Source organism: Harpia harpyja, chromosome 14, assembly GCF_026419915.1.
Source record: "Harpia harpyja isolate bHarHar1 chromosome 14, bHarHar1 primary haplotype, whole genome shotgun sequence".
Lineage (NCBI taxonomy): Eukaryota > Metazoa > Chordata > Aves > Accipitriformes > Accipitridae > Harpia > Harpia harpyja.
Window position 1 is genome coordinate 2,941,855 of NC_068953.1, and position 121,896 is coordinate 3,063,750.

General features: G+C 46.4%; 1 protein-coding gene across 1 annotated transcript; it reads right to left on the reverse strand.

The window, feature by feature from the left end:
• Window positions 1-67,521: 67,521 nt before the first annotated feature.
• MAP2K6 (mitogen-activated protein kinase kinase 6) lies at window positions 67,522-121,696 on the reverse strand. Its single transcript, XM_052807857.1, has 12 exons — window positions 121,515-121,696; window positions 96,266-96,332; window positions 95,267-95,315; window positions 92,660-92,773; window positions 91,015-91,134; window positions 90,104-90,220; window positions 89,586-89,637; window positions 87,363-87,490; window positions 86,576-86,653; window positions 85,621-85,760; window positions 82,646-82,691; window positions 67,522-79,183 (listed from the first exon to the last, which is right to left on the reverse strand). Exons 1-12 carry the CDS (start codon window positions 121,528-121,530, stop codon window positions 79,106-79,108), a joined length of 1,005 nt encoding a protein of 334 aa, XP_052663817.1. The 5' UTR covers window positions 121,531-121,696; the 3' UTR covers window positions 67,522-79,105.
• Window positions 121,697-121,896: the final 200 nt, after the last annotated feature.

A 121,896-nucleotide genomic window follows, 5' to 3' on the forward strand; every position in this document is an offset into this window, starting at 1 on the left:
AGGAAAGAAATAGCGTAAGCAAATTTCAAGGGACAAGATTAATTACTACACATCTGTAGGTTTTTTCCCATTCTGCTAATAATCTACCCTGAAATATTTCTGTGTTGTTTTCACTGTACTGAAATGTGCCAGCAGACTCTCACTGAAGTTATCCGAAGACATCTGAGCAGTTCTTAACTCACCGCTGGCTTTAGGTTAGTGACTGCCTTAAAAGCCAAATGCAACCAGTCCTCTTCCAGCGGGGTCACATTTGTTAGCAAACTTTAAAATTGAGATACTGGTTTTTCTTTTCCTGAGTCATTGGTTTGCCCATGCCATAACACTTCCAGGAGGGGGGAGTTTTCTTCAGGCATCTGCCTGGGGGGATATTCAGGGGAAGGGCTTGAAATTCGTAGCAGGAGGTTTCAAAGTCAGTGCCCCGACTTCAGGCACTTACAAGTAAACATGATGTCTAGGATGAAGCCATTGCCATGTGTATGGGGAGCAATCTCTCTCTCCCTATAAACAAAAAGAAATGTTTTCGGTTTACATATTTTCAGTTTACATCGCGTGGAAGGCTTATGTAAGTAACAGGGGAAAAGGGAAAAATTTAATGAATTCATAACAGCCCAGCTAGGCACAGCATCCAAAGCTAAACCTGTCACTCTGGACTGGGAGGATGCTCGTTGGGAGAGCTGACAAGTGAGACTGCGGAACTACAAAGATTTATTGTATACCAAAATAATTTCTACGCTTGCCGAGCAAAGTTGCTGCTCCAGAGTAACTGCTCTCAAAAATATTTTCCATCATGAACTCCAAGTCCTTTTCCTTGCCCAGATTCCATCACAACAAACAGCCCAAGGATTTACATGCCTCTCACTTACCTTGTGATGACTGCCTGATGTACAGGTTTTCTCAAGACAAGAGTGAAGGAGTGCAGCCCCCTTGGCAGTCGCAGCAGAGGGAAACTGAGGACCGGTCCATCCTCATCAGAGCGGAGATGCCCGGCTGGGGTCCTGGGAAACAGGTATTGCTTCAGCCCTTGGGCTGGTAGATTTGTTGTAAGAGCAGAGCAAGGACGTGTCTAGCCCAGGGCTAATGGTAACCAACCTCAAACTCACTAGATTTTTTCAGGGACAATAAGAGGCTTTTTCAGAAGTGTTACATCGCTTCCTCGTAGTTGATACCAGACTTTTAAAAGAGCAGATTTTGAATAATGCTGGGGAGGTTTGAAATTCCCATTCTATTTTCCTATGCAGATGCCCAAAACAAATGAGACAGAATGTCATCTTCAGAAAAGACATTTATCTGCTGTCAGGCGGTTCCTGATCTGCTGCTGAGCAGCTAGAACTGGCACACCTAAAAGTCATCACTACGTTGTTGATGTGGATACTTAAAAGTGAAAATCATCTTATCTGACTTCAGGGTGTCTAAAAGTTAGATGAGTAATCCTGGGCTCATGCCCTGGCCTCCTTTTATATTCCCTGAAGAAAAACAGACACCTCCAAAGTTTCGCTCTGACCGACTGTAGGCACAGCTCTGAGGATGAGACAAACCTGCGCTTTCTCACGGGCTGTAAAGGGATCACAGATAACGAGCCCAGGCTGAGGTGTCAGCGGCCTGTTTATAGGATTTCAATAATAAATCAGGAAAATTATATTGTCATAGCAATAGAAATCCCAAAATAGTGTCTCTGTGCCACTGCCAATCCACATACCTCCTTCTGCTGATAAAGATGGCATGGAAATGAGATGAGGGACAAATGACAGAGGCTTCTGTGATAAACAGGGCTCAAAAAATTGCAAATGGAAAAGAAAGATGTGGCTGTATTAAAGATCAGAGGATAAATGAACCATGAGTGTAACACGAGCTGAAAATCAAGGCGGATATGAAGTCGGTGCATTCTGGGGGAGAAGGAAGGTCCCTGCCTTGCGTGGGGCACTGGGACCAGGCAGGATCTGGCCGATGGAGCAGGTGCAGAGGAAGATGTGGGGCAATCAGGGTGGTGGAGAAGAAACTAAAATAGCTTTGTTTAGGCTAGGAAAAGGAGGAAAGGGCTAGGAAAAGGATTGCTTTCTATAAATAGTCCAGGTAAAACCCCAGGGAAGGGAGATAGTTATTTAAGCTAAAGGACAATGTTGGCCCCGAATCAAACTGGTTGTGAGTAAATAGAGGGTGGAAACATGAAGAAGGTTTCTGAGCATCACAGGAAAGATGTTCTGAAGCAACTTTCCAGTCGCAGCAGGAACCTGAGCACTTCTAAATCCGTCAGAGCAGGAAATTGATCTCGGTGCCAAGATATCTTCCAGATCTACATACACATTACTCACGCTTTACTTAATCTTTATTTTGCCCTGCCTTAGAAAACAGGACTGGACAAAAACTTGAAAGACTGTGTAGTTGGTAGCTTGACCAAAGGCAGGTTCATTCATACTGATAGGAGTTGGGCTGGCATCAGTTGGCACAGCCATAAGTGATATCCTACAGCTTTCTAGTCCTCTGCTACCCTTATTATTGCAACATTTTGTTAATGGCTTGGGGGTTTTCCTCATTATCTAGCCTTATCTCCCTCTCTGCAGTTCAAGTACATCATTAGGCTAATAACAGCTAATGGAGCAGTGCAAGAATGGTGGGATTTTTTGGTCTGGGAAAAAATGACATGAAATCTCCCTAGGAGAAACCTCAGTCAACAAAAACTACAGAAATAAAACAAACACAGGATTAGTGTGCTGCTTTGACTGTGGCCATTCAGCAAACAGGGAAACTGAGGAACCTAGGTTCAATTTTCCTTACCTCAATTAGCCTTTTTACATAGCCATATACAGAGAAATTTGATAGTGATACAGGAAAAACCCACATTCCCACAAAAACTTCAGTGCACACTTTCCAGCAGCAGTGCCTGAGGATAAACCAGGGTGGTCTCTTGTTTGGGGATTAGCCTCATGCAGTCTTTTGGCTTGGATCTGAACCTAGTAAAAAAATATTCTAGCCCAGGTTGCACAGAGTTGCATTCTCAGCGTTACAGAGTCTTACCAAACTGCTTTCTTTTTTCTTCTTTGTATCTGAATTAAATTGTGCAAGACAGGCATTAGCTTTTTAAGTAGCTAATACATTGGTCAAAGGGTTTTTCTTGCTATATAGATGAGATTTCTACCACTTGGCCCTAAAGCAAATAAGTGATTTTATAAAAAGTAGTTCAATTTGAATAGGAATTCTTATCATGGAAGGAGAGATAAATAAATAATTGCCTTTTTTTCTCTTTCCGCTTCTAAAAAAATCAGATTCACACTCCCTTAAACTTCTAATTTAATCAGGCTACTGTAATCTTGAGTCATTCACCAGTGAATTGATCGAAGTACAGCAAAGCAAGAAAATAGCTTTTTCACAGCTGAAAATGAGGCAACTGTCCATCTCAGGCCTCCAGATCAAGAAAAGACAAGGCTTGCAGCGTGCTGAGATGGGGAAGGGAGTAAGACTTTGTCAGTAAAAGCAGGCTGTGATCCCCGCTCACCTTGATGAATAGTAATAACTCTGTGCTTCTAACTAGGAGGGTAAATATAACCTCTGCCAAGTACATTATCATCCACCTCCCTCATATATCATGTCTGAACCTTCAAACCCCAATCACACATCAGTGGGTGGTTATCAAGGCTTGACGAACAACCTTTCTTCTTTGGAAAGTCTCTGTTTAATAGAATCTCCTGCTGTGTCTCAACAGTTGCACTAGGAGCCCTGTCCATCTCCCATGTCCTAAAAAAAGCCATTTGTGAAAGCAGGCAAGCACAAAAGCTGAGTAAACTTGGACAGAGCTCCCAGCCAAATTATGAGGTGTTGCCAAACATGGAGAAAAGTGCATCTGATTCTTCTGTTAAGGCGTCCAAAGAGGGCCACAAAATTATAGTTCAAACTATAAACAGAATGAGTACATTTTGTTCATTTTCCTGTTCTCTTTATAATCGATGCAATATGAAAAGCTGCTATCAGTGGAGAGTTATACAATCAGATGGCAGCAATAAAAAGAACGTTAGCAAGTCTAGGATATCATAGGAGGTTGACTGGAGGAAGCAGTTATAAAACAAGACCATTTATATCTATTTAGATGAGAACATCAGATTCGTGACAAAGTCATTTTGATGTCTGTCTGCCTACTTAATACTCAACTAATGGACATCTGCATCCTGATTTACAGTGGTTGCCTGGAGAAGGATCAGTACCGAGGATTATATATGCACAGACATGGTTCTTTGTGCACCTTGAATAGGATGTGTGTTTATATACAGTAACAACATAGCCATATATAGATGAGTTAATCTTACGTACACAATATATGCATATGCAGAATTTCATAATGATTGTCTGTTTTACTGTTTCCTCATTCTGTTAGATTCACGGAAGGTTTCAGTTTTTGTTACTGTCATTTTAGCACAAATTAGACTACAGGTTCACGGTCTTTCAAATCTGTGGCATGGGGAATACAATAAGTACAAGATGGGCATCTCCACCAGCTGTCAGCAGGGAGCCTTTACTGTAGCATCTTTTGTTCTTTGGCATCCAAAAAGGTCCTGGTTCTCAGATGGCCTTCAGACTTGTTTTCTTCTCTTACAGCCATCTCTCCTCTGGTATCTGCAGAATGCACTTGGAAAATCTAGGGACTATCAAAATGAGAGCTGTAAAGCTTTAAAAACAAACAGACATTTCACCTGCCTCCAATCAGCCCCATCTCATGGTTTGGCTTTGATTTCCCCAGTGCAGAAAAGAAACGTATAGGATTTTAATTTCCTTGGCTCCCAAGAGCAGTATGAATGAGACTGCAGCATTGCATTCAGCTTGTGTTATTAATGGGCTCCATGCTTGCAAATGTCTCATTCAATATATTTGCTCAAAGTGCTTCCAAAAAGGGGGAAAAAAGAAGAAAGAAAACATCAGGTTTCTAGGTCTAATGTATGTGACCTGACAGCATGAATACATTAGATCTTCTACAGAAACATACAATTCCAGCACTGTGCATTGGATCTCTAGCCTTTTTATCTTCATCTGGACTCTAATCAATGTGCTAGCGTACTGCCTGGAAATAAGCCGTATTTTCCTGCCATTCTGGCTCATACTTTCTATCCATTTGAAAGGGTATGACATGCCTTCTTATAAAGTCACTGTAAGTTGGGAATGTTTCTGAGCTCTCTGTTCAAGCATCCTGAGCATCTTCAATGCGAGTGTTTTCTCTTTTGCTGAGTTGCTTGGCCCCCCCATGCCACAGCCAAGACTCCCCCAGATCCTCTGTAGGCACAAGGCAGCATGGCTCTGCTGAAGGCCATATGCTCATGTCTCGCTGCTGAGGATCTCATACAAAACTTTCTAGTCATAAAGGAGGTACGGTCCAATAATCCTAAACCGAGACCTCCGAGATCTCAGTTGTCTTCGAAAACTTCAGGCAGGTCATGGCATTTCCCCACTTCGTGTCTGGTTTTTCCTTCCCATGCTCCGGCTTATCTGCAAGCCTTTAACTTCTTAAAAGGAAGAGCTGTTTTATATTATGCATCTGGACAGTGTCTAACGTGAGAGGGCCCCAGTTTGATTAGGGTCTCTTGTGACTACCGTAATACAAATACTGCTAATAAAATGCATTTGAATCAGAAAAAGGCAGTGATGCTTCTTTTCCAGTTAGCTCTTACCTTGGGAAAGTGTGTGGGGGGAGGATTGTCAACCAGAGGCGAGGTGGCCCGACTTGACCCATTCCAGCACGGACAACGCTTTGAGCTGTCCTTGCAGTGCTGCAAACCAAACTTAGCAAGAGCTGTGCTCGCCTGTGCAATGCCTTCCTGTGCCTGGCGTGCTTTGCGCATCCAAGTGTGCCACATATTTGCCTTCCCAAAGCAGGGCCTGCTTCGGTTAATGGCAATTAATCACTTTATAGCCAGTCTTTTATTACTATGAACACAGCAGATGTGTTTCCATTAATAGGTCCCCAAGTGAGCCTTATCCCGCATCACTGATACTTAATGAAGGAGATTATGTGGCCTAAACAGAGTTTTCATTTTCAGCAGCCTCCCTTTTCTAGCTGTACTACCAAATAAGCAAACAAAATGAAGTGGGAATCTTGTTACAGGCTCAGTTTTACAGTACATAGGATAAACTTGCTGCCAAATAATAAAATGCGTCCACTAGCTTAATGTGATTAGTAATAGCTAAAACTTGCATCGGTATTTTTACAAGGATCTGAAATAAAACATTAAAAACAAGCACATAGATGTCTTTATACTGTAGTGGTAATTCAAAGCTCTCTGCTTCCCCAATTAACCTCAATATCTGAGCAATGAGAGGGCAGGCAGCTGGCTCCCTGGGGACGTGTCTGTCTCCAGAATATTGTTCAATCTCGGGGAATTTTTCAAGCGTGCTGGTTGCCATTAAAAAGTCATCACTTCCAACAGTGGCTGAGACCTAGCAAGTCTTTGGGTGCTTATAAAATAGCGTCTAACTAATGACGGTAATCATGAGGGTTACCGAGCAGTGGCACGTGAGGTTTTTCCGCGTGAGCCGGCACGGCCACGTGCTGGCGGAGCTGCCTTTGGCCGCATCCCCGGCGGGTGCAACCTCACGAGTTCAGAGTCAGGCCCGGGAGGGTGGGCTGCTGGCACAGGGCACAGCATCACGCTCAGCTGGGATCTGCATCCCTCCGCCGAGCGCTGGCCGCATCTTTGCAGGCATCCCGGGCAAGGTGAGCATCGCTGCAGGTGGACGTGTCCCTGATGGACCGCCCTGGTGCTGCTCTCCGCCTGCCTCCATCTCCCCTGAAATGGTCGGCAAGAAAATCTCTGCCCCGGACTTTTCTCTTCCCTGATAGCAAGCAGCCACCACGGGTAGCGGGCACAGGGCTTGGCTGCTTTTCCACAGCACGAGAAGTTGTGTGAAGAGGCTGTTTTCCAAAGCATTTCCTTTGGAAGGTCAGGCTCTGCAGTCATTTTTGCTCCCCTAAATTATTTCTAGAACCAGGTGCCTTCTACCCAAATGGCTTCCTCACCCGTTTTCTGCTCTGCATTGTCTGAGGCTTACTGCAATTTCATCTTTAACTTACTTGGATCTTAAAAGCAGGTAGCCAAGAGGCTACTCCTTATTCCCAGCACAGTAAATAGAAGAGGCAGTTCCTTGTGTAATACAGACAGAAAAATTCCTGTGCATTTCCAATAAGTCCTCCGGGATTCATAAGGAGCACCTCCACTGTATAAACGTATCATATAATTTTAAAATCCAGAAGGATCATCTCATAAATTCTATAGATCTGTCTTCCACTGGTCTGTGCAATAAAGGATATTAAAATATGTAGTGTCTGCAGTATGGAGCCACTGGAGAGGGAGTTCAGTCACTGAGGATGGAGTATTTAACCATTAGACAGTGACAAACTGGCTTCACTCCTATAGGCAAGGTGGGAGTGCAGTCACGTTTAAAATCACAGGGTATTGTTCTATAGACCACTTTAACTCATGAGCATGTTTTCGGTCCCTGCACGAAATGCTTGAGGTATGACAGAATGGAAAAATAATGAACTTTCTTTCTCACACACATTAAAACAAATTTACCATAAAAAAAAATATAGATAACTAACAAATGATCGCCCTTAGCCATGTCTCTTTAAAACAAAACAAAACAAAAAGTGTTGCGTTTTTAATTAAAGCCCAATTAATTTGAATAAAGTGAGGAAATCACATCTGGGCCGTTGCTGCTATACAGCTTCTAACCACAGCATGCGTGAGGTTACGTCAAGGACTTGCTTGTCAACTTTGCTTTAACTCACATATGGGACCGGGTATGAAAGAAAACCCAAGAGTTTTTACTTTCTGCAGTAAAAGCCAAACTAACATAAAATGAGATTAATGGCAACAGCAGTGACTGCTTTCATTTCCCAGTGAACTTTCTCAATAGTACCAGTAATCAAGATCAGGTTGGTTTTTCTTCTTTTTTTTTTTTTACTTTTTTCAGAAAAAAACAACTTTTCATCAGAGAAAAGAAAAAGAGATACTTAAAATACATAGACACATCTGTTCTCCCATATTAACAACATTACGTCTTTCTCCATGTGATGCATAATGAATCATCTCAGTGTGTTTTGCTTTATAGTTTTGTACAAATCCAATTCCTTATGACTATTACGGTAATAATAATATTTTCCAATTCAACAGTACTTTTCATTTTGAGTTTCTCAGTGCAAGAAACTGTAACAAGAAGTGAAGTGTGTTGAACCCATTGAAACAGCTAGGAAAAGGGAGGCACAGCTCTAATTACCAGAATTAGGATTTGTCTTGTGATGGGGAGAAGATAACAGTGCATATAATAATTTTTTTTTACGCAGACATATAATTTTCACTACAGTTTGGTTAAACGAGCAAGTATTGTCATCTTCATTTTTAATGCTTGGAAAAGCAAGGCTTATAGCACCTTACAAATGCTTTTGTCTTTTTTTTCTTTCTTAAGAAGGATTCAATCACATCCATCACGCACGCTGAACAGGTAAGACTTCACATCCAAACCATTGCTGGCCCTGTACGATGAACACGGGGCGGAGGTCCTGCAGCCCATCCATCTTTTGGAGAGATGGTGCTGAGGCTTTAACAGAGCAGAGGAATGAACATCCAGCATCCTGCGTTCTGGTCCCTGCTCTGCTGCTAATTGGATGCCCTTGGGCAACATGTTTGCCTTTATGGGCTTCACCCAGTACAGCTATGAATTTTACTGATGCTCCTCATGGACCAAAATTATATCCAGTTTTTTCTTTTCCTTCCCCATGGCTACTTGGGAAAGGTAATCTGAGTTAACTTTTTTCCAATGAATTAGTTAAACTGCAGTAAGCCCCAGTTCAGACGCTCTGGATTAGTGGGGATTATTGCTCCTAAGTAGGTACCAAAGCCATATCTACATGCTTCCAGTCAGTGGAAAACCACAGAACTTGGACACGTACATCGGTTTTATAGGAACTGTTAATCTGATTTGGCAGCAGTAATTAACAGTTCCTCGAAAGATATAGATTCTGATTCATTTGACCATGTGTCTTGAATGCTGCATGAAGAAAAAAGGCTTGCTTGTGTTTGCTACCAACATCCAACGGGAGCGAAGGAATGTTTTCTGCAGCAAGGAATGATAATGACAGTTCTTTATTAAAAAAAAAAAAAAAAGAAAAAAAGAAAAAATAACAGAAGAGAGAAGAAAGAGCAAGAATCCTTGATTCAATTAAGTCTTAGTCATGTAAATAGTTGGGAGTTTCCAGAAAGTAATGTCTTTATAGCAGGATGCCAATGCAGTGCATAATTAAAATGTAAAAAATGTAGGAAGGTCGCCAAGCCTTTGATTATAAACAAGATTTTCCGAACCCACCCATGACTTGGCATTTTGATCCTGAAATTTATCAACAGGAAAAGGTGATGATTTCTTTTTTTGGACTGGAATGGAAAATAAGTTAGTTTGTAGAGAAACAAATCTTGTTCACAAACTTTATTTGCTCGTTACAAAGGCTTTTAGTATTTGATCACACTTTAAACGAGGAGGATTTTCTGGAAAGGATTTTTGTTTTGTTTGATTGGTTGCTTCACATAAAAACTGCTTTCTATTGTATAATATGAAAAGCAATACAAAGCAATCAGCTTTTACATAACAGCAATTTAATTACAATAATTTAATTCATTTTTACTGGGCTGTACCAAAATGATAACAAGACTAAGCCTGACATTGGCAGGAAATATCAGTGTTTAGCATAGAGGAATCCCAAAATATCATTGAACACTTTCTCCAGTTTCTCAACCAGCACTCCCTAGCAACGTCATTATCAAGCCCTACACAGCTTTGTTATATTTATACCCTCCTCTCATTTGGAAATCAGATAGAACCATTGACATAAGGTGATCGAATAGATCATCAGTTGTGTTACTGTACAGATGCAATATCATCAAGCAGGGTCAAACAGTGGGAAGAGTTTTTCCGTGGACTTCAAGCACTGAATGAGGATTAATTTTAAAATGCAGTATTGTCTTTTACTTTATTACGCTTTCCCTTGCATGAAAGTAGTCATTAAATGGAATGTCGTAAGCAATAAATCTTCTTACACAAAGTAGAAAGGGCGAACAGAAAGGAAAGGCTTTTTGAACTCTCACTTTTGCTTCTTATAAAGTTCCTTCTGGTACGGTCAAGTCTTACGGAATTGGCAGAACACTGAGTCCATCTCTGATAGGACTTTTCCATCTGAGCTCTTCAGTGGCCTTTTCATCATGAACCCCAAGCAGCATAAATGCCCTTTGCCAAAGTTCAGTACTCAGACCCGTCTGAGCTGCAGGCTGGCAAAAGAGAGCCAATCTCTACTAAAACCTGCCTGGAGCTAAGCAGCTTGGTCAGTTGGGAACTTAACCCTCCAAATGGTTTACTACTGGTGCCCCAGTTGGGTGCTACCATGGGAAGGAATGAACAATCATTGGACACAAGTCCTGCCCTCCTCAGTGGGCAGTGGAAAGGTTCAGCACCCCCAAATGCCACAAATTTAAGCTTCACTTATGCTTCATAGCAGGAGTCTCCAAATACCTGCAGTCGCCAGGGTAAGGTCTCAATTCATTGTCCTGTTGAACATTTATTTTTCCTTGTAGCACTGTGCGAAGTCCAGGCTTTACATTTAAAACCATAAATAGGTAGGGTCAGTAAAAGATCACATGGCACATATCCTCCCTGATTAGTCATTCATGAACAGTTGGGTCTACAGATTTTCTTATTCAGGTGTCTTTGTTACAAGGCACGTTCCTCCCTATCTTTTTATGGAGGGGTCGTTGTGATTGCAAAGCTTGAACTTTTGCGAAACACAAGCTGTGTGATTTCGTCGGAGCCTATTTGTTATCGGGCAGCTAAAAAGCAACAGTATGCCTAGCAAATGCAAGTAAAAAAACCCACCAAGTCATAATATATTATTCAGCTAAACTTCTCAAAGTGTATTTGTGTGTTTTAATATAGCACCAAGCATGTTCGCATTTTTTATTACAGAATATAGCATTCAGCAGCCTGCAATACAACAGTTCAGACTGTTGGCAGCAACAATCCAGTTTCCATTTCTTTGAGTGCAAGATTCAGGGTGTGGAAACTTTCTACTTCCTTGGAAACTCTTCTGAAAACGGGTTTTCACTCAATTCAGCCTCTAAGTGTTTAAGAGGTGACTGAAATTCTGAAAGTGGACTGACTGTTTTAGTGCCATTGGCAACCTTGGGAAGTTTCTCACTATGTGAAGGAAAAGGGGGGGGCTAAAAGTGGGGGAGAAATCTACATTATTAAAAATCTAACTCAGGATTTTCAGTGAGCCCCTTCTCTCTCTCTCCCTCTACTCCTTTGAAAAGCAGGAGGTGAAAATAGCATGATACTTTTCACTTCGAAATATTATTCACCCTCTGCATCAAAATTTCTACCCATGTACTTGTAGCTTCACTTTCTGCTATTGCTCAGCACCGCCGATTCAATGCGATTGGCTAAAGGCTTTATTTAACCAAAAAAAAAGAAAATACACTTCAGAAAATTCCCACCATCATCCAAGTAGCAGGCAAGATTTTGCCTGAATATATGTCATGACTAGAAGGATATTCCAAAAGAAAGTAGTAATGGGACATGCTTAACTGACCTGAGATAGAAAATCCCATGGGATGGGATTAATTTCACGCAAGTTTACCGATCTGAAGTTAGGCATCTATTTAAAGCCGACTCTCTGGTGGTGGGAGATGACTGCTTTCAGAGGGTGATTCACCCCATCCGGAGCTGGGTGGATGAATCACCCTCCGGATGCTCTTGCCATTCCCTGCTGACAACGGCAGAAAGTGGGTGATGATCTCAGGCCATGTGCCCCTCTGAAATGGCTGCTGCCAAGTGGGGTGAGTGCTGCGCACAGATTTCTCGCCCCCCCCGAGGTTGTTGACGGTGTGGATGCTGGAGGACTTGGGGATGCTTGTCTTTGTCTTTGCTGATGCTCCATCTGCCATGGTACAGCAGGGTCAAGAGCCAGCATTTTGTTGCCTTAGGCATATACAAAATCAGCAGCAGCCTACAGAGGGCTAAATAAGAAAAAGTAGTCACTGCCCAGCATTATTAATAGGTTGATATTGGCCAGAGAAAAAAAACTAGACACTTCTGCAGCTGTTGGGTAGTGAGGGAGTCCTCCAAAGCCGGACTAAGTGGAAAAATGCATTATTTAAAATCCATTGTATTATTGGTCCATCTACCAGATATTAGCACCTTAAGAGAAAGAAAGGAATAAAATAACTCATAAATTCAAGGACAGAAATAAACCCAGCATTTCTCAGAGTTTATTCAGGAAAAATGTCCTGCCTTCTTCAAGTTGCATCAACTCGCTGTGCCTGACTTTACGATGGTGCCAACTGGGGAGTCAACAGTCCCAAGAAGACTGAAATACGGACAGGGCGCTGCTCAGCTGGGCAGCATGTGAGTATGAAGTGAGACGGTTCCTGCCCACAGGTGTTAAAAATCTGAAAAGATAAACTTTGAGACTGAGCAAGCATCATCATCCATGGCTGAGCAGCATGGCAACAGCTGAGGCTCTGGCAGTACAGAAACAGGAGCCAGGACAGGGGAATCCCATCTCAGACCTGTCATCACAGGTAAATCCTCCTAGACCCAGCTTTCTTGGTTGACCTTTCAGTAAAAGCAGGTATAAAAACAAAGCATTATACAACCTGGTTTTGAGCCCACTTTCCCCAAACTATATGACCTTTGATTTGTAAAGTGATTTGGAATGATTTGGGTTCTGGCATCTGTAAGTAAAATCTAAGAGCAAGGAGCACTATTTTATTCACAGTAACCTCACAGGTTTATTGATGCCTTAACACATATCTTAGATATTGGGCAGTTGCAAGACTGCCACATAATAGAGAAAACTTGTGAAACCTGTGTTCAAATAACTTTCTCTATTGCTTTATTTACAACTGGCTGGAGAAGGCTTCTATAGCCAGTGGTTTGATATATTTTTGTGTAGTATTTAACAAGACAGTCATAAGCTTTTATGAACTTTCTGCCTAGCTGAAATAGTCTGATTTGTGTCTCCACTTTGTCTCTTAATCACTTTTTTCTTTTCTGTTTTATTTTTCACTCCATTTTTAGATCTTGACATTCCTTACCTTTGGGCAACCTTCATTACACAAGAAAAAATTAGTAATGAACAAACTAACCTTGGGATGGTTAAAGAAATAACTCTTTTCCCAATGGAAATATCTGAAATTCCTGAGCAATACCATGAGAAACTAATCTTGAATTTGATCTGATTTTACAAGATGATTCATGGTTTCTGACTCAAGAAAAGTAAACTTGTTGATTACAGTTTAGGTATCTCATCTTTAACAAAGAGACGCTATTTATTTTGTTACTTTCTCTCTAACCAAAGAAAATCTTTTTTTCTTTCAATGTTGCCAATATAGTATGAATATTAATAGCTGGCATCCACTGTGGACAGAGTAACATGTGGAAACTTAACATTTCTCACCAACCATCCGAAGGAGACAAGGCAGGACCCAAAGCAACGGGGGAAGTTTGCAAAGAAGCTCTTCTTGAGCTATGCAGTGAGCGGCTTCAGGGACAGCAAAGCATCCTCTCAGCTGTACTCTCCTGACCTCTGTTTCGAGTTGGCCGTGTTGGTTTTTGTTGTTGTTGCTGTTTTAATGGAACTTCTTGGAACAGACTGTGCATTTCTCAGGATAAGGCTAATGCACATGCCATAACACAGCATTTTCAGTTGCTATGGAAGGAACGGGGCTGCTTTTATATCCTGGGTGAGGTCTTCTTGGTACTCCCTGGGATTTATTCATCCCACTGGCAGGTCTGTATGGGGAGCTAAATGCTCTTTAATGTGACTAGTCAGTCATTCCTCAACCCCGGTGCTGTGTTTGCATTACGATACCCAGGTGTCCATCATCTGACAGATTTACAAGAGATTTTTTTCTTCTATGGTAATTATAGTAACTTCCTATATCGCACTTCCCTTCGGGTGTGGGTGGGACTTTTGCCTTTTTGTGTGAACGTGGCAAACCCATACGATCCCATAAGCCTCTGCAGTAATAAAAAGAACACAAAGTGAGCAGAAAGGAAATGCACACCCCAGTCTTGCATTTATCCTAATTCATACTTGACTTACAGACTTTCATGAGTCCCACTGACATCAAGTGGAATTACCAGCTTAGGGAAATGAGAGGGAACTGGCTTGTCCTTGCACAGCGACCCTGCAGCGATGGGGACACACACCTCGTGAGCTGACATCCCAACTCAGGCACAGACACCCAAAGCAGCGTGGATGTTGTCTAGGCTGTTGCAGGAGCTGAGCTTTAAAGCAGATGCCAGCTAGGAGGGGAGCTGCCTGGGATGCCTCTGCCTCACTTGCTGGGAGAGAATAAGAATATTAAATTATGAATATTTTATTATTGTTATCTACAATAAAACAGCTGCTCTCGCTGTTGTCAGAATGCTGTAGCGGAAAGAAAGATTACTGAATTATTAATTTCTGAAGGCTAATTAATAGGAAGGATGCTAGAAAATTCTGCAACTAGAAGTTCAAAGCCTACATGTATGTAGCTGTGAACAACTGTCACCTGGCCCCATCTTTCATTTACACCATTACACCATTTGGCTTCGTACACACGTCCAAACAATACCTAAAATAATTACACAAACACACTAACCTGGCAATAGAGACCCTTTTGTTAGCAACAGAAGATAACTGAAAGAATCTGATTTACAATTGATTATCAAAAAAAAAAAAAAAAAACCAAAAGCCTCTTGCCAGCTGTTCCTTTTAACTGAGCCAATTCAGCACAATACAAAGCAGATTTCCCAGACTGACAGACTGAATTTCTGATTTCTAGACTTGTCCTCTTTTTGACATGTGCAACCGAAATCTAATGTAATACGATGTTTCTACAAGGTAAAGATGTCGCTGTAATTATCTGCTGCAGTTGTTGTTAACTTTTTCAACTTGCTGATTCATTGCCATGCCTTATTCTGTAAGCAAGGTCCAAGGAAATTATGAGATTGCAAAACAGCATGTGCTGGGAAAATGGAAATTTCCTTTGCTGCTGGACCAGCACTGTTTTAGCCAGAGTTTTGGGTTGTGCCGGCTGCAGCTCCACTCGTCCTGCAGGTACAGGATCAGAAGGGATTGGGAGTTGGGAGTGGTGGGAGGAGGCAGTGGGATGTACTCAAAACCGAGGCGGCTGCTTGCAGCCATTTACTCTTTCTTCTTCCCTGTTGATAATTGCAACCTGGAGCTGCTCTGCAGTACCAGCCTGGTTGGGACAGTGGATCGGATTCTGGATGGACAACACGGGCATCCCTGCTTGCTTGCAGCTTGGTCCGTGTAGGACGTTGAAGAGCAGTGGGGTCCATATCCCACCGGCCAATTCTTAGCTGTGCTGGAAGGAACCAGATTTATCAACAAGGCCAGGCAGAGGGTTTACAGCTTCTCCGCACACAACGGTTCCTTCTAGCTTTTTTCCCTCAAGCAGGTTTCATTTCAGTGCAATATAACCGTTTAACAGCCACGTGCATTCCCTGGAAGCATTGTACGGGTTCAAGGGATACACAGAGAGTTCTCTATAGGGATGAATATTGCCCTTTTTCATTCAGATCTATTATATGACAGTTACAGAGGCAAAGTTGAGAGGATCTATGGCTGATGATAAAAAGGAGAGTGCATCAAATTCCATCAAGGACAGAAAAGCATCACCGCAGGCCAGAAAGTTGTTTAGAGCCAAGGAATAAATATTTCATATCAGAATAAATAAACTGCTAGAGAAGGTGAGGGAAGAGATGCCTGCAACTCTAAGACACAAGCTGGAACTTCATTAGCACATACACAAATCACCGTTTCTCACCTTGTTTCTGCCTTTTGGGATGATCTTGCAAAATACTGACCATCTCCAGCTCTGAGGGAAGGACGCGCAGAGCTGATGAGCCCATGGGAAAACTAGGACTGGGTTTTTTTCCTTTTTGGTAAACATACACTTAGTATTAGCAGAATGAAACAAGTTTCTCGGGTGGCAGAAGAAGGTATTATCATCCCTTACTATTGGTGATCATAGCAAAAGGGCAGTGCCTATGACTCAGAAACTCTGTGTACCTGGGACTGCGTCATATAGAATCAAAACCTTATCCCTGACCCAAAGGTGCTAAGATTCAGCAGGCTCTTTTCTTGATAACTTCAAAAATACGTAGAGCAATAGTCATGAGGAATTATACTTGGGTTAACTGCAACTATCCGGTGGTCCCACAGCTACAGCATGAAAGCTTGTCGGGAACCAGCCTGTCCCAGCTGTCAGTTGAAGCACATGGACTCCGAGCTCTTTCTTATGACTGATTCCCCTTAAAGATGTGCCATATCATGTGTTCACACTCTCAGGTCACATGCAAGTATCAAATCAATTTAAGAAGGGATGTAATCCATCCATATCAAGACTGCGTTCTGTGTAAGCAGTGGCAGCATCCGCAGTTAGAGCAGCTTAGCTTACATTTATTTTACATTGAGGAAATTTAAGACAGTAAAAGAACATATTTTGGCTAGCCTTAATCCTTAGCAACCTCCTAACGATTTAGACAGCTGCTCATTTCTGAAGGACGAACACATCTCAAAGAGTAAAGGTTAATATCTGTGAGGGAAACTTTTCCCCCCTTACTGTATTTTCTTTGCCAGATTTTTTTTCCAGATGGAGAAAGTTTTCTTGTTTGTTTGTTTGTTATAAATTGTACCCAACAAAGAGGTTAAGAAAGTTCTCTTTTTTTTTTCTTTTAGGGGGAGGGGAACTAGCAAGCTTAAACTGAGGAAATCCAGGCAGCCAGAGACGTCTGGACTATCCTAAAATATGTCGTCCTGATTTCTGCAAAAACAATAAATTTCACAAAGCTACATTCAGTTGACAGAACATATCCAAGGGATAGAAATTTCTTTATCTTGAGTTCAAGGATGCTTCAGCCAAAGGACTTGTTGGAGATTGATTCCAAATTCTGCTTGAATATAATCTACTTCACCACTTATCGTCTTATAACATAGCAGCTCAATAAAAGGGTTAGTAAGCAGCAGTTTTCTATTTTACCCCTCTCTTCGGTGGTGTGGCAAGGGCATTGCTCAATTCCCTTTGCAATGTAGGCACAACCATGTTCATTCACCAACCCACTCTTTCCTCCCCTCCTACTTCTGCCCTCCAGGCTCCTTTCCCAACCACATGCCAGAGGTCTCGGTGAAAATGGAAAATGTCCGAATGTGGATGAATATTTCCTTATGTCAGTAATATTAGCAACTTGAATAAGGTGTCTTTGGACATGCTGAGCTGATCTTTTTTCTCGGTGTTACTCCAGTTAAATCACTGGATGGATTTGAGGGGTTTTCACCACCTAAATGGAGAGCGTGGTCTGGTCCTCCAGCTCTGAGCCACCACTGCTACTCAAATCCAAGAAGAAGGAGGATGAAATGCTCATGGAGCCATCCCTCCTTTGCTGTTGTTACCTCCCAGTTGGAAAATAGTGCAGTATACCTTGGCCTGGAGACATCAGCCTTTAGGAAATTTCAACAAGTAAAAATGCAAAATTGAGAGGAGCCTGAAGATAATGAAATAATAAAGGAGACCTTGAAAGAAAACATTGTAACCTCGAAAAAAAGGTAGCAAATTGATCTAAGGATCCATCTGATCAATGGAAATAAGAAAAAAAGTGAGATAATAAGGCATGTGATGGAAGAGGGGATGGGTTGCTTGATAACTCATCTAAGGATGATATTCTAGTATATTATGCTCCATTCTGGCAGCATGATGAGGGGAAATTGCTGCCAAAGAGGAGGATAACTAGAGGAGAAAAGCAAACAGAAAAAAGGATAGGAAACGTGTCAGGCTTGATAGTGAAGAAAGGTCAGCAGAGGTACACATGTCCTCCTTGTTTGTGTAGCGACAACATTGAATGGAGCAAATCGCAGCTAGCTAAATAATTTTAAGAGAGTTACTCTGGAAACACGGGGGGATGCTGAGGCCAGCAAGCAGCCTCATCCCAGACAAAAGCCTGTGCTAACGTATAGGTCCCACTGCAGAAGTGTAAGGCGAGGTGAAGGGGGTCTGGGTACAAAACAGGGAATAAAACATCATTGTGCAGTGTTGTCTTACCAACTAATGTACGTGAGGGCCCAGCAGGACTGTGAGGAGGAAAAAATGTCCATTATTCAGGATGGGAAAAAGGTGAAAGCAGTGGGATTGGGTCATCAGGCACCTCCCAGCCTAGCCCTCGCCCTCGACGGCATAGCTGCTCCGTGCCCTGCCTCCCGCAGCCCCTCGCTGCGGCCGCTGGCGCTGCAGCTCGCCTCGGTGATGGATGGACTGATGGGATCCCCATTCCCACACTTTCCAACATACATCTGCAAATCCTAAGAGGGACAAATGCAGACCAGCTGCCAATTGGCCTTACGGATTTGAGGGCTAACATCCAGTTGGCGTCCAGCAGGTTATTCACACTGGAACAGGAAGCAAACTTCTTGCTGCAATTACCCTCCAATTTCTACTGTTTACCCCAGGAATAAACTAATTGCTGCTGTAAAACACCCCTCCCACCAGGTCCAGGAGTAAAGTATGGAAGAAACGAATGTCAGCCAGTTGGTCAGTAGCCAAATGACTGGCCAGCGGCCAACTGGCATCCCATGTCTGATTCGCAATGGAGGAGGGCTCGAGTGCCTTGCTGCAGATAACCTGCCTGGCATTTTCTCCTGTTTACCCTACAAATGCACAAAATGTCACACGCTAAATCAGCGTTTCCCTGGTGGCCTGGCAGAAACGTGGTAACCAGGACAGGTCTTCATTCTCCCACTGAATAAAGTCAATTTATTTGAGAGTTAGGAGCGGGGTCTGAAAGGGAACTGCAAGGAAGCTGGAGAAGGGCTAGATAATTCCCATGGAGATGTACAGTGGACATCACTCAAGGTTTCAGCCCTAAATGCCACCTCCCACTGTATATCTTGAGTCTCTTTCCTTCTTCTTTTATATTTGCTTGCAAGAAACACGGCAGGGGATATTGTCCCACACCTGTATGTGGGCTGGCAGGTTTACCAGCCAAAGAGAAGAGCAAAGTGCTGCCTTGCAGTTCTTGGTCCCTGCCTTTGATTTGCTGTCACTGGTTATCTCGGGCCCTTAATCCCTTTGGGAGGCAGCAGACCGGTTTGTAAGCACAGCTGTAAGCAGCATGCTGCATCCCTCCCAGCTACGCAGCTTTCTAGCAGCTTTGCATCCCATTCAGGAGCAGTCAACCTGGATGGAGCCAGTCCACCTCTGGTTTCAGCTGTAACCCCGGAGGAGGATCTTACAGGGCTGTCTCTTAATTGCAATGCACTCCATAATCACTCCTCTATTCCTGTCTTTCTAAATTCTGCTCGCAGTGGCAAAGCCAATTTTGGACACCGGGAGTAAATATCATTTGTTTTTCCCCTTAGTGTTGTTATCCCAGCAAAGAGGAGTGACAAGAATGAGTCACTATGGCATTTTGCAAAACATCCCAGGAAAAGTGTTTGTCTGAAAAAGCAAGAAACCTAGACCCAGGAGAGGTGACAGGATCCTTTAGAGCCTCTCAAAAATTATAGGCATGGAATATTCCAGCACAAGTGGACAGCGATAAGCAATAAAAAGCAGCTAACTCCAGAGCTGTTTGAGTGCTCGACTTTCGCCTGGTAGATATTAGCAATTGTATCGGATTGCATGCCTGGCTTTTCCTCTTTTTCCATGAGGAATGACGCTTAGCTCAGCAGCTCAGGTCCCCACGCTAACCCCCTGCTCCAGGCTGAGCTTTGCAGAGCTGCTGTCGTCCCCCTGTAACGGCAGTCGGGGCTGCCCCACGGAGAAGCCCCCTGCACCCCCCTGCCCCAATTCCACTGCCTCAATTGTCACCCGTGTCCGGGAAGAGCAAAGGACACCCAGCTACGTGCCTGTGGGCAGCAGCCTTGCTCCTTACACAGGTGGGAAGGGTGCACCGGTGGGGTGGGCTCTCCGTAAAACAGTATGCAAAAATGCAAGGATTCAGTGCTTTTGCATTTCTACAGAGCGGTTCATCATCAGCCTCTCACCGCTGAAATCAGTGGTAAGGTAAGCAAATACCTACCAAGATGCGTTTGCTGGGCACCGAGAGGTGCAGCAGGGTAGAAAAGGCCAACCAGGAGGTGAGGACAAATCCCACCACCGCTCCTAAACCCTCGTCCTGTGCACGCACCGGGACTCGGCACCTCCCGTGGAAACAGCCAGCAGCTCCAGGTAACCTCAGTGCATCATGGACAGGGACATGGAAACCTTAAAATTGTGAACAGGTAATTAGGGAAAAAAAATTGTTGAAAAATCCAAAATGACCCAACCTAGTTAACCCTAAAAATGCCCTGCCTCCTTTAAAATGTTGCCTTGTGTCACTTGTTCTTAAAGCTTGCAAGCACCTTAGCCTAATATTTTTTCTTCATCAAATGTATATGTTCCACTTAAAAGAAAAAAACCCACAATAGAACCTATGTACATTGCTGCAAGACTGTAAAATTTAATAGCAAACAGATTACATACTTAGCAATAGACTAAGCACAATTAGGCCTCACATTCCTCTCACTCCTATAAATAACTCGCAGTTTCCTCTCCGTGTCTGCAAATTTCATTAGTATGATGGAAAGAAAAGAAAAATACACACACACATACACACACACAAAAGCCCCAAGCTCTCTTTTCTTGCAAAGTCCAGAGCCGATCTCTCAATCAAGGGCTTTGTTCAGCCTGGGGGAGGGAGCAGGGAGTTAAAATACCCACCCCCACCAACCCTTGGGCCATGTGTTCCTGGCCATGAAGGGAAAATTTTCTGCAGATGGCTTAGGAATTCACCTGCAAGAAACAGGGAAAAAAAAAAAAAAAATCCCCCCTTCTTTGCTAGTCCATGCGTGCAACCTGCAGCTGAGGCTGTGGGATGTGCCGCTGCCTCTTAGAGCATCATCGCCTCTGCTTGTCCTCGACACCAGGAGGAAGGGTGGCTGTCATCCCCAGGTCAAAGCCATCCCTTAAACAACTCCACCACAAATGTGCCCTCTTCACGGTCTCTGCCTAGGCTTGGCGGTTCCCGATGCTCGGATTCAGCTGTGAATTTCATTCTCTATAAAGGAGACAATCAGCTCTTCACTGATTATTCGAGGCTTGGAGGTTTGTGCAGTACTGTGCAGATCTTCAGCGTCTGCTTGGAGAGCCACCAAATAGTCTCTGCACCAAGTGCATGTAAATACAGGGTGTAGTTGCACGGGGTGCAAGAGTACATAGTGCTGGCCTCTTCTACCCATGTGCTGTGCTGAAGCGACCTCAGCTAAGTTATTAAGAAAAAAAAATGTTTAAAAGGTTCTTATTAACTGCAAGGAGAAAAAAAAAAAAGGAAAAAAAAAAGATCAAGCTCAGACAGGAGTGTACAAAGCCTTGGAAACTTGATGTAGTCAACACTATGACTTAACTGATAAAAATTGGAGGTGTTTCCTTGGGTCTCAGTGCTGTTCTGTTGCACCGACCGGCTATTTTGTCCAGGGTAATTTCAGACATGTCAAAATAAGACGGCTGAGGTGCAAGGCAGCCTGGGCAGCTGGACTTCTGCCACGTGGAAATGGTGGCAGTGGCATTCAGGTGAGAGTGTGGGGAACTCAGGTTGTATGTCCCATTAAAGGGTATCTGAAAGTACACCAGCATAAATGTTAATTGTTAATAGCTCTTATAATGTTTGGCAGGAGAGAGATTTGAGAGTTACACCAGGAGAAAGCTCCTGAAAGACAAAACTGGTATTTCTGCTGTGCAGAAGCTCACACTGTGCAAGGATGACTTGTGTGTCTCACCCTTGGAGCTTGGACTGTGTCTGCCACTGCCACCCGTACAGTATCATCTGCGGCTCCATGGCATAAGTAACAGCAAGAGGCACAGCTAATGCTACCATCCCCTCAATCTGTCTCCTAATTTGGCTCTATTCTTTTGAGCATCCTCCTTCATAAGCCACATCAGAGGTGGGGGGAGAGAAATGAGGTGGTGAGTGCTTTTTTCCCCTTGACAGCAGAGACATCTTTATTTTTCTTCCTGTATGTTCTCAGCTGACTCACATATTAGTAACCCAAAGTATGTTGCATAAATATTAAAGCCCATGCAGGTCAATGAATTATTTGCTCTTTTTCCCAAGAAAAAGCAAGATTTCTTTCCTTTCTCTTCCCGCACCCTTCTCCTTTCATCTTTTGAAGAAAGACCTATATAAGAAATGATGGGCAGCCATCCAGGAATAATGAGACAAAGATGATAATGTAAACCTCAGAAGGCGGCAGCTATTGCAGGCAGGCTTTTTGCATTTGCAGTGTTGTATACGGCTAATAGAAAGAAACACGGCCTGTCAAGCATGTAAAGCAATCCAAGATACATTAAAAGAACATGCATCAGCTGAATATAAGGCATAGGCATGCGTCTAAGTCTACGTCTAGGTGCTAAAACGTAAGCACCCCAACTCTCAGAGGAGCTGAGCATCTATAGGTAGGTCCAAAGTTGATAGATAGTCTCTCCCAACTTTTTTGGTGTTTGTCTTAGGGCTCTTCATAAAATCATTGCCAACCTCAAAAAGGTAGCACTTATCAGCTCATACTCTGCCATTTTGTTCTCTTTTCCTTAAGTCAGGATCTCAGCGACCCAATTTACTCCTTACACAGTTATCTTCCTCTGACTTTATGAATTCCATTAAATTTTTACCGAAGTGAAATAATTGCCTGGCTTTTTTTCTGCATTCAGTTCATTGTTGGTTTAGTCTCCAGTGGCTGGAGGATGCTGAGATTGAAAGATCCAGATGAATCTAAGGAGTTAAAGGCTGGAAGAGCCTATTGTTCTGCCTCAACATTTAATGAGTTCTTACCCAATCTATTACTTTGCCTCATCTCTCCATTCCTATTAGCAGAAGAGTAGCACCGTGTGTCTGCAAATAATCAGGTCCCATTCCTAAAGCCCATAATGAGTTCATCCCATGCAAAAGAAATGTTATCTCTAATGTGTTAAAAAAGCCAAATTGCTGCCTACCTTTCAAGTAGTGTAAAGTCCCAATGAACAGTATTGAGGAAATGAATCACTCGCGAAGCCACACTTCGAACGCCACGTCATTATTATTAGAATGGGGAAACAGAGTCGAAGATAAAGTTTGATTCAACACAATGGAAAAATACTGTACAGTGGGAGAGAGGGCTGCCTGCTAAGTAGATAATGCCAAGTTTGATGAGAAAATACTTTATATTTCCTCTCCCTTGAAATCCGAGTGTACATTTTCCAGGTCGACTGGAAAGAAACAGGTTGTGAGATGTCACTCAACACTTGGGGAGAGGAGACCTCCCTTTTCCAGATGCAGTTATACAGAGGCAACATGCAGTGCTCACCAATATTGTTTTACATAGTAAGAAGCGTTTCTGTCTCTAGACTACCTGCAAACTGAGCATAACCAGGCAGGCTGGCATGGTTCTGACCCATGTTTTAATCACTTAGCTTTCAATCATTTCTACCTCCAAGGGGCCATTTAGAAAAATTCATTTTAACTTCATTGCACGCTTCCACCTCTTGATCAGTAAAGGAAACAAAGTCGCCCTGACTTTGTTTGCCATCCTCAAGAGTGAGTGAACCCCTCAATTTTGGAGGGCCTTTGAATTAATTTTAACCAGACATGGATGCAGGCTGTGGTTTGCTAAGATGTGATTTCTGCAGAGCAAATCATCTTTGCTATTCAAAGCAAGGATATAGTGGGGAAAGCATAACGTGCTTCCCTCGTAGCACTCAGTAAGCATGGGCCACTGGCAGGCAGGGGATACAGCTTTGTAATGCCCCTTTTACACTCATTTCCCTGCCCTGGGGATAATAACTTCTCAAATGTGGGGAAGGGGAAGGGTGGCCTTTTATTTTTTTTTAATACGCAGTACTCAAAGGGAACCTCGTACCAGAGCTTTGAAAGGGTAATTTTGCACCTGATGTATAAACTGTAACATCCAAAATAATGTAGACGAATCTTTCCATTAAATAAATGACTTCTTCTGAATAGGCTGTAAAACTTGGTTTCCTTCACTCTGGATTCAGTTAGCCTCACCTCCTCGGCTGTCCATGGCAGCGGCTGCTGAGGGAAGAGTGCTAAGCAGAACTTTGCAAACTGCTTTCCCACTTTCCAGTCTTCTTATGCAAAGCTGACACCAGGTTCATGGATGTGCTGGCTGAGATCAAGGACACTCTCAAAACCCTGACCTAGACCATGAATTTGCCACCAAGCCCAGGATTTTGACTGAATTCCTGTGACCAGGGTCAAACATAGGGAGTGAGAACTGACCAATGAGCAATGCAAAATAACATACTGTCCTGGGCTGAGGCTCACCCAGAATAGAAGAAGCCAGCTCAGGGTGTCCTTGCTATTTAAATCCCATTTTGTCCCTGTTTTTAGCAGGGCCTGGGTAGGAGTTTGCAAGTACAACCCCGCTCTGGAAAGCCCTGGGAAGAGACCAGCGATGGGATCTTCCCACACCGACATACCAACTTGGATCGTGTTGTTCCAGTTACAAACTTCACATCAGAAGAAACCCTGTTGATTTGAGCAGCCAGCTCCTCAGCAGATATAACGTTAACTCCACTGTTTCTGACACGTTGAACATCTGCTTTTGCTGATGTATGAGCAAGAAAACACTTGTTTTGTAGATCTCAAAACACCATTGTCTTTTAGACAGGAAGGTCCCTCTGCAGTGCAGAACACATGTATAATCTCTCCTGTGTCTAAAATATATTCTTATTTATTCACCTGATTTCCACTTTGGCTGGATAAAGCTGATTTTTTTTTTAATGTTCCCTTTTCGCTTGTGCACTCAGTAACATTCATGTCTTTTTCACCCAAGGATAATTGAATCTCCAAAGCACAACACCACTATCAACATTAAATCTTCCCTGACATATATACACTTTATTGAATTTTATTAAAACACATTGGTGCTTCACTGAAATCATGAAAAAGCATCTCCCTGGAAAACTAAATCTTTTCCACGAAACCAGAGGTCTGCTTTGAGGAGCCCAGAGCAAATGATGACAAAGTCTCAGTTTACTGGATATAAGTAGAAGGATATTTTCACTAAAGCTGGGAAGATGTACAAGAAATGGAAATTTAATTTTCCCCATAGTGATTGTGGGCCCACATGGACAAATAGGAGGAAGAAGAAATAGAGCATATCCAAAATAAGACCAGAAAGACATTTTAGGCCACCAAATCCATGTTGGTACTGTGCTCTATAGCTCCAGGCAGATGTTCCCTATGAAGGGATCCGGAGTTCCAGAGTGATTTGGTTGACGGTACGACCTTTCGGCTCCACCTCTCACACACATATGGCTTTCCCATAACTGCCACCGCATGCATAGCAAGGTATGAATAGTGCAGAAGAGTGGTTTTTCTGATCCCTGAAACACATTGTCAGAGAGTCCGAGAGAAGAAACTTCTCTAGCCATGGCTGTCAACCCCTAATTAGAAGCAAGCAATCGAGCTGAAGCAATGGATGAGTGGCATTTAAGTTAGTCTGCAATTAATAAAGTTTTAAAGGCCTGATGGGTTTCTTTACTCACTCTTTATGCATGGGGCTGGAAAGGGGCCATGCCAAGCGTATTGCATGTAAGCTTAATCAGCAGTGATGTAATGTGGTTGCACATATTAGACTGGTGCATGTTATGCAAGGCAGAATATCCTCGGCAGCAACTGATTGAAACCACAAAAAAGACTTGACAAAGCTTTTAGAAGTCAGGCACTCAGTTCTTATCCATTCCTGCACAGCACCTAATAGTGTAAAGCCACGAAAAAGCTATTTTATAGAGGAAGGAAAAACATCCATTGTTGTTTGAGTTTGTCCTAGACAATCTCAGTAAAACCTGCTCCTTCCGATATTGCACAATGGAGCATATGCTGAAATTTGTATTTTTCTTTCCGCGAGGCAGTCTTAAAGACACAGTGAGTTCTGTGAAAACCAGATGACTTTTTTCCTTCAGAAAGCCATAAATAGCAAAGTGTAATAAAATGCTGTACTTGAGAATGTGCCCATTTTACAGAAATGAAGAACCAAGGAGAAGAGAAGAATAAAGTGATCTGAATTAATTACTGAGCTCTGGTGACGGCAACAGCTTCATACTTAAACGTGGGAAAAGGGCTTGTCAAGGGCCCCCAACTCTTGCTGACCGTTGCTGCAAGCACTTTTCCCCTTGCCTGTTTTTGGGAAGCTCGAAGTTAGACCCCGGCTGAGGGTCTGTTCACAGGTGATGGCGTTGGGAAATACAGGACCGTTTCTCCTAGAAGAAAGTGAATTGCTCTTTTAAAGGATGAGATGCATGTCACCTAACTGTGGGCATCGTTATTGCCCCTGCCCTGGTGCATCCCAAGAGCAGTGGGCTGAGTGTGTGACACGCAGTGGAGTTGTTGTCACCTCCAGTGAGGATGCTGTGACACGTTTGAGCATACAGATACTTTAGGAATGCAGAACACTTACTTGTGAAGTATTAAGCTGCCTTTGCCTCAAGCACTGCAATCAAAAGGAAAGAAAATATTACTTTTGTTTTGCTAATCTTCTGTAGACTTGGTAAAATATATAATACGTTCCATTAAGCTCAAGTTAGTTAATTACTAGTTAGGAGATCCAATATATTCTCAGGGTCATTTTCCAGTTGTCATTTTGCAAGAGAATTTTGCTTTGACGTCATTGAGAGACAAAAAACACTCTGTGGACAAAAGAAACCACAAATAGAGGAAAATACATCAATATTGTTTTTCTTATAGCCTGCCACTCATTGGGTGGAAATTTTTTGCAATATTGTGAGCCTGCCTCTGGCAAAGCTCCGTTTTCAACCCTAATGTGTGCAATAATAGAAGGCAGTTTATGAAGCCATTCCTGGAAAAGTTTTGCAGATCTTGCAAGTCCGTTAAGGGCTATCTTCAGGGAGGCTAAATGCTGACCTACGTCTCAAGGAAGAGTCCCCATTGGGAAAGATATATATATATATATATACACACACACACACACACACGTGTATATTTTCATGTTGAAATTCAAGACCATTATTCAATTATTTTTTTCTTAAATTCTGTTGCATTCCCATCCAGGAGTAAATCAGTAAATCAGTTCCACGACCTTCATCAGTTAACAAGAAAATTAGTGTTACCAAGATGCCATACTTGGAACGGAGAGATAATTATGCTCATTAATATTAATCTGATCATCCACTGAATCTATTGTCCTGCTTCAGCAGTAGCCAAATTAAAATTAAAAAAAAAGTTCGTTATTAATTACAGACTGACTCTAGCAAGGTTTCTAATCTGATTAATTGCTATCTAGTTTATTTACATACAAAAACATAAAAGCATCTATCAAAACAAAATACATGGCCGTTTGTTCTGTACATGGTGCATGCTTGTGTATAGAAGTGCTGACTGCAAAAGTTGCTACAAAAAAACCTTCTGTTGGATTCTGCAGGGCTGAAGTGGAAGTTAAATAGGAATGCTTAACAAAATGTTGGGGTTTTTTTTCCTCTGGAATTTTGTTTTGGAAGAGAACCTGAGGGAAAAAATTCTGACAATGTCAAAATATTCTGTTTTGACTATTTCAGAACAGAATGTTTAGAGTTTCCTTTTCAAAATGGCTTTTGTTTTGAATTTTTTGGTTTTGTTATATTTTCTCTAATATTTTTATAAATTAAATATATTATATTATAGAACTAAAAGTTAGAAAGCTATAGTGAAAATAATTGGGTTTATCTACAGAAAACGTTTTCTGGATTCTTCCTGTGGAAAATTTGACTTTGGAGCTTTGCACAGTCTCTGGTTTGTAACAAAGGACTAAATGCTGCGTTGGCCTTGAAGGATGCAGTAGAGAGAAACCGGTCACAATATCTTTCTTAATCGGAGGAGGACCCAGCAGGCATACATTCTCCAGCAGACATCCAGCTTGGGTTAAAAACACCAGGTGCTGTTTTTATGAAGGGGAAATTGAGGGAGACCAGCGCCTGCGAATCTTGTCCAGACTGCCCTTTGCTTCCCTGCCATTTACTATCAGATTCCTCCGGACTTATGGGCAGCGGTGTTAAATGATGAAGGAATAAAGAGAGTTTATGGACTGGTCTACAACCCATTATGGATGTGATAATTTACCATACTGTTATTTTGACATTTGCGATACAGCCCCAGGAGAAGGTATATCCCTCCGAAGGCTGCATCCATGCTATGTGCATGCAACCAAAGAGGCCATTACAATTAGAACAACTTTTCAAGGAGACTAAGCTTAATCTCTTTACTCCTGACTTCTTGTTGCTCATTATTTTAAGGGTTAAATGCCTGCTTTGCACATGCTGATTGCAGAGAGGTTTCCCAGGGAGATTGTGGGGTCTCCATCCTTGGAGATACTCAAAACCCAACTGGACACGATGCTGAGCATCCCGCTCTGGGTGACCCTGCCTTGAGCCACGGGACTAGGTGGTCCCCAGAGGTGTCAGCCCACCTCAGCATCCTGCGAGTCTATGCGGCTGAGAAAGAGAAAAAATTGATGGTGAGCCATGTGCTGTGAACACGAACGAGTTGCGGGTTTCCTGGGCACAAACAGGAGCGTACTTTTTTTATGCACTGACTGCAACAAAGGGTTAAAGGAAAAAGATGTAATGGCATTTCTTTTACAGGTTCAAATGCAGACGTGTCTTCCAGGTAGCAAATGCATAGCATCAGTTAAACTCCTTCCTTGCATATTCCTCGTAATGCAGAGCTGCCTGTTGCTCTCTCTGCTAGCTGACAAACAAAATGCCAGCACTCTCTACGCTGAAAGAAGATGTGTTATATTAATAAAATTATTTTCCTAATGAAATTTAAGCCTGGGGAAAAACAACAAGGTTTGTTCATGGAGGGGAAATTTTGTTTGCCATAATCTGCTTTGCTTACTTCACTCTGTGACGGTGGCTGCTGGAAGGCATCTGGGAGGAAGGAAGGAGACCTCATCTGAAAAGGTAGAATCTATAGGCATACTTCAGAAGGTAGCTTGTTTTTAGACTCTTGCTGGATAATTAAATAGATAACACGGCGTGACCTTGCTCCTGTTCCCATCTTACAGTCGACAAGGTCTCAGCAGTGGCAGGCTGGATCCTGGCTGAAGGTCCTGCCCCAGAGGACGTTGCAGATCCTGACCATGTTGGCACAAGGCTGGCACGGGGCAGCAGCCACGCCGGGGAGCAGCACCCTTGGCTGGAATATGGAAATTTGGAAGCTTATTACTATAATCTGTGGTTATGATTTCCAGCCCTGCCAGCAATGCCGGGAATCAGACCACAGTATCCCGAGTGCAAAGAGCCTTTATTGTAATCCGATAAAACCTTAACAGCCACTTGTCTTCTTTTTATGGTAAATTAAGGGCCTCATTTACTCTGCAGTGGCCTCCTTGCCCTTTTGTTTAAGTCTCAATAAGAGTGAGGCAGGGAGCACGGGGTGGGAAAATGGATCCCAGATTCCCCCATTCAGACTTGCGGCTTTGAAGAATACAAACAAAATCCTATTTTCTCAAGATATCTGATTTCCAACTGGCACTTTGGCACCTCACTAGAGCACCTAGAAGCCGTAAACAAGGCCAGTTGTGAGGCTGCATGGTATGAACTCCAATGCACCTACTCTGCAGCGGTGTCCAAGTTTCCCTGTTCTGTTTCTTGGAAATGCAATCAGCTCTGAATCTTAGATTTCTCCCATACTGGCAACAGCGAGCTTTTGCCTCAAACATCTTGGCTGGAAACCTTCCAGTGAGACTGTACTTTCAGCTGTCTTGGTTATTTCCATATTAAATGCTCCCACTTGCAAAGCACTGTCCTCTCAGATGGAGATGTATGTGCGCTGCGCGCAGTTGTGATAACTCATGGCACTAATTACAGGTATCCGTTTCTTTATGGGATACAGATGGGCTACCCAGGGACACTGCTGCTCCCCGGGTCCCTCTGCAGAAAGGATCTGTTTCCATAACTCTAGGGTAGTTTATGAACTTCCTTCATCTTTTTGGCAGACAGTCGTATTCGAAGTGATCCACTGCAACCCATACTTACAACGTAATGCACTCATCTTGCTGCAGCGAGTGATGCAGATTCATCAATCAACCCTACATCCATTTAACGACTCAACCTGTTCAAAGCCATCTTCTGACCTCCCGGGAATCCCTTTTATTCTGAATTAGGTCGTAGTTTGTTTTCGCCTTCGCAGCACTCTCTCTGCTCTCCTGTTAACTCCTCTCTTTCAGCCTTGTTGTAGCAGAGGCTTTGCTGTCAATCACTGCGATACTCTGATGGGACTGAATGCTGAGAGTGAAATATTTGGGAATAGTTATTTTTGGCTAATTTATTCAGCTGTCCAGCACGTGAGTGGTGATGGACACGTTGAGAGCAAGTACTGCCCACTTGGCAAGAGCTGCCACCTCTGTGTAGTTGCATCAAGATTTGGGAGTGTTTGCCACACTCCACATCGCTCGGAATGATTCCATGACTAGGTGTCAACCCCCTCATACGCTTTGATATTAAAGGAAAAATATGTTTCAGCAACAATTTTTCTTCTTTCTTGATTATTTTTATATATTCTCCCTCAAAATTAAAAAAAGCAGTAGTTAAAAATACTTTATGACACAAACATTAGATTACCAGTTCCTTCAGGGTGGTAAACAAGAGAGAGGGAATTATAGTTTGAACTTTATGCCCAACAAGACACAATTTTGGTCTGTTTTTAGGAGCACTGAGCACCTTCATTTTCCAAGCAATTCCAGCATTGTCAAGCATTTCTGAAAATCAGGCCTGAGAGAGGTCAGCCTGGATTTCCAAAAATGGAGAGACTTAAATCAGAAACCACTTAGAGCTTAAATTGTTGGTCTTAAATGCCTCAGTCACCTTCCCTGCTTCTCTTCTTATTACCCGGAGCACAAACTTGAGTGGAGCTCGTTATCTGCCGTAATAGTAGGGTTATAGCAACTAAACACACAACATCCTCCAGGATCAGCTGCTGCAATAGGGACGAGCCATCTCCACGCTCTCAGCCAGGAGATAGCTGCAGAAGAGTGCAAACATCAGAACCAAGAAATAAAATAATCTCCAGCAAAGAGAACTATTGGACTAAAGTCAAATTGCCTAACACAGATCTCAGCAACGCTTCTTTTCGTCGGGTTTTTTCACTGTAGCAAGTCGATCTCTCTCACTTCGGGACTGGTTTTCAGTGCAGCTTCAAATGGCAGAAACAGCAAACAAAAGAAGTTGGAATGAAGAAGATTTCAGGCATCATAAAAATGCTGAAATTACCAATGGTTTTCAATAAAGCCATCTTGATTTATGATTTTTTTTTCAAAAACTGCAGATCTTGATTATTCCTGGTATATATTTAAAAAAAAAAAAACAAACCATAACCAACCTTCAAGGTATTTTTGTCAAATATTTTCATTCCTTTTCCAAAGGAAATAGTTGATTTTATAACTGCAGATGCCTCTTCGTGAGCTGTTCAAGAAAAATCCCATGATTTTTCCACTCATTAGCCAATCCAGGCTCGCTTTTGCATCCACAGTAAGGTGCTGCTATTCTAAAACTGGGACACAGTGTTTACATTTTTATTATGTGCTCATAATTAGCAACTTTCTGCGATGTCCCTCTGGTTACTAATTAAAAAGCAGCTGATACTCAATGGAAACTTTAAGAACGTTCTGTTTTGAGATTGTTCTGCCAGTATGTCCCATATTTTCTGCTTTTTATTAAAACTAACGGTAATTCTACAAAAGTAAGCTCATTATTGTTTAAGATGAGACCTGGTGCTTCCGCATACTCCCCAGCTGAAATTGTCATGTTGCTGCATGACATCATAACATTACCTATAGCAACTAGCTCTGATGCCACAGTCATAGAGATGTGATCTCAGGTGGGAAATGAACAGCTGGAGCAAATGAAATCTGGAATTCAGTGCAGCAGACAAATGAACCCCTGAATGTGCACACATGTACATGAGAAGAAAAAGCAAATAAAAGCGAAGCAAAAATATTTTCTTCTAAAATGTCCCATGAGGAAGTGTTCAGAGGGCAGACTTTCACCGGTCAGATTTACTGGTGGATTTTCACAGCTGCAAAAGCCTCTCTATGTTCCTGCCGTGCACTTGTTTTCATGCTGTTCCCACAGTGCATACACAAGCGGCTCAATGCATGGTTATTTCTGCACTCAGGACATCTTTGTGCATGAGCAAGGAAGGCAAACTATCCAGGAGAGGAAAATATGTCTCTGAAAACACGGTGCACCTGGCATGCTTGCTAAAATTATAGCAAGAAATGGGTATTTTTTCGTATTCCCTCATACATAGGGATTCATCTGGGACAATGAGAGTGTTTCCACCACACAGGTGCCTCTCGTTTTCCATCTGGATCCAGCCTGTACTCCAGCAGAGGCCCCAGTCCTGCAAGGTACTAAGAACCCCAATATCTCATGGGTTTCCATAGAGCTGAGACCAACCTGCTCCTCACTGGATGTCCACGGTCACCAGCAGCAGAAGACCCTCTTGGCTCGGTGTAGCCCTTTGCAGGACTCCATTGGAGCCAGCGGGATCTGGGGTTGGAGACCCTCAGCAGGTCCCCAGAGAAGCTTTCCGATATCGCAAGTTGTTATTCATGCCTCTAACTCCAAGTCTGCTATGCAAATCTGATGAAAGTTGTTCACCCCCAAATTTCATGTCCCTGGAGAGGATCCCTGTTTGGCTAGAAACTAGTGAAATCTGTCATAAAGTTGGATCCCTTCCATATAAACACTTACACGTGAATAAGAGGAGGGCTGTTAAATCCATCTGCGTGTAGCATGGGGAATTTTTGCTTTATGCTCTGCCTATGTTCAGGCTTCATGGCTTCATTGCCTGCCAAAACAAAAAAACCAAACCAAACCACCCCCAAAGAAGTTGTGTGATCACTCCAGAGTCCTTGGACTGGAAAATAATTCCGAATTAAATGAAGACCCAATTACCAAAGACTGGCAGATACTGCATCAGAGCCTTTTGCCTTTTCTCTCCTGATGGATTATTCACTGCTAGTAAGCTGATACCATTTCCAGGTTACATGTGACACAAAATTGCTCCAATATAGTATTATTGCCACTTTTTAGCTTTGCAATTCTCTTGCGAATTCTCTCTTTTAACTTGGTTTATCTGTCTGTCTGCCAGACATCAAAAGTAAGGAGGAAGCAAGGCATAGGCAGAGAAGTTTGTTTTTCCCACTGGTTGACAAATTTCAGGCTTAAGAAGAGATCCCTGGGGGCATGAACTCAACTTTCTGTATGGTTCAGAGAGTAGAGTCTCCCTTTTCCTCAAACTCAACAGATGGTTTTGGAGGTAGGACCATCTTCCAGCAGGTATCTCAGCTTGACAGAACAATTTCGAAGGAATTTTGAAAGACTTTACCACTTCTCTTTTGCTCCCTCATGCAGCTATTTTTGGATTCACCAGTCTTTCTGTTAGTGATTCTGGCCAATGCTGCTTTGCAAAAGACCATTTCCCTGCATATCTGCTGAGTGTAAGCATCATCTTCAAAACAGAGTATGTGCTTCCAGAAGGTCTGAGGAATAGCAGAGAAAAGGGGAGCTGCTCAAAGCACATCTGATGAGAGATCTTGTATTAACAGCAAATAGTTTCTCACATAAGAAATCTGGCTGCAAGATTTCAGTGTCTCAGGCTACTGGAGCAGTTAATGAGTGAGGAAATAAAAAATAGATGGAAAGAATAAGCCCTGCAAAGCAGATTGGTGTTTTATGTGAAACTCAACTACTGCATTTAGCATCCTGGTGTGACATTTCCTGCCTTACGGATTAATGAAACCTTAGTACCCCACTTGTATCAGCTCTTCGGGGAGGCATATCCCAAATTCACATGCCTGGGTTGCTGCTGAACAGGGACAAACCAGACAAGCCTCAGAAGAAATCCCTCAGTACAGACCAGAGTCCTGCTTCGTAGCCAGCCTGAATTTTCTGACTGATACATCAAGGCTGTGCAATACCTGGGCTACCCTTTGCTCAGCAAACATCTCCCTTTTCCCATCTGCGAGGGCAAAGTTTGGGGTTTTGCCTTTGCAGCCACTTTGAGAGACTGCTTAAAATTTAAAAATAAAACACAGGTTCCGCAAAGAAAACAGGTGTCTGCTCATTAATTCCTCATCACATGGATTTTACAGCAAGTGAAGGGACAATGAACACATGGGAAAATGTACGACTCTGATACTACATTGTTTCTTATAGTTTTATATCGATAAACACTGACTCACCTTCAAAAACATGATCCAAAGACAATAAAGGGAAGTACATAGAGATCTGATGGTCTTTGCTGACTTTGTTTTGTTTATGACCCCAAAACCCTGTAAAAGAAATATCCATAAGCCTGTCCTATGTCTGTAAAGTATGGACTACAGTCCTGTGTAAGAGCTGAAAAATCACGTCTAGCCTCTGCTTCCTGACAGAGAGCGCTGAAAACTTTGTAGAGTAATAGCTAATACTTCGTTTGCACAATTTTTTCTATCTATAACTTCTTTCAGAGAATGAAAATGTACCATATTTTTCTCATTTGTCTTTTTCTTTCCCACCAAATGCTGCATTTCATAACATTTGAAATGTTGGTAAAACGTATTTCCGATTCTTGAAGGGGACCATGCATGAAATCAACTCCAAAAGGGGCCAGCAATGCTCATAACTAATACACATCAAAGGGGAACATTCTTCTTCTTGCATCGATTGCTGTAAAAGCACCAAAACTCCCACTTCAAAGTGGATTTGCTGTGCTGCAGCGACAGGCGTTAGGAACATGTCCTGAACACAACGTACCAGTACTTTGATGAAACGCAACGGAGAAGTGACCCTAAAAATACGGTGCAACCACATGTGCTAAGACAAAGGTGATGAGATCTCAAGCTTCACGCCCTGATCTCTTTTGCAGGGAATCAGGAAGGACGCCCAGACCTGCAAGACCAGGAGGTGGTTTGAAGATCGTCGCTACGAGGTGTAGACTGTTGGCAGAAGGAAGGAGCCAGGTGTCTGCAGGCAGCGATGCTCTGGTCCAGCATGGCAAATCCTTCCTTGCAAAAGCATTACTCAATGTGAAAACTATTCTACACCCCAAAAAGTTAGTGGGAATTTCTTGTTTTTCTCACTAACACCAGGATATTACCTTACATGTCCTAAAGCTTACCAAAAATCATTAGAAGTTTTCTCATTAAAAAGAAAAGAATGAAAAAGCCAGAGCTTTTCCTATAGGCGCTATTGGCCTGTGAAGTGTGAAACCCACGCTGCTGGGATTTAAACTTCATCCTTTAATAGCCTTCATTTGAGCTCATATTCACATATTCCCACGAGGCTCAGGATGATGAGATCTAAATACCTCAACTCCCCAACCGAGATTAATTGCACAGCTCTGAGGGGGGCGGGGGGGTTGGTGGCAACAAGTCCTGGACAAGACGTAGATGATGGTGAATAGTCAGAGCAGAGCCTCTCACAACACATTTTGTTGCAAACCACAGCCCGAGCAGGGGCAGGGACTGGTTCTAGCAGATACCCACCAGCAAACCAGGCTGCATCCCTGTGACCCTCTTCCCGCAGACGGAGGCGAAGTCCAAAGTGTGTCGGTTCCCCGTCTGCTAACTGGCAATCATAGCTGCTGTCAGCTCTCCCACCAAGAGCCCGGGGCATTTCTCTTGGTCCTCCTCTTCCCTGTAATGCCATACTCGCTCAGCCCGTGCCTCTCCCCGCACCTTGCCCGGGGAAGATGTATGGAAGCCGGTATCTCCTTGATGACAGCTTGCCTGCAGCTGGGCTGAGGGCAGCGGGGCTTCGGGTCTCTGCTCTTAAAAAATAACTGGGTTGCTAAAACAGAGCCCTCGTCCTGTCTGTGATAGCTGTTCGTCTATTGTTACTTTTACCTGCTGTTCCAAGAAAAGTCACTACTTTCTTTTCCTTGATTTTCCTTTTATCACGTACAAACATCCCACCCAAATTTCTCTACATCCCTTTTTTTTTTTCTTAGTTACCACATAACAAAAATGTTTCTCTTATATTAATTTTGTTACTCAGGCAAAGTAAACCATCGCTCCTCAGCATGTCGTATAAAAGCCAGAAACGGAGTGACTCAGTCATGCAGGATTTTATTTAAACCATTTGTCCTGTGGTCAGAGTAGATTAAAGGCAGATCAGGTTGCCCTCGGAGCAACACTGGGACAGTGAGAGTGAGAGATGTTGGCACTTGCTCCTTAAACCACATGCGGCTCGCGTGACTGCGGCTTCCTCCGGCCTCTCTTTGCCTTCTGTAGATGCATCTCCGTGCGGGAACACCTGTGTGCATATGGGACCAGCATATCCAGGGCTGACCAGTATGCACCAGGGACGGGCAGGTCAGGAGGAGGAGGCGGTGGGAAAGCACATTTAGCTTGTCCTTGTCCCTCCATGTATCTAGAGGTAGCTGCTGGGTTTTTTTTTCCCCTGCCTCGTGCTCCTCATCTGCAGAAGGGTTAATCCGTTTGGGAGCATGGGGCGGGTACGTTGAAGGGTTTGGGATGAAAATCCAAAGCCTCCCAGAAGATCTGAAATAAAATACATGTGATAAACAGGCTGTTCTCTGCAGAGACATCCCTGCTGGCCCGTAAGGGTTGCAAAAGGATCCAGGCGCGTTTTAATTGATTTTAATAGTTGCAGTCACAGTGTCAGCACTATGCACTTGGTGCGGACTTGGGGTGAGGTGAAAGATGGTAAAACCCAAACCTGTTGAAGGTGCCCCGGAGCCTGGTTTCACACGATGAAGCGCTCAGGGATGACAGCGGGTCCTCTCCTCTCCCCGGCAGTGTCTGCTCGCCCTCCTACCACCCCGAGCAAGGCTCCCTCCCGTGCCAGCACAGCTGGCCGTGCAATTGCACCGCGAACCAGAGTGGGAATTGATCTGGCTTTAAAATAACCCAGCAGCAAAATAACATTTGGTTTAATTTTAAGGAGCATCTTTTCCCTGATCTGGCTCTCAGCACGTGCCAGCACTAGAGGAGCAGGAGCTGCAGGACGGGGAGGGAACCGGCAAGGGAAACACCTTGCGTTGCTATCGCTGCAGGTAGCCACAGCCTCCCCCAGCTCCAGGAACATTACCCATTTATTTAGAAATTTAATTTAGGGCTTTATTAGCTCCAAACAAAGCATTTACAAACCTGAACCTTTCTTCTTTCTCCGTCACGTGGCGACTCTGACAGCAGATGGCCAGGGTCTCCTCTGGCTCTCTCACCGCAACACAAAGCACAAAACCACAAAAGTGCTGTAAAAAGAGAGAAAAAACACAAACCTGCAGTGTGAACTGTTGCAGACTGTCCTTTTCATGGCTACAAAGGACATTTCTAGGGGCTTATAAATACACACATGTATATGTAGCACATAGGAGGCTGGCCGGCTACGTCCAGGCAGTGCCCATGCCAAACACCACAGATTTATGCAACGTTTTCTCCCACACTTATCAATCCAGCAACTCGCATAAACAAGAAGTTCCCCATATTAAAAAAATATGTTGAAGGCTTTGATTAACTGCCTCGTCTTTCTGAATCCACCCTTTAGATCCAGGTAATGGGGTTGCAGCCTGGGATGCATTCTGCTAATGTCAAATCAACTCATTACCCTAATCCTCCGAGAAACAAAGCCTGGCAGCCTTGCATGGATTTTTATTGCGGACTACAACCCTTGTGATCAGTTAATCCAAGAAATTACTCAGTTCTTCCAGTTTACAAAGTCAAAATATGATTGCTCTTCAAAGAATGAAAACTTGTATGAATTAATCTCTTCATCTAGGGATATAATGGGTTTTTATTAATTTTATACAAAAATATTGCCATGTGTGGGCTCCATAAATCTGTCTCACCCTGTTACTAGTTACTTTCCCCAGATGCTTTGAACTTTTACAAAAAGTTGCTTAACCAAAAAACCACAGCTGCCACATGTTGTAATTTCCTCTTTGGGGGCATCTGTTACCGTCTTTACAAAGGTTTTGCCAACTTTCCTGATGATTTTTTCTCTATTTGTTGTATTTCTCAGTATCTTTTTAATTTTACCCCAGAAAACAAAGCTGCTCGTTACTGTGTCTTTAGCACCTCCCCAATACCCTGAAGAATGCAGTTGCATAAACTCAGGTTATACTCAACACTTAGTAAAGAAATTACACTTCCCAACCCTTTGAACTCTATCGGACAAGTTTTCCAATGCTTATTGGGTGCTCGATTTTTTTGTCTGACCAACATTGGTGTCAAATTCAGGGAAGGAGGGGAAAGGAGGGAGGAAAAATTTCTGTAAGACAATAAATTAAAAAAAAAAAGCATAAAAGGTCATGGTGTGAAATTTACCTTTATGTTCTACTGCTCAAATGTTTCCCCTTGTGCAAGTGAGTGCTTCTCCTGACTTCAAAGGTGTTATTTTCAGAGAAGGTGAGTAGGACTTGGCCCATATTCCTGATGACAAACACTGACATTCCTTGGGTGACCTCTAAGCCCGGCACATCAAAAGTTTTGCTTAAGTTGCACCTACAAAATATGTCTGCAGAGGCACAAACAGCTTCTCTACTGTAAAACGAGCAGGCACATGCCAAAACATATAAAGCAACAAGCAGAAGGCCACGAAGATCTCTGCTCTCTCAAGAACGGGGTCTTTGAGATGGAAACAAGTGAAATTTAGACTGGGGTAATGTGCACCACAGAGCAATGTGGGAGCACTTTTGGACCCCCCCCACAGCGAAATGCGGCCATCTGGAAAATGCCCGGCCGTGCCCCGCCGTGGCGGTGGTCTGACATTTGACACGGGGAATGGAAACAGCGGTAATGTGGTCCTGATGCTATTAGGGTCTCTAACGCACGTCAGGGGTGCTGGAGGAATCGGGGTGGTGCACTGGAGGAATGCTGCCTCCGTGTGAAACCCTTACCATGAAAAATTACCCAGAAGTTTGCGTTGCAATGCAAAACAATTTGCATGAATGTTCCTGGATTACAGCTGTATCCCCTCCTCACTGATGTGATGCACGCTGGTGCGTGCGAACTTTCTCCTCTCCAATATTCAGCAGTCCTGGGGCTCGAGCGATGCTCCGCAAATCACTGCTCTGCTCTTTCCAGCCCCACTTTGGGGAAAATAAAAAAAGTTTGGCAAGAAGGGCACTAGCTGTGTCTCCAGTAACCACCGCCTGCTCCTCGGGCTTACTTTTAGGTACCCTCCTGCTTGTCCTCAGCCACCACGTGCGGAGGTGAGTGACGGTGGATTTCCAAACGCTGCAGTGGTACGGAGATGCGACACAAACAACCGCACGCCCACGCAGCAAATTGGCTCAATTACTCTGTCTTTTCTGTAGTTTGCATTAGCGAAATGGTCTAAATAACCACATCTATTTCCAGATCCTGGGGGCATAGGTACCATTTTGCAGCAACGTGCTGTTTCCCAAGAAAATATAGAGTAGTTCGAGGAGCTGAAGCAGGGATCTTGACTCATTGTTTTCTAACTATACGTGGGGATCTGTTTAACTGTGTGGCCTTCTAAAAGTTTATTTCTCTCCTGACTAATATGAGAAGTGAGTGAATGATTTTATTTGGCAGATATTGCTCATTTCTCCCATTGTTTTTTTTACTGGGTTTTTTTTGGTTGTTGTTTCTTTTTTAAACCACAGATAAAATTAGCTGAGTTTGAGTTTTGTTTTGCCTTCTGCAGCTTAATTTTAAGTGGAAATCTTGTCATCATTCCTCTCCCCTGAAGACAAGACGCTGAGAGAGAAGTGTGAGTAAGCCAGAGCTTATCTTCTCCTTCCTGCAGAGGAGATGGGTCTCAGATTATCAGAGCACTGGTAACTCTGAGATAAAACATCAGCCTGGAAGTAAATGTTTGACTTTTCCTCTGAGCTTTCACTTCAAGAAATCCACTTTTTCATCATGGCTAAAGCAAATTTGGTCTAAAAGCCAGCATGGTTCAACAAGAATTGCTTGTAATAAGAATGTCAGGGTGCAGAGCCTAAGCGATGGAAGAGGAGCGACCCCAGCTACATGGTCCTTCCCTTCTCCTCCTGCACCCACCCACGTGAGCCACCACTCGCCCCATCCTACAACCAAATTCCCAGCAGCTGGAGAAGTAACAGAGGGATGGACCTACATTTGGTGGAGTCTGAGTTGCCTTCCACCTTCCTTGTTTCTGTTGCACTGACTAATACGTCTGGGGTTTTTCCTATCTCCCTATCAAGGCTCATGGGCATGATTTGTATTGTGTCTGATGTTGCTATTTAGGGCTCAGGCGGTAATTACCAACAAGCACAAAGGGAACTATTAGACATCTCCATATCCCATATGACTGGCCATTCGCTACAATCCTAGGCTTAGTAGCCGTGGTAGCTCTGCTCTTGGAGTAATGCAATATACTGTCAGAATCGCAGCAGGACAGTTTTTCAAACACATCATTTTATGGAACGCCAGCATGAAATTTGAAAAGGAAATAGGGAAAGAAAGGCCAACCTAAGCTCCAGGAGCTCAGCACCTCCAAGAGCTGGACCCTTCGGAAGCAATACCCTAGCAGTGGTCCCTGCTATACTTCTCTTTTAATGATCCATTTGACTATGATTTGCAGAAGCAGACTTGGTAATATAATTAATCTTTGACTATAAAGAAACTGCTGTGCTGCAGTGAGGTTGAGAAAAATATGCCTTCTGGAAAGTGCTTTGTCTTATAATACGCTGCTCTCTTAATATGTATTCTAATAACAGTGTAAAGGGGAAAACCATTTGGAAGGGTGTGTTATTTCTTGGTGCTTCGTGTTGGAATTCATGTCACTGTAGAAGTTATTATTGTAATAAAAAGTAAAAATGAGTTCTCAAAATACACTATAGCATATTATTCAGGACAGCCTGTAAGCAGACCCTTAATGTTAAGCACATGCATGGATCACTCTGAAGTCAAACCAAAGACTTCTGCTGCAAATAGGGATGAATTTAAGTTAGCTGTTCTCCTGACTCAGGACTCTACGCCGACCCTCCAGATAATATAAAAAGACAGACACAAACTCATGGGGAAAAAAAATCCTAATCATATTAAATCAGTGGTAAATTCCCCTTCACCGTATTGCAGCCCAGACTTCATCGCTAATCTATGACAGAGTAAATTACTGTATTTGTTTTTAGAAACTTTTTTGTGCTATCTGTGAAGCCAAGCATGCATGTGGCATTGCATTCGTACACTCCTTGCCATTGCACAACACCCATTTCAAAAGGGATTAAACTCCATCTTTAATATTTGGTTGATTTGCCTCTTCTACAGGTATGTGAAGGTTGCTCCAGTCCCTCTTGCTCTGATGGTTAGAAACCTTTCCCCTGCATCCAGGGTCAGTTTTGCCTTCTCCCATAGTTTACAGCTTCTCCCACTGCTTACAGGTTCATCCTGATGTTCTGATATGGATTTTGAGCCTTCATTGTACAAAGCTGAGCAAAACCAACCTCTCCTATTTTCCTGTTACAAGAGGAGTTCATGTTCCAGTCAACTAATAGACTTCTCTGAATCTGTTCTAGTTTAATTTAATTTTTCTTGAACAGTCTCACCAGAACCGCAGGTTTTAGAGATGTCTTTATCTAGACTTTGCGCAATGACAGGAATATTCCCTTATCTCTCTTGGAAATAATTGGGTGGACACGTTGAGAAATGAGCTTGCTCTATCCATCAGAGCATCACGTTGCAGTGTCATTATTATGCCATAAAAGTGTAATGCTCCATCTCCTCCTCTCTGGTTTCCAGTTGATGAAATTGCTTCTCAACCTTAACAGTGTGATTTTTCACTGCTTGCCCCTTATCATCCTGCTCCTGCACCTCTGCAGCTTACAAAGCCAGAACCTCAGCCCCGGATCTCCCTGTGCAAAAGAAACCTGGATAAACTCACTTATAATCTAAAAATAATCTCATTTTTAAGACTATAATAAATAATTTTAGAATGACGCTCTTAAAATTCGCAGTAGGGAATGTTGGGCTGAGGTGAGGTGTCCTGCTATTTTCGTATACATCTCAATCGACCATCACACTCACACTGGAAAACTCTGAATGCAGAAAGCACCGTCAAACACTGCGTTAGGCTTGCTGAGGATGGCTCATGCCGTCATTGCTCAAATATTCATAACAGAGAAGGGAAGCCGTAATCTGGAGTGATGCGCACGCCGTGTCTTACGCTGCCTGCCGCTACCCTGACAGCAAAACGCACTTCTGCCACTGGCAGGGAAAGCGGCTCATCAACAGAGAAATGCAAATGGGACAGCGTTTTTAATAGTGGGGGAGGAATGCGTTGCGATGATGTTCGTTTTATGTGGCATTTCAGATATATAGCCATGAAATCGGGGTCTCTTGAGGTCTTTGTTTATCAGAAGAGGAGAAAGGTTTGTTTGGATGTTGTAACTCAGCTATCACCTCTGGGTTTACACATATTCCTGCAGTAGGTTTCCTGGAGATTTCTCTGTTTTATTAAAGATTTACTGTGTTGTTTTCACGCAGAGAAAAAAACCAGGATGCTTTATACTCCAGAAATACTATTAAGACCAGAAGAGCTGCCCCACCGGGGCAAATGAGCTTCGACACCAGCATCATGTCCCTGAGAGGTGGCAGCCGAGGCGGGGGGTGACATACAGTGACCCCGTAGGGATGGCTCCCAAAATGCTCTGCCAGCCCCAGTGACCAACAGCTCGGGCACGTCTCGAGAGAGAGCATCTGCCCCACGATTCCTCATACAGGTGCTGCTCCGTGCCTCCAACGTCACCCGGTCCCACCGGGCTGCGTGTCCATCCACAGCTCTCCTCGACTGTTCCTGATAAACAGGGGTGAGACGATGGCCTCACTGCAGCCACTAACAAAACCGCAGGTGACCTCAAAGGGAACATGAAAATCCCTGACTTTTTAAGGAGCAAATGTAGGAAAAGCAGTAAAGCAGAGTATGTGGCCAATACAGACTGTCTGAAATGCCAGGAGATTGAAATTCTGCAACTTAGGATCAGGTTGTTCAGAAGATTTACAAAGTATAGTAGTAACTCATGCAAAACATTTTAACAAACCCTCTGTATGGTATTTCTCATCAAAAAAAAAAAAACCCACATATTGGAGTCAGCACAATGTATTTGATCTTTCATCTGGTTCAACTTCCATCATCCTGAATTCAGGGGAAAAAAATGCAGTACTTTGGAAAGATTTCCCAGCACTGAAGTTCTGTGAAGAGCATGCCCTGCCGTGCAGGGATCTCTAGCAGAGACAGCTGGTGCCACCTAGGCCAGGAAAGCTGCTCCAATAAACTTAGCAGGCAGCAGACAGATTTCTTTAATAAATAATGAAAACAAAATAATGTCCACAGATACACCCGTGCAAATTTGTTAAGGCTTTGATGCTATATATGAATTAAAATGTTTCATTACTAAAGACTGTTAACTGAGATCATGAAATAGGGATGCAACGTAGATGCGTGCCAGGAGTAGTTCTGGTTTTTGCTTTTTATTTTTAAACATACGTGGTTTTGTAACACTTCCCCAAGAGGTGAAACAAGCCACTACTGACCCGTACCTACACGTCTAGTGAAACCTGCCAAGACCACAGCTCTGCAAAATCCATAACCTGTCCCTGCTTTATCAGGAAATACAGTGTGTAATAACGCGTGCTATTGCCAGTTACCATGATTCAAAGATACATCTCTCATCCTTTCCATCTATTCAAGATAGTTGCTCATTACAAGAACTTATTCAGGCAAAAGTCAAGAGTGAAGCGGCCTTCCTTCCTATCGCGCAACTTGTCAAGATACTTAAAGGAACTTTAGGAAAGCAAACCCGCACTGAGCATCAGACTGACGGAGGCAGAGAGCTGCCAAGTTATTATTACAGCATTTTGTTATTATTTAATAGGAAGCATCCCAGACATCTTAACAAATAGGAGTCCCTTGCGGCTATTTTGCACAGTATTTCTTAGATCCTGTGACTCAGCACTTTATCGACACAGCAATGGTATAAAAAAATAAGACTCGAAGAGGCAACAAACAGCAGTTGCAGCAGATCAGAAGTGCTGGGGGCCCTTGTCAGGACTGCCTTGGTGTGTTCTGTGGGAATCACAGGAGCCCCCGGACCTCTGGGCTTGTCCCTTCCCACAGGAAAGTGTCCGTCCCACTGCCCAAAGAAAAGATGCTGCACCGATGCTGGGTAGACAAGATAACGTATCTGTCTAAAGGAAGACTCCAGTCATGCTAGTGCATTTCCCAACCTCCTCATGGTGGCCATATGAGGGATGAAAACTGGTTTCACACCAGCATTTGCTGACAGCAAAATATAATGAAAAACATTTATATGAAACAATGTAGACCGCATACTAATTGGCATTTTATGTAACCACCCCGAAGATCATAAGATTTCAATTTAGCATAGCTAATCACGGCATCGATTGCGTTCCCCTGGAGCCATGCATTACTCCGAGGGCGTACGGCTGCACTGCTGTCCCGCAGCTCCAAATCACGTCCCTGGATGTATAATCTTCTCTTGTCAAACCCTTCAAAGAAAAATAAATACTGAGCACAGGAAGTCCAACGGTGGTGGCTGTGAAACAGGTCTTTTGGCTGAATCCCAAGACAAGAAAAAATAAGGAACTAAAATTCAGTCCAGTCCTTTGAACTCGGCCACCACCGGTGTGTCAGTAGCTGTTAGGAAGCCTGAAAGTCTCTTTAATCCTCTTCAAGGGTACCTGGGACCTTAGGACTTTACATCTTAGGTAAAGGCATATAAAGAAAGGCAAACGCAAGGGGACAGGAGGACACGGCTGTGGAAGGATGCGGACGGGCGGACACCCCGGCGGTTTCACCAGCGGCTGTGTCTGTGGGACTGCACATGACAGCATCCCGGCCATCAGTCCGAGCCCACCCATGATGTTTCTCCCGCAGCAATGAGCAGATGCCCCAAAGTGAGATCTGAGCTGATCCTGTTCGAGTGTTGGGTCCATGTTTTCAAAAATACAGATGTTTTAAAATGTCCGACCCGTTCCCGTGTTGGTTGGTAAGAAGGGCAAGCTCTCAGCTCTGGGCCACGTCCAGGGATGCGGTGGGGAAGCAGCAGACCCGACGTGCGAGGCCCGTTGAGCCGGTAGCTCGGCAAAAACCCTCGCTCGGTGGTTTGCACCACTCGCTAAGGTCCGAGTTCTGGCATTACCTCAAGACCTGGAAATGGAAATGTTTGTACACACTGTGACTTCTAACGAAGCTTGCCAGGCTGAGCATCTTGCTTCAGACCTGGAGCTCATCCCAATTTTGTCCGCGAGGTTAGCAAAAACTCATGATGGACCTCTTCTAGGAGTCTCCTCCTTCTACCAAATATTTGCTAAGGAACCACACAGCAATGCTGGACTGAACGAAATGATTTCATATGCTGGTCATGACCTGCCACTGCTCTTGTGTATGTACGTAAATAAAACTAGTTGCATCACACTTCAGTTTTTAAAATTCTGAGTCATTTCTGTCTAAACATAATTTTTGGCATAGCATCTCAGGCATTTTCTACCTTTAAAGGTTGGGATTTTTTCTTTGCAGGAACCCCAGCTACTGTAAAAACCTTACTTTTAATAAGAATCAGGGGTTGGAAAAAGCAGCAGAGACACTTTTGCTCCCTTTTGCAGGCTTGGGAAGGCAATGCGGCAGTTTGGTCCCGCTCGTGGTTTCCCCAAGTGTCAGTCTGTTCCCGCAGTTACCCCCAGCCCTCTTTGCTCCACGTCCTGAGAACCAGAAGCAAAAAAAGACAACGCAGAAAGTTTTAGAGGATTTCCCTTCTGTTGGCTTCACAGAGCTCTGGCGTGGGGCTCCTCTGGCTCCCACCTGCTGCAGACCTCCAAGGGAGCAGCAACATCTCGAAGAGCCTGAAACCTCGAGAGCTGCGTTTTGCTTCCCTCCTCTCCTCCCCCTCTGCTTAAGTCCAGGGCATAAAAATACGACCCGTCACACAAGAGAAAGATTAAAAAAAATAACCCAAGAGCCAGCCAACCCAACCAGCAGCAGGGAGGAGAGGGTGCTCGAGCAGGTTCTCGGCTGCTTTGCAGGGTGGGTATGTGGACGGCCACGAGCGCTGGCGAGAAAGTAGGTCCAAGGTAATCAGAGTTAAAAACAAACCCACCACGTCCCATACCCGGGGTTGTTGTTTTCTTGTGTGAGGTTACTCAGGAAGTTTGCAGCAGGATACGCCGATGACCTCTGCTCGGGCAATCGCGTTAACACTTCGCTTACCTTTTCTCCCACAATAAACGGCATGTTTCCTCCCTGGGAATCTGGCTTTGGCTGCAGGTTTCCTGTGCTGGGGAGTAGCTTAACCCTTTGGGATGTCCCATGTCCCAGCCCCCCCGGGGCACCCCGTGGGCTGGTGGGGCTGCGGTGCATCCCGTGGGTAGGTGGGAGGGTGCAGGTGGGACCCCTTTGCTCCCCAGCATGGACACCAGAGCCAGAGCAAGGTGGGCTGGGGTGTCCTTGGAGGTGGCAGGGCTTCCATGGCGAGGTTTGGGGAAAGGAAGGAAAAGGGAAAAAGGAAAAATGGAAGAAACCAACATTGGTTGATATTTCCAGGCAGAAAGCAAGCGGCGTTTCAGCTGGGAGATGGAGGGAGATGGGCAGGTCCAAGCCCATGGGGATGGGTCCACGTTAACCTTTTGTCTGAAGTCCCCTGGAGGGGAGTGGCCGTGATGGGGATGTGGACAAGGCAGGAGATGGGTTCAGCCCTTAGCAGGAGCCCAAGGATGGTCCACGGGGCTGCAGGGTGATGGGGAGAGGCTCCCACGCAGGCACCTTGGCAAAAGCCGGCGCATTGGGTGGGCTGGAGGGAGCTCACAGGGCCTTCCATAACCTGGCAGAAGAAACGCTGCATATAGCACTAGGATAACGCCTACGGATAGCTACAGGGTACGGGAGTGGAGGACGTTCACCTCCTTCACGTGCCAGGACAGCCCGGCTGCTTGCGGGGCTGGTGGGAGCCTGCCCAGCCAAGTGCAACAGTTCCCGAAGTTAAGAAAACACTTTGTTCTCATCCAAACAAACCGGAAAATAAATCTGGGAACAAGTCGTATCATGTCAGTCGGACACTAATAATATCCTGGGGTGGCTGGGAGGCACCCCAAAGCCCAGAGGGGCCCGGGCTCTGGGAGACATGGTGCAGGAATAGCCCACGCTGCTCAGCCCTCCCAGCCTGTCCAGTTGGATCCCTTTGGGATACCACAGCCATTTGGACTCATTGGCTGCCAGCAATGCTGTATTCAGTTATCTCTGCTTTATAGGAAGGAATAAGTAATGAAAAACAAATTAACAAGCTGTTTGTTTGTGGTTTTTACATTAAAATTGTTTTCAGTCAAAAATTAGCCAAAATTCAGGGGCTATGCAGGGTGCTCTGCTTAATGCCATGACCACGGAGGGCAGAACATAGGGTGTTCCGTTCCAGAAACACGCGGAGGTTCTATCAAGTGGACGCAAAATAAAGGTTTGTTACCCAGAAAAATCATCCTGTGGAGGCAAGCACCTTTCTGGAAGGAGCATACATGATTCCTCAGGAAAGCCTTCGCTTTGTCCCAAGAGGTGCTCTGTCCCGTTTGCTCACTGGTACGTTGCAGCCCCATATAAGCTTTGGACTAAATATTCAGGGCCTGGCAGGTGGAAATCACATCCAACCCATGTATTTCGGCCCCAAAACATACCCTGGAACAGAGCCAAGAAATACTCTTGCCCTTCACCTCTGCAATACTTGCCCTTGCTGGGTCCATCCAGGGCCGTATCATTGCAAGAAGGAGCAGGGCAGCACCATCCCCGGGGCTCTGACAGCTCCTGCTATCTTGGTTTAATTGCATTTTGTAGCTGGAGGGGGGCCATGGGGGCTGCAACAATGGCTCGAAAACAGGCTCTGGAAAGAGCGACTCACTTGCTGAGCCATTGAGGATGTTGTTTATATGTTAGATCCTGTTTTCTTCCTCCAGCAAAGTGCTTCTCCTCCCAGGTGCATCTCCAGGGGCGAGAGGCGGCTTCCTGCTGGTGTGACCCCGCCGGGAGATGCAGGGCTCAGATGGGGGGTAACCCCCCCCACCGCCAAATGCCACCTTGGCCGGGGAAGAAGAGCCCCAGCCAAGGGTCTGGGCTGGCCGACATTGCAAGGTAATAAATAAACTCCCCTCCTCATCTCCGCGGTGGTGAAAGCAAGACCTGGGTTGAGCACGATGCGTGCTGCTGTCTCGCCTGGGTTATTTGGGTCCATGAGGGGCTCCGGGCATCCTTCAGCCTCATCGGAGATTACGGGGCAGCAACAGTAAGTGTCTGGGGAGCTCAGGATGGAAGGGGTCACCATCACCATGAGACCTTCCACAGGTCACTGCTGCCCGGCCAGCCCATGGAAAGGAGCTGGCATGAGCAGCTTTAGGTGTGCACAGAGGCTCCTGATGCTGCGGCGTGATTTTCCGTAGTAATTATTCCTGAGAATGCTTCAGAATGACAGAAAATGGGACCCTGGTGCCATTTCCAGCCCATACTTGCCAGAGCTGCTCTGCAGGGGGACACTGACTCAAGGGCACAGGCCAAAAAAAATTGATATTTCTAATTTTACTCCAAGGAAGAGAAGCTGTGAGCCCGGGGAGGCTGCACAGGCGGCACAGCGGTGCCGTGCATGAGGACATGGTGGTGTCACCAGCCCGAGGGGCTCTTGCTGCAGCCTGTGATGCCCAGGACCCTTTGGGAACCCACCTCCCATCCTGCCTTCGGCATCTCCCACCTCGCCGGCGGCCGAGGACGCTGCCCGGGCTGACACGTCCCCTCGTTAGGGGAGGGGAGACGGGAACCGGGACATGGGCCGGCAGCGCAGCAGCTGCCAACATGGGAATGTTTGAACAAGGAGCGAAACCTCATTTAAACAAATAAATAAACAAGCTGACATCCTCTGGGCCCAGGTTTATGATAATAAAAACAGAGCGCACAGCTTGCGGGAGGAAAATACATCGTGTATTTTCACATCTCCCATTTCCTCCTAGACCGTCGCAAGAATTTCCTCCGAGTCCATCACTTCCTTCTGACATTTTTGAGCTCAGAAATCCATATCTGAGCCCGGTGCCCTCTCCTTGATGAGTGACGCAGGAAGAAGCGGCTTTGAAGGATACCTCTCAGCCAGATTTTTGCGCCTGGTTGCTTTGAAGTGCTGGAGGCAGGGCAGAGACAAAGCAGAGCCAGGGATGGGAGCCGACCGCATCCCAACCTGGTGTTTTCCCCCTTTTCCAGCCTCCTAATGACCCTGGAGAGCTGTGCAGGGCAGCACTGTCCAGGTTCATTTACCCCCATGAGGGTCTTCTCCAGCCAGGCTCTTCCTATTGATTTCCAGGAGATTTTCAAGTGTATCCCCAATTCTGAGAAAATAAGATGCAGCTGGGACCTGCACTTGTACCTCCAGCTGAACCCATTCCATCTTTGTTTTATTAAAAATCTCTCTTGCAGTTTGCAGTTGAGGAGTGGATAGAAAAATCCACATCACACTGATGCTGCAGGGCGCAGCAGTCATTAAGTCAGTGCAAAGCCATGGTTTATAAGTGGGTAAACTGAGGCACCAAGCGAGCAAATTGCTTAATCACCCCCCCCCCCCAGCTCCATTGCAGGGTCTAAAATAGACTCCAGGAGCTTTTATTAATATTTTCATGTGAGGGTGCTTAAAACTACCTGCGCTTTCAAAAAGTGGAGGTGAAGCATTTTCCTGGTGTCCCAGCGCTTCTCGTGCTAGAGCAGCACTCGTTTATTTGCACTCAGTTCTGAATGAGCTTGAAAAACTTGTGCTAATGCTAAGGTTACAGTAAACAGTTTATGGACATGTGAGCTGGGATATCCTGGAAAGCCCCAGCTGCCCTGAAAAGAAAAAAAAAAATGAAAAAAAAAAAAAATATTACGAGTGCATGCCAGAGTCCTTTAAATTGAGGTGAAGTTGCCCTAACTCTGGCTCCAGCCAAGGCCATTTTTTTTTTTCCCAGGGAGTGAATAATTTGAGCACCTTTGCCCTAAAGCAGGGACCTCCAGCTTTCACCTCGGGGCTGTGTCCCCAGGGCAGTGCCATTCATACCATGGCAGCCCCGGAGCCTGAGAGAGAGACCCAGCAGTAGTATCACAGGGGAAAAAAATAAAGTCACCTTGGGAAGAGAATGCTTCCCATTTTTTGGCTCTCAGAGGTGTCAAAGGAAGCAATCTGACGTCGAAGGGCCGGAAAAAAACAGCTTCTTGGCTGATGTTGCTCATGTACAGCGAGGTCACTTAGAAAGCTATCAGTGGCTTAAAAATAAATGCAGCATGGAGGTTGCCATTCAGCGATATCCTGTATCCGAAAGCTGCGAGGGGTGTAAGCAGGAAGAAACTGGAATGACCTTCCCTCCCCCTGCCCCTATTGCCACTTTTTTTTTTTTTTTTTTTGCTTTTTCGTGCTCCTGGCAGTAAATCACTGAAATTTCTGCATTCAAGTGATTGTGCTTCATTAAAAATAGCCCAGGGAATGGCCTTTGGTGGGTGATGCCCGGCCGTGCGTGCTCCCACTCACCTCCACAGCCGCCCTGGCACAAGCAGGCGCGAGGTTGACTCGTGACGGTGAGCCGTGCTCGCAGGCAGCACCAGGGGAATTGCTGCGTGCAGTTTTTGAGTTCCCTGCCTGGACATCTGCGGCTGGACGCCGAGCTGAGCATGTACATTGGCCCTGGGCAGCATGGCAGTGCTAAGAGGAGGAGGAGGAGGATGATGATGATGACCAGCTCTCAGGTAGATAGCAGTCCATGCCCCATCCTGTCTGCAAAGCAAGTTCACAGACATGCACGTGGGAAAAAAGAAAATCCTCCGTGTAATACATTTAGTTTTCCTCAGCTGCTTCTCCAGCAGATTAAAAAGGCAGCACAAATACATCAATATCATCCTGACATACCTTTTCCAGGCAGGAGCCACTGCAGTTGCTGCAGGGAGGTTGAGGACGAGCACGTGGGAGACGAAGTTGTTGGCAGCGACGCAGGCAATGCTCGCTTGCTCGAACAACAGCTCGGCGCTAGGAAACGCTCTGACATTTGCAGATCTGGCCCTGCTCACTCTTGCTCTTTGGACTTCACCTTCTTCTCACCTTCCTACCTCCTTCTGGGTCCTTCAACCTCCATCAGAGCTGTGAAGGAAGCTCTGAAGGAGGGACCTGAGTCAGGCAGGGGCATGAAATTTAAGGCACCTTAAGATTTCAGGCACTTTAAACATGGAGTAAAACAGCCCTTGGTTCAAATGCCTCTCACCTAAGAAGACATCAGGGTATCATTTCTGCTCCATCACCCAGTGGATGTTGGAAGAAGCACCACAGCCAAACTGGGCAGCTGTAAGGCTCTGTGGGAACAGCGTGCCCGGGCTCACGGCTTCTCTCCCTTGGAGTAAAATTAGAAATACCAATTTTTTGGCCTGCATCCCCAGCTTTAGTGGGGCTGCCCCGATTCATCCCGGGGATGATTTTGGGAGGCTGGTTATGCTTCTTTCCCTGCCCAGCCACACTGAAAAGTTGGCACCACCATTACCAGCGTTAGCAAACTGCTGGGAGCATCTTCCCCACCGCAGCAGCACAGCCGTGGGCTTAGTAAACCAGGTCTGTTTGCTGGCAAGTTAAAATTCCCGCTCTCCCTTCTGCACCCTGCTCTAGTCCTTTCTAAACCCTGTCAGTACGTTATCCACCTAACAGTAATGCTAAGAATCACCAAGGTAAAAATCCATAGATAGATAATCAGCTTATAACCCCGCTTATATTTTCTCCTGAGAAACTTCAGAACACAGGAAAGAATTGATACCCAAACAGAGGAAGAAAGAGGAAGAAGATTTATGTCTCCTATGCTTAAAGGATCAAAACCAGCCGTGATGTAAAATGTGATCGAGCCCACAATCCCCTTTTGATGTCCGCAGGAAGGAAAGAAGATGCTGAGAACTTTCTCAGCTCCGTGGACGCCAGCCCTTCTTTCCACGTCCAGGGTCAAGAGGTGGTGGAAAGAAAAATAAAGCCCAACCGGGAAATAAGAAGTTGAAAGAGCTCTTTCCTCCCTTGAGGCTGCTGGGCAAGGGCAGAGCCGTGCCCAGGGGTGGTGGGACGGGCAGGCAGGTGCTGCCCAAGCCTGGGATGAGCACGAGCATCCCGGAGCCGCAGACCCATCCCTGCGCCGTGCTGGATGGGTGTGCGACACCCGCGTTGGCGGTGGTGCCTGCAAACGGCTGGGCAAGTTTGCAAAGGAATTGAGAAAAGCAAATGGTATCGGTTGCTGCCGCAGGTTGACCTGAGTGTCCCCGCCACATCCCCTCGAACAATACTGCGTGATCCTGCTACACCGTTCACAGTGGATGAAACCCCTAAATTTAGATATACCAGCTGTGAGCAGTATGCAAGGTATTTAAGGGCCTATAATTTTAGACTAAGCATAATTGTGAGACGTATTTAATCGTGTTATATCTGGGGCTGAGCAATGCCAAATATTTTCCACGGTTATTCATGCAGATCTTTACATGAATTAGCAATAGCCATGATCATCCCTCTCCAGAGTCCGTCGCGCGAGGGAGAGGAGGAGAAGCTGAATTTTTCATTTTCCACCAGTTGGTATTTGTGAGAGAAGCACTCAGGCATCCACCGGAGCAAGGAAAAGAAAAATCCCCAGCTTGCCTGGGATCGGTCACAGGCAGGCAGCCTGCCTGCAACTGGAACGGATTCTGTCCATCACCAAAGTAAACACAAATAAATCAATCAATAAAGGGGGTTTATCAAACAAGCCAAGAAATTTAGGGAAATTTTTATCTGCTCACAGATTTTCCGCAAACAAAAAAAAAAAAAAAAAGGGCTGCTGGGGCCAGGTCAGTGACTGGGGTGAAGCAGCAGAGCTGCCTTGAAGTCAAAGTGCTAATGTGGAACAGCTGAGAAAATCTGGCTTTGAGGTCCTGGTGAGTCACTGGGTTGAGTTCTGCTCGTGGAGCCGACCGCTGCCCTCCCCATAGCCATGAGCAACCAGCACATGCCTGTCTGTTGGGGCAGATGGCTGTGCCTGGAGCCTGGGACTATCCTGGAAAAATCCTCCGAAAACCACCTCTGCCCAACAGCTGAGGAAATTAGTTTTGCTTTCAGCCAGGACAGTCATTTCTGCTCACAACCCACTGGCAGCCGTGACCTTCCTTCTGTAGGGATGGATAATACAGCTATTCATTTTTATGCCGTTTTCTGGGAAGCTCCGAGATTTCATAGGAACACTCCATTTGGGCCACCTCTGCATGGCAGGATCAGCCCCGGTTGCAAAAGGGCAGCCCCAGGGAGCCCTGGAATTGCAGCGGGGTGAGAAAAGCCGGGGTCCCGGTCACCCAGTGCAATAGGCTCAGCAATGTGGCAAATATTTTACTGCCCAGTGCATGCTTGGGGATTTTTTTAAACACCTCTGCACATTTCCCTAGACCGAGTGCTCAAAGTGAGCCTCTCCTGCTGCAATCTCCCTTCTCCATGGTTCAGGCTTTCATCCCTCTGCCAGGGATGCTGCACTGCTAAACCCAGAGCACCTTTATTTTTATAGCCTGCTGGAGGATCATTCCCAGTCGAGCCGGTTGGTCTCAGTTACCGACCCTGCCAGACAGTGTTTTAACTTATGTCATTTTTAATAAGTCACAGGCAAAATGCTGACTAGACGGGTTTTGTTTTGCTGGCCGAATCTCCACGCCGTCGCCGCTATAAGCGCTCGTGTGCCTGGTTAGAGCTGATTGCCTGTGTTGTCTTAAAGAATTCCTTCATGCCAGTTTGAATTATTCTGGGCAATGGAAAACCCACTCGGCGTGCTCCGGGGTGCTCCTCCCGACAGCCCGGCACACGCCGGGGAGATGGAAAGCCTTCAAACTGCACCTACAACATGCGTTCATAAACTCTCCAGCCTCCGGGGGAAAAAAAAAAAAAGAAATAAACCAAAACAGCTTTAAAAGGAAAGACGTGGTGCTCCTGGGGCTCGGCACTGAACACTGCGGCGGAGAGAAATTGTTGCTGCGGGGAGCGAGTGCTGCAAACGGGCATGGGGCAGCTCAGGAGAGCGCTGACCCGGCCGAGGAGGGACCCCAAATGAGGGACGGGGTGTCTGAAAGAGCATCTCCCACACCCAGTGCAAATGTCCTACCTGCAAGATCACCCTTGGTGCTGTTTGGCACTTTCTTTAAAAAAAAACGGAAATCCGGAGAAACTAAAAGTACTGGATTTTGGTAGGAATGCCAATGGGCTGTTCTGATGTGATGGAGTTACGCCAAATCCAAAGCCATGATTAGTTTTATTTTAATTGCCCTGGGAATCTCCTGCAGTGCTGCAGAAAGGGCTCCTGGAAGGGTCTGTCTGTCTGTCTGTCTGTCTCCCGTGGGAGCATCACCTGTGGACCGGTCCCTCCCCTACCCCGCGCTGTCCACAGCCAGACCCAGCCCCGCTGGCCCCATTTTACAGCAGAGACATCATCTGTCATGATGGCAACGAGTCTTTTCTTCCCCACAGCGTTTCCAGAGTTTAATGCTGTAAAGGCCACACGCAAAGTCGGCTGCAATGTTTTAGCTCCCGACGCTTCCCAAATAACCTTGCGCAGGATTAACCGGCATTAATAGACATTGTGGTCCTGGGGACGCAGCAGAGACATCAGAGCTTCTCTGAGGAGGAACAACTGTGCTTTTTAAGCTGTCCCGATTTCTTCCTCTTGTCCCCCTCCCTTCTTCTTTTTATCTTCTTGTATTTCAGGAGGGAGAGGAGGAGGAGGAAGGAAAGGGTAATTTTGACTGATGACGAGGAAACAATTTGGTGTAACTCTAGCCAGTTTTTTGTCAAACACTCAGCACCCAGCATCATTTTCTCCAGCTTGGGGAGGCTCATCTTACCATACTACCTGGAGGGTGTTTAACGGGCTACATCCATCCCCCCAGCAGGCCAGAGTTTTCCACACTTTCATGGAAAGGGGGAATTTGTGTTTCGTTTTTTCATTTGTTTTGTTTCAAACACAACTTGTCCTTTCTGCCTTGGGGCAGGCTGGCGAGCAGCTCCTGAGCTGGCTCCACTCTGCGGGAAGCAGCAGCACCTCTTAGCAAGGAAAAAAAATCCCAACACGTGGAGAGCCTTAAAAATTGCCATTTTGGTTTTTGTGCTGAAATATCTTCAGTAGGGCACAAAAGAGGGAATGTAGGTCTGCAATATTTATGCTGATAGGAGAAGACTGAAACGGAGATGGGAAAAGGCTGAAGAACTACAATTGCATTGGAGGGACTTGATGCAAGAGGCTGCAGCTCTAGGAAAGGATTTTAATAAAAGACAGCACAAAAGCATCAGTGATCAGGAGCTGGTCTGGCTTACATGGGCCGCAGGGTCTGAAATTTCCCTCTAGTGTCTGAGAGGGGTCGAGCCTCTGTTTTGGCATCACTCCCTCCCCTTTGGCCCCTCCAGCTCAGCTCAGGGGGCTCCTTCTTAACTCAGAGATGTCTTTCTACACCAGCATCTTCTCGATGATGATGACCAAGGAAAGGGAAGATCACCCAGCCGTGCTCTAACCATACACGGCCCTCAGTTCATACTCACTGTGTTGAATGTGAATAGTCTTGGCGATAACATACTGTACAAGAAAGTATAGAGGAAAAGGTGAAGTAGCTCAGAGGAAGGACAGCTGGAAGAGAGGAGTCATTGTCAGCGCATGAATCACAAGTATAGGCAAAGACATTTGTCTGCATTATGAATAACAGTCCTTCCTTAGCTGAATAAAATGATTAACTTTTAAAAACCCAGCTGGTTTTTATTATTAATGTTCTACCTGAGTGCCTTACACTTGTGAATAAAATAAATTTGGTTTGGTTTCAGGTTTATCTTCAGGTGGTTTCACTTCGAGCGTTTTAGAGAGAAAAACTGGTTTGCAAACAAAATAGAGATTTTTAAATATGTTTATAATCAAATGGTTTCATGGACATATTATTCTCAACTCATAGAAGCTTTTTCATTTCAGTTGGTGGGGTTTTATGTTTGATGATTGCTTTGAATAAAACAGAGTTTGGAATTTTTTTGTTTGTTTTTTCTTCTGATTTAGGATGAATAGAAGTACACAGCATCTGGTAAAGTTGTGCGAGCATGTGGTTTAAACCTGCTTCGAAGCAGTTGCAAGTGTTATGCATATTTATCAGGGGCACAGGGATTATAATACAATTATTCACTACTAGACAAGAAAAAAGGAATTATTGTAACAGCTTCCATGTCACACATGGGATCACATTGCAATTAGGAAGGAAGAGCCCGCGGTTAATCACTCCAAATGCTTTCTTCATATTTTACAACGTACTGAGGGGAACATTTCCAGGGAGAAGTTACAACCTGAAGATGCTGTGGCTCAGCACCCGCTGCCTCTGGGAAAAGGCAAAGGTGCCAGGACCAAACCGGCGACACCTTCCCGCAGCAAGGATGGAGGCAGCTCCGCGGCGCTGGGCATGGGCACGGGCACGAGTCTGCAAAGCTCTCCAGCCAACGCCTCTTTGCCACAGAAATCACTAGAAGTGATACAACTAAGAGGATTTAGGACCTGAACGACTTCTGCAGGTCTGGGCAGATGTGGTCCTGTATGGCGGCCAACATACAAGAAAATTTAACCCAATTCCCTTGCATTAATCCCACTATGGAAAAAGAGTTTGTGCAGCAAAAGCAGAAGGGGAAAGGGCTGAGCGCTGCCCCTGGCTCGTTCATCTGCATTAGAGGGGGAGGCGAGGGGCAAAGGGCAGCGGGGACGGCTGCCCCCCACCACGGCAGGCTGCTGAATTACCCGCACGATGCCACGAAGCTGCTCCCTGTCACTGCAGAGTATTTGCTTTCAGGGGATGACAACAGTGCCCATCAGAAAAAGCAGCAATTTCTAAACCGTCCCATATTCTGATTCAGTACCGTGAAATGGAAGAAGCTGTACATGCTACTGTTAACGTATAGAGACAGTGAGGGATTTGCGACTCATTTTTCTCCGTTAGCTGATCAAGTGGTTGAGGGAGAAGTCCCTCTGTCATCACCCAAGTTTGTTTCCCTGGGCTTCAAAGGAAACACTCACTCATTTTCCAAAGCCTGTGCTATCCTGAAGTGCATCTAGCCATGGATGTGATAACTGTCGGAACTGCTGCTGATGCTGGGTTAGTTTGCTGTTGCTGTAACAGATCAGTCCTCTTCCAAGCACAATAAATGCTGTGACCACCAGCCCCAGAAGTCTCTCTTCTAATTAAAGGCTTTAGGTATGGATATTCCAAGAGCTGCTGAGATCCGGTGGAAGTGGGACAATGTAAACACCTTGGAAAACGCCTCAGTTTCCAAATGAGTTCCCCACATAAAAAACTGTAGCAGCTGATCTACCAGAGCAGACCAGCAGTGAAGCCAGTGCATTGGCCCTCGCTCTGCTAAGCCATAGGGGAGATGGAAAAATAGGGCTTATTGCTTCATTCCTGATCATTACTGATCAGCAGTGATCCAGAAACTTGGTAACCGAGCACTATTATTTTTTTCCCAGCTCTTGTATATAAGAGTGTCTATTACTGTTATTGATTCCTGTCCTATTGCGCCGAATGTCATGCTCTGGGATGGGTTATAGGACCTAAAAAGCAAAAGCTTTTCTTGCTCTGGGGGCAACAGGGACTGGAAACATTTGATCCACATTTTCAAAGTTCTCCGAGGATTTTCCTCTCCCAGGGAGGCTGTGACCTTGGGCATGGCCCATCAGGGGCAGTAAAAACCATTCTGCATACTTTGACATTATCTTCCATCAAAGAATCCCTGAGGCCTTTTTACACTCATTAATTAAACCTCACGTGCTGCCTGGGCGGTAGATACAGGTTATCCACCTCTATTTACGTTGGAAAAGGTTAATTGGCTCGTTGGACCTCACAGAGCCAGGCTAGCAGGTGCCCTCCCATTCCTGCTGAGCTCCCAAATAACCTGGGACCAAGTAACCTTGCACTGGTGCTGTTTTCTCTTGAATCCCATCACAGACCACACAGGGGAATCAAGTGAGCAATACCAAAAAAACCCTCCTGCCTATATCCATCGCCTGCTTCCCCTCTTGCTTTTCTTAGTATCCAGAAGAGAGAAAGAAAAAAAAAATTTAAAGGCAACATGAAACCACTCCGCACTCCCAATGAGAAAATAAAAATGGATGTTGCAGGCTCATGTGTTCTATACGTTTCCAAATATTTCCATCTGCTCTTGAAATTTCCATTAGGAGTTGCCAAAAAGTCTTACAAAATTGTTAACACGATGGTAAATTTAGATTCTTTTTATGGAGAGACGTTTCCCCACCCTCTTAAAAGTCTGGTATCAATTTGTTCTGTCACTGATAAGCCAAAGGTATTGCTGAATTTGCCCTTTTGCCCTGCTCATGGGCTTAGCGCTGGCAGAGCCGCTCGCTGGGACAGGGATGGGAGCGCAGAGGCAGCATCCACGCGGGGAGCGGGTCCGGCTTCACCCCTCCATCCTCCTGGTATCAGCGTGAACAACAGAAATACCTTGCAGGAAAATTACGGACCCTCTATTGCTGGTTTCCCCAGCCATCACCCCATTGACCTGTTCTGCACTTTGGAAACTCCCAAATGAAGGTAGGAGGCTGTTGGTGTGTCCTGCCCGTGCGCAACCCAGGCTCCCAGCCCCTGATTAAAACCTCTGCACTAACGAGCAGGTTTCTGTGCTCAGAAGGGCTCAGGGCAGCTCTGCCTTTAGCTGGAGGAGGGCAGAGGGTTAAGCTGGACGTGTCCCCATCGCCTGCCGTCAAGGCACCCACAAATACGGGACCTGGTTTGGTGGCTTTGCAGGGGGCGATGACGGAGGAGGGAGCCAGGCAGAGGTGGGGACCAGAGGAATAGCATCGCTCAGGGGCCTTGGAAGCTAAAACAAAAGAGCAAGATGAGGTGAGGAAAGCAGGGAGAGGCCATAGCATCTCCTCGGCCAGGCATCGGGTACCACGAGGATGCTGCTCGCTGTGTCGGCCACATGCAGTGGATGCAGTCGTGAATATTTATATGTGCAATGACGCCCCACAGGCACAGCTCTGGCATAAGCAACTTAATTCAGATGAAGTTGTGTCATCAGGCTGTTTCATCAAGGATAGTCGGATCAAAATACTCTTGCTTTTTCAGTAAAACAGGGTATTCTTTCTTGCCGGAAAGTGCCTTTTCGGGTTGGCTCTCGTGTGCGCTCCATCCAGTGAATTAATAGTGGCATCATTCAGGGCTGATCAACCTGTTATTAGAGTAACTGAGCAAGAGCACAGTGAGTACTCTGCAATATTATTTTAAGGCAATTACTCTCTGTGACCTTTTAATAATAGTCCTGTTCCCACAGCATAGCAAATAAGGGCCATTTTCCAGAGGAGGCACTTAACAGAGATAAAAGATTCAGAGCCATTGCAAAAAGGCAGAAAGCACCACTCACTTCTCCGGCAACAGGACTGATGCTGAAGAACTGGCAGAGCCCGAGCCTTACACAAACTGTTGTTTTGCGTCTTGAGATAGACCCTGTACGGCTTAGACAAGCGAACTCCCTACTACGACCCGAGCTTCTGTGCAGTATCGGAGCCCTTGCCATAGCTTTCCCTGCCCTCCTGGCAAAGCTGCTCCATTTTCAGAAGCATTTCTCCATGTGGAGAGGGATCTCCCCTCCCATGTTCCCAGGCTGTCCTGCCAGGCTGCCTCCCCCGGTGACCCTCCATCTCCCGGGATTAAATACGCTGCACCAGGGCTGATTAGCAAAACCCCAGTGCAAAAAACCCCTTACAGACATCTTTAGTTATGAGTAAAACCCTGCTATAGCACCTAGAGACGCAGGATTGCTAGATGGACACTGGAAGGGCACTATAATGCACTTAGGGACACTATAAATCATAACTTCATTAATCTGAGTTTTACTTTGGTTAATCTTCCTTAAGGAAAGAGGGAGAGCTGCAGGTCTGTACTCTTGCTCCCGGGTGAGCAACATGACAACGAGCCCAGGGAAGGAGAATTAAAGACGCCTCATTTCATCCTTTCTACTTCTAAGATATTCCCTGATGTGCCCCAGAGCTTTGCCCATCTCGAGGGACGCTGCTCCACTTCCAGACGACTTCTCCGCCTGGCTCCCGGCATAACCCACGCGGCACCGCACAAAGGCCAGCGGCCGGGCACGGGCTGAGAGGGCGAAGCAGAAAAACCACAGCGGCTGCCTTTAGAAATGAGCCGTTCCCACTGAAAGGAAACCTATTTGATCTCTTTCTAACCCCTTCCCTGCAATTATGCTTATCATATTTCCCTCCTGATGTATTTCTTCTTCGAGAGCAACATCTTCTGCTCTGATCCCGGCACGGCGTTTCGGGGAGCGCTCTCATGCTCCGAGACACGAACATAAATGTATTGCCACCTGCAGCCTGCTTGTAAAAGAGCCGCGCTCGGGATCGAGCTGCTGAAACCAGACTTGCAGGCTGGTATTGAATCTGCTTGTACGCTTCCAAATCCCTAGATTATTCAGGAATGACGGGCATCAGCCCTTGTCTCATCATTGTGTAAGGTAATTAGTCCACTTTATTTCAGATTTTAGAGCTTGACCTTTGTCCAGAGATGTGAGCTCAGAGGAAACAGGAAAGTTTCCATCTGATTACATGCTTGGGCAATATGAATTATTAACTACCTGGGGTAGTGTTATTCAAGCCTTGGTGTTAAAAAGATGTGGTTAATATCTCCCTTGCTTTTAATGTTCTTGTCCATTTTCAGAGCAAAACTTCCTTGCCTTCAGTGCTAAATACACGCAGGGATCCACGGCAGCACTCCTCAGTTCTGCAGAGGCAGGCAGAGCGCGTGCGTTTATGCTGCCATGCGTTATCTTAAACTGTTAATATTTCATAACATTGCATTTTTTTAAGTATTAGTGACTGTGCTCTCAGCCAGAATTTTTTTTTAATATTTGTAGGCAAAAAAAATCATATTTGCCTGAAGAAAGTATCAAAATTTGAACAGATGGGAGTTTTTACCAAAAGAAGACTGTTTTGCTCAGAAATCATTCCATTTCCAAAACCTCAAATAAAGTTTCATATCTTTCAGCAGATCTTGGACCGGGATTATAAATTCAAAATAAAAATACAGAAATTTCCTATGTTGAGCTGATAAATGCTAGTTTACGATATTTTCTGGTGTCTTAATGAGAGCCATGTGACCAAAGTTACATATTATAGGAAATAGCCAAAAGGCACATATTATTTTACAGGTATATTTTTAAATGTAGAGGATTGCTTTTTAAAATTTTAACACAAGATGTTATTATCCTTTTTTAATTAAAAAATTACTGGGCTATTTTTTCCATTTTTAATATGCTCAGCACTGCACAAGAGAACCAAGTCCTGCCTCCAGAGTCCCCAGGGCACTGCAGATGGTTGCACCAGGGGTATTTACGTTCCCCTTGCAGCTCCCAAAAGCTCAGACTCACCCATTTTCCTACCTGTAAGCCCTCAAAAAGGGTTTTGTGAGTACAGGACCGATGATGTTGTTGGATAGTAAGAGCATCATTAAACCACATTTGTTTTACTTAAACCCAGCAAACTAAGACAGTGACCATAATGGTACATAATGGTATCGGAGGGGGAAGACTCGGGGCCGTTGCTAAGCCTCGCCAGTTATATATTATCAGTTTTAGTGTCGCGGGAGGCCTGAGCTCTCTGCTCCTCACAACTTGGTCCTTGTAATTATCCCCATCTCCAGCCCCATCTCCGCTTGTTTGTCCCTATTGACAGCGCTGCTATTGAATACCCAGTAATGGGTTGTAGCCTCCAGCGATCCTCCCTCTCAATTTCTAGCTCAGGGAAAACACAACAGATGAGCCCATACACTAAAAGGATGGGAGGCCGTGCTCGCTTAAGACAGTGGTTCCCTGTAAAGTCATCCGTGGAGCTCATTCGGGTCTTGGGCACACAGGGCACACACCAATGATGACCCAGCGGCGGTTTCTCTCTATCTATACGGTGCTAAACATGGGCTCCAGATACAGTTTGCAATTCAATCCATCAGCTGTCAGCACTGGGTGGGCATCTTGAGGCTGACCTAGGGAGAAAACGCACCGGGTCAGGTTCAGGAGCAGTATGGAGACGTCCTTCGCCCCGGGCTGGCTCATGCCGGGAAGAAGCCACAGCTGAAATCTGTCCTAGCACCTCAGATCTCCAGATGCTACCACGAGATCAACACGTATCCTTCAGACAGTCCATAGAAGCCTTCAGTGGCACCAATTTGATTGTAAAATATTTGCATGTGTTCAATTATAATTTAGCCCAGGCAGGCCCACGAGACTCTTTGCATTACCAAGACTGTGTGATGGATGCATTATATCCTCTTAAGCGTTGCCTGGTGGGCCAGAAAAACACTGGGTTGACAAGAGTTAAGGTCTGGGGGCTGGGAATTAATTGACATCTTCCATCTTCATATGATCTCAGGTGGATACTTTATTTTTTTGTCTGAGGAGGTTTATTTTCCTCCAGATTGATTGGATGAATTGTGTTCCCAGAGATCAGAGAGTTCAGATGGCAGAGGATCCTCTTACCAGAAGATGAAAGCCAATATAATCAACTGCACAACTTCAAAACATGCAGCTTGTTCTTGTTGGCTGCGCCTAAGTTTTCCCTGCAGAGAAGCTGTCGACAATGATTTGATATCAATCCAGTAACAATCCCTGGTTTCTAATAATAATTTGCACTTCAGTAGAAATGTTCATGTGAGGCTCTGAGAACATTTAGCAGATGGTCATTAGTGAAGCTCCCCAGTTCTCCTGCAAGGAAGAGATAACAATTATTAGCCTTGTTTTACAGATGGTGACACTGAGGTGAGGCACTGAAAGGTGAAATAACTCTCCTAATTTTCCATAATGAGCCAGTGGCAACAGATCTATGAATGAAACCCAGGCATCCTGCTGCGATTACTCCACAAACCCTATATCCTTATCTCTTACAGGAAGACGTGGTCAAAGAGGTGAGCCTGGAAAGCAGAAAGCGAATGACTCAAAGGCAGGATTCATGACACATTTCTGGAAATAAGGAATTAGGTCTGGGTCAATAAATAACTGGAAAACCAGGGGGACGCAATGTGAGAGGCATGTGAAATGAGGATGGATGGAAAAGAAAGAAGATAATGGAAGGGAGGGGAAGGAAAACAGAGCGTAGCTCTGACTTTTTATTTCCACTCTTGGTTTCAATCAATGTTGTAAAATTAAAGGTTAGGGCTCTGAAAGAAAGAAGAAAGCGACCTCCATCTGCTCCCGTGGGGGTACAGCTAATGGGTGAGGCTTCAAATGTGAATTGCCGATAACAAAACCCTCCTCCTCGCGTGTCCGATGGTACGTCACCCTGCAGCAAAGTGCCGGCCGCGGTGCTGCCGGGGGCCATGGGTTGTGTTTTGGGTGCCGCAGAGACCTGCCTCTCCCTGGGCAGGGCAGGGAAACGGGGCTGGAGCTCTTGGGAACGCTGGCTCTGCCCAACGGCATCCGCACGCCATCAATTACCAAAAAACCCAGGTGCTGGCTGGGCTAGAGAGTGCTCGCCCCTGCTTTCCTCAGCCGGCAGCAGCTGGGCAGTAGGTCAGCCGCCGAGCTGGAGGTGCACGGACGGGTGCTTTGGGGACTAATTTTAGCTTTCAGTTACACTGTCTTTTCCTTTCTCACCCAGAACGTCTGGACTGCTAATACTGATGGACTGGCTGATACTACAAAACGCCCTGCTAACATCACACATACGCGATGAGGGGAATACAGCCCAGCTAGCTGGCCCAGCGGTGGACTTTATACAACAGCCAAATGGAAGCCAGAAGACTTGAGTTTAATCCCTCCAGTTAAGTCATCTAGATTCCTTCTCGCCACCAGCCATCTGATCTCAATCAACAAATCTTGGCCTTCATCTCCTAACCTAGCCGAGAGTTGCAATGCTGAAGCCTGAAGTAATCTGCATGCAAAAGGCTTTAGTAATGATTCCTTCAAGAGGGATTATTATTATTATTATTTGTTATTATTATTATTATGTGAAAGTGGTAGGCAAACAAGGTGTCTTAGCAGTGTTTGCCATTAATAATTTGTTAACATTCTGTAATGCTCTTCCATTTATTTTCAATACTTATAGTTAACAGAAGCATATTGAGGGAGACCTATTAACATGAATATGTTAAAACCAATCACTGGGTATTAAAATGAGATGCTTTTTTAAGACTGAAAATATGTCCAATTTGGCTATTCCTCTCATAACATTAGTAGGATTTGGCAAGAAAATGAAACACAATTAAACATCTGTATCTTTAACATCAGTAAACTACCTCACCTCTAGATGCAATGTATTTTTAAGAAGCTTTGCAATATATTGCTTTCAGCATCCCACCATGCACTTGCAGAACCAGAGAGACAGACAGAGAGCCAGAACTGTAACCAAACGTGTGTTGGAGTGGTAATACATGACTTTGTAGCAGGAAACATCAGGGCAATTTGAGAGAGCAGAAATGATGTCTGCATTGGCAAGATCAAAGATACAGTTCGAAAAAACAGAACCATGAACATATACATAGATGCTGCTATTGCAGGTGCTCCTGAGCGGCATGGAGAGCTTGCTGGAAGGAGTAAGCGCTCACCAGTAGCTGACTGGCATGAAAATTGGGATGGGGATTTCAGAGTGGAAATCAAACAGCAGCGGAGCCAACCTGCAGAGAAAGAACTATATTTGAACGGGTACTGTGTGCTTAAAAAAACTCCTGCAGTTTCTTCAAATCCTTCATCCATAGTCCTGGACATCTGTCACCATGGAGAAGTATTAGGAAAATGCCATTTGTCAAGCCAAAGTGCGTCCCAGTAAAAGTCACAAATCAAAGTTGGATTCTAGATATTCAAGGCTATCTTTAGCAAGAATAGTTGTGAAACATGTCTCTCTTCAATTTTATAATCTCTAACGACTGCAAATTGTTTATGCCTCAGCATTTGATTTTTCCTTATCATCTCTTTCCAGTTTCAGCAAGCACCACATATACAGAAAACAAGGACACGTTCAGGGGACGAGGTACTTTCCACAAGGGCAGGGATATTTCTCTCTGAGTGCTACTTGCTGTGGCAGAGGATCGCTCTTGTGCCATGTGAAGAGAAAATTGTGTGTATATTCACAAGTCCACAACCACCAGGCAAAGGCATTTCAGCAGCCACCTCTTTCTAGCTTTGAGGATTCCAGAAAGCCTCTAGTAGCAAATTTATCACCATTATTAGTACAGAAACCCCAAGGCCAAATCACCTTGTCTTGCACGGGTGCAAGACCAAAAGGCAGGATTCCCAGCCTCACAAATGCTTCAGTTACTGTAAAATGGCTATTATTCTTTTTTTCACTCAATTCCATGAGACTGCTGCTGTTAAAAGGTATTTGGGACTTCATTCCAGCTTAATCTGCATTTGTCTTAGAGAAAGTTTTGCCTTTGGTGATGGTGAGAGTGGATTAAGACGGGTGCCTGCAACTTCTGAGAACCCATTGCCAACCCAACGTTGGCCCTACAAGTCACGTCCAGTGTGAGCGACTCGTTTTGGGAAAATAACCCAAAGAAGGACCATATAAAAGATATGCTTTAGGCTGGACGCTTTTAAATATTGTCTTGTACAGGCCTGGAGTTCCTGTTCGGCTGTGAGAACCTCAACCTTCGCTCCTCTTCTTTTGCTCATTTCAGTGTGATGTTAGTTGTGATAATGCAGGACATTATTTCGCAATTTCATTTTCTGCACATACATGAAATACTATATAGTAGGCAAGGGAGACAGAGGGAACAAGATCTGCCATTTCGCCAGCTAAAACAATTGTATTACAAAGCTCAGCACAGTTTACATTACTGTGCCGTGTTCAATCAAACTCTATCCCAAAGGTACATACGTATCTCCAGACTATTTCAGGGGTTGGCAGCTGCTTCAGAACACTTACTCCTTTTTATTTTTTTTTCATCTTGGGGCTTTTAAAATTGATGGGAGGCTGAAGGCAAGAACTGATGCATTGTAGATGACAACAAAAGAGGCTCCATAAAATTGCTTTTGGCATCTCGTGTGCGTTCCGTCTACATCTTATAAATTACTGCTGCATTTCAGCGATAAAAATAGTTTTGTATTTGGAATTGATTACAGTGAGATAAAGCTCTAATAAAAAAAATGTACTGATGCATAAATATTCTGAACATACAAGGGTAATTTGATTTGATAAAATAAAAGTATGGCTCTTAATTTCTTCCTTTTAAACAGAACACACATACACACACACACATACCACAGCGCAGATAAAACTTCGGCAGCTGTTTTGCTTAGGATTCCCAGAAATGGTTATGTGCCTCTTGCAACTCTTCTCTTCAGACATTTTTATGGCAATGTCCGTATCACCGGCATTCCCATCACCGACGCCGGGTAACATTCTCCCTGCAATCTGAAAGTGTTCAGCCCAGGCCACTGCGCTTTCTTCTATGCGATAAACATTGATTCCTTTCCTGTGCCCTTAAAGGTTATTATATTAACTGGGCTATTTTTGTTTAGTTTGTTCCTTAGCGCATCAGCTCCGCAACTAGTGCTTTTGCCTTAACTGGGACTGCAGGATCAGCAGAGGGAGCTGATATATTGTTTTCAGCAATTCTAATACAAATGGAAGCATAATTTTATTTACATGAGAAAGAGGGAAATAGCGATTCATGTTTCAGTATGACCCAGACCAGCACGCTTTACTCAAGCAAAATGCTATTTGACTTAGCCTAATAAATTAAGGGTGAAAATTGGCTTTGCATCATGACAAATGCACAGCCTAATAGTTAACCTTTAAAGAAATGCAAGGCTTAATTGCACGTAATAGTGATGGGGCTGGCAGTGGAATCCAGGGTTGGATCCAGGATTTGGTGAGACAAAGCAAAGCACCACGTCTGTTTTCCAGCCTGCGAGCGCAGGGGCCGACAGCTGCACAAAACCAACGCTCGCTTCGGCCACATCGGCGCAAGGTGCTGAGCGAGCCGCCGGGCTTCCAAGCCCCACAGCACGCGTGTTGGTGTCCCAGCCCCAAGACCCGCACCCCCAGGCAATGCTGGGCACGGAGGCCGTGTCCATCGCAGCCCCTCGAACCCCCCCATCCACGCTGGAAAGCTTATTTTGGGGGGGGGGGGGGGCAGGAAGCCGGCCCCTCTCGTCGCACCAGCACCCTGCCAGAGCCACGGCGGGAGCCGGGGCTCGCGCCTTTGATGTGGGCTGGACGGGATGTGGATGTGTCTGCTCTCACCAGCCACGCTAGCCGAAGCGCAGAAAGAAAAACCAACGGCAGAAAGACTGACAATTATTTCTGTAGAGCAGCTTGAGCATTCCTGAGTTTTCAGTAATGTACGATAAGCTGTTACGTGTAAGATGATCCTTAAAAACCTTCCATATGAATAGCAAAAGCAGTACAAAGTGTGTCCCCAACAACTGGTAGTACTTCCACCGGGTAAATACAGGTAGACCGACAGCACGTTACTTTTAAATTTCATTTATTTATTTTTGTGTACATTTTTCTTAATTTGACTGACATACCATTGCTATAAAGATGCCCTGCTCTTTGAATATTTAATCCAAGACCACTAGTTCAAGTGTGGTTATGAAAAGTCACGGCAAACATATGACTGGAAAGAGGTGGTTGGTTTTGACTTCCAGGCAGTTGTTTGAAGCATTTCATAGATGCACACAATATTCAGCAGAACACACGCACACACAGTGCTGAGTTTAACACACACACACGCGCGCGCGCACACACACACATCTGGAAAACGGTTACAGTGGTTGAAGTTTCAAAAAGGTGTACTGTCCCCTTCTCTCAGCAGCAGTGAAAAACCTTTGGATATCCTGAGAAATAAAATCGAAGTGTAGTAAAGAAGATTAACTTATTCCATCAGCAAGGTTTGGGTTTTTTTTTCAAGTTAAATATGTTCTCCCAATCTAATTTTTTTTCAAATGAAGAGCGTGGAGGGAAAGGATCTGGGGCAGTCGGGGTTAAAGAATACCAGTTCAATTGTTCCACCAATATCCTTAATCCAGTACAACAAAGATCCTAAAAGCATCTCAGGAAAACAACAACAACATTAAATAAAAACCTATCTAATGTTACACACATGGTCCTACTGTCAGTCTCCTACTATTTATCATCTTCATGGTATGAGGAACGGCTTTGAGATGAATGAAGACAACACAGGTTAAGAGAAGTGTTTCAGATGGAGCAGACGTGAAGCCATACGGGTGGGCAGCCAGGCAACCACCGAAGTACTCTGGAGTGCAGGGAGAACCCTGTGAGCTTTGCAATATCTGACTGATGAAATTTCGCCTGGTTGCAGACAGGAATAGGAGCTCGGAGCGATGGTTCATCACGGCACGGGGCGGCACTGCCTCCTGGCAGCTGGCTCTGCGTGGCTACAAACCCTGGGCAAAGCCTGAGGGGACCTTAACCAGCACTGACAAGAACCTGGGTGCCATCTCACAAAGATGACAGCACCTAATTTCTTTTAAATATACCACCAGTCCGTGTTCCCAAGAACTGGCCAAGGCAGGGATGCTATCTCTGGACAAATCCACCCTCCCCCAAAGCTATGATGTGGGGGTCTTGCGTTAGGCTGTGGGCAGTTTTGATTCTCATGAGGAGAGAGTTACCTCACCAAGGCTAAAAATTGAGTAACTCTCATGCATTGTCCTGCCTTTCCATCTAATATACCTTTCCCATTCCTCCCATCGATGAGAACACCAATGTTTTTCCTGATGAGCCGCAGAGCCTGTGCTCCTGCGAGCTCCCCTGTGCCATGCGCTCCCTCGCTGCGAGAGGGGTTGTGTGAGGTTACGGGCTGCTAAGTAGCAATGAGCACCGCAGAGGAAACAGGCCAGCGAAGACTTAGACAACAAAAACAAACATGAAGCAATTAAAAGAAGGATGGGAGATGTGGTCTGATGTACTTTTGCCAAGAAATAAATATTTTACATTGCCTTTTTTAAAAACACTTGCATTGTGTTTTTTAAATCTCCAAAATGGTAGACTTACTCACTCCACCCACCCATGCACAACACGTGCACACACACACACACTCTCACACACACACACTCTCTCTCTCTCTCTAATGCACATACCTTTCCAGCTTTGTAGAGCTACTGGATTTACTTTGAGACAAGTTTCTGGTGCATTTTGACAATTTACTTTGAGACAAGTTATTTGCAAGAAGGCAAAGTTCATGCATGGCTTTGACAGCTCCACTTTCTCATAAATGGTTTTTGAAAAGCAGAAAGCAAATGAGGGCCAAAGCTCCATTTAAAGTTCACCTCAGATGCCTGAAAAGCATTTATACCCACATCCTTCTGAGGTCCCTGCTTTATGAACTTCTAATGAATTCCACATTCTGCTACCCAACGTTTCTTATACATAGGGGGAAGAAAAAACAAACCAGAAAACCAATGCAAGCTGTTTGAAAACAGATGCACCACAGCATTCTTTATCAGAAAGGCTGGGGAGGCTTCTGAAGCAGTGGAGCAGCAAGGCACCTTTGCAAAGAGGAGAAAGGGAATAAAAAGAACAAAAAGCTGATGGTTTTGCGCCCCTAAACCTGCTTGTCTCACACAGGTCACGCTTACAGGATTTCACCTCAACGTCTCTTACAGAGCAAGAAGCAGCTGTTCCTTAGTTGCTCCATCATTTCTGTAGGACTCGTGTCCTCCATACCCAGAGCAGACATTTGGCCAGAGGGTGCCTGGGTGGCCCTCAGTCCTGCTTCAAAGCAATCCTGGCAACCCCAAGTCTCACTGGCTCGAGGGCTAAAGGAAAACTCCAGGCAAATTTGATACAGAAAAGCCTGGCATGAGACTTGGACAAACCAAGTTCGTCGCAAACCAGATTTTATTTTTCAGGTGGAAAACTATCGTTTTCTCAGAATGCCAGTGCGCTTTTGGTTAATGATGTTGTGACATAGAGCATTTTTACCAGTTAAACTGAACCCTGATGCTAGTTAATCCCCTCTTGAAGGAACAATTACAACCCAGCTGATGCTTTTCCTATCAAAAACAAAACAGTAGGTTTATTCAGAAGCCTCCAAGATGTTTAAAGAAAAATTGAAAAATGTGATTTTTTAAAAAAGATTCCTAATCCCCATCCCTAATTCTAGAACAAACCAGGTCACCAAAAGAAAATCTAAAATTGCTATAAACATAATTTAAAATCATAATTAGCCATCTACTGCCATTCACCATCCCAGCTGTTAGGAGATACTACAGTGGTTCCATATGGCTCAAGGGCAGGCTGGGAGATACCTTCAGCACATTTTGGATAGTACCAGAAATGGATAAATAATAAATAATAAGAACAGGAGAAAGAATAATCAGCCTTCCACATGTAAGGAAAAGCAGAGACTTTCACAGTTGTAAAACAAATGATGTTACTGTGAAAAAAAAATCCTAAAAATAAAGTAAAATAAGGACTTGCATTACAGCAGGTTGGAAAGCCTTCTCTTTTCTAACATGTTCAAAACACAGGTGCTTTGCCTGTGCCTCTTCGATACCAGCAGACCACTGGGAAGTGGTTGCTTTTCCATTGTGCTCATATCTTTTTTATTTGATTCTAGCTGAAAGTATGTAGACATATCCTTGTTACAAATTTACCACCATCTCAAGAAAAAGCAGATTTCACGCCTTAAGACAGAAAGTCTAGAAATTTCATATATTTTCATGCTAAACATGGATCTTTGCCAACAAATCCGTAATTGCTTCAATTGGAGATTTTGGACATTTTTAGACAGTTATTTTTTTCTACGAGAAATGACAAGTTTTACTCCAACACATTTCCAGTTTGCAAGAAACTACATTTAGCAGCTTCCCCCCAATGTATTGCTATTAAAAAATAAATGCAAAATTCCTACTATTTTGTATATTGTGACTATTTCCAGCAGACCCACTGGCACAGTGACAGTTGTCACCAAGCACAAGCCGCTCGATTCACAATTATGGAGGAAACAAAACGGTGGCAGAGCTCTGGAAATTCACTTCATACATAGATTATATAGGAAATGTTTGGAGTCAGATCCTGGTTTTGGCGACACTGTATTTTGAACCAAGCTTTTTTCTGCCTGTAGAGCCCCAGTCTGCCAGAAGCCCACCAAACAGTACGGTCCGTGCTATTAGATATTTATAAGATATTTATGCAAGAGTCATGACTAAATCTGGGCTAAACGTGGACGGAGAGCTCTGCAGCTGCACCTGTATATGTGAAAATTTGATCCTGACTTAACAGCTATGACAGAGACTGTAATTTATCTTTAAACACACCTTTTTGGCTCTTATGAGGCACTTAATCTACATCTCTTCACTCTGGCTGCGTAAATCAAGGACACCTGGCCCTTCCTAACTTTTCACAGTATCCGTGCTGAAAAAAAACATACAACTGGGCTGAGAAATACCAAAGGCTTTCAGTTATTGTTCCAGGACACTCTGAGATGGCTGAATGTTCTTTACTAGAGGGAAAAAAATGAGACGTGGCAGACCCTGATACCTCCATCACACAGCTCCTGGGGAAACTGTATCTACCTATGTTTTTGGCGGCAGTGGGCACGCTTGCTGCCAGACTGCTCTTTCCAGCCACCAGACGTTGGCCGCCTCTTACTGTAGCACTGATCTCCATCTGCCTTCTGGCACAATTTGGTGTGTATGCTTGCGTGACGGGTCACAGAGTTTTGGAAAGACCATGGTCTGATCTCTTATTTTCTCAAAAAGAATTAGGATAAACCCTGAGGTGGCCTGAATTATTCCTGTAAGAGAAACCAAACAGAAACTTTCCTGATTGGTTCGGTAATACTTGGGGTGTGTTTACCTTTTATTTAAAAATTACACTATTGTGAGTTTCCTGGATTTAGCTAGGCCTAAAAGCGAAAGTAACATATCAAAATACCCTGCAATAAACTTCTAGGAAGGGTTTTCAGGTCTGGCTAAAACCACACAGCTTTGGAAATTGCCGAAAGACATCTGATCTTTTGAGATTTCCATCTCTATTTCCAGAGCATTTAAGATGCTTCCAAGCTTTTCCCAGCTTATCCTCGCGGTACCTCACAGCTGCTGGACTTTTGCCCCATCATTTAGAGAAAACCAAGAGCCTTTCGAGGAAGGAAACGCGGCCTGTCCTGCAGCCCAGCTGCCGGCAAGGGCGAGCCGCCTTGGACCGAGGCTGCTGCAACACCAGCGCTGCTCCACTTCCAGAAAGGGATTTTTAATGCAATGGCAGCGAAGCACGAAAGGAGAAGCTCTCGCTTCGGCTGGATACCTGCAGGGTAGCTAGCCTCTGGCTGCAGCTTGCCGTTAAGCAGGCACTGGATAACAGACAGGCAGCTCCTTCCTCTCCCAAAGCACTCTGCGGAGAGCTGGTTGGAGGCCCCTTTCCCTTGCCTTCACTCTGACCAACCGCCTAGAAAAAAGGCGGCTAGTAAAATCCCAGACAGTAAAATACAAAACGTAAAGGTGACTGAGACGTAAGGTGTCGATGGAGGCAAAGAGCTTTCTAGCAACCCAGGAGTGCACTAAAGGAGGCCATGTAATAAATGTCATGCAGCCAAAATTGTTCCCAGTAGAATGGCACTGCCGGCTGCACAGGCCCCTGAAGAATTCATTTATCACTGTGGCCTGTAAATTAGATATTTCCACCATTAGGCTAGTTAGAGACCACCTTAAAATGTTTACCCTCTTCTTTCTCAGCTACAGAGGCCTTTCCCATGCTTTCTCCATCATTTAAGTCAGACCTCTGAATCTCACTGACGAGCTCAGCAGGGGAAGCAGCAATGCACAAGGCCACGCAGCAGGCAACAAGCATCAGCTCGCAATTTTGCCCTGTGGGTTTCTTTTGGGTTTTAGATTTTGTTTCTCTTGCTGGATGTGGGGATGCAGTGGCAATCTGGGACTTGTGAGCAAACCCATTACCTACAAATCCGGGCCTGAAGGAGTACATGGCAAAAGAAAGGGGAGACAGGCTGCTCTCACCAGGCTATGTACTCCATTGAGTCTGCGGCTGCCTCTTTCGCCCTCTCTTTCTGCTCCAGCCTTCCCCATCAACTCCAGACCTTCCTTGGCAGAGTGGATTGACACCAGCTGCCTATCAGAGGACTCTTTTTGTCCTTATGCCATTAAAACCACCCTTGCAGTTTACTACACTCTCTTTAGAGTCCTCTTCGTTTATACAGCACATGAAACTTTGCGTCCAGACCACGGGGACCACCACCTCCTATCTGTGTCTATACACATCTGCAAACACATAAAAGCCGAGATTCAGCTGAGCTTTTTCTGGCCCTCTTTATTAACAAAATCAACTGCTTTTATGGTGTGGGGTTATGTGAAGGAGCAGCATCCTTTCAACCTGCAACACAGCTGCCTACTGCACAGAAAGCATCTATTTGAGCCACGGCCCGGGAGAGCGAATCTCGCTGCACTGCAGAGCTCTGGCCTGCTAGAATGCACGTCAAATTTCATATTATCCATCTGCTCCAGTAAAGGCTGAGCTGAAATATTAATTAGGAGATCTGATCCCTTCTCACCAGAAACAATCTGGATTTTATAGCTCAGCCAGAGGCCAGCGAAGCAGACAAAGCTCTGTGATACATCCTTTGCTGCTGGTTAATGGCTTTCAAGGAAACAACCAACTTGGGGGGAGGACACAGACTGTAAAACACGTGGACATCTGGTCTGTTTTGTCCACCCTTCATCTCCCCCATGCTCAACCCCCACCTCCTAAGTGCATGTTCAGAACACAGAGAGACGACTCCTCTAACATAAACAGCTATAATATAGCAATAAAGATTAATGAGTAAAACTTGCCATTTTATGTATAATCCGTGGGGATTTACAATCATTAATCTTTATTAGTGTGTAATAACTGTTTAGACATTAAGAACAGATTCTCAGCTGGACAAAACTGGCCTTATTCCAGCCAAGCCAATGGAGCAATGCCAGTTTACACCCTCCATGACCCTAGCTCTAAATGAGACCCATCCCCATCTGTAGGAATCATATCACTAACAGTATTTCCCCAACAGCAGGAGCACACTAGTGAAGGCAACTATTTGTCTTTCTCTGTATCCGAAAAAGAGAGCTGCATGTGTCCAGGAAGCTCAACAATAGACATGTCAATAAACATGAGGAAATTCAATGAAAAAGCAACAGCAACAAAAGGAACCCCAAGGAGCAGGGAAGTGGATGATTTTTGAGGCAAGACTATAAGATCTGGTTTGGCAGGAGCGTAACTAAGAGGGATGTAGCAATCTTTGGCATGTGAAAGAGTGAAAGCACCAAGACGGGCTCCCAGAGTTCCTCTAAGAGGAACAAGATGGAAGAGAGAAAAAAAGAGAATCTTGGCTGGCTTTTCGGAGAGAGGAGTTTGGGTTTTGTTTTTAATAAAAAAGAGGTCTATTAAACAAGGGAGCTGGTGGGAACCTTGTCTGAACTACATCAGACCAGCCACTAAAGCAATGCTGCATTGACCGAGCAGGATTTCCTCTTCCAAAATGTCTAGGAAAGAAGGGAAATGTGCAGGTACATACTTAGCTTGCAGCAAGCATGGAGAAATCCCAGCTAAGACTGTGCATGCCGGTGTCTCTGCCCTCAGCACCAGGCACTGCTCCGCTGCGTGGGCGAAGGGCCTGGCAGTCCCTTCCCACCAAGACAAGGTGCAGGTAGCACTGGCCCAGCAGGCACACAGCCACCTCCCTCTGCACCTGCTGAAGAACTGCGAGCTCAACTGCGTATCTTTTTTTAGAGCTTTTTCTGAGTAATGACCCACCAACTGCCTCCTCCATCACACAGGGGAAGCCAGCTGCCTCCAGAAATGGTGTTCCCACCTCTTTAACAAGTCAGAAATGCCTTCTTCCCCACCAGTAAACCCAACAAAAGTCAGGAAAAATGCAGAAATACAGTACATAGATATCTGTGTAAAGTTTTGTACACCGGGAAAAACTCCAGAAAAGATGGGCATTTCCCCCACTGCAGCAGCACGAACCTGGCATTCAGAAACAGTAACCAGCAAATGCCCTCCAACTCCTCTTTCAGGTTTAAGAGACCTTCAGGACCCAGAAAATAGCCTTCCTGGCAGTGACACTTCAAGAGCTGTAGCAATGGCAAGGTCTCAAGCATCCAGGAGGTTGCAGGAACATCAAGAGCTGTATGGTGGAGGAAAAAAGAGGATGAACGTCCTGCCCCGGTGGTCCCCCACCACCTGCCACAGGGTTGAGCTGTGCATCTTTCATGCAGCCCGATAACCACTGCTTGTGGCAGAGCGGAGAAGCCCTCCCTGCCTTGCAAATGGCTAACTGTGCTGGAATTAATTCATGCAGCTGGTCCAGGTCACAGCTCAGTGCTGAGCTCCGAGCAGCTTTTCTCTCCTCTCTGCTCCCTGGTGTGTTTTTGGTTTGTTTCAGGTTTATGGCATGAGATCTGCATCTTTTGCAGTTGAAAAATCCCAGTTCAGGACAATACGCTGCCCACAGTCCTGTCCTGTCTGAAAACAGGAAAGCTTTTTGAAGAACAGCTTTAAGCCTCAATACCTTGGCTGTTCAGAGGGCTTGGTTGTTGGGAAAGCCTTAATGTCCCAGAGACCATGGCTGTCCCAGGCAACCCTGTGCTCATGTTATAGCCAAGCAAAGTTCTGAGCACTGACCAAAGGCTTTACATCTTCACAGAGGTTACAATCAAATGAAAGAGAAAAGAGTCTGACTTTCATCTTGTAGCCCAGGATGTTTTCAGAGCTTTTAAGCACACAGGAGTCCCTGGCTCTCCTCCCTGTGCCAAGGCCACCAGCTCAGGCTTCTCTCTAAGAAAATCCTGCGTCAGGCCGAGCTTTATGTCCATACGTGCCACAAGGGATGCAGAGACAGACAGACAGCCTCTGCATTTCTCTCCTGCCGTAACTACCTTCCGCACTGGCAATCACTTGGATCACTGTTTTCATTCACACTGGTCATACGGATTCACACTTACTCTGGGCTGACGCAAATGACTTTTAAAGGAACAAAGTCATGGAGAATCAGGAGGGAAGTGATTTGTTGCATGCTCTATTGTAATGTCATTAAAACAAAGGGATTAGATGGCCCAAGCATTGCAAGAGCAAAAAGCATAAAAGAAAGCACTCAGCATGTAGTGTCGAGGCATGTAGGAATCATTTTAGAAGGTTACTAGCTGCAGACAACGCTGACATTAATTTTCTATTGGAAAACGCTGGTGACATTAATATCTGCTATTAATACTGAACTTTGACAGTATCTCATAAATTCAACCTGTCAATTACAATGGCACTGAAATAAAGGTGCTCTGAGGTCAAGGAGATGTGGTGTCCAAATGAGACTTATATTCCAGGAGAAAAGCGGCAAAAACAATCTTTAACAAAAGCATCAGATCCATATGTAGGAAAACCAAAGGGTGGTTTTAAATGTCATGTTTTTCAAAGCGAGAATTGATGCTGGAACCAACTCTATAAACTGGCTGGCTGGACTTTTAGCTGCAGCTGAGGACAATCAATCAAAACAGCTCTGCGACTCTGAGAAAGTGAGAGAGAGAAAACACACACACACACACCATGGAATATGAGAGGGCAGATTATGAGCCATGCGAGGCCTCTTAAAATTACACTGCGAAGTAAAACATCCTTGTGTTTCATCCGCAACAAAATGTAACCTGAAAGGCTCCCCTCGACACAAAGCAGAATATGGGGCTTATCGTTACCGAGGGCCGGGCAGGCTCGTGAAACACAGCTGAGGAAGAGGAACTTCTTCCCCAAAGTCTGCACGACCCGTGAGCTCTTTGCAGCAAGGAAACCCCCGCAGCCCGATTCCTGTGAGCCCTCCTCAAGCCACCCTGCTCTACAGCTGAGGGGCACAAGGATCAATAAATCTCCACGAGCAATGCTCCCCTATCTCCTTTGATGCTGGCTCCAGGGCAGAGGTGCAGTTATTTTAGGGTTCACAGCCACCTCTGCAGGCACTGCCAGCCACGGCCGTGGCAGTGACAGTGGCAGCCCAGACACTGACAGTGTCTATGTGCACCTCTTCAAAGTGGTCGGCGTGTCCCTAGCACAAGAGGTACCACCATTCGGGAACCCCTGCTCTAAATATCACCTTCCCCATCAGCCCTTCCAAGGGATCGCTTCCCAAACAGACGCCTAGACTAGCCCAGAAGCCCAACCTGCCCCAACAGAGACTGGAGCCACTAACCTGGGAGAGAAAGAGCTGGATCCCAGGCTGAATTACATCCTGCACAACTTAAATATTGCAGAGCAAGTTGGGATTTGACTCTGAAAGTCTGCGCCGAAGCAATGGATAGGGAAGGGAAGCATGTGGAGGGGCACGAGGCACGTGTGCATGCCCCGGCGCAGCTGCACGCACAGGCACTCTCCTTCGCAGGGCTGGGGGAAGGAGCCACGGGCAAAGGCAAAGGACCTCATAGCCGAGTGAGGCAGCTATGCAGGTTTGGCTCAGTCAAACCAGCATCAATCTGGAGCCAGTGGCCTTGCTCCAGACTCAGCAACACCTTGCAGTGCACGGTCCCCCCTTTCTCTAGACAGTAACCGCGTTACCTAAAAGCAGCGTGAGCTGCCGTCTTCCCTTCCCACCCCGACAGCCCCCATGCTCCTGCCCTTGGCTAGCAGCTTTTCTCTGAGGACCCGGCCAACAGCAATGAGCTCCTGATAGGGGTGGGCTGTGGTTTCCCTGCACGGTTTCCCAGGCTGCAGCTCTCGTGGGGGACACCTGCGGCCCACGCTGGAGCCCAGTACTCCTGGCTGCCTTCAGCATCCCGACCAGAGCTGGACACAGCCCAAACCGCACGCCGGCACAGGCTCCAGGGGAGCTCGCTAGCACTCCCAAAGTCTGTGGGCAAGTACAGAGAGATTGCTGCCGATGCAGTGCCGAGAGCCCTGGAAACTTGCGCTGAGATATCCCATTTTTCACAGATGTCGTGCTATGCATACTGTTATCCTTTCTCATCTGGAGAAGGAGAGAGGAACACCCTTTTAGGCCCAAAGCAGCTCATCCCCAGCCCAAGGGAGCCCTGGGCGCTGCAATGCTGCTGGGCTTGCGGGCAGGTGGGGGACTGACCATTGCAGCCTCCTCCTGATCTTTGTGCAACTTATCTGACAATCTATTTCCCTCTGGAGCTTTTGTCCCAGACACTACCCCAGCAATGTCTTCCCACTCCAGACCTCATCACCCGCCTGATATAGCAGAGTAAGTCGGTGGGACGTAGGGCAGGAGCCTTCTGCAGGCAGGAGGCTGGCAGTGCACCGCAGGTGGCAGGCTGGCCGGGACGGGCCGGCCGGACTCGGAGCGCGGTGTCCGGAGAAGAGGCGACCTCACGGGACGCTGGGGCCTCCCTCCCTTACAGTGATGCTGCCTCGCACGCTGCGAAAGCAGCTCGAGTAGCTGAGCTGAGATCCTTGTTTATAAATTCTTTTTACGATGAGCATTAAATATTTTCCACAACACAGACGCTTCTTCTCTTCTTTCTCTTTTCCTTTGACACCTTTTCCCCAGCAAAGCCCTATGACTATTGCTTGCTGTGGCATCATTTAGCATCACCATCGTCACCACACATTCATCCTCATATAAAACAGAAATCTATTCCATCAAGCACTTAACATAAATATTAAAATAATGGAAGGGACAAAATATAAATCTACATACAACTTCATGACTACCATAGCACCTATTACCATGACAAAGCAAATTCTGGTTCAGGGGGAAGGGAAGGGGAATGAGGAGAAAGTTAGGAAGAGGGACTTCGACTGTCATTAAATATGTAAATCACTCTTTTACATTTTTTTTGTTTTGTTTTTGTTTTAAGGTTACCAACCTTATTAAAATTCATTTCACTAACCAGCTCGTTCTATGTCACTATGGATACCAAAGAACCCTTTTAAAAACTTCGGCGAGGCGGGGGTTTCTCAGAATAAAAACAAAACAAAACAAAACACAGCGACTTTCTGTTGGTGCTTTCATGACAAGTCCTGCCACGCGCCCCTCCCCTGCACCCACCAGTCCACAGAAGGGCAATTCATTTACAAGTCCAGTTCTCAGTCTCCCAGGATGAGTTTGACAAAAGAGGCGACGTCTGTCTCTTTGGATTCATGCAGGGTGAAGAAAGGATGTTGCTGGGAAAGAAAAGAGAGAAAAAATAGAAAAGTTTATTATTCACAATGCTGAGGACCAAACCTAAAACCTTTTCAGACAGTCTTCTAGGCAGTGAAAAAGATTTTGTTGCTAGCATCATAATATTGGGCTTTCTATTCTTTGCAGCTGAGGCAAGTCGGGGAGCCCGAGGGGCCATTTCGTGAAGGCTGCAGATTCGTGCTGGCCTCTCGGATTCCCTCTAAACCCTGCCCTGGCTGGGACGGCTGAACTGGGCTGCTCTCAAAGCGAGGGAAAGTATTAAAAAACACTGCCTCCATCTCTAGCACGTCATGCCCTTCGGCACACGCTGGCTCACAGCTCTGCGGTGCCCAGGGAGGAGATGTGCTCCTCCTGAGACGGTGGTTACCCACCCCACCGTGCGCCAGCTCCAACAGGAGCAAGGAAAACCTCGCAGGAAAGCTGACTGCAGTGGGTTTTCCCTCAGCTTCCTGCTTTATCTGTGTATTTACCCTCTGGTGACTTTTGAGTCTCATTTCTTCCCTGCAATTGCTCATACTCACAGCAGGAGATGGCTACTTTACCCCCAACCACCGCAAAGAGGAAAGCCATCCCGGCTGGAAAGCCATCTGCAGTTGTATGTTTAACTACTTAATCGTGACCAACATGGGAAGACATCCTGCCAGAAAATCTTGCCTACATTTCAGCACAAACGGAAAAATATGTGTAAGGAGAAAAAAACGCAACGAAATGCCCCTGACGGCAACGGCAAAGCCCCTCTCTGCTAGCACCAGTGACTCAATTTGCTACCGGGGAGTCAGCCAACATCCACCTGAAATCACCACACACTGTTCGACACGCTGTCCTGACAGTTAATTGTATTTATTTGTATGGAGGGTGTCAGAAAGAACCAAAAGGCAGCTGGAGCCCTGCAGGGCTCACAGGTGACCTCCACTCTGTGCAAAATGCTGTTGTGCTTCCTATACACAGGCTGGGGGTGCTCAGTTTCATTCCTGACCCTCTCATTTCAAGCCAGATTTTTAAAGACAATTTGGGGTTTCCAGGGCTTTTCAAAGCTGCCCCTCACCTCAGACCCTGAGCGTTGGCTGTTTCAATGATCATTTATGGCAGTGGCCGAGTGGAGGGAAAAGATGAGCAAAGAAAAGAGACTTTCCAAGGTGGGCTTGAGCGGAAAGTTATCCAGTGAATAAAAAGAGGCAGCTCTGAGCAGCTGGGAAGTGACCCAAAGACACACCAGCAAGGAAGAGGAAGCACAATTATGTGGGAAACAGAGCTGAAATGGGCTGAGGCAAGGATCCAGACATAATTTAAGGTCTCCCTGGGTCAGACAGTCACGGGAATCGAAGTGTCCTGAATAGCTCTCAGAGAGATGGCCCAAATGGCCTGCTGTGCTATTATCCCAGCGTGATGCCACTGCTTTCACATCCCAGCTAAGTCGCACCCAAAGCAGAGCTTCCGCAGCCTGGAAGAACCCGCAAGCGTGACACAGGCGGCAGCAGTGGCCTCCAGCCCTGTCTCTCAGTGAATCCAAGCCCTTTGCAACAACTGAGTCTGCTTATAGCACAAAACACCCCGTGCCAGGTGGGATGTGCTCCATGCAATGTGCAGACCACCGGGGAGGAGTCCTGCAGTAGTTTCATGCTCCACTTCACCTGGGGAAGTGGGTTTTCAAATGAAATTAAGCATCCGTATCAGTTTTCCTGATGCTCAAGATAGCACAGAGTCATACTTTCCATGAGAAACCTCAATTCCACAGGAAAGCAAGGGAGCAGTCTTGCTCTAAATGACAAGTCCAATCCAGTACCGCAACTTAATGCCATAAGAGAGAGAGGAGGGAGAAAAAAACCCAACAAAACAGCAACCCTCAACCACAGGACCTCACAACATTCATGTCAGCCATAAAATACCACAGCATTGAGATACTCTGGAGAGGTGATCCAAGAACCTAATTCAATAGAAATGCACTTGCTTGCCAATGCGTATTAATGCTGCAACAGACGGAGCTGCTCCGGTGAACCTTTTTGATAAAAGGCCATTTGGCAAACTTCAGAAATTTTCTTAAAATATATATGCATTTATTCAATAATAAAAAAAAAAAGGAAAAAAAAAAAAGCCATAAACCTCAGGCCTCCCTTTGTTTGAAACCAGCGTTCGGGCAAACTGTGTGTAAATCAGATCTATATATAGTCTAATTGCATTACAGGGCCTAGCAAGAAATGCCACAGGAATTATTCATTGCTTACAACTCACGTTCAAAAGGTACACAGATTTCCAGCATGTCTTGCAGCTAGAGAGCACCTTAAACCCTGGTACCTTCACACCACAGAGGTCCCAACACCTCCGAGCAGATAGCGGGAGGTAGCAGGGAGGCTGACCCCCTGGATGGTATAACACATGTCCTACAAGTTATGGGGTAGGAGACACCAATGCCTGAGGAAATTCTGCAGCAGTTTCTACCCTTAACCCAGAAGATCTTGCCAGTGACAGCGGACAGGGGTGGGCATGTAGGGACAGGCAAGCATTTGGGTCAGGATCTTCAGAAATAACAAAGTTAGGCACCTTCCTGCCTTTAGGAAGCTGTGAATCAGGTGAGAGTAAAAAAGGGACTAGATGCTTATGGGAGTGAAACACTGACTTCCTAAGCTCTCCTGCTTTTTGCCAGCTATTAGGAGCACCAGGATCAATACCAGAAAGTCAGGAGAGAGAGAGGCCATGAAGCTGTGGAGCCCTAGCAGAAAAATCTCACCACAGACCCTGTTCTTGCCAGCTCCAGCCCAGAGCTCTGGCTGAGTATACACCAGTATCTGCACTGCTGGGAGTTCATCGGCAGTTAAGTGCATCTGACCTCAAAGCCCCGCACTGCCTTGCATTTCCCCTGTCGTAAGCCTTTATCAGCATTTTCTTCCTTAGTTATTCCTCTGTCCTAGACGTGCTCACAGCAAACAGTCTCTAAGCAGCACATGAAATTCAATAACCGGAATTATTAGTCACAGACTCGTCCCTGTCCCTAACATCCAGGAATTACTCTGTCCAAAAAGTCTCCTCTCCAAGGCACCTTGACAGTAAAGCCCAGCAGGCCATTCAGCTCCTGCAACCCACGTGGAGCATCCGTGATGCATCCATTTCACTTAGGTGTTTGAAGCCATCACACAAACCCAAGAGGAGGATTTTATCCTTGCTAACTGATTCTTCACAGCCTCATTCTTGTCCCTTAGTAAATTTGTTAACAGATTTTTCTCCCTTGATCTGACTGCAATAGCACCTGAACGAGATTTCAAAGAGCATCTCTGATTTGCAGTCACCCTCCTGAGACCCTGAAGTGCCACGATTCTCACATCTGTTATGAAAAAAGAGATGCTAAGTATCCCAAATCACCAGTCACTACTGGAAACCCTGTCTTCAGCATCTCACTGTGATCCGTCTCAGCTCTGAACCAATACACTGCTTAATGCAGGCACACTCACCATAAGCTCTGGGTATGTTGGCCGTTCTTTGGAATTCTTCTTCAAGCTTTAATGAAAAACAAAGAAGAAAAAATTCAAAAGTTACATTCTGTATGCAATTTAAGCAAGGCCATAAAATTACACCATGACAAAAGCCAGGTTTCAAGTCCCTGTAGAATTAAGTTCAACTACTCATCCGTATGTTAAGCAAACAGCTTTAGGCCTTGAGGACACCTACAGCCAACACAGCCTGCACACAGTGCTGGGTACACACAAGTGCAGTGAGCTCAAGGTCAAACAAGAGATCCAGAGACACCATATACACCAGTCAAGGCACTGCCTGTTGCTGGGGGCCAGGTACAATTGGGTTTTTGGGTACTATCCAGTAGGCCAGTGACTAAGGGCATGGATACAGCCTCCAACCTCTGATTGGGAGCAGTGACCGAGTGGCTCCGAAGCACGTGTACAACTATTTGTTTATCACCACGCTGTTATCAGCAGGGACGGTTACATGGGACATCCTTTTTTTCTCCTCTCCTACAACAGATGGCTCTGGAGGGTTGTAGCTGGAAGTTATTTTGGTTTCCCTCCAGCAGAAAATAGCTTTTAAAAGACAGGACGTAATCTCTACTCACTTCCTGACAGTGTATTTAGGGGAAAGACACTTGGAGCAACTTGAAAAGATCTTCACACACGTACACGTCGGTGGCGGGGAAAAGGTGTCACACTGAGCAAAACAAAAGTGAGAACCTCGGCGATGATAAGTCGCTCCTCTGCTGGGATTTGCCGGAGCCCAGAGGAAGCGGAGTACACACACTGAATAGATATTTCCTGCTTGCTGTGTGTAGCGGACTCATGTTTAGTGTCATGTTGTGAATGAACAGAGGAACCTAGTAACGATACGTGCCAATATTGCCGAACTGAAGGTACGGGATGTGTCACATCCTCTGAGCTCAAAAGCAGCCCAAGCCGAGATGCTAAGGTGAATTTGAAGGTTAGGTGTGTCCAGAAGCAGGATTTGGGTACAATCCTCTTAATTTAGACCCTCTACAAACAAAAACCTTGTTCCCGGGTTACTAATACCAGGAAATCTGGTGACAAGTTACTGAAATCAATGTTAATCTTCAGGAATGAAGAGTCGTATTTGGATCTGATCCTGACTCAGACATCCCAGGAACTTCCCTGCAGTGGCTACAGGTAATCAGACTTTCGCTGCCCCAGGCAGCAGACGGTGCGATTCACTCTGCGACCTCTTGAATTTGAGATAGGCCTGAGCCAGGCCAATTTCAATACACTGAGTTGATGTAACCTGGTTCCGGGTCAGAAAAAATTCTCAGACTCCAACAACGCAAAACTAGTGCAATCTGCAGCCAAAGCGCACTTTTCTGAGTCCATGCCACTCCACTGGCGCTGAGGGATCTTCAGTGATCCTGGAGGACAGGATTTGCAAAGAGAGCAACCGCCACGTGCTCCCCAAAGTACGAGCTTTCAAGACATGAGTGCTGCTGAGCGGGGTTATTCTTCTCACTGCAACCATCATGAATGGCTGCGGATATCTTACTCCTAAATCAGCCCACAGCTATAACTGCAAGACACCGTGCTTGCAAAAGCAAAATATTCAGTGGGGAACGACAGCCTGCCTGGCACAGACAGGCAACTTTGCAATAACAAGTAGCGAGCCAGCAGCACAGGAGAAAGGCAGCTGGTCCAAAATCTCAGTGTGGGCCTTGCAAAAACGGTGGGCATTTTGTGAGAGGGTTTTTCCAAGCCAGCTCCCACCTCTGATAGACACAGAGCAGTGTGGGCACGGGCAGGTATTCCCCAGCGTGGGTCGGTAGAGGCGTGCAGCTGAATCACAGGCACCTCGAAAACATGTTTGAACAAGACTCCGAAGAATCTGAGTGTCGGTACTTAAAGTCCCTGGGCAGGAGTGGCTGATAATCCCCTTCCTGGGTCACAGCAGAGCCGGCCGGGCTCCAGGCCCTGACGCTGGCAGCTCGGGAACAGTCTCACATTTCTGTATTTGTCGATCTGCCGTCCTTTCTTGGCTACCACGCAAACCCACCATCCACCTGCCAACTTGGCAAGCCGTGGATGGCACTGCAGCGCCTGGAAAATAAAAACGCCTCCCAGGCGGTTTCCAGGGAAGCTGGAGGGAGAAGCAGTCAGGAGCCGCGGGGCCGCCGCCAGCTCTCTTTGAACCATACGATGAGGGCAGCTGTGAGTCTCCTCGGGTGCTGGGAGAGCCTGTGCTTTTATGCAGCTCTCGCAACCTCCAGACAGCGCACATCTGCTCCAACCCTTTTCCTACACCGCAGCCAAACTCTCCCGCTGCTTCCAGCTCCGAGTCCCACGGAAAGCAGCGCAGCAGCCGGAGGGCCCCGGTAGCGGGACAGCCGCCGACGGGGACCGCCACGGGGCAAACTCCGCACCGTCCCTGCCCTCAGAGCTGTGTGTTCCCCCCCCCGGCAGCGGGAGGCAGGAGGAGGCAGCCATTTTGTGCCCTGCTCCCCTTCCTCACCCCACACCAGCCCCGGGGACATGAGGGACCCCGCGGACCTGCCTGCCTGCACCTGCCCGCGCTGCCGGCCCGGCCACAGACACCCTGTGTTGTTGATATGGGATGACTGGATGAGAAAATCTCCTAAATCCCTTCTTCTTGCGTGTCCCCCCAAGGCGACCAAGCCTGTTCCTCACCACCTCAGGCGGGGAAGACCCCCACAACCGCCATCACCAGTGCTCTGGCAAAGGGTGCGTGTTGCCTGCGCGGCACCAGGCCCCAGCCCGGCCCGCAGAGCTCAGTGAGGGCATGAAGGCTCGTCCCTTTCCCGGGGAGGGGGGATATTTTGTTCAAAAATTTGGGTTGTACCCCAGAGAGACACCTGCGGGGACGGGGATGGAGGAGGCTGCCGGCACCCGCCCTCCTCAGCATGGCGGAGGCGAGCAGGGCCGGGGTGAGCAGGACCAGGGCGAGCGGGGCCGAGGGGGTATTTTACCATTGCGAGGTAAAATCGACAAACTCCGCCGAGAACTTCTCTGCCGGGAGCTGCGGCGACGGTTCCTCCACCACCTGCTTGAGCTGCTGGAAGGGCGTCCCCCAGGAGTCGTAGGGAAAGCGCAGGATGGCCAGCTCGATCTGGGGACACAGAGCCCAAGCCTCAGGCATCAGGGGGAGGACGCCCCACAGCTCACCCTCCCGCCCCACAGATTCCAGATTCCTGTGTGCCCACCCAGGACTGTGGGGTTTTTTTTTTAGGCGCCGCACAAATACGTGGCATTTCCTCACCCCAGCTGGCCACGTCTTGCTTAACCTCCCCCAGCAGAAGGGAAAGGCCTGAGGAGACCCAGCAGCCTCCATATTCAATCCTCCGTTACCCTCGTGTTAGACGTCGCTTGGGAAAGTTTAGAGGTTAAAAAAAAACAAAAAAAAACAAAAAAACAAACCGAACACATTGCAAAGGGTAACCGCGCTATAAAACGACTCTGCAAGCAGACGGATTCCCCCTAAATGCTGTGTGGGAGACGCCACCCATCCCTCTTCTTCTGAGGGGGACTTTGCTAATTTGCTAAGTGCTGGGAGTATTTTTCTGGTGCTTGAAATCCAACCTGCTCCAAGGCGACAGATGTGCGGTGCCGGACGCCTTCGCCTTAGCCCATGCTGCCATCTCCCGGCAGCCCACGGCCACCGCAGTGGGGTCGTCCCCACCCGGGTGGCAACCCACGGACACATACAAAGACAGCAAGGAGTTGTCAAAGCAGCTCCATCCTCCTTCCCCTCAACCCTGCGGCGTGCTCCCTGGTATCCCCAGAGGTGTATTCCCATTCCCGCCCCCGCCACCTTCCCAGGGAACCAGTGCCACCAGTGTCAGGGGGGCTATAGTGGGGGGAAAATGACTCCACGAGCAACGCTCAACCCTCCTGGCATCGCTGTGAGCCCCAAGATCACCCTACCATTGTGATCCCCAGGCTCCAGATATCAGATTTGACGCTGTATCCCTTCTGGTTCAGCTCCGGGTTAATTCTTTCAGGCTGTGAACAGAGACAAAGGCAGTTGAGGGACAGGGATGACCCCAACGCGATGCCCATGCCGACCTCAGAGGGGTCTTTCATGGTGGCAGGCCAGGGCCACTTAGTCCATGCCACCAGCTTGCTCCCTTGGTTCTCATGGGGCCAGATCTGGTCCTACATCCTTGCCGGTAAGGGCAGGCAGTGAAATGGGTCACCAGAAGCAGATGGTACCTGCACCAGGGACTGGGGTGGTGGAGCTGACCCGGCACATCTGCACGTAGGGGTGACACGTCTCAATTCTCCAGGACCGTTTTCACCCTGTGCAAGTGCTCCGCACAGAGCAAATCACGAACAGCAGCTCCCCAGAGGAGTCTGAGGGACCCAATCCCTGGGGACTGTTTTTCCTCCCAGATGGAAAGTACTATTGTCCCCACAGGGCAAATGGCAAAAAATGCAACATGGAGTAATTACAGAGCCTTCCCCAAGGTCACAGGGAGGTGATAAGGCAGCAAGAAGCTGTGCCCAGGAGATCTGATCTGACCCATGAGATCCGTCTCCCCTCTCTGCCCCTTTACAAGTAACTTCAGGGATACGTCTTCCAAAACGAGTCCCCAGGACACATGCCGGAGGCTGATCCTTCCCCCTCTAGGATGACCCGATGCCCAGGCTCATGTTCCTCTGGCTGTCCCACAGCAGCTTTCACACGCGGCTTCTCCGTGGCTCAACTTACAGCCATGTAGGGTTTGCATCCTGCATCCATAGTTTTAGCAACCGAGTCAACGAGGTAACCGCTAATTCCAAAATCGCACATTTTCACCTGCCCCTGCGTATTGATCAACACGTTAGAGGGCTTTACATCTGCAAGAAGGAACACATACCACAGTCACTGTCATGCATGGGTGGCTGTGCCAAGCCAAAAAAAAGCCAGAGAGCTTCCTATCAGCAGAGGGCACCAACGGCGCCCGTGCAAACCCCTGTGCTTTGTGCATGCCAGAAACCCGGCCGGCTGCGGGTATTGGAAGTTCAGGTGACTGCCTCATGGGCCTGTCATATGTCCTGCAAGCGTCCCTTCACTTCCAGACTCCTCTCTCTGATTTGGGGGAGTGGGAGGTAACCCCGCACGTAACCGTCGTATCCCACTGCGCAGGGGATGGCCACGGACATCGGAGCGCTCACAGGGGAACAGCCGAGCGGGGCTGGGGGCATCTCCAGAGGATGTCTGCAAACGGCTGGACCCCTGGCAAGTCCCTAGCTGGATCTGGTCTCATGCCAGCAAAAGGAAAAACCCATGGGGAAAGGATGAGGGGTGGGCAGGAAAGGGTGAAGAGCAGCAGGGGTTGCAGGAGAAGGAGGGAGCGGTAAACTAAGACAAGGATCAAGATTTCAGAAATGGCCTCTAATTTTAAGGATACCAAGCTTGAAGGCAATGTGAACAGCAGCAGGCGTGTGGGTGCTCCACACCTTATGGAAATCAGGCCAGTGTCTCATCTATTTATTACTGCCAGATTTATCTGCTTCCCATCACGGCCTTATAATCCTTGGTGCATTCACACTTGCATCACTCCCATGAAGGCAGTTACAATCACCATCAGAAAGAGGAATTAAGGCACAGAAAGAAGCTAGTAAGTGACATCCAGGAGAGCATGGAGGTGCTTTCCTGCACAGCAGGCAATCGCTCCCTGTGAGGCTGACCCCAGATGAAATCTCAACACAGCGCAGGTAGCGCAGGCTACCCTGTTTTCTCTTGTCCCAGCACTGATCCTCAGAAAGGGAGCAATCCTTTCCCTGTTGCCACCCAGAAATAAGAGGTCTCTTCTGCAAGAAGGTCCCCTGTCCACATGTGATAAACTATTAAATAGAAGAACTGAAACACCATCCGAAGGACGCCAGAAGCTGCTTTTGAATCCTGCTTATTAGAATTGGGTGGTTTACAGTTTGTTAACATCTGCTCTCTAATCAGCATTTTGCAATCAAAAGCTTCAGGTAGCTGAGATCCTCACCCATCTGTTACTATGCTGAAATAAGACAATTTTCAGTGGAAATCAAACAAGTAAACAGAAATCCAGAAGCCGAGCAGCATTTTCCACCTACTGTAAATGATACAGAAGGCAGAAACTCAACCCCCAGCCACATGCAGAGTGTACAAAATATGACTGCTAGAGCTGAACTCTGTTCGCTTCAGATGCTCCTTTCCCCGGCAGTCACACATTCCAGAGAGGGATTTTTCCTCCTCATGACAAATTGAAAATGACCCTTTAAAAATAAAGGTGTCAAGCAGCAACACTGCAAATTTGTTTCTTTCTAAGTGTGTTCATGGCATCTTTGAGATGCTCTAGAGGGGAAAATGTCAGAAGAGTTTAAGGAGGGTATTTATGACTTCACTTGAGGCTATTTTAGATATCAAACTGTTCTGCCCCACCAGTGCTCAGGGAAGCTCACAGAAGGGGATGAGGATGGTTAGATCACTGCATGAGGCATCACGCTGGCATGGAGACGCCTCTCACTGCATGTCAACACGGAGCCGTCGAGCCAGGGGAGAAGCCTTTGCAAACCCTGATCCAAAGCCCACCAAGGTCAGAAGGAAAAGTCTGTTTTAATTTTGCAGAGGTGTTGAAGCAGACCATGGATTTAGACTATGTATTAGGGAAACGCAACCCGGGGGAAACAGCCCTTTTTCTGCCAGCACAATAAGGCTGGAGTTCACTTCTCCACCTCGGGGCAACACTGGGACCAGCATGCAGTTTTTAAAGAGCAAACCAGCAGACATTTCCTCTGACTACGTTGTGCTAGTCATGAGATGCTGGGGCATATTTTTGCTGTCAAAGGCCCATTTTATCTCGGATATTTTGAGAGCCCCGTGCCTGGCCGCAAGGCCAGCCCTTGCAAGGCTGAGAGCATGCGGCACAGGGCAGACAGATACCAGCATGGTCATGGCTGTGTGCCTGGCACTTACCTCTGTGGATCACGGAGAGCTTACTGTGTAGATGTTCTAGTGCTTTTACAATCTGAAACAACAAATCTAGAGTGAATCACAGCTGGCAGCACCATGACGAGGAGGAAATACTATCTGGCTTCACCCACCCCATCCTCACCAGACCTACTTGCAGGGAAGGAACTACATTTCCCACGAGTCCTGCACGCTCACAGCAACCCAAGGTGACAGTGGGTACCCAGGGATCTCCCAGGAGCTCCAGGACCCTAATGAGAAGGCAAAGGAGCTGCAGGGCCCTCCCCACATCTAACACTGTGCCATCTCTCAATTACATGTATAGGCACATTTTGGGTTGTTTATGGCTTATAAATAACATCACCTCAGACCAGATACTGGAAGCCAGCTAGGAATGTCCACGTGGGCTGGCCCATGGACCATGCTCTTCCTGGTACAAATACAGCAGGGAGCTTGGGTCATGTAGGACTTGGCTTAGAAGAGAAACACCCTTTCCCTTCCCTCCTTGCCCTGCTAATACTCACAGAGACGGCTATTTTCCCTAAGATGTCCTCAGGAATCGTCAGGCCTTTGTCAATGACGTGTTTGTAGAATTTGTCCAGTGAGGTATCCATCAGCTCCATGCAAATCCACACGTCTCCCTGGAGGATAAAGCAAGCAAATATCTGCCTACTGGAATGAAGCATCCATTCCTTTCCTTTCACACGCAAAGGTCTTCTTTGGCACTTGCCCTTTGCTGGCCTGTTTGCCTCTTCCCTGTCTTTTAAAACTCATGCAACAAAACTGTACTGGGCTTTCTTTTTCCCTCCTCTCCAGCTGGAATTAAGTGCTGTCCACCTTCACTACCATTTAGGGTGTATTTTCTGCTGTCTTTTCCCAAAGCAGAGTCCCGGTGATTTAGGAGCCCAGAAAGTTATCGGGACCGAGGCTCCTACACGTTCAGGTCACTGCAAATGCTCAGCCAGGAAAAGTTCAGCTCTGCAGAGCTATGCTTAAAACTCTTCAATAAATCTTGCTTTGCAGAGCTTTCCACATTTTTCCTCCATGTGGCTTTCTCATTGCAAGTCAGGACAATATTAACACTAACGGACCAGGCTGTGAGTTGGTGTCCTCGGCGCCCGGCCGTCCCCATCACTCAAACTCACTACCAACCCCAACGTCTCAGCGCAGGAGCCTCGCACATTCCTGGCACTGGGGCTTGGCTGCCCTTGGCTCCTCCTCACGTGGGACCGCGTCTCTCCTCGCTCGCCAAGAAGTAACTGTACGTGACAGATCCTTAGGCCAGGATTGAGCAAATCCATATTGTACCAAGTCTCCGTGTCTAGATGGAGATTAAACCCCTGGCACTTGGAGGGAGTCTAGGCATGGGAATTCAGAGCCTGGGAGAGGATCCAGTCTCCCAGGGGCAGCACGGCGGATCTCCAGGATGCCATACCTCTCGGAAAAGGGCCCCGTAAAAGGTGACGGTGAAGGGGCAATCGACCGTCCTCATGGAGATATCCAGATCCATTAATAACCTCTTCTGCTCCTGGCTGTTCACGGTGGCTCGGATCCGCTGGAAGACAAAGCATTTTAGCGTTGGCTGTCAGCACCTCCATACCGCAGCCATACCCGTGCTGGCCTCGGTGCCTTGACATCACACCTTTACCCTTTTATCACACCTCTTTGCGTTACCGTTTTATCATACCTATTTGTCACAGGCACATCAGAAGCACAGCACCCGCGGTAGGAGCACCCTGGTGCAACAGGGCAATGGTGGCTGAAGGGGTCTTCTCACCTCAGCCCAAAGGGCAGGTGATTTTGCTCTTCCCTGCAAACGCCACTCTTTTTTGCAACAGCCAAAAGTCACTGGGGCTTGGGAGAGGAGAACGGAGCAGGAAATCAACTTCTAGGCTGGTGGAAACCCATGACTTTTGGAGCTGCAGTGGACATCTATTTACATCAGCAGACTTTGGTCACGAGAGAGGGCTCCAGCCCTGCAGCCAGAGCCCAACTCCTCCCCATGGCTTTGGAAAATGGACATTTCCCAGTCTCCCAGGGAAGAGATGTCATTTATGTGAAACACCTGGAGACCCTCAGCTGGGAAGCACCACAAAGGGGCATGACACAGTCCAACTGAGGTCAGTAATGTGATAGAATTAAACTGTTCAGCATCAGAGATGCAAGTAATAGCCTGAATGTTCCTGCCACACCTTCTTCAGGCCTTCCATCATACTCAGAGAGGTCTTTTGCTGTTTGGTGAACAACAAAGCAAACACGAAGACCAAATGCAGAGCACAGGGGCCCTGAGACACATCCCAGCATCCACAGCAAAGTCTATCCACAACTGAGGAGCTAAGAATTTTCCTTCAGTTTGCTCACAGCTTCCAGCTCTGCATCTTTTTTTCTCTTTTTTCTTATTCTGAAAGGAAACTTGAGCTAAAATTCAGCCAAGCAAAAATTGGTCCTTCCCAAAGCACAAATTTTCCCATGACTATTTCCCTAAGCTGCAAGCTTATGAGTCTAAACTGTTATTATGAAAAATTTCATAATAGTATCTACAAGCCTGTCATGAATCAAGATGCCACTGTAGCAGACAAAATGTGAAAATTCCAACAAAAATTTCCTGTCCCAAAGAGGCTAAAAAAGTCCCAGCTGAAGAAAATTATCTTATGCAACTAAATTTACAGTACACTCTTTGTTACAATTACAATTAGTGTGCAGAGCCCTGAATCGGAGGGTATATCTACATTAGAAAAAAATACGCATATTTAAAAAATGATGGCAAATAGCTTGTAAAATCCTAGTGAAAACAGGAATATTGTAGACAAAGGTGAACAATATGTTCGTAGGCACTACAATGCTGGAAACACATTGAGCATCATATTTTTAAAACACACCCCTTCTCTTGGTTAAATGGCCCAAATCTACCTCGGCACTCTTTGCGCCTGTGTAGAAAGAGGATTCCATACAGAAAGAAGTCGATCCCAGTAAAGGCAAGCGTCAGAACAAGTGAGATTAGAAATGTGCACAGATGAGAGCACAGAGGGTGTCCACACACAACGATACAGACAGAAAGCACCTCGGGAGGCTCACTCTACCTTCACTGCCATGATCTGCCCGCTAGGCATGTGCCGCATCTTCTCCACCACCCCGTACGCACCTCGTCCCAGCTCGGAGATGGGCTCCAGGTCATCGGCTTTCACCTCAAAGTTCTGCAGGAGAAAAAAGCACCAGCGCTAAGGTGGCCGCGTGGAGCGAAACATCCCTAAAATCCAGCCCTGCTTGGCACATAGATTCACCTCTGTGCATCCCCCTCCCTATCTGTGTTCACGAGGCTAGAACCAAATTCATGGTCCTCAGGGTCTGTCAGGAGGCTTAACTACTGTGCAGTAATTAGCAGAGTTCTGAAGAAGACGTGCCTCGTAAGGGCATCAGCAGGAAGCCTGTGTCAATGAGCATCCTGAGCAGGGCGGGCGCAGGAAGGACCGTTCCTTCGGTGGGATGCTCCCCCCCAGCCACCCGCACCCGAGTGTCCCTCCCGGCCACCTTTAGCTGCCAGCACTTTCAGCTTCTCCATCATTTAAGGGCTGGGATGAAAAACATCATGGCAGCTTCTCCCCTAGGAATCACCTTCAGTCTTGGTTTGTTTTTTTTTTTCCCCTTCCATCCTCCTCCCACAAACAATTATGGAAATATCTCCACGTTTTTTTAAGGCCTGTAAAAGCTTATTTCTCCAGACCTGTAGATGGGCCAAATACCAGCTGAGTGTGCCCCATTTTTAAACCACAGAGGATTTATTTTGTCTAGCATTCGAGATCTCTTTCTCCTGGCCTTACACAAAGGATGACTTTGTTTGGAGCCCTGCATTCTAACCTGCCCTTCTCCTTTCTGCCGCGATATTGTGCAGCAGCTCTATTTTTTGCTTATTATTATTTTTGGATGTTTAAAATATGCCTTTGCTACTAAAACCAGCCATTCTGTTTGCTGAACGCACAACCACATCAGTCAATCATCCTACAGAAAGAAGCGGTTATAATGAACTGATTCACAGTGCATAATCCCACACCGCTTTTTGCCGGCACAGCAGAAAAAAACCTGCAGGCTGAAATGTGCTGGCTGGGGATGCCACGGCGTGCAGGGCCCATACACTGCGTTACTGTGCGCTCCGGCTCCCGGTCATTCACTCGCAGCTACGTCGCATGCAAAAGGAGCCCTGACTAACATTTTTGTGTTACGGCGGAGATTTAAGCATCTCTGACTGCCTGACACTGCTCCTACTGTTGAACGGGACCCTCTCCAAAAAACGACTTTGACTCTCTCAAGGCCACTCTTAAATTTAGCAGCCAAGTTTAAAGGGAGAAGAGGGAAAGTGGCTTTCTCTAGGGATCAGGGGTGAGTGTAGAAAGGCTGGTGGAAAAGGGAGCACATCCTAAAGGAACTTGGCTGGACAAATAGGTAACAGATCTATGGGAAATGCAAGCCATGACATGTTGGTCCCGCTGAGATAGCTACATATCTGCATCCATAAAACAGACTGAGCTCCAGGTTTTACAAGTGCATTTCTCTTTGCACCGTCCAACGTGGGCTCTCTGCCTCCGTGCATGGAGCCTTTTTGGAGTGCTTGAGCTTTTCCTCGTCCCTGGGACTGCAGGGGAGAAATGATTTTCTTGGAGCGGGCGCTTGCTCTAGCAGCAGGCATTTTCTATGCCTCAGTGCTGCACCATTTTGCTCCAGAGGCATCTCACACTCTTTCCACCTTCCAGCCCCTGCTCCATGCCAGGGAAAATACAAAATCCAAAATGAAAAAAAAAAAAAAAGCATCCAAACATAGACATTATAAAACACTATTGGATTAGCATTTCACTTCATAAATTAACTTGCCAACACCGAGGCCTATCTTTTGCACCTAATAAATTTATTGCCCGGCGCTTTAAATTGCTTGTATGAATGCTGCTGTGCCATTTTCTCCTATCAAAATAGCTGTCCTCAGTTTTGTTTTTTCCCTGCTATTTTTTTATAACATCAGGTGGACTGGTTTCCATGCTATCAGAAGGATTTGCTTCCAGGACAGGAAGATCTGCCTTGAGTTAGACTCCTGATGAGAAGGCCTTCTATATTAGTGAAAGGAAATACTTTGGATGAAGGCTTTAAATCAGCAAAGGAACTGCAAAGGAGAGTAAAATCTGCTGTCAGCAATCCCCTTGCTTTATAACTGTTATTTCCAGGGGACTAGGTGCACCTTATTGAAGCAAGGAAGGCATTTCCAATATGGAAAACATGAAGGAGACCCAGGTGCAATGGGATGCAAAGGGTGAGCGTTTGGAGGCATGTTCATCAAAGCGGTGACAACCAGTAGGTCACACTGCAGCTGGCCACGGGGCCATGGGTCCCACGCAGACAGCCCTTGTCGGAGAAGCACAAACACCAGACACTAGTCAGTTCTCTGTGGCTGGAGGTGGCTCACACAAGCTCCCAGGCTGGTTCTGCTTAGCTTTTATTCATCCAGCAACTGCCTTCCATTTCAAGCAAAATGGGCTACATTTTTTGGAATAGCTGCTGTTTATTAATCTGCCCTTTTTGGGGGGGCTGAAGTTAAGCAATCCCACGAGCAGCCTGCCTGGACAAGCAGCCAGCACCACAGCAGCCAGCCCAGGATGGTCACCCGTCCCCAGAGGTCTTCTCCTCACCATAACTCCTAGTCTTACCTCCTCACCAATAGAGATACAGGCTTTGGAGTCTAGATCTCTGGGTGGCCTGCAGGAAAGAAAAGGGTAAAGATGTGGAGTGTTCCTTATAAAGATCAATTTTCCCTCAATGAATAAATACAACCCACACGGTCCCCCAGGCTATCCCCTCACACCAGCAGGACAGCAGCCCTTGCAGCCCTGAGCAGCCTAACCAGTCTCCTTGCTTTGCAGGAGCAACAGATACAGCCAAGATCCACAAAGTCACCCCAAAAAGAGATCAGGAAGGAAACTGCTGGAATTGGCATTTCTCACATCCAACTTCCCCGTGCAGGAACCCAGGGAGATTCACTGCGAAAGGCAAGCCAGGTGGCAAGCACCAAATCTCTGCCAGCCTGTATGAAAAATGGATTAAATGGGCATAAAGGTCTAAAACCACTGTAAATGATTGCTTAAGTCATACAGCATGGGTTAACAGGCTAATAAAAGTCAATCCTCAAGGAAGCAAAGAAAGTCAAGGGGGCTGGAGTTGCAACTTAAAAACACAGGGTTTTCCTTTGCAAGGCTGATTACGCAGGGAAGGGCGTGCATTTTTATGCCTTGACCAAATGCATCTGTTACTCAAACTGGGTGGCAGAAGGGTCACATCAGTTAAAATTGGGTGCCCATTCTGTTTTTTCCTTTTCCTGGGCACATCATTAAGCAGCACACGAGACAGGTACCACGGGTAGTGATGGGTAGAGGGTGATGGGCTGAGACTCCCTGGTTGTACCCGGGGCTACAAGAGAAATACAAGGGCTGTTATTATCCTTCCTAATGGTCCCAAAATTAACCTAGGTGTTTTGCCCCTGTTCCTCGTGAAGGGTCCCAGTTACCCCAGACCTGCAAGCACGAGCCCCAGGTGCTGGCCGTGACCGGCCGCCGGCCCTTGGCCGTGGTAGCGCAGGCGCTAGCAAAGGCTGGAAGGCAGCTGGAGTTCGTGGTTTTCTTTTTATTCTGCCTTAGTGTTTGCAGACTTACGTGGAGCTTGTCTGTGGTTGCTCAAATGCTTCTTTAGGAATTTTCAGCCCAGGGTTTCTCTTCTTGCCTGTGAAACAAGAAAGAGGCAGAATTAAAGAAAGGCGCTTTTTTGTTTTGTTTTGTTTTGTTTTAATTTGCAAAACACGGCTTGTCTATATTTGTTGACCTTATTTAACATAAATGCCTGGCCAGGGTGGTGGTGTAGACTCAGGGCACAGAGTTCAAAACATAAAGTGCCTTTGTTCAGTAACGCTTCATTTAGACCTGCAAGGTCTGGCTGCCAACTTGGTACAGAAAACAGGCAAGAGTTCTGGCAAAGGCAGGCCATGTGAAAATGCAAAGAGAAAGGTATTTCTCCTTCGTCAGCCCTACCCACACAGGATCCCTTAAAATGTTTCTTAAATTTTAAACCATTCCAGATACATAACTGTGAACGCTGGCAGGATTAAAAATCTTTTTAAAATTGAATCTGAAAGTCCAGAACCAGATTCTGATTCTGTTTAAATGGATGTTTCACCTCTTGGTCATTAAAGTTGTGCAAACCCAGCAAAAATAAAGCAGAATTAAGTTTGCAGGCTTCAAAGCCATTTGTTTCTGTTCACACTGACCAGCCAAGCTTTTCTGAGCTGGATGAAGCTCAAGCTCTGAAGTAGTTCAAATGCAGGCTCTCCTGTAAAGGGGGTCCAAGCCGGCAGACACAAGAGCCAGGCAGACTAGAGAAATACAAGAACCTTTTTATGACTAAACATATACAGCCACATTTCAGCACGGGGTTTTGAATTCATGGATAAAATAACCTGAAAACATAAGTCATGTCACCAAAACCCCAAGGTAAACAGCTAGCTGTTTGGCTGTGTAATAAAATCCCTGGTCCCCCAAAAGGGCACAAGCATCTAATTTAGGCATTAAACATTTTCAACCTAACAATTTATATCAATTACTTTCTTTCTTTTAAGCATGAGTTTCACTCTCTATTCCCAACACCTTCTTTCAAACTTTACCTATGTATGTTTGAGTTTGGTTTTCCTCTTGACACAAACTCATGTCAGTAGATGTCTGTGCATCCCAGTGCCAGAGGAGTGCTAGATCAAAGTGCAGGCACCCAGAACTGAAAATGACCTTTTTGAAGCAATTAGTCGATTCAGATTGCCAATCTTTTCTTAATCTTTTTTTTTTTTTCCTTGTCTTCTCCAAAAGACAGGATTGCACTCGCTCCTTTTGGCAAAGAGTCATTCCAGGATGGGACAGGCTGTGACAACCCAGTTGATGCCTCGTGGGAAAAGCATTTATTGGAAACCACTGTGCATACTCGCTATTGTTATTAGAAATCTACAGAGCTGCAAATTTACAAAAGGAAAAAAAAAAAAAAGCCAATTCTCTGCTCCAAGGATCTTCCAGTCTAGCACAGAAAAGGCAAAATAAAAGAAGCAAGGTCACTCAGAAGCATGAAGAATAGCTCTCAGTTTTCCCAAAGGGTGAAAGCTGGTGCATTAGGAAGTAAAAATCATTGTAAAAACAAGTGGAGGAACTCCTACAGTTAGCTGTTCTTTGACCTTTTTCCTTCTAGTTTTCTTAGTTGTACTACAAAGGTCTCTAGAAGGCACAACTGAGAAGCAAGCCCTGCTGTGCGAGATGCTCTAGATAGCATTTCTTGCCCAAACTGCGCCAAGTGCACATCGGATCCAACAGGATGCTAAATGGGTAACAGTGTTCTTGATGTTGTCATGTTTTAGCTAAAAAAGGAATCTCAAAAATACAGTCTTGCAGTGCAGGCAAACAAAAACCCTGTTTCTCTGGCAATTTCTAAGTCTGCCATCCCAGTGACCTCTCTGCCTCCAAAAACCTGCCTGCATTCTCTTGCAGTTCAAGCAAACAAGACAATCACGGGCACAAGTAAAGCAGTAACTTCATCCTTACTTTGCACGTGGTCATCAAGACACAGAAATTTGCTGGCTTGCCCACAAAGGCAGGAACTGCCTCTTTAGCTCTAGAGCTGAACTCTTCCCATTAACACTCACCAGCCATCTCTTGGCATACTTCGACACATCAACCATCCATCCACACTGCTGCAATGACATTCACACAACAACCAAAATCAAAAGAGAAACAAGCACAAATTTGCTCTGTTCTTTCCTTTTTTTCTTTTTTTCCTTTGTTGATTTGCTTGCACGATCCCATGTGCTGTACCTAAGCCTCAGGAACCTGCTCTGGGAGGGTGAAAACAAACCTACTGGATATTAACCTAATTTGAACCAGAACAGGTTGTACAGCATTTAATCTTATGGTTCACAAGTGGTGTCAGCAGAAGAAATAGGTAGAAAAATGCCAAACCCAAATAAATATTAAAGGCCTTCCGCCTTCTGGTGAAATAAAATCTGCACTTTGGGGAGTTTATTTTCCTTGTCTCTTCTTCACAGAATACAATATTTTGAAACTTTGCCATTTTTTTGAAGCACAATCTGTTCGCGTATTTGAGTTGCCAAGACACAGACACAGTTTAACGTTCTTTGGGGTTTTCTTTTCAAGAAAGAAGAAAGCAACAGCAGTAGCAAGATTAAAACACGGATTTCACGATGGCACCAGGAGAAGGGATTGCAAATGGGAATTGCCATGGCCGGGACTCGCACCTGCAGCACCAACAGCTCCTGTGGGATTAGCTCACGGTGCGGAGGGGGAAAGTGGTTACCGCCGCACCACAGCTCACCGCACGGTTATTTCATAAAAGTCTCGGGCTGTGATCAGGCAATTTCATGCCTCTCAACGGGATCAGGCAAAGTTTCTGAGCTCCTTTTGTTACAACATGCAAAATGCTTGTCTCTCCAAGCCTTCTGGGGCCAGCGTCTGCAAAGTGTCTTGCAGGAAGGATTAGCAATCCTGAACGTGATTCTGCCTTAAAACCAGAAGCACGGAGCAGCGGTCAGCGTTGCTCTGCAGAGCTGTGGCTGCCACCCCGGCAGGTCGCAGCGGGGTGCAGGAACCGGGGTCCCCCCCATCGCCCCGTGCCCCAGCTCCCCGGCTCCCAGCTGCATGGCAGGGGCTCAGCTGAGGCAGCTGCTCCGAAAAACAAGGGTCTAGGTCACACGTGCTTGAAGGAGTTTCTCCCCAAAGGCAAACACTGACGCTTAGAGAGCTTTTTTTTTTTTCTTTTCAGAAAAGGAATAATTGCAAGTCCCAAGATCAGTTCTCTTCAACAACAACTGCCAAGCAAGTATCTCGCTGTCAAAATAAAATCCCCCGGTTTACCATAGCAGACATCGGCTTTGAAAGACTTGTATTAAATTGCAGTTTGCAGAGCAAGTCATCTGTACCGGAGCTCAAAATGTGGAGGCAGCTTAATAACATACAAAATTGGATGTTACCTGTTCCATCCACTAGAAAACCAGTATTTTCCATAGTGTTTTTATGAATCATTATTATTTTTAGCTTTGTTTCCTGAAGAAAATCACCGCATGTGTGTATTTGACAGTCTGTGTCCCTTGTGGCAAGTTTAAATCCACCGGCCAATTTCAGCCCTCTCTGACAGAGAAATTGAGCTTTTGGAGATTGCAAATCTGATAAAACCAGGTGACTAAATAAAGAAGTTCCCAACTTAGAGGCAGGCTGAAGCACAAAAGCAACCCATGGCAGACACCAGGCATCCGCATTCAAGCTGTGCAGAAGCCCCGGGTGTCTCAGACACCAAAATAACAGCACGAGGCTCAATCCTGAGGCACAAACCAGCCAGGGTCTGAGCATCAGTGCGGGGGTTCACTGCAACTCCTTGGGATTTGCAAGAAGGAAAGCCCCAATAAGCTGCCATACAACGCATGAAGTCTAAACGTCGCTCCTTCTGCAGAAGGTTCACAGTCCTGGTTGATGATGGGATCGTACATCTACTCCCCAGCATCGAAAAAGTCATGATTTTTCCATGTAAACAACCACTGGTGGCTTTCTGGTCTCCAAGCCTTCAAGCTAGAGCTCATTTGAGAGCTCTCCCTGCAATTTTCCACACAGACACTTCCACAAGCACTTGACTCAAAAGCCAGGTTTGAAGAATAATTGAGGGAAAAAACCAGACTGGTTTGGAGCGACGCTGAGAGACATCTCCAGAACCGAGTTTTGATTCAGCAAAACATCCGGGATATCTGTAATGTTAAGCACAGCCTTAAATCTACTTTCTTTTAGCAAAGCAACTACCCACAGTAAATAGTGAACTGACTGATGCTAGAGAAGTTGCCACCTTTAAAAAACCTCCGTGCTTTCTCGGCAAGCGCACCGATGCGGACAGCAGTAATGCACAAGCAGTTAGCTGCAACATCACTGCAACCTTCCGTGCCCAGCTACCCACCGCGCGTCCCTTCTGCGGGCACTGGCTAGACCAGCCCAAGAAAGTCAATGCTGAGAACGAAGTGAGGTCTGAAAGCAAAATTGTAATAGGAAAAAGAAAACCTGACTTAATGAAAACACATTAAATACTTCCCTGTGAAGGTCTTAAACCCAATTCCTGAGGGAGGGGAGAAAAATACACCTTCCAACGGGCTTGTTAACCTCTTCCCACCAGCACTGACAGAGCGTACAGAGAGATTAATGTTGCTAGCCCCTTTCAATTAGGGCAGCGTTAAATATCAATATTGGAAAAGGAAACTTCAAAGTTTCACAACAAAAGGGTAGGAAGCATAACAGAGAATAATAAAGAAAGGGAAGACAGAGGAATTCACTACCCACATACTCTGTAACAGAAAATAAACTTTTACTTCTGAAGGAAAATCCCATTCCCCGGTCTCCAGACTTTTCATTGCAGTCAAAAACTTTTTATGATATAATCCAAAGTAAATGGTTCCTTGCCGCAAAAAGCTCCTATTTCCTTCAAAGGATATTAACCAGTTCTGTCTTCACCACAATTTATTATTAAAGCTGTGTTCAATAGCAATGTAGCAACACTTTCTTTCAAATAACACTCTTTAGCATATAATTTGCTGGTAAAATTTCACAGGCGGGAAATGCCTCATTCTCCCACTTTTTTAAGAGATAAAAGTGGCTCATTTACTATTCCTGTCTTTCCTAAGGATTTTTTGTCTGATTTCTTGAAAGGTTTTGAAAGCCAAATGATCTCCATTTCCCCTATCAGCTGTACTCAACTATGTAAGCAAAACCCCCACCCCTAACATGAGGGCAAAATGGAAATGCTTGGTGTGTTTTCATGGAAGAAGAGTGACTGGGCATCTCGTGGGCTCTGCAAGACAGCCCTGTACCACACAGCTGCACAACCAACATCTCGCCCGATACTGAAGTGCCACTATGCCCACTTTGCAGTGGGAAAGGACCTGTGGCCATGGCTTAGCTGCAAAACCCCAAACTGAGATGGTTCTTGCAAACCCAAGAAATTAAGATTAACCTTTTTTTGTCCCAGCTGCCCTGGAAATGCCCAGCAGGAGACAGTTCTTCATGCAAAGACTTGGTCTTCAACTGCAAAGGGCATCTCTTAGCCATTGCTCAGTTCCAGCCTGTATTTCAGCAAGCAATGGTAGATTTGATGCTGTCAACAAGAAGTTCAAGCCTTGCAGGCCAGGTGGAAATATCCAAACCTCTGAGAACTTCACCCATTAACACACCTGGACCAAGGCACATAAACACAGAGATATCTTAAAGCTGCTCATGGCATCCAGGGCAGAGCAGGGTCACCTGGAGCAACTGCTGCTGTAGAAGATGAGGCAACCTCATATTTAACATCAGTTTCACACAGGGTGAGCAAAGAGGGGGAAAAAAATTTTTTTTTAACAAGTATTAAAGATCATCTCACTGGTTTATTATTTAGGCTTGCAAATTATTAAAGGTTAAGGCACACGTAATGGTTAGAGCTGATATAAACCCATCTTAGCACACATGAGAGTTCAAGGGCTGGTGATGGACTTGCCCATCTCCTTTGGCCCTCAGTCACCTGCCCCAGCAACAGCTTGTCACCGCTCACCAGTTCTCAAGGTGAAAAGCCTTTAATTCTGTCCGGGTCTCTCCACCAAGGAATCCTACAAGTGGGGACGCCCCAGCCAAGCGTAAGAGGAGCGGGAAGGCCAAGTGCATTCCTGGCATCCCCGCAGTCAAACACTCACCACCTCTAGACTAAACAACAGGCACCGAGCAAAGATGCCCGAGATTCCCTGCCAAATCATTGTGCTTAAAAATTAAAATATACGTAGATAACAAAGTATATTTTAAACGAGTGGGTCTGAGGAAGATGCCATGCTGCCAGAGCTCGTTCTTACCACCTGGCTTCGGTCCAGCTGAAACGGAAATCAAGTCCTCAGTCAAAGAGAACAAACGCAAATGGGTGTAAATTCACGAACTAGCCACTTCTGGTGGGTTTAGTAGTACAAATGTATCTTCCCGGCAGCCCCACTTGCCCTCCCATGGGTTGTTGTGGGATCTCCACAGCCATGACCACGGTGCCTCCTGCATCACCACTGCTTTCCTCCCACGGGCTTTGTCTGTGCGAAAGCCTTTGAATTTTGCCACACAGGTAGTCAAAGCATGGAATCAGACCATGCCTTTTCAATTTAAATGATTTTGGGGCAGATCTGCAGGTGATAGGGAGGCTGGTGTTGGTGACAGTGGTTTGGTGGCTGGGGCGGGGAGGCACGAGAGCAGTTCTCTCACCACTTCTCCCTCCGCGGTTGGGTTGCGTGTCTTGGTAACACTTTGGTAAAGCTGCATAAAACCACGTTGTGCGATGCTTGAAGCAGGGTGCCAGGGACAGAGTGGGTGAGTGGCTGAGCTGCGCCCACCGTCCAGTTTGTAAATGCAGAGCTTTAGCCAAGCCCTAGTTTCTGGAGAAAAGCAAAAGCTAGGTGTTCATGTAGGCACCAGCGATGTGGAAGTGGGCCTGAAAATCAGTTTTCCAACCGCTCATTAAGCCACACAAAAATAATGTGATGTGCAAGAGATTCTTAAAACCTGTTGAAATTTCAACCAAAGGCCAAGGGAAGACATGAAGTGGATATTGTGCTTTATTTGCCTCCTTGAAATATAATACAGCTGCTCACTCCTTAGCCCTGTCAATAAGTAAGCGTGGCCAAGCACCAGTGGCTGCTCTTCCATCACTGCCATGAGCAACTGGATCGGTTGGAGGCAAATGAAGATGCTCCAACGAGGAACATGGAACGTCCTTTGCGCAGGATAGGGACGTTTCCTGCACGTCCTTTATCTGTGTCTTCCCTCACGGTTGTTTGCAGTAACTCCTTGGAAACGGCAAACTTGAAATCTGTTTCCTTAACAACTCATTTCAGGGCTGCTTGGGAGAAGGGAGCTGAGCCTGCCGCGGTCGTGAGGCTGAGACATCTCCCAGCTCTGGGCTTTCCTTTCTTATTTTGGTGCCACGGAGTTGCCGGCTCATTTGGTGGCCATTGGCACATCCAGGTCTGGGCACACCATCGCTGCTGCCAGCCCCATCACTGCGCCCCGTGTCCGCACTGCAACTCACACCTTGATGTCTCAAGAATTGAAGCATTATTTATTTTTCTTTTTTTTTCCCCCAGGAACCACGTTTTGGGACAGGAAGTGGCAAAGGCAAAAGCACTTTTATAACCGTGACGGATTTTGCCAACACGTACCAGAACCAGGATACGCCTAAAACACTACGCCAGGCGCAGAGATGCCACGGGACAGCCCTAATTGCCTCTGAATGCCTAGTCCTCCACTCCTCCTCTTAGTGCTTTTCTGAAAAAATAAATAAATAAGCAAATCTCATTTCATACCAAACCTGGAAATGCCAGCAGGCTAAATGGAGTGCTTGAGTCACTTCTCGCTCTTCCTCTGCCTCTCCTTTCTAGCTCTGACTGATGGCTGAGACACACCGCACTGAGCGGGGGGGAACCTGCTCCTAAAGACACCTCCCGGAGACTCAACCAGCCAACACATCGCCCCAAGCGCAACCAAATTTGCTTTGGCAAAGAGGAGATGACCTCAGAGCCACAGCCCAGAGGCAGATACTTTCTTTTCTCAGGTTCAGTCTGAGCAATGAAAATACAGAGACAGAAAAACCCTGCATCCCCATCTGGAAAACCTACGTCTGGAAACCTGTACAGTAGGAAACCTTGAACTGTTGGCACAACACACGAGCGGAGGGTGCTGCGTTCACCTTCCATTTTAATTCCCAAGGCTCCTGAAGATAAGAAGAGCATGGCACGCCACGGCCTGGGCACAGTTCACCCAGGGACCACGTACCGGCCGATCCCAAACTACTTGCCGATACCGTTAGCGCCCACAGTATAATGCTGGAAATGTAATTCACCGTCCGTGCCAGCGGCTGCCCCAGGGTTTCTCTGTCGCAGGGCTCGGCTCGCTCCTCTGACTCAATCCTGCAACCTGTAATAAACCCAGCGCAGGAGAGGCCCCAAACCAAAATAGCAGGGCTTTTGCAAGGAGCGATGGAGATGCACCGAACGAACGGCGTGGCAGAGGTTGTGCAACGTCTGCGCGGATCACGCCAGGGTTATTTGCATCTCAGGGCCTGTCTCCGCTGCAAGAGCGAGCCGCGGCTGACGTAGGTCAGCTCTGCTGAGGCACAAACACAGCGGAGACAAAGATCTTCAGCTTTACTGCAAGGTAAAATCACAAGGTCAGTCCTTCATGCCTGCCTCAAGATTGGCCTCCAGCAGGAGACAGTTTGGTGGCAAAGCTCTCAACAGCACAAGAACAAAACACTCGAAGAAGGTGAAGCACAAAGCTTTGCAGTAAGGACTCCAGCAGACTAATCTCTGGATCCCGCAGTGCAGAAACATACAGAAATGTCACCAAACTGTGCAAATATCAGAACCTATTTGCCTGCCTTTCAATAAGCTCTGTACTTCAGTAATTCAATTTTGAAGATAATTTCCTGATTCAGGCTAATCTCTCTTACTCTGCCCATTTTGCTCTTAACACATCCTGCAAAAGGGCTGCAGGCTGCTGTGTTTATTCATGTCAATACAGAAACCAGAGGGATGCAATTTCTTCTTATCTATCTGCACATTTTGGTTATGAGAGTCTGTTTGTCACTCTGATAAGAGTACATCTCAAAATTTTAGAAGAGTTAAGACCTTCTGAGCGGGAAGCGGAAGAGACACTTTGATAGAGATTAGACATGAGATCCTGTGCTAAGACATGCACTGAACACAGGCCTGCACAGACTCTGGGAAGGGGGGGGGCAGGGAGCTGACACAGCTTTTGGGCAATTCTGTACCCTCCTGTAATCCCCCACCAAACAAAACTGAGCCCCCCTGCAGCTGTAGTCCGTAGGAGCTTGCAGGGAGCACTGGGGTAATCACGTGCTGGAGCAACCTTCCAGCAGGTTTTGTGGGACACCAACACCCAACGCCAGTTTGGAGATGAAGACTGGCTGGCTGAGGGAGGGGGTGATACAACACAGCTGCACGGGAGAGGGTATGAGGGTTTCGGATGATCTTTCGTGTCAGGTGGAAGTTGCTGCACCTTGCTGGGCTGTTTTATGGGCTCCCACACTTCCATTGCCAAGACCTTGGACTTCACTTCCCAACTTGGCTCTGCCCCGATGTGTTCCCTGCACCCCGCTCCAGTGTTTGTTTGCAGGAACACCAACATGAGAGAGGAGACGGGGCCTTCAGAGCCCATTTTCACACTCACAGACCAACAAAGAGCAACTACATGCTGCCTTCTGACGCTAACATTTCTGAGGAAACGGGGAGGTGACAACAAACAGCTTTTCCAGATAATGTCCCTTCCCAGCCCAGACGCAGCATCGCTCCCAATCTCAGCAAGGGAACTGCAGGCACAGCGTGGGGCCACCCATCATGCTCCTGTTGAGCTGGTGCCAGGACCACACTGGTATCTGCAGACGTGACAAGGCAAGCCAGAGTCCTCCCCTGACATCCTGCACTGCCGAGGCAGCCTTTAGATTAGACGGTTTTTCTTTAGAAAACAGATGCAATGCAAAACAGCCCTAAATCCGTCGTACTTTAGGTGCTAATGTAAGTGGGAGATGGTAGATACGAGAAGTTTTGCCTGCCTACGGCTTTCAGCATAGGGCACAAGAGACTTTAATATTAAAAACCCTGTTACAACACTTTGGCTGAACTCATCTGGCGCGTGCATCCAGCTGCTCAAACCTCCATGGCCTGGGGGAAAGGGCACGGCTCCTCCCAAACAGCAGCACCTCTGTGCAACTGGCGACAACATCACCTAGCAGGAAAGGCACTCGATGCACCAGAGCTGGGAGCATCTGCTGCCAGGCAATTCCGACCTGATCCCCAGCACCAGCCCTGCTCCTGCACAGCTCTCCAGGGATCACCGACTTCCTTCTTGGTGCTGGGATCTCCCAGGCGGGTGCAAAGTGGAAATGTGCAGTTCTCTGCTGATTCACCCCAGTTGCAAGATGCTCTGTCAGGGACCGGGTGCTGCCTCGTGACCCATCGGATAAAGAGGGGAGGAGGAGGTGGTGGGTGGAAGGGACCGTGCACTGGGATGTGCATGCTCCAGTTTCAGCTCTAACAATCCCATCCATGGCTGCAGGCAAGTTAATCATGGAAGATCTCGAGTTGGAAGGGACCCATGAGGATCTCATCGAGTCCAACTCCCAAAGTTGCACAAGCCTTGTTTGTGTGCATGTCCCCTCTCTGCCTACTGTGCAGGTGTGCTGCAATAATAAATTAAGACAAAAACACCTCTGTTGCTTTGGGCTCTGACTCACATCCACCAAAGCGAAGGACTTCCACGGATGAGGTTGTTGGCAGCCGCCAAAGAATGCTGCCCACATTGCACGGGGGGTACAAGGCAGCACAGGCTCACACCACCATCCCGTTCCCCTTGGCACCTGAGAGTATTGGCCCGAACCCATGGAGGTGGCTCAAGCTAGGGATGGGAGAGCAGCACCGATCCCCACCAGGCTTGTGAGACATCTGTGTCACCCTTCAGCTGCAAGGACACACCTGCCCGTGCCGAGGCTGGGGCTGTGCCTTGATGCTCCAGACATGCTGGATCCTCCGGAGACCACTGTGGAGGCACATGCATAAAAACACAAAATGCAAAATTCAACGGTTTGCCTCTGCATACCCCCATCTCCAACAGTCTGATGGAAATCCTATAAGGACCAAAGCCTCTTCCTTCTTCTCACCTTGCTTTGCCTAACTACTTTTCCACCCATCAACTTAATTTCCTTCCTCATCCTTCCAAGCCTTCCTCATCACGCACAGAGAAAAACCACTTCCATTCCTCTCCTCCCGTCACACCATCTCAAACGCCCTCAAATCCTCCAAATCCCTCCCAGCTGCCCGACGTTAAGCTGCGAGAGCCAAAGGCAGCTAACGGCTCAGGGAAATCTTACTGGGGTCCAAGTGACGCCAAAAAGGACTTTGTTTTCTGCTCCTTGCGGTCACTGGAGCGGGTCGCATCCCTCATGGGGCTCCTGAGCCTCCAGCATTCGGGCAACTGCATCCTCCTGTTGCTCTGGGAAAGATGCGATGGTGGCGGAGATCCCACAGAGCAACAGAGGCTGTCGGGAGCCTCGTGGCCTCTCCCCTCACCCTTGTTATCACAAGAAATCACAGCAGCGGAGCTCCAGGGAGGCGAGTAGCAGGGGCAGTCACTCCCTCCAGTCACCAGTACACCATAAATCAAGCCCGTATTTTCCCTCTGCCAAGGTCCGCTGGCTTCGCTGCCTCCCCATCCCAGAGCCTGTTTTCTTTGCTGCTTATCTCAAATTAGGAAATCCACAGGAACTGCAGGCCGGGGAAGCTGTTTGTCAAGAGCCTCCGGCCCTCATGGGGATTTTTTTATGAGGGACTTTTCATTTAGCTGCTGCTTTGTTTTCAAACCCTCGGCTGTCTGCTTGCAGTGGGAGTTTGCTGGAATCAAAACTGGAGAAAAGCTCTTGGAATTCACCCGGGGAACAAAAGGGCTTTTGTGCAGGAGGATTTGGAGGACGCGGCTGCTTTCATTGCCGCTACCTTAATTTCTATTTTCTCCCTGCCAAAGAGCACCTGCCAGCGGCACCGGAGGAGGTGGGCTGCTGCCCGTGCACGAGGGGGGGATGCACGGGCGAGAGGACGGATGCCTTCCACTCCCACAGGCAGCGGAAGCAGAGCCCTTTCCGAAACGTTCACGCATCGTGGCGTGCAAGATTTACCCGAGCCTTTCGGCCGAGCTTCATGCTCCCTGCCCTGCCTCTGGCCCTCACACGGAAGGCAGGGTGGGCTCTGCTCCTCCGTGCGGCGGCTGTACCCTAAAAAGTCTCCCAAGGGACAGGCAGGGTGGGTGCTCCCATGCGACGCAGCCCCGTGGATGAGGGGCTGAAGCTCCCACGGCTAGCGTGAGTGGGGATGCTGCGGGTTCACCCGCGAGCAGGGCATCACTCCTGGTACTCCATTTGCTTTTTTTTTTTTTTACTTCCCCTTACCCACAGAGATTTCACCTCAAAATGCCAGAGTGAGCGACCACATGCAGCTACGGGGCTCTGACCAACTTCCCATACAAATATTTAGCAGGCAGCAGCAAGTCTCCTTAAACACAGTCTCATCTGCATCATCCATGGTGGGAGCAGGATTTGCCTCAAATCTACCAGCCTCAACCCAGCTACAAACACTTCTACGCTTCCCAAACCCACCACTCCGTGGAAAACTCGACACAGTAAAGGAGCATCCACCTCCTTTCCCCACTGCTCTGCGGAGCCTCAAAACCCAACCTTCTTAGGTCTGGCTGCAGGGAGGCGATAAGGATGCTTTCCCCATCAGACAGACTTTTTGCTGGAGGTCTACCTCCAGTTTCAATTTCGGTTTTCAGGTTTTTTTAACGTGCTTGGTGCAGCTGGGATTTTCTCCCAGCGGGCCCTGCAAGGTGTTTTTAAAGAAGCATCACTGGTGGAGGACCCCACAGCAGAGTTTCATTTCCCTTGAAAAAAAACGATCAGCTCCTGAATCTGCCCCGGCTGCCCGGACACCGAGGGGTGACGAGTCCATGCTCCCGGCCGAGCAGGCGAGGGGCAGCCACCCTGCCAGCACCAGCACGGTGCTTTCTGAGCCAGGGCCTCTTGGAGCTGTCAGATGTGCTGCCAGCCTGGGGAAATGCAAATTGCTTTGGAAAACGAAGGTGACACTTCCACCCGCGTGCTGATTTCTGCTGTGCTGAAGACTCAAAAGCCCAATGCAGGCCTGCAGCTCCAGCTATGAAGGTTTGTATGTCTTCATGGTTCTTACATTTAAGCATGTGCTTACCGGGAGCACACGTTCCTATTAGGGCTGTATTAAGCGGCAAACTGAGCAGGACCACGTACCTAAAGGCTCTGCCAGACTTCTGCCTTAGCCTTTGCAATAGCTGCAGCAAGCGTCCGTCCCCTGGATACCCGGCTGCAGGCTTCAGCCCATTGCTCAGCCATACCCACCAAAAGGGACAACCCACGCACAGACACTGGCAGAAGTCCCTCTGCAAGCGGCGGTGCCAGCCAGGTTGCTGGTTCCTCGTCGTTTCTTCCTCACGCCCGAGATGCCGTCCCGCAGCATCCGCTGGCGAAGCTACGCGGGCAAGCGCTGTTCAGCCAAAAACAAGTCAGGAGGGTTAAACACGGGAAAAGCAGGTCTTTGCTAAATCAGGAGGGTGCGATGGGCCAGGAGGGACTCTCCTGGGGAGCTCAGCAAACTGGCCCTTTGGGGTGTCACTGGCCCCAGGAAAGCACGCACAGTTATTTGTCCTTCAGCTCTGAACGGCTTCTCCCCGCGTGTTAACGCAGCCCCATTTCTCTGCAGAGACGCTTTTGCTCGCTGAGCAGGATCGCACCTTGTCTGTGGGATACCTGTCTTGGTGTCATCACCCTCGCAGCAGGACAGAATAAAATCTAATCAATACCACAGGGCAATCTGAGCTCTGGTTTTATTTCTGTTACCGGGTGCTCCAGGCAGCCACAGGAGTCTCATTTTACCAAGCACAGATTTAATTCGTTCAGCATATTGTAAATGTTGGACATTTACACTACACCGTTATCAGCCATCTTCTACTGCTGATGCGCTGCATATAAAACTCGGGTTTATAATTTTCTGCTCATGAGTAAAGCCACCTTCGGACAAAATGGGCAGTTTATGTTCCACAGAGAGAAAACTGCCCAATGATTTGGTCATTCTGCAAGTTGCAGAGTACCAATAACTTTTGCAGCCAAATGGGAATATCCATGGAATAGAGGAATGTACCCCAAGCCATTTCTTTAGTGAATATCCTCACCCTCTGCAGAAGGTCCCTGATGAACAGGAGGGCTACGTTAGTCCATGTGGTCTAGCATCCACTGTGCTCCTCAGAGGAAACCAGCACCTCTGGGTTGAAAAGATTTAATAAATAGTGCCAAAGTTGTACAAGACACCTCTAGACTGAATTACTTCTCTTCAGTTCCCAAGTTGTGCTGTTCTGCTTGGCAGCTGGCAACTGTTTGTTTCAACTAAAAGTGTTGAACTGAAGATAATTTTAGGACCACTTTCCTCTTCTGTGGTGCAAATAACACTCAGAAGAATTTCAAATCAACATCTAATTTTAATGATATGCTGCTTATGCCCCGTCCTTCACTCGTGGCTGGGGCCAAGCAGATGAGCTGATTAGAAATCTGGTGGCAATCTCGCCCAGAGGTTTTCCCGCATCAAAAGAATGCCGCGGCACCCGCAGCACTGACATGGAAGGAGAGGATCTGCTTCCTTCCTTAACGTTTTGCCACAGGGCATTTTTGTAAAGGTTCAGCCAAATATTGTGATTCAGTTTTCAACACGGTCAAGACCTTGACCAATCTGCCTTTGCGCTACCCTGTCAGACAGCTCTCTTTTGCTATTCTTTTTTTAACAGCTTATTTGCTTATTTTTGTACCTAAATTATTAAAGATGGTATTTGACAGTTGTGGACAGCATAGATGGGAGGAACTAACTCATGCTCCCTCTGCTGGCAATGCCTCCCAGCAAAGGTGTAGGTCCTACTTTAAAAACACACAGGAACCCTATTCACAGTGAGAAGCCAAGGACAACCACAGGAAAGCCAAACCCACGTCCCCTCGGAGCCCCAGCGTCCACCCGGGTCTCCAGCACTGTGACTTTGGGCAATACCCCAACACCGGAGCAGGACAGGAGGCACCAGGAGAGTAACTACACCCGGTTTCCACTGTCAGCAACAACAGCGGCTGCTCCAAGAAACCGCCGACGGCAGAGATGGGCGACAACCAAGTCCGTCTGACCACCAACACGATGTCTCGGTCCTGCAACCACTTCAGCAATGCATCTTTGCACATATAAGAAGGCTCAGAGCCGCGCACGTGAAGGTCTGCAGGATGCAGCGCGGCTCTCGGGGTTTCCAGGGAAGCTCTTTCAAGTTCAAACAGATTTTAGCCAGAGGTCAGAGAGCGTGAACTTCCAGCTCTCCTTCCAGGCACCTGCGAAGAGCATACACTTGCTTGTACGTCATATAATAAAGTAAAGCAAGCAGTATGTAAGGAACGAAAGCCTTTCCCCAGTTTTTATCATGCAATTTTATTTCAGCTTGGAAAACGTTGAAGAAATGCATTACGGCACAGTACAGCAAGTCTTGTCCTTTTTCTCCCAATAAAGTGTCCCTGACACAACTGGGCAGATTTTTTTCTATCCACATATGTCCACGTGGATCAAACCCCGGCAGGTTACACCTCTCCACCCAGCCTTCTAAATCAGGAGCTGTAAATACAAAACTCCCTTTATAAGCCTTTCTATCAAAGCCTCCATAGAACTCCCTGTGCGAGGTTCACGACTGTAGTTCCAGTTACATACATACACGCTCGCAAACACGATATTGCTTTCTAAGTTGCAAGAACAGATAAGCAGAAATGGGAAAAAAGAAACCAAGAGAAAGCGGGGTAGTATAAATCATCTACGCAGATCCATGATGTCCATCCTACTTAGCAACCAGGACAAAATACATCCCCAACCTTGTAAATTCTTACGTGTGTGCTCAACCCCAAGCACATTCAGTCCCACTGACTCCTGCAGAAGGACTCATATGCTCTAAGTTTAGCACACGCCTGAGTAGTTTCAAGATCAGAGCATGAAAAAAATCCTATTTAACTTCTCTTTTAAGGGGAAAGAAGAAAATTCTTCAGACCCCACTCCTCCAAATGAGGGCCCTGCTTGGCTACAGCTGCTCTGAATCGGCTCGGATTCAATCTCCCAGATTGCTCCTTGCGTTTCAGCTGCAGCAATGCCTTTTTAAAGCAAGCTCCTGGAAAAAAAGCCTCCCCCTCCTTTGCAGGAGGTGCTGGCTGGCTGGGGAGATGCTTGTACAGGATGGGCCCTAAATGAGTGTGCTGCAAGGTAAAGTAAATGCTTGTTGTTGCTGGAAGCGCTGGCATTGTTCTGAGGTCCGTGCAGGAAGAGCGAGAGGAGGAATGCTCTCCTATTGCAGGAAGCTGTTCCAGCCTTTTATCAGACATAAAGCTTCTGATTTCTTGCGGGGGAAGTACCAAATGTTTTTGAGGGGAAGAAAAAAAGAAAAAGGGGGAAAAAAAAAATCACATGCTTAGCTATAAAGGAAGCTGCCTAATGACATGAATGAAACTGAAGTCATGCTACGTGGAAGCTTGCTGTGCTGCCTAGCTCAGGTGGCTATGAGCAAGGGCACGTTCCCGTCCTGTCACCCTGCAGACCTGGAGAGGTGCAAGCCCAGAGGTCCTTCTCTCTGCCAAAAAGGTGCCTGCTGTGAATTCAGTCTGTCTTGTCTCCAGAAAGCAACTTACTATACTAATCATCTTTGAATGCAGCGTCTGTGTTACCCTCCCTGGCTGCCAGGAACTATTTTGGGCTCTCCCTCCAGTTCAGATGCTGCTCTGTCAGGGGGCTGTTTTGCGATGTCCTTTCACGCAGTGCTCCGCACCGATCTGGTCTTTTAGTTAATTTGTAAAACTGATTCCTTGGCAGGAATTCAAGTTCTCCGTAGAGATGTTCCAAGTTTTATTAGCAATGAGCAAATTACTGGTGTCCTTGGGAAAGGTAAGGAAGTCAGAGTCTGTGTTAATTGCCTTTATTTTTTTCTAGAGGGTATCTCCCAAAGGACAACTCTATGCCACATAGAATGGCGCTCTGGTTACATAAGTACCTGTATATATAATGGCTGTCATGGCTTATTGCATAGATATCTGAGTAAACTTCAGACCAAAGTGCGTTCACCTTTTTATCAGACTTTGTGCTTTGAGCCAACCACTCCTCGTCTGCAGCCTGGTTTCTCCTGGTAGGTTATTAGGGGGTTATGGTTTCCATCTCTTACAGTTAAAAAGCCGAAAACACTTTGGAACAGGTTGAAAAACAACAGTATCTAGAGCATTGCCTTTCTTCTTTAATAGGCTACTCCGTCAACCCTCTGCTTGTTAAATGAGAGAAAAATCTGTGGGCATGTAGTGAAGGTCAGTCTTGTGGTTTTTGAAAGCATTTAATTAGTACGGTTAAGTACTGAGGTCTGCTTGGGAGTGAACTTCTGCATTAACCATCAGCATCTTTCTATTCAGAGACGCAAATCTGCAAGAGGGGGCTGCAGGTTAAGTCTACATCTCCACGTCCAAAACTTCAGTGGTGGTCAAGCTTAGGATGAAAACTGTTGCAGCTTCCTTGCCCTGTTGCTAGCTCTGAAACCTTCATGGCATTTGGAAATCAAGGTCAGATCTCTGTCTGCACCTCATTAACAGCACAGAGTCCCAGCTGGCCAGATCCTGACCTTCTTGTGCAGGGTGACCCATTGCACCTTCAGGGACTCATCAGGGCTGCCAAAAGCCCGGTGCTGTGACTTGCACTTCTGCCGAGGCATTTTTGCCAAGTGCTGAGGCTCAGTGCTTAAACAAATCTACTTAAGACATAGTTTTGCCCAAAGGGGTTTTGGCATTTGGATGATGGCATGTAAAGTCCCTGTCTCTTCCCTCATCTAACTGGAAGAAGGAGGCCAGCTGTTCTCAGTTCCTACAGGTGGTTCACTCCTTGAAGGCAGCAACAATAAATGGCACATACCTGTGCTTTAATCCCTGGGCAGTAGTGTGCATAAATGCTATGATCACAGGCTGACACTTCCTTTTTAAAAGGCCACAGCATCAGCTGTTTGAAAGAAGAAATCAATTCCAGTCCTTACAAAGCCAAACTTGGTTTTATTTCTTCATACTTTTGCAGCACTGGAGACCCTAATTGTAGGCAATTAAAGCAGCCCTAGGAAAAAAAGGGCTGTGTTGAAATCCAAGCTGGAAAGTGTGCCTCTAAATGGGTGCCAGTTGCCAGCACTGGAGAAGTGCCCTGGAACAAGGAGCCGGTGCCCAGGGCAGTGCTAGGCGCTGCACCAAAAGGACCTTCTCATCTCATGTGTCCTCTTTAAGTGAACGCTTCACCTCCTACGTGCATGTACTTGCGGGAGCCTGCAAGTCTAGCGGGCTCTTACTGGGGCTCCTGCGTAGGGGAGATGCTGAGAGTTGTTGAGAGCAGATACAATGGAGCGACTCCAGGGAAAGAAAGTCAGTAATCAATGCTGGGTTTGCCTTTAAAATGTTCTCTCTCCCTTCCTTGTTGATGCTGGTACTCTGGGAAGGTTTGTCTTTGCCAGATGGGGACTTCCATTACTTTAGAGCTGTCAGAACAACAAAAGACTTCTTTGAGTCCTTTTCTATATCTGACCTTGAACTACTGGAGAAGCAATAAACGTTCTTATGAGGAATGATAACATGGAGTGAAGTTGCAATTTTTATATTATAACTTGTTGCTGGAGTGTCAAATAAGCCCTGCTGAAAACACACGAATGAGGAACTTCAGGCTCAGACCCCATTGTGGGAGGAAAATAAGCACAAAAGCATGTTGCCTGGGATTTCCACAGAAGAACTGCCAGATGATGCTCTGAGGCCATTTGGCGCTGATAAGCATTGTTTCACTGAGCGCAATTACATATTTTTGTTTAGAAAGAGATTCTCCTTCAAAAGCAGCTACCAAGTCTATGCTGATTCAGCCTTCATTAAAGGCCTCTTACTGCAGACACAGTGAAGTGTTGACTCCTGTACGTACTTTCTGTTGCTGCCTTATCTGTGGCATCTCATCTGCAACTTCTGCTGGGTTTTTTTTCCACTGGTTTCATGCGAGTGCAGTACAAGTGGATGCTGCTTGGGCTTCAGTTCTTCTAATGATTTTTGATCTGCTTGGGTGCAGGCTAGGAAAACCTAGCTTCAATTATAAAATTGCAAGCTAAGTAGGCTAACAAAACAGCAACAGCAAGAAACTGGATCAGCTGTGCTCGGTGAAGTTTTCCTGCTCAAACAGGGGAAAAAAAAATGCTTTCTCTCTCTGCAATCTTTCTTACAGATATGAAACTCTATCTCAGCTGCAGAGGCTGCTCTCTCCAGCTGTTTGCACGATGCTCCTTGGGCTTCACTGCACGCAGCTTTTTGCAGCAGCCTAACAAGCCATGGCCATTGCTCCTACAGCAACTGTGGGGGGAAAGCAGCCTGAGTAGCTCCTACCCCAAAGTACTGTCCTGATGCTGCTTTTACCATGCCCACGCAAATTCAGGCCCCTACTTGACTATGGGATGCAAATCCAGAACGATGTTCAGCTGGAGCTTGGCTAGCACCAGCAGACCAAGATGCACAAGTGGCTTCTTGGAGCTTCCATAAAGGATGTTCAGCATCTGTTTGCAACATCTCCGAAGTAAAGATGACTCAGAAGTGCTTTAGCACCCCAGAGACTTTCATGGTGGGATGAACCCTCTGAAATATCAACTGAGCGTTTGGGAAGTCTAGCTTAAAAGGAAGGATAGCTTTAATTTTGGCTTTGAGGCAAAAGAAAGCCCTTCAAGCGAGAGTCTCAGGCTTCCCCTCTCCAAATTGCTTTTTACTGAGCAGAAGACACTTTTCGATTTGCACTTGTCAACATGCAGAATGTTGTGGATTTGGAAGATAAAAGAAAAGAAAAAAAAAAAACACCTTTATGGACAATGAGTAGATGTGGAAATTGCACTGAATGGCCTTCACCACTTTGCCACCACAGATGATAATATCTAATGTGGCACAGCTCCAGGGTCCTAGATCTGCTTTCCTGCTAACATTGCTCTAGCTGATAATGCTAATCTCTTAAACTATTCCCAGACAGGCCCTAAGGAAGGGAGCTAAGTAACTCTACAGGTAATGAAACATCATTTTTTTTTTTTAATTATAGCTCTGTCCATGTCTAAAATTAACAGAACAGTCCTGCAATTTATCTAGCCACTGGAGACTGACTCAACGCTTTATATAATGATGCTGCCGGTGGCCATGCTGCCGACTCGTACAATGCACCGATCATCCCCCAAAACGTGAGTGACCGCAGTAAGGGATGCCTGTGTGCTCTAGTTTTTACCCCTTTCCCTTACTCGGAATTACTTGTGCCACCCGCTGCCGTCGGGAAGCTGCGACCTGCCCAGCGAGCGCTGCTGCGGATGCTTTAGCTCCCTGTGAGATGTAGAGCTTTGCCTTTGGAGCGGGAGGAGACCTGTGGGCAGCCCAAGCATTAGAAATGCAAGTTCATGGGGTGAAGGCAGTGAACCCCATGGGAAAGGGCTGGGAATCGTGGCTGTGCCCAACAATCAGAGTAACAGACGCTACGGTCCTCCACGTGCATTCACAGAGGAGGGCTGCAAGTGTGTTCCCGCTCCTCTGCTTCCAAAGCTCCCATACTGTTTTTCTTTTTCCAACATAAAAAAGGGATCTGAGCTTGTTTCAGATGTGTTGGTTTTAAATCCTTTTCCAAGAGGCTTCTATAGCTGTTGTTATGGCTCTTTTCCGCAAGAGAAAATGGACAAGTGACATCAAATGCATGATTCGTTCGCGGAAAAAAAAAAGCAACTTTTTAGTCATCTTGTATATTTGCAACCATAGTACACGGGATTTGCAAATCTGCCATGTAACTTTGAAGGTAATTGTGTTCCATTAATGCCGATACTCTTGGAGGAATGAAGTGTCTCATCTCTCTAAATTACTCCTGTGGTTTTAATTGAGTATCATTTGCTTCACCTTAGCAGCAGCTTGTGTATGTGTCATGGGAGGGAATTCACCCCAAAGGAAGCTCCATTTTTTTTGGTGACTACAGTAACAAACAAGCAATGCTTACTGTGGCAGTGAGAAACCTAAACTTTTTTCAGCTGGGAGGAGAGAACAGCTCTTTGCTCCTTTTTCCCTGCAACTTATCGCTTTTATTGCTAGAATTACTTCTATAGCTTGAGCTCTTAAATGCTTATGTCTTCCTGTCCCTGCCGAACAGCCCGCTTAGCTCTGGGGAGCTGCCGCCCTGACCAGCACGTTGCTGGCTGTCGTGCCGTGTCGCGACATGGGGACAGGGCACCCTGCAAATGCACTCTGGTTTTTGCACCCCCGGTGTTGGTGCCTGGGGTGGGGGGGACGAGGGTTCCTTCCCCGCACAGCCCTGCAAGCAAATGCCTCTTTAGTGCAATGCAGAAGGAGCAGGCAGCAAAATACAGCAACTGGAGGGGCTCGACTGGGTGTCTCGGTTCCCGCTTGCCCAGCTGGGTAGAGCAGTGATTTGGCTTATGTCAAACATCATTTCTAGCCTAATACTTTCTACCCCAACTAGTTGGTTTACTTTTTTTCCCATGCTGGTTAATTCCTCCAGCGGGGCATTGCGTGAGACTTTTAAACCTCTTTATAAACGTTTGCCCCTTCTTAACCCACAGCGAGTACACGGGCACCTCCGTCACAAAAGCGGTAGCGCGGGCAGCACGTGCAACAGGGCGAAAGAGTAAATCAACATGGTATCCTTAAATAATAAATAAATAAATAGATCAACAACTCGAACTGAAATCGGCTGTGTTTGCTGCTAGACTAGGCTTTGCTAGGCTTGCACCTCCCTGACCGTGCCATAGCTTTGCTCACCGTACTTTTGCAAAGCCTGTCCTTGCCAAGTGCCTATGTCATGGGAGTGTGTTAATGGTGAGAAGCTGAGGTGGTGCTGACGAGGCAAACTGCACATTGCACAACCAACGGGAGCCTCACGCTGCTTACAGGTTAATTTTATACTAGCAAAAACCTGCCACCTACGTAGGATTTTTTTTTTTTTTTTTAAAAAAAAGCTACCATTTAGGCTTTACATCTGTTCCACTGAGACTTCTAGCTGGAGAGTGAGCATTTTACATAAAATATAGTATTTTTAATAGGCGCAGGGCCTTTGGTCAAAGTCCGTAGAGTACGTGTTCAGCCAGCACCACGTGGGACGTGGTTCTCATAATCCCAGTGTTCCCTTTCAGCTAGAGCACAGAAAATTGTATTTGAAACAACAAATTCTAAGAATTAGGAATGAGATCAATGGAGAGCAATATTTAGTTAAATGTAGCTCATTTCAATGTACTATTTATGAATTAGTGCTCTAATGGGAACCGCTCCCCCTTCCCTTTTCCTATTTCAATGGAGACATTTGCATATTTCCAGGTTGCTTCTCTGATGTGGGCTTTGTGAGTGAATAATTCCCCCATTACAATGAATTTGGAAGACTCTTGAATATATCTGCTGTCACGAGAGTTCAGATTTATAGCCTCAAACTGTGTTTAGCTTGTAATTAATATGGACTTCCGCATTTTTTTCTCTTCCAGAATAATATCCTATTAGTCATGACAGCCAAATGTGCCGTATTTGGGCAACAATTCAACTTCTTCTGAGCTACCATCAACATCAAGTCCCACTTGTGTGGAGCGGACTCCTCTCTGAAGGTGAGAAACGGACTGCAGGGACCTGCTGCGCTCGGGGAAATCTTCCTCGCTGCGGATTGCTCCATCCAACTAAAAATACCGTTTTGCAACTTAAAAGCGGGAACGAAGGTAGAAACGAGCACGGTGCAAAACGCAGGAGTTTGCACCCGGGGCTGTTTTTCTGACTTGATCTGTATTTTGTGGACTGCAAAGTCTTAGGGAGTCCATCGGGGCACAAGTACCACGGGTGAGTACTGCAAGCGCGATGCTGGAGGCGTCCGCCGGTTTCTGCTATGGAAAGGGCCGGAATGAAACTGTTGCTTCCAAACTCCAGGGAGATTTTTATCTTCTACGGCCCATGCTATGGTCGTGCAGAGAGCAGACCACCTCTGCTTCTTCGCGTGGCACAGGTAGGGTCCGAGGAGCGGTTCTGCTCTCTTAACTAGGTGAGATTCCTTGCAGGGAGTAAGTCTTATCAGAGAATAAGCCTCCCGATTACATGTTCCCCTGACAAGCAGCACTAAAAAAATTAATCTCTGGCAAATTCTCAGAACAACTTTGGAAATGATTCAAAGTAGGGAGAGGGCTCAGCAGCTGGCTGAAGCTCTGTGCAGTATTTTAGAAAGCTGACGAGGAACCTCCTGTGCAACACATGAAAGCTGATCCTGACGTGCAGATTATGCCTCCCTTAATTCATCCTGAAGAACGACACCTCTGGTGCAAACCCCGGCGCTGAAACCCCTTCCCGAGCAAAACCTCAGCCCGAACAGCTGAACTTGGAAAAGTTATCCGTGTAAGGAATTCAGCCTTAAGACACCCATATTGCAGAGCGTGAGATGGCCGGCAAACGGAGTCAAGAATGATGCCATTCATCGAGATCATGTTTTGTGGGTTGGCTACTTGTATTTTTCCCATTTTCCTGGTACCGAGGAGGACGGCCAAGGCCGGTGCTGGCGAGCGTGGGGGTGAAGCGGCACCCCGGGCCGGTGGGCTGCGGGGTCACCGGCACAGGTCCCTGCCTGTCACCGGCTCCGTGCCGTCAGGCTTTCCCACCCCGAGGTTTTCCAGGGATCCCTGGGAAGCGGCTGCTCCCCTGCCCCTCCGGGGGTCTCGCGGGGACGGCGGCGTGCTGTGGGTACCATTTGGTTCAATTTTGCATTATCAAACTCCCTTGGCTCTTTCTATTGGAAACTTTTACAATTCTCTGCTTGGCTGGAAAAGATGACTGCAGCAAACCCAAATTAGGAATAAATTATACAACAACTTTACATTTTTCTTACAAAGGAAAACTGTGTGGCAAGAGCTGTGAAGGCACCTCCTTTCTATGTCCTCCCAGCAAGGCTTATAGTGGAAGGCCACGGACTTCGCAGATGTCTTGGGTTTGGGTTTGTTTTTTAAAAACAACAACAACAACAAAGCCTCAGTCCCAGTTTGGGAGCTGCTCTCCCACTGGGCCATGCACTGTCTCTCACCCCCACTCCCCAATATGTGCGAGGGCTGCAAAATGCAAGGAGAAGCAAGCTGCAACATCAAATCCAAACATTTAAAAGAAGCTCCAAAAGCTGCATCTGTGTGGCCAATCGCTGACATATATGTGCATCTATTTTCACAATGAATGGCCGGAGCAACTCCTCCTTAAACATCTCAGCCTGGTCTTGCAGGGACTATTGCATTCCCACAGCATTTTTGCAATATTAAATTCTCCACCTCCTCCCACCCCCACCACCCCCTTGCAGGACACAAGGCAGAGCCACGCCGGAATAATCATCAAGTTAAAAAGCAAAGATCAAGCTTTCCCCACCACGCTGGCAAAAAAAAATAAATAAAAAAAATAAAAAAAAATAAAATCACTGTTGTCCCCTACCCAAACACGCCCCTCCCGCTCCATCCCAAGTGCAGAGCCCCTGCTCCTAAATTCTAAATAAAGCAGCCCTTCTGCATGCTCTCAGCGATCTGGTGTTACAAACCACACTGCTGCCTCTGACCAAAAGTTACCAAATATTAAGGCGGGGGGGGGGGGGGAGAAATCGGTGGAAAATGATCTCAGTCCTGGCACAAGAACAATACTTTCCCATGGAAACATAGGTATATATTTAATTCCTGGTAACTCCACTCAAGTTTCACCTTTCATCTCCTCCCCGCACTTCTTTAAAAGTTTCATTTCATTTCGCGCTTGCAATCAGCTGCAATTCGCATGCATTGTGCCCATTTTGCATGCATATATACGGCAGCGAACGCATCTGCTCTTCGACACCCTTTTATCTGTCCTGACTGTGCAAAAGGCAAAAAAAAAAAAAAAAAAAAAAAAAAAGGCTCAGTAATCCCCGCAGAAGAATTCAAATAACGTCAATGCACAGCTGAACTGCAAGCCCTGCCTTACAGGAACTGTGTGTGTGAGTGTGTGTGTGGCTGCAAAAAGGCACATACTAAACAGGAAATGCAACTGAGAGCCATTGAAAGCCCTCAAACTTCAAAATGCAATTGCATCCCGAAAAAAAAATAATAAAATAAAATGCATGCATGCACTGAAAAAAAAAATTGCAGGCACGGCTTTTTGCATATTTGCAACGAACCGAAGTAGGAGCCTTACCTCTCGCCTGAGACATTTTCCCCTTTGCTTTGCTGGGGGGAGGGGAAGCACAAAAGACTTTGCCTTGCCTCTCGTCTGGAGCGAGTTTTGCAACAAAGATGCAAACTGCAAGCGCTCAATCTTCATGCAACTGGAGTTTTCCTGACTTGCTGCAGCAGCTCTCCTTGCAGCGAGGGAGGGGGGGGGGGGGGGGAAGGAGAAGAGGAGGAGGGGGGGGGGGTTGCCGTGCAATTGCACACTTTGCAGGGCAGCTTGCAGAGCGGGGGGGGGGGGTGTTTGCTCCCCCCCTCCTTGCAATGCGAGGGAAGGCTCTGCTGCACCTACATGATGGGCCAGGGCTGGCAGCTAAAAGCTCCAAACTTGGGAGCTGCTGGGGGGGGGG

Bases quoted from the DNA above. Each gene is read 5' to 3' on its own strand.
- MAP2K6 (XM_052807857.1), bottom strand. The intron at 86,654-87,362 runs GTAAGTTGAGCC...CTCTGTTCACAG, and splicing joins GATGCAAACCCTACATGGCT to CCTGAAAGAATTAACCCGGA. The intron at 85,761-86,575 runs GTAGGGTGATCT...CTGTGTCCCCAG, and splicing joins GGAGCCTGGGGATCACAATG to ATCGAGCTGGCCATCCTGCG.